Source organism: Pongo pygmaeus, chromosome 3 (assembly GCF_028885625.2).
Source record: "Pongo pygmaeus isolate AG05252 chromosome 3, NHGRI_mPonPyg2-v2.0_pri, whole genome shotgun sequence".
NCBI lineage: Eukaryota > Metazoa > Chordata > Mammalia > Primates > Hominidae > Pongo > Pongo pygmaeus.
In genome coordinates, this window is record NC_072376.2 from 112,393,300 (window position 1) to 112,537,478 (window position 144,179).

At 37.1% G+C, this 144,179-nt stretch overlaps 3 protein-coding genes and 1 pseudogene across 4 annotated transcripts; all 4 read right to left on the minus strand.

Annotated features, from left to right (window-relative positions):
• Window positions 1-6,682: 6,682 nt before the first annotated feature.
• LAMTOR3 (late endosomal/lysosomal adaptor, MAPK and MTOR activator 3) lies at window positions 6,683-20,037 on the minus strand. The gene is made up of 7 exons (XM_054484804.2): window positions 19,849-20,037; window positions 19,472-19,517; window positions 17,512-17,546; window positions 12,806-12,864; window positions 11,021-11,154; window positions 9,546-9,609; window positions 6,683-7,542 (listed from the first exon to the last, which is right to left on the minus strand). The coding sequence occupies exons 2-7, from the start codon at window positions 19,478-19,480 to the stop codon at window positions 7,469-7,471; spliced, it is 375 nt and encodes a 124-aa protein (XP_054340779.1). The 5' UTR covers window positions 19,481-19,517; window positions 19,849-20,037; the 3' UTR covers window positions 6,683-7,468.
• A 1,715-nt stretch (window positions 20,038-21,752) lies between these two features.
• DNAJB14 (DnaJ heat shock protein family (Hsp40) member B14) lies at window positions 21,753-73,498 on the minus strand. Of its 2 annotated transcripts, XM_054484854.2 has the most exons (8): window positions 72,873-73,498; window positions 56,878-57,049; window positions 49,466-49,611; window positions 35,138-35,323; window positions 32,041-32,135; window positions 31,122-31,231; window positions 29,256-29,428; window positions 21,753-26,663 (listed from the first exon to the last, which is right to left on the minus strand). In XM_054484854.2, the coding sequence occupies exons 1-8, from the start codon at window positions 73,003-73,005 to the stop codon at window positions 26,539-26,541; spliced, it is 1,140 nt and encodes a 379-aa protein (XP_054340829.1). In that variant the 5' UTR covers window positions 73,006-73,498; the 3' UTR covers window positions 21,753-26,538. The 2 variants fall into 2 exon arrangements, with proteins under 2 accessions (XP_054340829.1, XP_054340831.1); XM_054484856.2 differs by lacking the exon at window positions 56,878-57,049 and having other exon boundaries at window positions 72,873-73,166.
• Window positions 73,499-74,547: 1,049 nt separating this feature from the next.
• On the minus strand, window positions 74,548-76,854 carry LOC129034964 (histone H2A.Z). Its single transcript, XM_054484858.2, has 5 exons — window positions 76,641-76,854; window positions 76,132-76,209; window positions 75,741-75,854; window positions 75,277-75,406; window positions 74,548-74,986 (listed from the first exon to the last, which is right to left on the minus strand). The coding sequence occupies exons 1-5, from the start codon at window positions 76,641-76,643 to the stop codon at window positions 74,925-74,927; spliced, it is 387 nt and encodes a 128-aa protein (XP_054340833.1). The 5' UTR covers window positions 76,644-76,854; the 3' UTR covers window positions 74,548-74,924.
• A 40,158-nt stretch (window positions 76,855-117,012) lies between these two features.
• On the minus strand, window positions 117,013-117,847 carry LOC129035421 (large ribosomal subunit protein uL30-like 1; annotated as a pseudogene).
• Window positions 117,848-144,179: the final 26,332 nt, after the last annotated feature.

Here is a 144,179-nt window from a genome sequence, read left to right on the forward strand (position 1 = left end):
TTTTCTTCAAAAATGTTTCCTTTGTGCTGGGCTTGGTGGCTCACGCCTGTAATCCCAACACTTTGGGAGGCCGAGGCGGGCGGATCAAGAGGTCACGAGATCAAGACCATCCTAGCTAACACGGTGAAACCCCGTCTCTACTAAAAATACAAAAAATTAGCTGGGCGTGGTGGCGGGCGCCTGTAGTCCCAGCTACTCGGGAGGCTGAGGCAGGAGAGTGGCGGGCGACTGTAATCCCAGCTACTCGGGAGGCTGAGGCAGGAGAATGGTGGGAACCCGGGAGGCGGAGCTTGCAGTGAGCCGAGATCGCGCCACTGCACTCTAGCCTGGGCAACAGAGTGAGACTCCGTCTCAAAATAAAGAAAAAGTTTTCTTTGCATTCACAATTTTTTGACACAAGAGGCCTAGTTTCTGGCCTATCTCAGCTTTCAACACGCCTTTTTCACTAAACTTAATAATTTCTAGCTTTTGATTCAAAATGAGAGATGTGAGACTTTTCCTTTCATGTGAACACTTAGAGGCCATTTTAGGATTATTAATTGGCCTAATTTCAATACTGCTGTGTCTCAGGGAAGCGGGTGCCCAAGGGTAGGGAGAGAGATGGAGGAACAGCAAGTCAATGAAGCAGCCAGAACACACACATTTATTAAGTTTGTTGCCTTATATGGATGTGGTTTATCACACCCCAAAATATTACAATAGTAACATCAAAGATCACTGATTACAGATCACCATAACAGATGTAATAATCATCAAACCAGTTTGAAATATTGCAAGAATTACCAAACTGTGACACAGAGACAAAAAGTGAATATATGCTGTTGAACAAATGGTGCCAATAGACTTGCTCAACTCAGAGTTGCCATAAATCTTTAATTTGTAAGAAACACATCTACAAAACACAATAAAGCAAAGAGCAATAAAACAAGGTATGCCTGGGTGGATGAACTCAGCTATTCAAGACAGCTAAGCATAGCCTCAGACAATAAAGTATCCTTCACGTGATGAAACCAGAGTAATGGACAAGTCCAGCCTAGTTTGTTTAAATCAGATACTGAAGTTGGCCTTTATTAAAAAAAAAAAATAGGGGCAAACTATGATCCAAAAAGACAGGTCTCAAACAAGGGCAAACTGCGTGATCAAAAAACTTACAATTTTTTTGTCCTTCCCTACACAAAGATACCATCTGCAACAATTTCATCTTTTTTTTTTTTTTTGCTTAACTTTTCCTGAAATTTTCAAAATATCATCAATATTTTGCCATATTGTTGAACTCTCCTACACTTAAAAATTTTTTTCTATTTGGAACACTTTAAAGCAAATTCCAGACATAGTTAATAAATGAGATATGGCTGTACTCAGCAACTGACAGAACCCCAACATTGGCTCCCTGATCTATAGAGTGTGGGCTGTTATAATAGGAAAGGCCAAGTAGAAACCACTAGAACTGCCTCCATCTGGGAAAATAGTAAACCAAAAGCAATCCCACATTCCCAGAGGGACTTAGAGGTTAGTGCCATCATCAGGGACTTGACGGATGCAGTGGTGGTGATTCCACATCTCCATTCAGCCCACCTATTTGACCTATGCAGAAAAAGATAGGTCTTGGAGAATGAGTAGATTATCACAAACTTACTCATGTGGTGACTCCAGTTGCAGCTGCTTTTCCAGATGTGATTTCATTGCTTAAGCAAATTAACACCTGGCACCTGGTATGCAGCTACTGATCTGGCAAATGCCTTATTCTCCATATCTGTCCATAAGCCCCACCAACAGCAGTATGCTTTCAGCTGGTAAGGCCAACAACATATGTCCTACCCCAAGGGTATATCAGCTCTCTGACCCTATGTCATAATTTCTCCACAGGGTCTTTGATCACATTTCCCTTCCACAAGACATCACATTGGTCCATTACATTGATGACATTATGCTGATTGGACCTAGTCAACAAGAAGTAGCAAATACCCTAGACATATTGGTAAGACGTGGGAAATAAATATGACAAAAATTCAAGTGCCTTCCAATTTACCAAAATTTCTAGGGGTCCAGTGGTGTGGGGCATGTCAAGATATCTCTTCTAAGGTAAAGAATAACTTGTTGCATCTGGCCCTCTGACAATAAAAAAACGGTACATACCTAACAAGCATCTTTGGATTTTGGAGGCAACATTGTTTTCTATAGTGCTCATGTAATTCATTGGTCTTACCATGTTCCCCATCATCTTGGAGCAGCTGGCTTGATAAAATGGTAGAATACCCTTTTGAAAACTCAGTTACAGCACTAGGTAGGTGGTGATATCTTGCAGGGCTGGGAAAAGGTTCTCCAGGAGGCTATATATGCTGTAAAATCAGCATCCAATATATGGTGTTCTTCCTTCCATAGCCAGGATTCACAGATCCAACAATGAAGGGGTGGAAATGGGAGCCATGCCACTCACTATCACCCCTTGTCCACTACCACAATTTTTGTTTTCTGTCCCCAAGTTCCTATGCTCTTTAGGTCTAGAAGACTTTGTTCCCAAACCAGTAATACTTCAACCAGGAGACACAATGATTCTATTAAACTGGACATTAAGATTGCCATTCTGCCACTTTGCCCTCCTCACGCCTCTGAATCAACACATAAAGAAGATAATTACTGTACTGACTAGGGTAACTAGTCCTGATTGCCCGGGGAAACTGGGCTGCTACTGCACAAGGAAATAAAGAAGGGTATGTCTGGAATACAGGAGATCCACTAGATCTGTTTTACCAAGCCCTGATTAAAGTCAGTGGAAAACTTTAAAACCTATTACAGGCAGGACAACGAATGGCTCAGATTCTTCAGGAATGAAGGTTTGGAATACCTCACCAGGCAGAACCACAAATAGCCAAGTTGCTTGCTGAGTGCAAAGAAATATGGAATAAGCAATGAAAGGTAGTTAAAAATACCAGCTACAACCACGTCCAATTGCCAAAACAAGAACTGTGATTATGTCTGTGTATTTATGTATACAAATATATATATATTACACATACACACATATATACTGAACAAATATTTTCCCCCCTCCTTTATCCTCTTAGCTAATGTAAGATATATTAACAGTGGTATCCTTACATCACGGTATTAAGGTACAGGATAGCAAGGAAAAAAGTGATCACCAAAGGACTTTGCATCCTCCTTTGGGGAATGGATTGCATCCTCTTCTGAGGAAACCTCCTCCAGGGAATATTTGTGGTTGTACATGTTAGAAGTACAACCTAGTTAGTCTTTACTTGGAGACTAAAATATGGTTTAAGATGCATACAGGCCAGGTGCGGTGGCTCATGCCTGTAATCCCAGCACTTTGGGAGGCCAAGGCAGGCGGATCACCTGAGGTCGGGAGTTCGAGATCAGCCTGGCCAACATGGCAAAACCCCGTCTCTGCTAAAAATACAAAAATTAGCCAGGCGTGGTGGTGCACATCTGCAATCCCAGCTACTCAGGAGGCTGAGGCAGGAGACTCGCTTTAACCCAGGAGGCAGAGGTTGCAGTGAGCTGAGATCAGGCCACAGCACTCAAGCCTAAGTGACAGAGTGAGACTGTCTCATAAAACAAAAAACAAAACAAAAAACAACAAAAACAAAGATGCATACAGGTGCCAAGCTGACTAGGAATGGACTGTGAAGGTTAGTTGTATGCATCAACTTGGCTAGGACACACTGCCTAGTTATTAAAACATGAATCCAGGTACTGCTGTGGATGTATTCTGGAGATGTACTTAACATTTATAATCCCTTAAACTTAAGTAAAAGAGATAATCCTCCATAATGTGGGTGAGACTCATCCAATCAACTGAAAGGCTTTAAGAGCAAAACTGAAGTTTCCAAGAGGAAGAACTTCTGCTCCGAAACCACAGCCTCAGCTCCTACCTGAGACTTTTCAGTCTTCTGGCCCGTCCAACAGACAGATGTTAGACTTGCCAGTCCCCACAATCGCCTAAGCCATTTCCTTGAAATAAATACACATATGTCCAACCGGTTCTGCTTCTTTGGAGAGCCCTGAGACAACTTTCTTCCCCAAATATCCCATTTTATTGTTTGTTGAAATATTTTATTTCTAATTTTATTATTTTTGAACAGTTAAAAACTCAAAATACAATGAAGTTTACAATGAAAAGGTTCACTCCTGGGATCCTTATCCCCCAGGTATCTAGTTCCACTCCTTGGAGACTACCAATGTGATCAGGTTCTTCCATGTATGTCTTCAGAGACAGTCTACCATATGCAAACAAATAGGAATACACACACATTTTTTCTTCTTACACATCAATTGTAGCATGCCATACAGTTTGACACCATGCTTTTCTCAATAAACATTATTATGCCTTAGAGATCCTTTCATCTCAGTACCTAAAGCACTTATTCATTCCTTTTTCCACTGGGCAAATTAAATTTGTTTCACCAATCCTCTATAATTTATTATCTAAAGTGAGACACTGAGAGTGAAAACACTATTAATAATTATCCAAGAACAGCACGTATAAACTGGTAGTGTTCACACAGCATATGGTTATCCTACCTATGGCAGATATTTAGGTTGCTTCCAATTCTTTGATATTACAAAGTTGCAAAGAATATACTTGTAAATACATACTTTTGCACATCTATGTGCTTTGTTTGGTAGGACAAATTTCTAGAAGTGGAATTGCAGGGCAAAAGGTTATGTATATGAATTTAAAAGTTTCACAGATGGCCAATTGCTGTACATAAAGAGTATAACAAGTTACACTTCCCTAGCAGGCATAGAGAATGCCTGCCCTACTTATTGAATAATCCTTTTCCCATAGTGATCCCATCTTTATAACAATGTTTTAAGCCCTCACATGTATGTACTGAAGTCTTTTTTCTGGGTGAGTACATACCATTGATATCTAGTTGTGCATTCAGTTCTGTACTACCTTTCAAAAATAGTTAATCTAGGTTTATACTACCCTTTCAAAAATTTCTTAGCAATTTTCACCACCTTATTTTTCCAGATGAACTATGGGATAGTTTATCTATTATACCCCCTCAGAAATTTTAACAGTAGCAGCATTCAACACGTAAAGGTTAAGTAGCTCCATTTATTATCATTTCTTTTTCTAGGATTTTTAGATATACAATTATTACCTGCAAATAGAAATCTGGCCACCTCATTTCTAAAAGACATTGTTTCATGCACCATTGCACTGGCAAAAATTTCCTGAACGATATTAAATAATCCAGATAATGGGAATTCTGGATTTCAGTAAGTACATTTAGTATTTCAATTGTAACAATTAACTACAGTCATGTGTTACTTAACAATGTGGATACATTTCGAGACATGCTTTGTTAGGTGATTTCATCATTATGTGAACATCATACTGTACTGACAGGAACCCCAGATGGTATAGCCTTACTGCATACCTAGGCTATATGGTATATAGCCTACTACTACACACCTAGGCTATATGGTATAGCCTGCTGTTCTGACCACCCTCGTATGTGGTCCTTCACTAACTGAAACATCATTATATGGTACATGGCTGTATTTATAGCTCTTTGCAGGTAAAGCATTATATCTCTTGCCTCTATTTTATTTGTAAAGGCTATTTTCTTGCCCATTTTTGGTGCCCCTAGTCTGTGGTTCTATACCATCCTATGTATAGCTTTATCATAGCACTTTCTATACCTGCTTCCTTTACTGAACTCTAAGTTCTTTAAAGGAAGGTATTACAAATTAATCTCATATTTACACTGGAAGGAGGGAGGAAGGATGGAAGGAAGAAAAAGTAGCACATGGCCCGGTGCAGTGGCTCACACCTATAATCCTAGCATTTTGGGAGGCCAAAGCAGGTGGATCACTTTAAGTCAGGAGTTCAAGACCAGCCTGGCCAACATGGTGAATTCCTGTCTCTACTAAAAATACACAAATTTGCCAAGCGCGATGGTGTAAGCCTGTAATCCCAGCTACAAGGGAGAATGAGGCATGAGAACAGCTTGAACCCAGGAGGCAGAGGTTACAGTGAGGCAAGATTATGCCACCACTGCACTCCAGACTGGGCAACACAGCAAGACTCTGTCTCTTTAAAAAAAAAAAGAAAGAAAGAAAAAGCAGCACAGCACCTAGCCAATTGCCTCACTGCACAATTCTAGGGATAACAATCACACATATTCTATGTGAAAGGCAACTCCCAGAGCATAGAAATATGATGCGACGTGAATGGTGCTTCTTAGAATTGTGCAATGTGATAGCTCTGCTGACTGGCACACAGGTGCTCAATGCATATGTACTGAACTGTTCCAGGGAAAAATTGATTGTCAAAGAGCCTAGAAAGAAATTAACTCTGAATGACAGACTGCATTCCTGAACATAAAGGGTATATTCTAGAACTGTAGTACCTCTTTCATGGAGATTAAATTAGGTTCATGCCTGAGGTTTCTTGGTTTCTTTTCTTTTTTGTTTTTGAGATGGAGTCTCTGTTGCCCAGGCTGGGGTGCAGTGGCACAATCTTGGCTGACTGCAACCTCAGGTTTCTTTTCCAATTAACAGTTCATACTACCGTAAAACAATCTCCAAACCAATACCTACAACAAACACCCATTATTTATTCATGTGGCTGAAAGAGTAAATTAATTATGTTTAGATTTTTGGAAAAAGTCTGAACAAAAAAAGGACCTATACAGTGCTCAAACTATATTTTTAAAAATACTATTTTATTTTTACTCACATATGAAAAAAATGGCTGTACTATCATGTTTACATACATACTAACATTGGAAACAGAATAACGAATTGTATTTAAATTTTATAAAGAACACACAAACATTAAAACACTGATTGGTTACAGAAAGCAGAGTTTGAGGAAAAAACATTAGCTATAATTTTCATTTTCATTAAAGAGCAGCACCCTCTGAGAATAATCAAACTGATTAGTAATATTCATCTATACTGCAAAACAATATGTACAAAGGAAAGTTAGTGATTGTACTGATTTTATTACTTTTACCAAGCCATTTTATGTTCCTCACTCAATGCAAAGAAATAAAACATAATCTGAAGAAAAATATGTCCTTGTTATTATTCACAATAAAAAGTTGGCTTCATTCTGCAAGCCTGGGCATATTGTACAACTGGGAGCACTTAACGGCTCAAGTGGATCGATGTACCAGTTTGATTCTGATTCACTGAACAGAATCTCTCATCCATATCTGGCAACCAGACTAACTCCATGGGAGCTGTGATAGACTGAACCATTTCTGTGGTATCCCTAGATCTCACTAAATAAGAAAGACCCTACACCAGAAAATATAGCAACTGATCTATCTATAAATTACATCTATATGCTAGCTCTTTAGTGTAAGTTGGAAAAAGGGGCCTTTCTTGAGCACATGGATAAAAGTATTATTGTAGTCTAAAGATTGCTGGATTGATATTGTGTTGTTATAATGAAGATAAGGTACACACTGAAACCACTGTCAGATTAAGAAACTTCCACAACTTGTCTCAATTCTTCAAACAATGGAGCAAGTTCCTTTTCTAGGCTGACAATTAGTCCTAAAATAAAGAGATTAAGAAACTTACATGTTAGAAAAATGTTCCTCAAAGTCTGAAACTCAAATTTCCTTATGTCCAAAATACGTAGTTACCAAAAGTAAATCAGAACATAGTTTATTTCCCATGACTGAAACAAAATACAGGTTGAATATCCCTTATCCAAAATGCCGGGTATCAGAAGTGTTTTGAATTTTGGAATATTTGTACGATACTTACTAGTTCAGCATCCCTAACCCAAAAATCTCATATATGAAATGCTCCAGTGAGCATTTTCTTTGAATGCCATTATTAGTGCTCAGAAAGTTTCATACTTTAGAATGTTTTGGATTTCAGATTTTTGGATTAGGGATGTTCAACCCGTACTATAACCCTAAATAAAGCAACCAAAAACTCCGTAGTCATTAATAAGTTTATTTTCAGCATCTATTACTAAAGTGAATGAGTGAAAAATACTTATATATTAGGAAATACAGAATAAATTATATGCACTATAATTTGTTAGAGTTTTGAAAGGAAAATCTTAATTTATACCTTACTGCTTCAAAATTTGCATTGACTCAGAAATAATACATATAATTTTTACTAAATAAAGCATACTTTTGTCTCTAAGCAAATTTTAACAGATCACATCAAAAGATAGGTAGATAGGGTGCTTCTATATTGAACAAAGGAAATCAGAAATTTATTTTTATAAATTCGACAAACCTAAGACATAAATAAATATTTCAAATGAAAAAATATTTTAAAAATAAATGGTAGAGTACAAAACACACTGGAGTTCAATGATGAACCTGGGAGATAAACATCTAGAAATAAGCATATCTTGCTTCTCCTTAGTTTACTAGAGTGAAAGGCTATCTACCTCAAACAGAGCCTGTTTTATGTTCAAACAAATAAAGATCTTTCTCTGTCTTATAGAATATAAAAAGCATCTGGACTCTCAAAGAAAGGGTCCAAGTACTAAAATATTGTTCTGTACATTATCATAATATATTAACAACTGGTGACTTAGTATGTGATGACAGGTGATTTATCAAAACTGAGATTTAGTATATTTCATAAATATACTTAAAATCTTAACACCATTACTATCCTATATAATTCAGAAAGTGTTTTTACATACAGTATTTTACAGATTCCTAAAATGTTTTGAAATGGAAGAGATCTAATAGATCATCAAATCTAAACCTCTCATTCTAAAGATGAGGTATCTAAGAACAGGCTTCAGTGACATGGCTAAGAACTTGCTCAGTTTGGAAGAAAAAACAAATAGAAAAAAATATTACAATTCTCAACAGCAATCAGATCTAAAGGAGACAGACCTTTTAATAAAAATCCTACTTTATATAAAATGAAGTAAAAAAATTACAACCAAGTGAATAGTCATTATTTTACACATAAATATCCAGTGAAGGTATTGGATACAATGGAATTTTACTGTTCTCTATAAAGGGTACGGCTTCCTAGCATTTCTCCTCAAATTCTTTGGTTCTCAAGAAGAGTGAGACTATGTTCATCCTATTCATGCTCTTTAAATTCTCAATCACATTCATCTTCCTCATTAGGTAAAATTTTAAAAATTCTAATTTAATAGATTGGTCTATAACTCATCGATCATTTTAATGCGTTTTGTTGGGTTATCTTCACCTTGTTTTCTTAAACTGCTGTAATGGGAGCAAGATGTAGCACTTAAGATAACATTTAATTTTCCTGTCTCCAAAAAAAAAAAAAAAAAAAAACACTTACCCATACACTGTCTCATTTGAACTAGAAAATAACATTGTAAGATGGAGAAAGCATATATTATCTCCATTATACAGATATGGAAACCAGGATTAAGAGAAATCACTTTTCCCAAGACATAGAAAAAAGACAGTGAAACTGGGCCACAAGTTCAAGATTTTTGGCTCTAAATCTACTATTCCTCTTAAATTAAGGTATGGTAATTAAATTAATTTTTTAAAATTAAGGATTAAAGTGATATTTAAGGTAATTAAACACACCTGTATTGGCACTGCTGCTGGCTATGAAACTCACCACCAAAGGTAAACGATTAAATTGAACCACCTAAAAAGAAAATAAGAGCCAAATAATATGTTGCATTATGAAAAGGTAGTAACTAAACTGAAATGTCTTAATCTTTCAAAAACTTTAAAATCATCAATGTTTTAGCCCAACATCATGGTATTATATTATGAAATAGAAAGAAACTTTATATTTCAGTGAATATTTTCATAAAACAGAATTAGTGATGATCTCTTAGAGACATTAATACCAGTTAGCCTGGAAAGTTTTTCAGGTGAAACCATATCTTCATCTTTTTATCTCTAAAGCCCAACAGAATGTCAATTACATCGTAAGGACTTAATAAATAGTTGATAATTAAATGGATAAATGCAGTATTTCTCAGTTATTCAAGTAGTTTTATCTTCACAATATTTTCTGGCTCTTGTGTATTACTGTAATGTAAATTAAATTTACAGTAACTTTAAATCAACTACCTTCAAAAAAAAAGAAAACTTAGTTTCAACCTAATCCTTATTGATGAAATTGAAGGTCAGATGGTTTGGTTATCTTTTACCTAATACACATTAAAATACATAACTTTTAAAATAAAAGATGAGCCTGGCATGGTAGCTCACGTCTGTAATCCTAGCACTCTGGGAGGCTGAGGCGGATGGATCACTTGAGGCCAAGAGTTCAAGACCAGCCTGGCCAACATGGTGAAAGCCCGTCTCTACCAAAAATACAAAAATTAGCCAGGCCTGGCGGCACACGCCTGTAATCCCAGCTACTTGGGAGGCTGAGGCGTGAGAATCACTTGAACCTGAGAGGTGGAGGTTGCAGTGAGCTGAGATCATGTCACTGCACTCCAGCATGGGGCGACAGAGCCAGACTCTGTCTTGGAAGAAAAAAAAAAAAGAGTAACTTAACATCAGTTGATTAGGAAACATCGCTCTAAAGCACAAGGAATTAATTTAGTCTTAAGAAAATGTAGCTTGAGATCAAGAGACATGCAAAAACTAAAAACTAACTTCTTTCCCACAAATAATAACCTCATTTATTACATATATATATTTCAAAAAAATGAAGGAATTAACAGCAAGAGCAAATTTAATAAACTTTCAAGGAAAGTTTTTTTTAACTGTTACTACAACAAAAAATGTGTGTCATCTGAGAAATCACAGTTGTTTAGCTAACGGCACCATCTACTGGAGGTAACAGTGACCTGACGTACTCTTTTTAGGATAACATGTACTTTATTAAATCACTTGATTATTTTTCCATAGTAATTATTTCCTGGTATAAAATGTGAAGAAAATTACATTTTAATACAACCAATTTGAAGGCTAAAATTTTACAATTTCATCCCCTTCAAAACTAAAACTGAGAACTATAACACAAACTATTTTATATATATAAAAGGCACAAAAATGACAACTGAAATCAGCAAATCATTTGATAATTATGAACTTACCTGGTAGGTGTTATAGTAACAGATGATACTTTTATTTTTGGAAAGTCCAAGTTTGCTCCCTTGGTCTGTTGCAAGGGCAAAAGTGGATAAGAAACCAGGTCGCAAAGCATGCTCTGGAGCATTGTCATTGGCCACTAGAAAAATAAGTGATTTAAATAAAAATTATGCAGAGGATATGGTAGAGAGATTTACAGCCCTTTTTTTTTCATAAACCTCTTTTTAAAATTGAGCACAATGTTTCACAATATTGAAAATCATATCACTAATGGGGTCTCATCACTAATCAGGAAAAACTGCTCAATCAAAAGTTCACTGATGACAAGTAAGAGAAGAAATGCTGACTCTCACAATTTTTTTAAATTTTAAAAAGAAAACTAAATGTTTACATTTTATTGATATCTAACTTAAAACATAGATTAATCAAGTACATTTAACTGGTTATCTGAGGACTAGGCTAGAATAAACTAATGAAAAAAGTTACAAAACTTCTGCTCTTATAAAACCCACAGCAGCAGTATCTCTCATAGATATTAACAATCTGCAGCTGGTTACCTGTTTCATGTTTCTCTCACTCATTAAAAGGTTTGCATGGAGTTTGTTATATTAATGAGCGCAGGGCTCAAGGCTCTAACACAGAGATCTTCATGAAGAACATTAGAGCTGGAAAATCTGAGATTATTTTGTTCAAATCCCTCATTACAGAATTAAGAGAAGGCAAGCAATCTGTCCACAGACATTCAACAGCTATTTTATAGTGGGTTAGAAAGCACACTGGACCACATATCAGGAGATGATGGGTTCTATTACTGTTTTGTTACTGACTCATGTCCGACTTTGGACGGCAATGTCCGAAGATTATAAACCACAGGACCTCCTTTGTTATTATAATGTGTTTGCCAAAATTCTCCCAGAAATGGAATCAATGTGTATTATAGAAATGCTTATAATCTTTACAAATTCATGCAGTTTATTAATAAGAATCTAAGACATAGCTAACTCTCCATTAAAACTGCTAAGAAGTCCAAGTGTCCTTGCACTTTATCATCTTCACTTATAAAATGAAAGAACTACATTAGTTGACTTCTAAACCTCCTTTCATTTCTAAAGTCTAAAATTACCTGATATATATGACAACTCCAGGTGGAAAATTGTAAACAAAATATACAGAACATTATCCAATCTTTAATCTTTGATAAAGCCATTATAGTGTCCCAATAAAACCAGGAACATCCATTCTCATAATACCATAAAATAGAAATAGTAAAAATTGTCTGAATCCATACTGACTCTCTGTGACATCATGTTTACTTATGATCCAAATACATGGGTATTATCCTAAAACAACTAGCAATTTGATAAAATGTGTGTGTGTATGTATGTATGTACATATGTGTGTGTGTATATATATACACATATATATATACATATACATATATATGTAGGGGTGTCTGTGTGTATATCTAGCTGAATACATGCTCACTCTCATCACTTAGATTTACTAATGGTTTACGTTACACTGTAAATGTCTTTAATGGGAAATGGGTCTCTGATAAATCCATGCTTAAACTCTAGACGTTAATATGATACATGTGATATATAATACATTGTAGATTCAAATTCAACCTTCAACATACAAAAGCAAACACTTTCCCCAATACTAAGACCATCTCCCAAATTTACTAAAATGAATTTTACATGTTTGCCTGCTGTACTACTCAGATGTAAATTACACACATTTTTAGTCAAAAGCAAAGAAGACATTTGCATTTAAATGTTCAGTTTTACCTTTAATAACAGGTACTCCATCTCTATCTGACACAACAATGGCATGGAGCCCTTCAACACTAGAAAAAGAAAATAGTTAAAATATAAAAAAAGTTAAAATATAAAATTTAAAAAAGTTAAAATATAAAATATTTCATTTTCTCAAACTATGAACCTCAAAGACATAATAACTCTCATGTATTTTCTGAAAAACCACAGACCCCAAAATTCTCCCAGAAATGGAATCAATGTGTATTATAGAAATGTTTATAATATTTACAAGTTCATGCAGTTTATTAATAAGAATCTAAGACATAGATAACTCTCCATTAAAACTGCTAATGAATGATCAGTCCATGGTACACAAAAGCATGAAAGATCATCAGCAGTGGCTATAGAGACAAAAAAGAGCCTTTTTCCTGTTTCATTCATGCAAATATTAAGCAGCCAGTATTTGTGGCACTTAATACTTTGATACTATGAAAAACAGAAATAAGCACAATCATTGCCTTCACATGGCTTCCAATCTAAAAAGTGAGTGTGTTACCAATAAAATAATCTCACAATAACAAACGTAAAACTAAAACTTGTGGCAAGTATTGTTAAAAAGTTCATAGGGATATGAGAACCTAGAAAAGAGGAGGTTGATGCAGACAGACAGCGGGCCAGAGAAGGCTTTCCTGGAGGCAGTAATACATCAGCTGAGATGTTATGGCACTAAGTGAAAAGAAGTGGAAAAATTGTTCCTGGCTGAAGAAACAGGGCAAAAGGAATGAAGGCCATGCAGTAATCCTTTCAGCCATGCTTACGTAAGAAGTAGTAAGCAGAATGGTCAAGCTATAGCTCTAAAGTTAGAAAGATCTGAGTTCCAGTCCAGGCTCTGCCACTTATTATTTATGCTATCTTGGGCTAGTTATGAAATCTTTATAAGCCTCAGATTGACAATTTGAAAATGGGAACAACTGTACTTACTTAGATATTGTGAAATTTAATAATACAAGGCATGTAAAGTGTAGGCTGGCACATAATTCAAAAATATCACTTATTAACTAATACCAATGGTGTCAATTGTGCACACTGACAATGACATAATTTATCACTAAAGTTTAAGTACTAAATTATCAGTGAGAATACCTGGGAAATTAGCAATTAAGAAATACATACAGTAGAGCACAAATATACTGTGTTAAAAAATATAAGGTGACACTCCTCGACTTTCAACATTTACGCAAAACCCTTTCATTGTAACATAAAACTTATAGTCCTGTAACTATCTTATGGTATCTATAAACTACAACTCAGAGATATGTTCAATGTCCCTAGGGCAACCCGGAATGATCTATTCTTTGTGTTAACTTTAATGTATTAACTAAGGAATAAGAAATACTTATATTAACCTAATGTTTAAATACTGACATTAAATTTTTAAAAATCCCATTGTCAAAAACTTTTAAGTCAGAGAAGTGTTATTAAATATGAGTGGAAAATGTTATAAACAAAATCATTTGTCTTCCTTACATTAAAAATAAGAATAAAATAACTTTATAAATGACTTTTATACTATTTTTATCCTATTATTGGCATGATTTCCTATTCATTCAATTCTAAACTTATTTATGGATTAAAATATATCTCTAAGATTAATACATAACATAGGCCGGGCACAGTGGCTGACACCTGTAATCCCAGCAATTTGGGAGGCCAAGGTGGGCAGATCACCTGAGGTCAGGAGTTTGAGACCAGCCTGGCCAACATGATGAAACCCCGTCTCAACTAAAAATACAAAAATTAGCTGGGTGTGGTGGTGCTTGTCTGTAATCCCAGCTACTTGAGAGACTGAGGCATGAGAATCACTTGAACCTGGGTTGCAGTGAGCCAAGATCACGCCACTGCACTCCCAGCCTAGGTGACAGAACCAGAGTCTGTCTCAAAATAAATAAATAAATAAAGATTAATACATAAAATAAATATATTCTTCTAAGTTAAAAACTAGATTATATAAAACATATACTACGGATATTTGTACATATGCCAGTTATTTTGTGCAGTTACCAAAAGCAACATCATTTGAAACAGTAAAGCATTACAAATCCAACTGTCCATCAAGAAGGACAAGGTAAGTTATGATATACACCTACAAAGGAATACTCTGGAATACTCTGCAGCCATGAGAAAGAGGACGTTCTCTATGTACCAGGAAAGATTACTCTCAAAGTTACATTCTTAAGTGAAAAAATACACAGTTCAGAACAGTGTATAGAAGAAGCAATAAATTATGTACCAAAATGTGCAGGCATATGTGTATGTTGTGTGTATAAATACGTGTATATACATGTCTGCTCACAGGTACATAAAATATCTCTGTAGGTAATGGTGGGTGCCTCTTTGAGGGGAAACTGTGCATGTGGCTGGAGAGGAAGGATGGGCAGCTTCTCACTCTATGTTCTTCAGTTAAGTCTTGAATCTGAACTTTGTGAATGTACTACCTACCCCCAAAATAAATTAAAAAGCAGGTAAAAAGAGGACCACAAAAATGTTTAGAAAAATTAGTGCCACCACAGGTAGCTTCTTTTTTTAAATTTCCATGGAAATTACTTTAAATACAACTAATGCTCCAAAGAAAATAAAAGGACTTTCTTTTTGATGGACTTCACAGAAAAATGAATCCAGAAAGTAGAAAAATTACTTACACTCTTAAGTATATAATTTTAGAAATCAGGTCACAAATATAAAAGCTGTTTTCAATTCTACATACAATGTGCAGAGTAATATGAATAGAATTTACTAATAATTAAAAATAACTGGCTCATTAAGATATTACACTTTTAGAAGAAATGAATTAAAATTTTGTGAAATATTCTGAAGAAATCTAAACCTTAAGCTTACTAAAACAATCATTTTTTCTAAAAACAAATGTTTATCATTACTAATCAAAGACATTGGATTTAGTTTTATACACATAATTATGAAATATTTGGTTGTTTTAAAACATACAAAGTGGGATTATTAAAGCCTGAGACTGCTTTGGGTCACAACCAGATTTTAAATTGCAAATGCAAGAACGATATTTTGCAGAGAATTCAAAAAACGCACAAAAACACACATTCCATTAGTATCTGTAGCTGGCTGACTTTGTTACTGAGAAGCACTGAGGTACAACAGTTAAAAGCATGAATCCATGGCTCTGAAGCAGGATGCCTGCATCCAAACCCATACATCTAGCAACAAATCAAAGTGTATATTCTACTATTCTTCATAAATGTTCAAAACATTATTATTTCTTCATTATTATTGTTCTGGGATGCAGTAAGCCTATTTTCAATAAATAATATTATGAGTTGAACTGGCTTTTTTTCATTATTAAAAAAAAAAACTGACAGTACTATAATACCTTTCCTGCCATTATGAAAGATTTTCATAAAGCTTTTAACAAATATCCTTTAACTGAATTTATTTCTTGGATAAGCACAACAACCTGATATTTCCCCTTTTGTTAAAAGGTAAGAGACATCCGAATTCAAAGAAGCAAGCATTTACTTTCCAACTATTTTTGATCAACATTAGAACTACTCAGTAATATAATAAATACTTTTGGTATTATTCTCTAATTCCTTTATACAGACAGCTTCACCATACCCAGTGTCACATGTTATTATGATTTTGAGAGTACACTTAACAGTTAAAATGAGATCCCCATTGTCTGAAACATTTTTATTGCTTATAATCACAGATGATGTAATTAGAATCAATTATTGCTTTATTTATTAGATCTCCAGGTGAATAATGAGTATCTTTCTGGTGGGTTTATAACTTAAGAACATTGAATGCAATTTTGCTGTTTCTTCAATAAGAGATGCTAACACTCAAAAGAGGATTGTAAATCACTAAGACTTCTAAGTGAATTAACTATGCACTATTAACTATTTCATCATATCACCAGTGTAGTGGGGTATCTCTCCATCCCAATTTGAGCACCCTTTCATTATGCTAAGGTAACTACAGAAAAACACAGAAAGCCCTCATTTTGCATAGTTCCAATATGCACATTTTAGTTACTATGGTTAAGTAACACCACTCCCTGCAGAAGAGCACAGGTCAAATTTTAGTTAGCAAGGCATAATACCTCAATAACTACATAAAGTATAAACTTTTCTAACTCTTTAGTCCACAAATCACTACATAAATAATTATGTAATCAACAGATGCACACTGTCATCAGTAACCAGCCACATCATTTCTTTCAAAGTATGTTGATGGTTGGTCACTGTGCATTTGTTATGCAGCTCATGCAGAGACAGCAAAGCATGTAGTTTTTTTGTACCTGCTTGTCTCTCAATGATAAAGTAAGTGACATTTAGAAAAAGAGATAATAAAAAGAGGAAACTGGCCAACAAAGACGAAATACAGCAAAGAAATGAAAAGTAATAATGCTGGAAATGAATTTCAAATAGAAAGTAAAGAGTTATAGAAGAAACAGATGACCAAGGGAATGCTGACACTATCGCTCTAGATACACAGAGAACTCAGTGAAGGCAAACTTATTGACATAAATGAGGAAAGCAGTTGTGATGAAAATTTTCCAGAGGACATGATGCTGGCAAAAAATATTCATATTAAAGGAAATCTCAGAGATACTTCACAACATTGAAAATACACAGACAAAATACTTCATAAAATTAACATATGGCATATAGAATTTATTCAATAACAAATTAAAAATTTCTTACCTTGGTAACTTTTTATACAAGAATCGCTTTAGGTCCTGAAAGAGAGCATTAAAAAATCATGTTATAATAATAGGCCTTCCACTGATTTCTAGATCCTGTCCTATCCAAATTTTAGGGAACTTCAGTTATCATTCATAACCTTTCTTGCTGTGTTTTATCTTTCTCTGTCTGATTTGGATGTTTACTAGTCACGCAACTTGGAGTAAGTTAACCAACCTTTTTTCTCTAAGCCTATTTCATTATTTGTTGAATAGGGCTAATATAGAACCTACATCATAAGAGTGCTGTAAAAGTTTATTGAGAAGATGCATGGATTAGCATACCTAGAAATGGGAAACACATTTTAGCCATAAAATTACATCATAATTTTCATACTAGTGTTTTACATCCTGTTGCTATTGTGTTCACTTGAGAAGACATTATAAACATCTTTCCATGTTCAAAGATAGACTTTCCACCATCATTTTAATGGTCTTAGGTAAGGTGATATGACTTCTGTAAGACTGTTGTCTCACGTGACTATCACATTATAAAAATATGCTTTCCATTGTTTCATTATTTGTTGAACTCACCTACTCAACAAATAATGAAACAGTGTAAGGTATATTATTATAATGTAATTTTTAAAATATTTTGTTTAAGGACCTAAAATAAATTCTATGACTATGTGAGGCAACATTTTTTTTTTTTTGAGACGGAGTTTCGCTCTTGTTGTTCAGGCTGGAGTGCAATGGCACGATCTCGGCTCACTGCAACCTCTGCCTCCCAGGTTCAAGCGATTCTCCTGCCTCAACCTCCCGAGTAACTGGGATTACAAGCACCCACCACCACGCCCAGCTAATTTTTTGTATTTTTAGTAGAGACAAGGTTTTACCATGTTGGCCAGGCTGGTCTCGAACTCCTGACCTCAGGTGATCCACCCGCCTTGGCCTCCCAAAGTGCTGGGATTACAGACATAAGTCACCACGCCCAGCCCAGTCTTACAGAATATAAGATAAATGACAATGTGTGTCAAGTGTTTAACACGAAACACAGTTAAGACTAAAGAAATAGAAGACTATTTTACTTTTCTAAGCTGGGGCTCACTGCAAATTCCAACTTCTGGGCTCAAGCAATCCTCTCGCCTCACTTCCAGCATAGCTGGGACTACAGGGGTATCAGTGCGCCTGGCTGATTTTTAAATTTCTTTTTGTAAAACGGGGTCTTGCTATGTTGCCCAGGCTGATCTTGAACTCCCAGCCTCAAGTGATCCTTCCATCTCGGCCTCCCAAAGTGCTGAGATTACAGACTAAGCAACTGCATTGGCCAGAAGACTATCATATTTTGTCTCATTACACTCTCTCATCCCAAGAATTTCACTGACAATTTAGGTATCAATTTTGACCTCACATGGATTAATCAGATATCTGTTGTTTTGAGCATCCAACACTTACTATTCTCCAAACCCGACTGATCATTTTATCCTCCTACACACACACACACACACACACACACACGTTACCATGTTTCTAAAGAGGCATGGGTTAGAAATCATCGTAAATTGCTACAATAAACCTAATGAGATATTGTTACCACTTACTGGAAAAAAGTATTGTGGGTACATGTCCTACTGACCAAATTCTGACAGGAAAAGCAGCAAACCATCATTCAGAATTTCAAATGGTAAATATACAGAGCCTCTCTTATGCCCCAGCTGGATTGGGGAGTAGGGAAAATGTAATTTTCTCAGTCTCAAGCACCTTAGTGTCCTACACCCCCATTCGAGGCAGAAACTCAGGATCCTGCAAATTCATTCCTATTAGTCTCCCACTTCAGATATCAAAGAAAATAATTAACTGGGATGGGTGGGGCTGGGAGGATCAAAACAAATTTCTACTTGGGAAGCTCTACCTCTCCCCGCTCAGTATTGCCCTCAAAATTCCCCACTCTCCCCTTCCTTTTATGTAGGGGTGTCACTCACATCCGCCATGATGAACCCCCTTCTCTCGCAGGATCAATCTCCACGCCTGGAAGAGAAACTCCCGGTGACTCTTCCCTCTTTGGCTTCCTCGTCCTCCCCACCCACAACTTAATACGCGAGATCAGCCCTGGTCAGAACCAGGTAAAACCCCCACGGTTCTAGGGCTTGGCCCAGCCGGCCCAGTGGGAGTCGGAGTGCCCCAACACCCCCACGGGACTCAGCTGGCACCCCTTACCTCAGCCCACCCCATCCCCTGCCCCTCCACCCCAAAGAGCTAGGCCCAAAGAAAAGAAGAGGGGTTCCTCTCCTGTTTAATCTCACCACCCGCGCCACCTGCGGGACTAGGCCTCAAAACTAGGCAAAGTAGCGCCAGTTACCTCGGGTTTCTGGGCTGCCTGGTTCTCTCCGCTGTCACTTCAGGGACAGCTTTAAAGACAGGTTCTTCCTCAAGCCACCGTCACATGATTCATGACCTCTTCTGCGCTCCAGGAAGCACTTTCTACGCCGCCGTCGCCCCACGATACGGGATTTCCGGTGGGGCCCGGCGGAAGCTGCGAGGGCGCGGCCGCCGGAAGCGCCCCGCCCCTCCCCCGCCCACCGCGGGCCGCGTCTTGCGCCTGCGCCTTGTGTCAAGGGCCGAAGGAAGTCAGCCGTGGGGTAGAGGATTTGTATGAGATCGCTGGACCTTAAGGAACCCAGAAAATGCAAGCAAGGTTATGTGTTACAAGACATTCTTGTGCAGAGAGGGTGTATAAATGTCATTAGTTTTGCAGGGTCCGTTATCTTAAAACCTTTTCTTGTAGATGAAGAAATTTGAGGGGATGGTGTGATGAGCTGAAGAGCAAGCACCAGATTGCCTGTGATTGGAAGTACCAGGTCCACAGGTTTCTGACCTGTTTCCTAGGCTCTTGTGACTTCTCCATGGGTGCTCGGATGCTCTTTACTCAAGGCCGTATCTAGATTGAATGGGGAGGAGCCATGGGTTTTCTGGAGCACTTCAAGCGTCTACTTTTAACATGCAGACACTAATTACGGGCACCTTCTATGTTCCCTTTTACATCAGAATTTTTAAAAATTAGTAAGGTCTCATGTAATACATAATAATTGAAAAAAATAAAAGCCTTTCCGGGTGCGGTGGCTGACGTCTGTAATCCCAGCACTTTGGGAGTTCGAGGCGGGACGATCCTTTGAGTCCAGGAGTTCCACACCAGCCTGGCAAGATAGGACCCCATCTCCACAAATAATAATAATAATAATAATTAAGAATTATCAGAACGTGGCGTGCACCAGGTACTCGGGAGGCTGAGGCAGGAGGATCCCTTGAGCCCAGGGTTTGAGGCTGCATTCAGTGGTGATCGCCCCACTGAACTCCAGCTTGAGTGACAGAGCGAGACCCTCAAAAGAAAAGCTTCTTTAGAAATCGCATCCTCTTTCAGCTACCACCCTGTTTTTCCTCTACTCCCTTTCACAGCCAAATTTTCAGAAAACTTTAGCCTGGTTTTTCGTTGCTGCTTCCATATGTCACAAATCTAATCAGAGTTCTGTTGATTCTACCTCCTATCTTTGAAAATTATTCACCTATCTGTATTCCTACCCTAGTCCAAGCCCTGATCATCTCTCTTTTGACAATAACCTCCTATTCTTACATTCTCTTTTGCCCTCCAGTCTCCACACAGCAACAAAAATGATGTTCTAAAAACCCAAATCAGATCATTTAAGTCCTTCCTTGAAAATCAAGTTTATTGACTTAGGATGAAGTTCAATATCAGCATCATGGTTTATATATCACTCTTACGGGGATCTGGCTCCTATCTTAATTCTCTCACCTACCCTGGATTCCTTATGCTATGATCATACAAGTTTGTTTTCACTTCCATAAAGATTTTTATCACTTAACCAACTTAGCACATTCTGCCTGAGATATTTCTCTAGCATATCTTAATCCTACTAATCTCATCTTTTGCATTTCAGCTTAAACTCACTCTCAGAGAAGCCTTCCCTGACCCTCACTGAATAGTTTAGGTCTTCTAGATAAATGCTTTCATTGTACCCTGTAATTTTCTTTGTAGAATTTATCATAATTATAATTAGTTATTTACTTGATATTTATTTTCTTTGCTAGATGTAAACTCTTTAAGGTTTTTGTCTTTCTTATTCAATGATTAATTCCCAGCACCCAGCTCACTGCCTGGGATATAGCAAGCATTGACATACTTGTTGAATAGTTGAATGCATGAAAGAGTGGCCATATTAAGAGTATAAAACATGATAAAAACACACATTTTACAGTGAGAACAGACCTTTTTATTGATATATTGAGATAAACCACAGAGACTGACAAAAATTCATATTTCATTCAGAACATTCATTAAAAATCAAATGCATTTACTTTGAGTTCTCACAGAAAATTTTATTTAAGTCTGATATAACATTAAATATTTTACAAATCAGACATTTCATTTTAAAATCTAATTTATAATCCTGAATGCATTATAGACAAAGTAAGCTCTCCTTTACCAGTTTCATTTAACTTATACAAGGCTTCCATTATAATTCCATCAAACCTTAAAAATTACCTGCAGCTTTTAAAAACACATAAAGTAAATGGAAAGAAAGTCTTATGTAGCAATCCAAAAACCAAAACCAGAAATTGGCAAGAAGCATTTCTTAATACAGATAAACTGTAAAATATCATTTATGTGTGTTTCTTTCTTCTCATTGGTTTAATCATCCTATTCAAAATAATTTTTTGAAACTAATAATTACAATACTCCAATGTCACTGAAAATCTCTATGATTTTAATGGTGTACTTAAATGGCAAAGTAGAATATCAGATTGAAATGTACAGAGTCTTGTGCTGAAGTGAATGAGACTTGCCATGCCAGGTGTCATCTGCTATGCAGTTACAAGACATCTTGGCAACTAGTCATCCCAGTTTTTACTAACTTACTGAACAAGGACATTTCAAGAAATACTTCTTACCCCTATATATTTCCAGATGGCTGGATATAGAAAGATATAATTATGTTTGAAGCATGGGCCTTATAATAGGAATCTCTCCATTAAAATATGAAAAAGAGCAACAAAGAATTCACACCAATGAAATTGTGTTGACTGATTTTCAAAGTTAGAAATAAAAATATCCACTGCTAATGGAAGCCCTGCTCTGTGCAAACATAGTGTGGTATATATTAAACAATCACACATTTGAGGTATTAGCTGGAAAAAAAAAATACATATATATACACCTATACATAGACACATCCACAGAATATTCACAAATCTATTGGCCCCAACACCAGCAGATAGTCATATTAAATGAAAAATGTCACATACCAACAGGAAAAAGTTACACATAGGGAATTTACAAAAAATATGGTGCTATAATCCTTAATATAAGGAGTATGTTTTGAATTAATGTTTTGAGGAAAAGTGTTTCCATTTATATGAAAGTATCTATTTAATAGTAATAAAACCAAAAAGGAAGCTGAATTCTGGGACTGTCTATTATTTTGCCTGCCAAATAATTGAAGGGATGAGCAAGAATTCCTTGAAAAGCCTCATTCTATCCTTTTTCTTTGTAACTAAAAATTAGAATTTAAAATATTGGAAATTATTGCCAGACAAGTTTCTTTTCATTGGTTTATAGAGAATTTTATGGATTTTAACTAGGCAATGGTCCAATGTGGTCAATAGACATGGTTTTTCAGCTGTTGAATGAAAATTAAAATAAAGATTTATTGTTGATTTTCATTAGTTTTTCTGTTCAGATAAGAAAAAAGGTTATGAATTCCCTTTCAGTTTGCTTCACTCATTATGAAGATGGATAGTAATAGGATGGTACTGAACCCAAGCTTCACATGGGGAAGCTCAACAAATGTACAAATTCTCCTCTTAACCATTTGGTCCTCTGACATAAAACTTGCTTAAGTGGCAAGATGGCTCACTTGGTCCTCAAGCCAACATCAAGAAATATTTAGCTGTCTTAACACAGGTGGGAGATTTTTTTTTAAATGAAATACATAGGAATCCATTAAGTAACATTAGCATGTCATGTGTGTTAAATAGCTTCATTTAAAAATGTTACAGATCAACAGAAGGGAAATCAAAAACATAATCATTTTTCTCAGTAACTACTTTACATACTAGTGTAATTAAAGATTTAACTGGAAGAAAAATTAAGCATAAAAGTATAATTAAAGTAAAAAGCTGGTATTCCACATTCCTGTTCCTATGAACACCTGGGCTGACACAAAAGCTGAGTAGTTTAATGCATTGGCATATATATGCCTTAAGGACTGTACTTTTCTCTACCAAATCTTTGTAAATCATAAACAAGCATGTAATGATTATGAAACAAATACTTATTTAGGCGTTCAAATGTAATCTGTTTACAAAATATATTATTTTCACTTATTAGATGAATTCAACTTGACATTTTTCGTTGTTGAGAATTCAGTTCACATTTAATCAAACTACATTCTGAAATTTACAAATGACTAAATGACTAGCACCAGTCTATTTGGGAACTAAGGAATCAAAAGAAGAGGAGAAAGGTACTATTTTTCATTTCCCCCAAACCCTAACAAGGACAATAATGTTTGTGTGTATATGCATGGGTGTATTTGTGTTTATGTAAAAAGGGGTAAAAATGTGAAGCATTAATAAATATAACTGCTGCTAAACTGTTAGAATACCAGTTAGAGGAGCTGATAAAGCAATATTCAAAGATTGAGGACTTTTAGGTGGTCATTAGAATGAGCCGATGAAATTGCGAAGTTCATGTAGCTAAAAATAAGATGGCAAAATGTTGGGATTTTTATTATAAAAAAAGCAGCAAACATGAAAATCTTTTATCAAGATATCTGAACTCTTCTTACTTTATACAATTAACTCCAAATTATAAGACACTTGTTGAGCTTTTATACCATGATATAGATGACATTAAGGACTGAATCTTTACTTGCATACTTCATATGTGGCTTAAATTGTCAGGCACTCAGTCTGTCATTTCTCACTGCAGAAAATTTTATCAAACACATTTTCCCTAGCATTTTATGAAATTTAATGGAATGCAGCAATGCAATTGAAATATAATACTGTCCAAAAGCCATGTATGACTTTATAATATACACTTTATGGTATCACTTAACTTTGTACAATAACTTCACCTATCTCCTTAAAGCTGGGATTAAGGGAAAAAGAATCAGTCAACAAGAAGGTAAGTTCACAGAATTATCAGCCATAATATTGTAAATTTGCCATTAAAATTAGAAAAATAAATAGATGAATTTTTTTATTCAAGTTTTCATAAATTTTCTGATGCATATGAACTTTCAAAGTTAATTAAAATGCTGTGAATTTATGTTTTTAAAAACTTCCTCTACAGGCTCAACAAAATATTTAAAATTGTATTTTCTCTTAAGCACTGCTTTTTTGTTTTTTAAGGTAACATTTCTAAGAGCAAGTTGGTTAAGCTGTCCAGTTTTCCTATGACAGTATGTCGTTTAGTTTAACCTACTAATTCAATCAGGCATTTCTATTGATTCACCTGGAAAAGGGGATACAACAGAACATTTTTAAGAGGTCATTTTAGCAGTTTTGTTATTCAACAGATGCCATAAATTAACTACATTCAGAAAAAAAATTTAAACAAAGAACAAAGCCACCCTATCTAGCATTCTCTCACTCACAAAGAAGTATCAAAGATATGTTTATGTTCCATTAACCAAGTATGAAGCAAAATCATTAAAATATTACAACTGCTAAACACAGAAGACTAGAAATCAAATAGTTTCATATCCAGTATACAGGAACCAAAAACTTCAATTTCCAGCTGTTTTCTTTTTTTTCTAATTCATATTATGGATTTACTTACAAGGAGCTTATTCCTATAGGATTAATTCAATTACTCAATGGTGAACAGATTTTTAGCTCAGAATTTTTAAAGGATGACTTGCTTTAAGTTACTATTCTACGTGCTGCTGTATTTCTGCTCACACTTGCATGTGGCCAAACAGATCATGCTCTGATCAGGTAAGTATACTGTAATCTACTTATATGTTTAGGAGTTGGCATAGGGTTAAAAGGCACAAAGCTGTATTTTAGTACTCATTTTTCTTATTACTTATTTGTAGAAGAACTTCTTTGGATCCTGCTTAAATGATACCAAGAAACTGCAAATTTCTATGGGGGAAAATGTGAGTCCTCTTCATAAATTTTAGCAGCCCTTCAAGGACATATACGTCAAAATTTGGTGGCCTTTAAAGCATTGGAATTGTAAATGACATAACTGCACTTTACTGTTGAAGACCCTTTTAGTTTAATATTTATAGCCATTTCCTCATATTTTCTTTAAAACCTATCAGTATAGCATTTCATTTCTATGCATGTATATTTATAGTAATTCATAAAACTAAATAGCAAACTGATATTCTACACCAGTTCATTTATCTCAATATATATTTTGGAATATAACGGCAATATTAAAAATATCAATTCCCTCTAAGCTGATAATACTATAAGATTTTACACAAAGTTAAAGTTTTTGTTTTTTCTTTTTGAAAAAGTTTCATTGTTTAAAGTCCACATATTTGACACCTTGATAAGGAAAATGTAAATGTGTCATATAACATTTATTCCATCAATTTAAACTGAAGTGTCTCATGGAGCTAAACACTAAAAGAATTTAAATAAAAAGGCAGTAACCTGTATGTACACAAAATGATCATTCCATAAATATTTACATGACAAGGGAAAAAATGGAGAATCACTAAAACTGGAAATTGCTACAGGTGTGATAATCCTTTCTCAAGACATTTTAGTTAGGAATCATGTAAGCTTTTAAAATGAAAATAATTGTAGAAGCGTAACTAAAATATTCCATTTTAGTTTTCAGTTACTATTTAAAGGAGCCAGTAGGTCATAAACAGTCCAAGATTTCAGGAACCAACTATTCAGTTTAGTTTTCAGTATCAAATCTTTTCCTTCATCTCTCGTGATGAAACTAAACCTACTTACAGAAAAAATAAAGAGTACGCTAAAAGGTATAAATAAAAATTCCAGTTCATCCTCCTTTATAAAGACTGGTAAGCCGCTCTAATTCTTTACAGTTGTCCATGCTCAAGGCATCTGCCTTCCTTCGGAGTCGATCATCACGGTATACTTTTGCTGCATACTGCATATCTGTTTCTGTTAACAAAGAAAAATATTTTGCTAATTGAATAAAATTTTTGTCACCTAGTTGCTTAAGCTCAAGTGATGCTTTACAGGAGCCCTTCGATATATTTTGATTAACTGACTTAAAAAAAAATCCAAGTACAATTCCTAAAAGCCATTTTAGTAGGAAGAAAAATTTTAATGAAAACTTTATTTGAAGTCTAGCAGGTAAAACAAACACAGAAAATAAATAAGGATAGAATCCTGTCAACTCATGTTGGAATCCTTTCTCTCTACTCCTGTTCCCCAGTGGTTTAAAAACTATTCCTCTGAAGCATCATCTTGGACTCTTTTCCTAAAAATATTATATGCTTTTCAATACTGCCAGTGGTTGTTTCACTGTGGCCTTCTGTTAAGATTTCAGATTATCCCAAGACTTAAGTATTTAATAAAAAACTTAAAATCTTGTTCTGAGTTTACTTAAATTAAAAAATACATATAATAATGTTACTGAAGGAACACAGATAAAAAAATGCTTGTTATATGATCGTAAGATTGCTATTCAGTAAATAAGTACTTCTGAGGCTTCCTTCAGTGTGTGGGACAGCACAGCTACTAATGATACACAGACTACAAATGAAAATTCTTAAAGGATTATTTCTTGTTTTTTCCTGTTACTCTCAGTCATTTCACTGTTTATTAATACCTGTAAAGACTAGGAGCACTTAAAGAAGATGTAACAGAAAAAGAAATCAGTTACTTTCTGGAACACAATGGCCAAAGTAGAAGACATCTGGTTTATATGGATTAGTCAAGATCACATTCAAGATATACTCACAGTTAAGACAGTATTCCATTTGTAAAGATCTCCAGAAATAATCTTTACTAAATCAACTGGACTAGGATTAACAACTCAATCAATATTATCCTATGCCTTTTATTTACACATAATGCGCTTATATCTATTTACAGATGACTCTTCCCAAAGAAGAAATTTGAGACTTAGATAAACCAAAGTTCACACTGCTAATGAATGGCAGAGTCTAGATTCCAGTCCAACTCTCCAATGCCTAGCCTAATATTCTTTCCATTATTTCAAAGTACTGCTTGGGCTGGATAATTTTTTTGTTGTGGGGGGCCTGTCCTGTGCATTGTAGGATGTTTAGCAGCATCCCTGACCTTAACCTGCTAGATGCCAGTAGCAATCCCTTTCCATTCCCATCCCATGATGACACACAAAAGTATCTCCAGACATTACCAAACATCTCTAGAGATGGGTGGGGTGGGGGAAGGGTGGCAACTCACTCCCAGCTGAAAACATAAAAATAAATCACTAGTCTAATGTAACCTTCTCCACACTGAGGACAGACTGATTTCACAAACTCATTGAGTTAGAAGTCAAAGAGGTCACATCTCTAACTGCCACTATATAGAGGAGAAAACCAAGACCAGAGAGGTTAAGGACTCTCTTAGAAGTTACATTTTATCAACTTTTCCCTAGCAAGGGAGAGATGATGATAATTGCTGACATTTTCTGAGCATTTACTATGGGTGAAGTACTTTATTGCCTGATTTAATTTTCACAACAAATCTCATAAAGTTGGTTATTTCTGAGAAGACTTTGGAGCACAGGGCCTGGATTCTAGAGACAAATTGTCTGGTTTTGAATCACAAACGACCTCTATGACCTTGGGCAAGTTAGTAATCTCTCTTTGCTTCAGTTTCTTCATGTGTAAAATGATTATAATCTCACAGGGTTGTTGTGGAGATTAAATGAGTTAATACTTACAATGTGCTTGGGACAGTGACTGAAACAGTAGGCATTATATAAATGATAGTATTTCCTCCTCTCTCTCATCATCACCGATTTTACACATGAAATAAACTCATAGAGGTTACAATTCGTCAGCTAAAAATTTCAGAGCTAGGATTCAACTTTACTCAGTTTACTTCCAAAGTCAGTTCTCCTAACACTACACTATATGGTCTACATTATTATTCATAACAATGGTCACAAAAACAAGAACCACAACACTCAATTCACATGCAACATCTCAGCAGATTCTTATGTCAATCTTTATAGATGGAACTGTTCCTTAAATTAAGAAAACTGAGGCTGGAAAAGCCTAAGCAAATTAAGTGTTCTGAAGAGCCTCGCTGTGTACAAAGTAAAGAAAAAAGAAATGTCAACAAAACTCATTGTACATTAAATTCTAAATACAAAAGCTAAATTAATAAAGAGTTTCAAACTTAACTCTGAAAATAGTATGCATCTTAAAATTGATGACATAGTTTATCTGCCAGGATATTTTTTGTTTCTTGGTGGTACATAAAAGAATGATGTGTCTTATGATGGATATTATCAATACAATAAAATTTGGTATTACTTATTCAACCAAATATTTATTGATAACAACAATACACAAGTACCATTTATTAAGTCCTTACTATGTGTCAATTCCTGTGTTAGGCCACACGTATATAAAACACATGATCTCATTTAAGTACTGTGCTCCAATTATGTGCCAGGGAATTCCAGAACATTCCTTGAATAGGGAAATCTACATTGATCAGTTCCAAAGACTGTGAATAAGTTTTAAAATGTTAAACACATGACAAACTTACTTTGTTGTCTTTCTTTCCAGCAGTTATTTCGAATATTAGTCACATAATCTTCCTCCACACTCTTTTCTACCTTTTGTAATAACACTCCTTTATATTCATTTTTAAAGTCCTTGTTGACATAATAAACAACACCCAAGTTTTCTGTCTGCATTTTAATAGTTTGCCCGGTTCCACTGTAAAAGAGATGCATCATTATTTTAATTAAAATTGGACATTCCAATATGCTACTACAAACGAAGCAAACAAAAACAATTAAAAATCACTGAAAAGTTAATATTGGTAATACAGGTTGAGCATCCCTAATCCGAAACTCTGAAATCCGAAATGCTCTAAAATCTAAGACTTTCTGAGCATCGACAAGATGGCACAAGTTAAAAATTCCAAAGCTGACCTCATGTGATGGGTCACCTTTTAATCAAAACAAAGCATCATAGGTGGAAACTAAAAGCCTGTAGTTGTTTGTCGTTGCTATTGTTTAACAGCTGACACAGGTATTCTGGTGATGCTAATATGCTGGTTATTTAACCCTGAACACATTATTTTTTCACTGTTAAATACTTATATGTGAATTAGAGTAAGAAAATGATTGCTTATCAGTAGCATATAAATTCAGAGTCAGGAATGATGTCAAACAACCACAGGTTGTCCACATGGGTGGCTGAGATAGTGATACCTTTGCTTTCTGATAGTTCAATGTATACAAACTTTGTTTCATGTACAAAGTGACTACAAATATTGTATAAAATTACCTTCAGGCTGTGTGAATAGGGTATATATAAAACATAAATTTGATTTTTAGACTTGGGTACCATCCTCAAGACATCTCATAAAATATATGCAAATATTACAAAATCTGAAACAATCCAAAATCCCAAAATCCAAAACACTTCTGGTCCCAAGCATTTTGGATAAGAAATACTCAACTTGTAATTTATTTACGTTCTCTCAAATTGCCTAAAACCATGATTTCATGTCACAAAAAGTAACCACACTTTTAAATATACTATGTTTTTATACAGTTATCTCAATTTTTTGTTAATAAAAATCTTATTTGTATTATAAATTACAAAAATCAACTTGTAATTTATTTACGTTCTCTCAAATTGCCTAAAACCATGATTTCATGTCACAAAAAGTAACCACACTTTTAAATATGTTTTTATAAAGTTATCTCAATTTTTTGTTAATAAAAATCTTATTTGGAAGAAATAAGGTAATTGTTATTTTTAGACCAATGTGATTTTAATACTGTAAAATCACTGATTTTTATTATTTTTTCTTTGTATGCTTTTTATTTATTCATGCTGCTATAACAGCCAATATGATGTTATAGTTTCCTTTATGTTCACTGTATTAAAGTTGTCTAGATTGCATGCTGTATTAAATTTCCTTTATGTCCTGACCTCTTATACGTAAAGTATATGGTGAAAAAAATACATCATAAAAAAGTAGTATTTGCTTTTATTTAATCGATATTTTACAAAATGAAGAGTAAAGTCATTTTCCCCTTAATGATATAAATCTATGTAACATCAATCATTGCTCTTTTTGTCTTTAGTTTTGTCCTTTAGAGTATTTTTTGCCTTTAATGTCAACACATTACCTACCACATTAAATTGTTATTAAGTTCAAATATAGCATTTCTGTCCTTATCCACAGTGGAAGAACAGAAATGTAAATTAACAACATAAGACAAATTTATTACTTAAAGTAACTATTTTAAAAATTAGATAGAAATTTAAAATCTGGTACACTTGCAGTAGTAGATTTGGCACTTAAAAGTTTACAAGAGCACAAGCTCTTTAAAGAAAGCTAGGTCAGAAATAGCAACAATTCATTTTTGTAAAACTTCACTTGGCTACTTACGATCTGGGATATAAGGAATAAGGAGGATTAGAGACCATCAACTGGCTTAATAATGACACGAGGATCAATACAATTATGGGCATCAGCTGGATAAACACAGAAAAACCTCCCTATAAAAAATCATCAAAGAATAACAAATTGTAATATAACTGTAGTTGTTAATAATCCAACAGTTGTCATACATTTTGAGGCAGAAAGGGCATTTGAGATCATCTAGTTCAGTGCTTTCAAATCTGCGTAACTATACCAATAGGGTGATTCTTAAATATAACTATCCAGGCACATCACCAGGAGATTCTGATTTGAAAAACACTGATAAAATTTGATTTCATTTGATAGATGAGGAAGTCTTCATTTCTTTCTCTCTCTCTTTCCCGACTCCCTACCCCCACACACAGAGACGCTATCAATATGCTGCAGGCTGTAAAACCATTTTTTACCTTGGATTTGAGGGTAGAAGATGGGAGCTGATGAGTGGCAAAGCTGGGGGCCAGGCCTTTTAATTTCTAGTCTAGTGCTCTTTCCATTTACCTTTCCACTTCATGTAATTAAATTGCTATAGGCAATTAGGTATAACTGCATTAGAACAAGGAAAGTTACCTCCAATTCAAGTTTTTCAGTACTCTAAATTCTTCAGGGCCAACAACAACAAGTTACCTTCACAACATGCATAGTGCAGTTGCACCTTCATTAGAATCATAGAATAACAAATCTAAAGGGGTCATACTATCTAACCGCCCCTGGCTGACCTCTCCTCCTATTACTACAATGTCCCTAAGGATTTTCTAGTCTCTACCAAACACCTCTAGTAAGAGAAAACTCATTATTTCCTACAACTACTTGCCCTCTTTTCAGACAACTCTAATTGCTTTTCCTGAGCTGAAATTTGCCATTTTGTGATTTCTAGTCATAAACGTACATCTCCTCTTTCCTCTTCTCTTTCATGTCCACTATGTCGATGCTGATGTTGTTGGCTATAACCAGCTCTTCCATTTGAAAAAGAATGTACACTACCTAAAAAATTAAAAGCAAGGTTAAATTAGGGGGAGCAATTATGATCAGAAAAAATACATTTTCTTTTACATTTTTCTTTAATTTTAAAAAATTACTAAAATAATGCATGTGTATTTTCAGCAGTGAATACTTATTGCCCTCTCCTCTTGTTAAGTGAAGGGTGGACAGAAATAGGAATGATTCTTCCCAATCTGCTTCCTTTACAGGTAGAAGTTCCTTCTTTATGAAAACTTGACTAAGAGTTTCTCTGCACACATAGAGGTTTTTATAAACCTCTTGTTTATGATTACTTGTGGTTAGTTGTTTTTATAAATGTTGGATTATTACTTTGAAACTTTGCTTTTTGCATTTATCAATGAATCATAAACATTTCTAGAAATCAAAAGATAGTATGCAAATTCATTTTTAAAAAATAGCCCTATAATATATCTTGGTATAGATGGACCACAATTTATTCAAACACTCTCTTGCTGATAAACATTCAAGTTGTTTTCATATAAGATGACCAATCAGAAATGGCTACCATTGACAAACTATGTTATAACTAGCAAAATAACTGCAAATCAAGTATCAGAAGAAAATTTACTATTGCCTGAAAGATTTCTGATTGTTCCTAGTATATTTCCAGTCAAAATTACTAGTTTTAATAATTTTTCTGTAGTTATGTATTCTAACATGTCAAAACACAGGTTATATTTTCAGTCATTAATTTGCATTTATATATCCTCTTTCCTTCAAGGATGCTTTGCAAAATGTCCTATCAATGACCACAACCTTGCCAGGCATGGTGGCTCACCTCTGTAATCCCAGCACAGGATTTGGGAGGCTAAGGTGGGAGGACTGCTTGAGGCCAGGAGTTCAAGACCAGCCTGGACAACATAGCAAGACCCTGTCTCTACAAAAAAGTTTAAAAAAAAATTAGCCAGACATGTGGTACATGCCAGTAGTACCAGCAACTTGGGAGGCTGAGATGGGAGGATTGGTGGAGCCTAGGATTTTGAGGCTGCACTGAGCTATGATTGCCCCAGTGTAATCCAGCCTGGGCAACAGAGCAAGACCCTGTCTCTATTAAAAAATAAAAAGAAATGACCACAACCTTTCTCAATAATATTCAGAGAGGGCCACCAGGTCCAATTACATTGCTACATTCATGAAGATTCTCTTAATGTTGAATGGGATTTACTTCAGCACCTGAAGTAAATTTTGTAAACAAGACTAAAGCTACAATTTTAAGTACCTTAGAGGAGCTACATTCAAGGAAAATAGATTTCCACAATAACAACTCACAGTAAAGTAAGTCCTCACTTGATGTCATCAAGAGGTCCTTGGAAACTGCAACTTCAAGTAAACATGATGTACTATATGCCTTAGCAATTTAACTGTTGTTTATATCAATTAGCCTGTGGTAAAATTAGTTGTTATACAGAACATTGTTTCACTTACAGTCACAGTTTCCAAAAACCTTAAGTGACCACTTACTGTAAATGTAAGTGAAGTTTAATACTATTTATGTTGGTACTATAAAATCTTAGTATCACTACAATATTTCACTTTGATAGTCTAAAGTTAGCTATTTCTATTTTAATGTAAACTTAAAAATCCACTTACTTTGTATATAACCTATGAATCAGATTTTCTACTGTTTAAATGGAAATAGAGATGAGTACCTCTACATATATCCAAATTAGCCAACTACAATGTTGTTGATAAAATATTTACAAAGATCTCTAGAGAAGCAATGTCAAATAGTCATCCAGGTTTAAGTAAAGAAAACCATTCATAATTGTAATAGTACTTACCTAAGACATTGCCATTACATTTCCTGCTTACATTCCCTTTCAGCTTTACATAAAATACAGAATATCTCTATGGTACATGTGCGCAACGTGCAGGTAAGTTACATATGTATACATGTGCCATGCTGGTGCGCTGCACCCACCAACTCGTCATCTAGCATTAGGTATATCTCCCAATGCTATCCCTCCCCCCTCCCCCCACCCCACAACAGTCCCCAGAGTGTGATGTTCCCCTTCCTGTGTCCATGTGTTCTCATTGTTCAATTCCCACCTATGAGTGAGAATATGCGGTGTTTGGTTTTTTGTTCTTGCGATAGTTTACTGAGAATGATGATTTCCAATTTCATCCATGTCCCTACAAAGGACATGAACTCATCATTTTTGATGGCTGCATAGTATTCCATGGTGTATATGTGCCACATTTTCTTAATCCAGTCTATCATTGTTGGACATTTGGGTTGGTTCCAAGTCTTTGCTATTGTGAATAATGCCGCAATAAACATACGTGTGCATGTGTCTTTATAGCAGCATGATTTATAATCCTTTGGGTATATACCCAGTAATGGGATGGCTGGGTCAAATGGAATTTCTAGTTCTAGATCCCTGAGGAATCGCCACACTGACTTCCACAAGGGTTGAACTAGTTTACAGTCCCACCAACAGTGTAAAAGTGTTCCTATTTCTCCACATCCTCTCCAGCACCTGTTGTTTCCTGACTTTTTAATGATTGCCATTCTAACTGGTGTGAGATGGTATCTCATTGTGGTTTTGATTTGCATTTCTCTGATGGCCAGTGATGGTGAGCATTTTTTCATGTGTTTTTTGGCTGCATAAATGTCTTCTTTTGAGAAGAGCCTAAAGTATAATAATAATAATAATAATAATAATAATAATAATAAAAGAAACAATGTAAAGAATGCAGAATTCTAAGAAAATATAGTGTTAGGTCATCCTAAAAAAAAAAAAAAAATACAGAATATCTGCACTCTTCATTTTTTTTAAATTAAAATATGTTCTAGGAAAAAGGCAGGCTATTATAAAAGTAATAACCCTAATATTTTTCTCCTGCTTTCATGAAAAACCATCACAGGATCATAACACTACATGAAATGTAGGGGAAAAGGTAGATACATCTCTAAATAACGTAACTGGAGGTAAGACTATGTAGCTTCATAAAATATAATATCTATAATTACATTAAAATACCTGAAGGAAATCCACCCCCAAAAAATATATTAAATAAGTCTTCTGGAGTTATATCAGCTTCACAACCTCTATGGAAATTAAATCTGCCATTGTTTTGGTGGTTACATGCTTGTTCTTCATTGCCCGTGAGGTCATACTGTTTTCGCTTTTCTGGATTACTTAAAACAGCATAAGCATTTCCAATCTCTGAAAAAGTAATGAGTAAAAGTTGGTAAGCAAAGTTTTTATATTATAAAAGACTGCCCCACATAAAAACTAATGTCATGCTGAAAAAAAGACTACCTAAAACTAATCCAGAAAATTGTTAAAAATAAGTTCTTTTAAAGATATACATTGTTTGCAATTACATATATTATCTCTCAATACAACTTTTTATACCAAACAGACAAGTCTCTCTACTGCTTTGAAAACAGAGGAATATCCATCTTCCTTTTCTAATATTGTGCTCCATCTCCTAAAATCCTGCCTCTTAAGCCATTCTTCAAGTGGTTTAAACCAGTAACAATAGCAGTAGCTACCATTTATTGAGTACCTAAGAACTGCCAGGCTCTGCACCCAATACCTTATTACATTGTCCATTATTATCCCCACTTTACAAATGAGGGCCCTGAAATTCAAGAAGGTTAAATAACTCATGCAAAGTCAAATTATTCTTAGCACGATAAGTACACTCTCTTTATGCAGCCCATACCAAAAATCTTTTTTTGCACCCTGGAGCCTGAATGAGCTATTTTTTCATTCTATTATCCCAAACAATTTATCCCCTAAAACAGTAAACTCCATAAAGACAGGGACTGTGTTTATGTTTTCATGGCAATATCCCCAAGGTCCAGCATGAAGTCTGAATTAGTTTTTAAATAAATACAGACAGTCCTCAGTTTTTCTATTTCACTTTGCTACCTTCACAACATTTATTTATAAAAAAGAATTCTCTTTCCCATCTCACAGTCCCAAATCCAAAAGAGGTAATGTTACACTGGTTACCAGAATGTACTTAAAACAGCGTAAGCATTTCCAATCTCTGAAAAAGAAACGAGTAAAAGTTGGTGAGCAAAGTTTTTATATTATAAAAGTCTGCCCCACATAAAAACTAATGTCATGCTGAAAAAAAAGACTACCTGAAACTAATGCAGAAAATTGTTAAAATTTACAAATTTACCAATTTACAAGTTGTAATGCTTTGAATCTAAAACTAAGAACTATCCTATTCTTACTCTGACACTTCTAATAGTTAATCACTTGATAAATACATCTTGCTTCTTAAACTAGATTGTAAGCCTCTTGCAATACAGAATATTTTAAAAATAGTTTTTGGATCCCATGCGGTGGCTGCCATAGGTACTGTACAAGCAAACAGATGCTCATTAGGTAGTTGTTTTTGGATGATCACACATTACACTGAAATTAATTATATAGAATACTCTGGATATTTTCTTCTAATCAAGCTTCTTGAAACTGGGATTCAGAGATTGCTTTCAAATGGTGAGTACACCCTGCTGAATGAAAAATTAGGTGAATGATCCATCTATCTGAGGAAATACTTTCTTCAGATTCTCAAAGAATCTGTGACTCAGAAATGTAGCCATCATTTATGAGTTATTTCAAAGGGAAAGTATAACCCAAGATCCAAACAATGTACTTACAAACAACACCAAGGTATTAACTCATACCTAAAAAAAGAAGCATATCTATCAATCTCCGCTAAAACTGTATTTTTAGTAACAATATCAATTTTAGGATTTAACATCTATAAACTAAAAGGGCTATCCCATGTAATGTAATAATGCTACTTTAATAGTTTTAATACTTTAAAACTATTAATATATAGGCAACCCAATTCTATTTTAAGGCTTTTTTAGAAAAAATAATTTTTCTAAACATTAAGATATTTTAGATGGTATTTGAGAAATACTGTCATAATCTATAATTGTACACATAAGACAATTTATATATTGTGGCCAAAGTAAATTTCTATTCATTTACTTTGTGCTATACCCATATAATCAAGAATTTTTTGCAGCTCCTTATTATCTAAATAATTATATCCAAAATTTATTTTGGTATTCAAAAGTTTTACAAAACGCATTTCTACCTCATTGTCATTTATTTCACCAAAAGGTACCTTCCACTTCATTTATTTTTCTTTAAACTTTCAATACACAGATCCGCTGTACATTTTCCCTAATTTTTCCCAATAGTAATATTTTGCAAAATTATCTTACAATATCACAAACAGGATATTGACACTGATATAGTCAGGATATAGAACATTTCTAACACCACTCTCACGTTGCTCTTTCATAACCACATACAACTCCTCCTCCTTCCCTTCCCAACCCCTGACAACCATTCATCTATTCTCCATTTTGACAGTTTTGTCATTTCAAGAATATTATATTAATGAAATAACACAGTATATAAATGGGATATTATATGATATATAAATGGAATGAAACCTTTTGGGATTGGCTTTGTAAATCATAATACTCTGGAGATTCAGGTTGTCATATATGCCAACAGTTCATTTCTTTTTATTAGTGAGTAGTAGTCCATGGTTAAGGATGTACCACTGTTTAACCATTTACCACTGAATAACATCTAGTTTTTTTCTAGTTTTTGGCTATTACAAATAAAAAAAATTGCTCTATATATTCATGTACAGGATTAGGTGTAAACATAAATCTTCATTTCTCTGGAATAAATCCCCAGGAGTGCACTGCTGGGTTGTATAGTAGCTGCACAGATTTTTGAGAAACCGCCCAACTGTCGTACAGAACGGCTGTGTCATTATATATCCCATTAACAATGTATGAGTGATCCATTCCCTGCATCCATACCAGCATTTGGTATTGTCATTATTTTTCACTCTAGTCATTCTGATAAATGTGTAGTGATATCCCATTTTGGTTTTACTTTGCATTTCTCTAATGACTAATGAATGACAGTGAAAATCTTTCACTGTGCTTATTTGCCCTCTGTATATCATCTTCAATAGAATGTCTCTTCATTTTTTTGCCCATTCTAATTGGACTGTCTGTTATTTTACTTTTTAGTGTTCAGAGTTCTTCATATTTAATATATTCAAGATACCTGTCCTTTGTCAAATACGTGCCTGGCAAATCTTTTTTTCCATCCTGGAGCTTCTTTTCATCCTTGTAATAGGGCAGAGCAAACTTAAAAAATCTTAAACTTTTCATTTTATGTACTGTGCTTTTGGGGTTAAGTCTTAAAAAATCATTGCCTCACCCTAGATCCTAAAGATTTACTCCCACTATTGTTGATCAAGTGTTATGTTTTATATTTACATTCATGATCTATTTTGAGTTCATTTTGTGTATAAGGGATGATACTTTTAGTCAGGTTTAATTTTCTGGCCTATGGGTGTCCAATTGCCTCAAAACCAACTGCTGAAAAGGCTATCTTTCCTCCACCGAACTGCTTTTGCATCTTTGTCAAAAACCAGTTGGCTATATTAGTATCAGTCTATTTCTGGGTTTCCTGTCTCGTTCTATTGATCTATGTGTATATCTCTCTGCCATTACCACACAGTTTTGTTTACTGTTTCTCTATACAGTAAATCCTGAAATCAGGAACACTGATTACTCCAACTACATTCTTTTAATAAAAATAAATGTTTTTAAATACTCAGGTTCTTTCTTCCCCTCATATGAATTTTAGAATAAAACTTGTTTCTATCTACAAAACAAATCCTGCTAGGATTTTGACAGGAATTGTGTTAAATCTGTATATCAATCTGTGATGACTTGACTTTTTTTTTTTTTTTTTTTAAGACAGAGTTTTGCTCTTGTTGCCCTGGCTGGAGTGCAATGGTGCGATCTCGGCTCATTGCAACCTCCACCTCTCAGGTTCAAGTGATTCTCCTACCTCAGCCTCCTGAGTAGCTGGGATTACAGGCATGCGCCACCACGCCTGGCTAATGTTGTACTTTTAGTAGAGATGGGGTTTCTCCATGTTGGTCAGGCTGGTCTAAAACTCCCGATCTCAGGTGATCTGCCCGCCTCGGCCTCCCAAAGTGCTGGGATTACAGGTGTGAGTCATCGTGCCCAGCCGACTTGACATCTTTACTATGTTGAGTCTTCCCATCCATGAACATGATATTTCAGTCCATTTATTTAGCTATTTTCTGATTTCTTTAATCAATATTGTATAGCTTTCAGTATATAAATGTGACACAAGTTTTATTAAACTTACATCTAAGTATTTTTTGTATGTATGATTGTAAATGCCAACGTATTATTAATTTTAGTGTCTAAATGTTCATTGCTAGTAAATAGAAATGCAATTAATTTTTTGTATATTTATACTGTGTCCTGCAATCTTATGGGATTCACTTTGTAGTTATAGTTTCTTCTGTAGATTCCTTGGATTTCTACATAGATAATCATGTCATTTGCACATAACAACAGTTTTAGCTCTTCTTTTCCAACCTGTATGCCTTTTATTTCCTTTTTCTCTCTTTAACGCAGTGGTTACTACTTCCTGCACTTTGTTGAATATGAGTGGTAAAGAGATATTCTTGCTTTATTCTTGATCATAGGGGAAAAGCATTCAGTCTTTCACCATTTAATGTTAGCTTACAGGAGTTCTGTAGTTGCTCTTTATCAAGTTGAGGCAGGTCCCTTCTATTGCTATGTTTCTGACAGTTTTTATCATGAATGGGTGGTGAAATGTATCAAATGCTTTTATTCCACTGATTAATATAATCGTGGGATTTTTTTTCTTTAATTAATGTGGTGGATTACACTTATTGATCTTCAAATAGTGAATTGACTTTGCTACCTTGAAATAAACTTCTATTATTTGGGGTATATAATTCTTTTTATATACTGCAAAATTCTGATATTTTGTTAAGGACATTTGGGTTTATCCCACAAAGTATACTGGTCTGTAGCTTTTTTTTTGTTTGTTTTGTTTTGTTTTCTGTAATGTCTTTGGTTTTGATATAAGCAAGGTAAAACGTTTCTTAACATTAACTGGAAAATGTCTCTTCCTCTTCTATTTTCTGGAAGAGATTATGTAGAATTAGTTTTAATTCTTCCTTAAAAAGTTTGGTAGACTTCTTCAATAAGAGCATCTGAGCCTGGATATTTCTTTTTTGGGAATTTCATAATTACAACTTTAATTCACTGAACAGTTCTGTCTTAGTCCATTTTGTGTTGCTATAGAAAAATACCTGAGACTAGCTTATGGTTCTATAGGCTGAGAAGTTTGTGGGCATGGCCTTGGCTTCTGGTGAGGGCTTTTGTGCTGCATAACATGGTAGAGAAAATCAAAGGGGAAGCTGACAGGTGCAAAGAGGGGAAAACCTGAGGGGTGTCCTGGCTTTATAACAACCCACTCACTCAGGAAATAATCAATTCCTGCAAGAACTAATCTAGCCTCAAGGGAGCAAGAACTTACTACTGTGAGAACAGCACCAAGACATTCATGAGGGATCTGCCCCCATAACACAAACACTTCCCACTAGGCTACACCTCCCAACACTGCCACATTGGGGATCAAATTTCAATATACCGAACCAACCCAAATGTCCAATGATAGACTGCATTAAGAAAATGTGGCACATATACACCATGGAATACTATGCAGCCATAAAAAATGATGAGTTCATGTCCTTTCTAGGGACATGGATGAGGCTGGAAACCATCATTCTCAGCAAACTATCGCAAGGACAGAAAAGCAAACACCGCATGTTCTCACTCATAGGTGGGAATTGAACAATGAGAACACTTGGACACAGGAAGGGGAACATCACACACTGGGGCCTGTTGTGGGGTGGGGTGAGGGAGCAGGGATAGCATTAGGAGATACACCTAATGTAAATGACGAGTTAACGGATGCAGCACACCAACATGGCACATGTATACATATGCAACAAACCTGCATGTTGTGCACATGTACCCTAGAACTTAAAGTATAATAAAAATATATATATAAAAAATAAAAAAATAAAATAAAATTTCAATATACCCAAACCACAGCAATTTCTACAGGGCTATTCACGTTATCTATGTCAGACTGAGTTGTGATGATTTGTATTTTTCAAAGAACTGGCCCATCTCATCTAACTTGTAAACTTATGTATATTGAATTGTTCATAGTATTCTCTTATTATCCTTTTGATGTCTGCAGTGATATCCTTGTCTCTGACACCATTTCTGACAATGGTCATTTCTGTCTTCTTTTTTTGGTCAGTCTTTCAATTTTATTGATTTTTTTCAGAGAACCAGCTCGGTTTCATTGATATTCACTATTGTTACTCTTTTCAATTGTACTGATTTCTACTCTTATAATTTCCTTTCTTTTGCTTGCTTTGAATTTATTTTGCTATTCTTTTTCTAGATTTGTAAGGTAGAAGCATAGATAACTGATTTGAGGCTGTTCTTCTTTTCTAACATATGCATTTCATGTTACAAGTTTCCTCTCAGCATTCCTTTAGCTGGTCTTCTCAAATTTTGATTGTTGTATTTTCATTTTTAGTTAGTTCACTGTGAGTTCCGCCTCCCAGGTTCACGTCATTCTCCTGCCTCAGCCTCCCGAGTAGCTGGGACCACAGGCGCCCGCCACTATGCCTGGCTAATTTTTCATATTTTTAGTAGAGACGGGGTTTCACCGTGTTAGCCAGGATGGTCTCAAATTCCTGACCTTGTGATCCACCCGCCTCGGCCTCCCAAAGTGCTGGGATTACAGGCGTGAGCCACTGTGCCTGGCCAAGTTAGATCAATATGTTTTTTCAAATTTGTTTTGATATTTCCTGTTTGACCCATGGATACTTAGAAATATGTTGTTCAGTTTCCAAGGACTGGACGTTTTCCTATTACCTTTGTGTAACTGATTTCCACTTTGATTCCACTGTGGTTAGTGAACATACTTGTATGATTTCAATATTTTAAATTAGTGGAGGTTTATCTTATGACTCAGGATATGGTCTATCTTCCTGTGTGTTCTGTGGGCACTTGAAAAGAATTTGTAGTCCGTTGTTGTTGAGCGGCATGTTGTATAAATGTTGATTAGATCTTGTTGAGTGATGGTGGTGTTTAGTTCTTCTATATTCTTGTTGATTTTGTCTAATTGTTCTATCAATTATTGACAGAGAGGTATCAGAGTCTCCAACTATAATTGTGACTGTCTATTTCTTCCTCCAGTTCTATTAGTTTTTGCTTTACATATTTTGCAGCGGTCTTTTGGTGCATATACATTTATGTCTTAATGTATCATGTACGTGTTCATAATGTACTTCTCTGGTAATTTTTTTACTCTAAAGCCTACTTGCTCTAATATTAATATAGCAACTCCTGTTTTCTTTTGATTAATATCTACATGATATATTTTTTCTACCTTATTTTTATTCTGGATATAGTGTTATCAAATAGTTTTCTTGTAGACAACATACAGCAAAATCGTGTTTTGTTTTTGAAACAAGGTCTCGCTCTGTTACCCCAGCTGGAGTGCAGTGGCACAATCACAGGTCACTGCAGCCTCAACCCCCTAGGTTCAAGTGATTCTCTCACCTCAGCCTCCCAAGTAGCTGGGATAACAGACACGTGGTACCAGGTCCAGCTAATTTTTTAATTTTTTGTAGAGATGGGGGTCTCACTGTTGGCTAGGTTGATCTTGAACACACGGGCTCAAGTGATCCTCCCACCTTCGCCTCCCAAAGTGCTAGGAATATATAGGCGTGAGCCACTTCACCTAGTGAAAACATGCTTTTAAAATGCATTATGCCAAAAGACCTTTAATTGGCATAGACAGGTCACTTACATGTAATGTAATTACTGATAAGTTAGGGTTTAAGTCTGCCATTTTATTTTTTATTTTCTGTTCTTTCATTCCTGTTTTCTTTTTCCTGACATCCTGTGAGTTAGTTACTTGAACATTTTTTAGAATTCCATTTTGACTTATCTACAGTGTGTTCTGAGTATATATCTTTGTATAACTTTTTAGTGGTTGCTCTAGGTATTATATATACATTATATATACATAATTTATATGTATTATATATACATAATATATACATAATTTATAACCCTCTGGTGTCATCATTTTGTTAGTTTGAATTAAGTACAGAATCCTTACCTCCCTTTACTTCCCTTTATCTTCCTCCATTTAAAACATAATTGCCAGCCGGGCGTGGTGGCTCAAGCCTGTAATCCCAGCACTTTGGGAGGCTGAGGTGGGTGGATCATGCAATCGAGAGATAGAGACCATCCTGGCCAACATGGTGAAACTCTGTCTCTACTAAAAATACAAAAAAATTAGCTAGGTGTGGTGGTGCGTGCCTGTAATCCCAACTACTCGGGAGGCTGAGGCAGGAAAATCGCTTGAACCGGGGAGGCGGAGGTTGCAATGAGCAGAGATTGTGCCACTGCACTCCAGCCTGGGCAACAGAGAGAGACTACGTCTCAAAAAAACAAACAAACAAAAAAAATTGCCTTATATATTTTCTTTACTACATCTAAAACCTTATCAGACAATGTTATAATTTTTGCTTCAAATATCAAACATAATTTAGAAACTCAAGAAGCAAAAGTATATTGTGTTTAACCATATTTTTGTTTACCATGTGTCTTAGTCCATTCACACTGCTATAACAAAATATCATAAACTGCATAGTTTATAACCAAATCTATTTCTCACAGCTACAGAGGCTAAGGCTTAGATCAAGACACTGGCAGACTCAGTGTCTGATGAGGGCCTGCTTTCTGGTTCACAAATGGTTCCTTCTAGCTGTGTCTTCACAAGGTGGAATCTGACCTCCCAAAGGCCTCACCTCCTAATACCATCACATTTGTGACTAGGTTTCAACATACGAACTTTAGGGCACCACAAATAATACCAGAGTACCATGTTCTTTCTCTCCTCTTGATATTTCAAGATTCTTTCTTTATTGTGTCCTTTTGTTTAAAGAACTTCCTTTAGCTATTAGGTTGTATTTGCTCTTGACAAATTTTCCCATTTTTCTTTCATCTGAGAAATGTCTTGATTTCTCTTTCATTCCTGAAAGATATTTTTGCTGAGTATAGGATTCTGAGTTGACAGTCGTTTTCCTTCAGCACTTAAAAAATGTGCCACTTCTTTCTGTCCTCTGTGGTTTCTGATGTGAAATTTGCTGTCATTTAAATTGCTTTTCCCCCTATAGGTAAGGCGTCATTCCTCTTTTGCTGTTTTCAAGCCTTTGTCTTTAGTTTTCAAAAGTTTGACGACGATGTGTCTTGGTGTGGCTTTCTTTGGGTTTATCAGTTTGAGATTCATTCAACTGGAATCTATAGGCTTCTATCTTTTGCCAAATTTGGGAAGTTTTCAACCTTTAATTTTCTGAGTACCTTTTCAGCTCTGCCCTCTTTCTCCCTTTCTTCTAGGACACCAATCACCTAAATATTAGATCTTTTGCTATAGTCCCACCTGTCTCTGAGGCTATGTCCTTTTTCATCTTAGCTTATTTTCTACGTTCAAATTGGAAAACATCTATTTTTCTATTTTCTAGCTCACCAATTATTTCCTCTATCTGTCCATTCTGCTGTTTATTCTAGTCATTGATAGTTTCTATTTTTGAGTTGTAAAATTTCCATTTTGTTCTTTATACCTTCAACAGCTTTGCTCAGACTTTCTATTGCTTTGCGGAGATCCTTTTAAGCTTATTTGTTGTTGCTCGTTGAAACATTTATATGACGACTCATTGAAACATTTATATGATCATAAACATTTATAGAGTTTGAGATATTCCTGGTTCTTAGACTGACAAGTAATTTTCAACTGAAACTTCGTAATTTGGGTATTATCTTATGAGAGTTTGGATCTTATTTACATATTTTGTTTTTATTGTATTCCTCTGATTCCACTTTGGCAGAGAAGGGGGAATACCATCTCATTGTTCCTAAGTGGGAGTGGAAGTCCAGGGTTTTTCCCTCGGCCTCTGAAGACACTCAAGGGGAGGGGTCCCATTGGATAGATACGTAAGTTCCCTTATGGGAACATCAGGCCTCCACTTACATCTCCCTGGCTAGGAGGAGAAGAGATACTTCATTACTGTTCTCCATTTAACTTCCCTGATCCCATAAGGAAATGACTTTGTTACCTCTGGGTGGTGACTGAAGTCCTGACTGTACATTAGGCTACCTACGATACTACCCCAGCAGGGAGAATGAGCACCCTTTTACTGCCAGGTGGAGGTGAAAGTCCACATGATCTCCACTGACATCATGAGGGCAGCCTTTCTTACTACCCAGCATAAATGAAGGTCTAAGCTATCTAGTTAATCTTCTCTGTTACCATCCCAGCAGGGAGCTTAGAGCATCTCATTACAGCATAGAGGGGGCGGTAGCATCTCATTACAGCACAGAGCGGGTGGTAGTCTAGGCTCTCTACTCAGACTTTGCTAGTGTGGGTCAGGGTGGGGCCACAATTTTTCCTGTGGTATTTGCAGTAGAGTGGCTACGGTTTTTCTGTCTTTCTAGGCTATCCTGATCATTTGGCTAGATAAGGCAGGCTTTTCTTGGGGCTTTTCTGTCTATATGTATTGGTGTTTTGGGGTTGCCTACTCCTCCAGCACCTAATCTGGGATATATATGGGGTAAAAAAAATACCTAGGCCAGGCATGGTGGCTCACACTGGTAATCCCAGCACTTTGGGAGGCTAAGGTGGGTGGATCTCGAGGTCAGGAGTTCAAGACCAGCCTGGCCAAGATGGTGAAACCCCATCTCTACTAAAAATACAAAAAAATTAGCTGGGATTGGTGGCAGGCGCCTGTAATCCCAGCTACTTGGAAGGCTGAGGCAGAGAATTGCTTGAACCTGAGAGGCAGAGGTTGCAGTGAGCCGAGACTGCGCCACTGCATTCCAGCCTGTGTGACAGAGCAAGACTCCATCTTTAAAAAAAAAAAAAAATACCTAAGCAACTAACTGCTGTGTTGTTCTTTGAATACTGAGGTCCCTACCTAGTTGGTCTACCTTTTTTCTCTCCACCTTTCAGAGTCTTCCTATGTTTGTTTTCTTTATATTATATATTAATGTTTGGGGTTTTCAGTTGTACTTTTTGGGAGAAATGGGGAAAAGTATATCTGTCCTATCTTCCTGAAAGTGGAAGTCCTCATGGAATTTTAGATCACCCACCTCATTCTCGCTGCCAAGGTTTTGCCATCCCCTCTCTTCTCTAACCATAGAAATCATGCTAACTCTTGAGAAAACTCTTAACTTTAACCTTAACTCTAACTATTATGAAGGCCTTTCCAATTACTCTGCTCACAATGAGTCTTCATCTTTCTAACTTCTTTGGACTTCTGTAGTCTGTTTTGGTATTTAAATATAGTTGGTCTTCTGTGAGGTCCTGGGTAAATCTGAGTCTCAATTTTCTTATTTTTGAAATGAGAATGACACTGGTCTCTTAACTATTTGATGAGATTTTTAAATAAGCATTAAATTTAAAAATGGGAATGAAAAACTATGTTTGTTAAATGTGAGGTATTACTATATCGCAAAAGTTCTGTGTAAGGTGTATTTCCCCTTTATGAACCATAAATTCTTTGGGGAAGAGGATATCTCAGATTCTCTCACTGTATTTCTCTACAAGAACTAGCCCAAATGGCAGAATTAAACTCCTTGTTCTTAGAGATATACTCTAGATGTTCATATTGAACTACCAGAACTAATACAAGCAACAACTCCCATTCCACTATTACTTGTCAAGCAAACACATAAACAACTAAATCCATGCCCCATTACTACATTCATGTGTATGTCAATAGACACAGGTATTATTCAAATAGTCTCTGAAATACTTGGGAATCTTTGAAGATAATGTAGATGGGTATGTTTTGAAGACGTCTACATCAGAAAAAAGGAAAGGAACTCATTTCATTAAAATATTTTTTAAAAATATGTTTACATGTATTTTGCAAGTCGCTTTACATGTAAATAAAATATTCCCCTCTTGGGAAACATATAATCCTAACTGGAAGGACAAAATAGCTACATGAACATATGAGTTCATTTAGTCCATTCTCCTTGAGAGCAATCTTTTTTATTTTTAAAGCTTTACAAAACACACAAATGAAACATCTCTTCATTTAATTACTAATTACCTCTTCTTTTTCTATTCTTGAAGGAAATGAAAGCAAGTAGTTTCCATTTTCTGTAAAGTATTTTAGTAATTACAGAGCAATCAATCCATACTTTAGCTTTTATAAAAAAGACAACGGTATTGTCTTTGCTCAGAGATAAATGGCTTAGTATTCCAAAAACAGACTGATTGGTTAAAAATAAAATAAGATGATACAGAAGATAATGAGAAGATCCTGTGTGCTAAATGAATGAAACCTGACATTTCTGTGTGATGATGCCATCTGTAATATTTTCTAATTAACTACTGTTACTCGCCAAGCATGTGTGGATTACAACTTGAGTTTTCTATGCAGTTTCCACTCAGTGAAAAATGGGCTCATCAGCCAATTCCCTATTCTGATCCTCTTTGGGACTAATAAACTGGCATTCTGATTTACGGGTAATCTCTTTGTGTATTGAACAATGTATCCTCTCCTCAGATATAAATCACTTCCCGGCATGTTGGTAAGTATTAAGTTTCTAGTTTTGCAAAGCAGAGCACTAAACTCTGAAATGTACCACAAGAAAGTGTAACCAGCTTTGTAAAACCCCAATGAGTGTCTAGCTGGCTTCCTTAGGTGACATCTATGTTGCTAACCTATTCAAAACGCAACACAGGCTGTAGAAATATGTTACATACATTTAGTGTTATTCAAAGATGCTAACATGACTTCAATACAGAAGTGGAAGAAATAGTTTAATATTCTTAGCATTAATAAAGAATTAACATTGAAATCACTTAGCAGATCACAAACATACAAATAACCCACTGACAAAATATTTTAAACATTTTTAAAACTCAAAAAATTTTAAATTAAATTTGTGGAACTCATAAATCTAAACTCACTTTTAGCTTTTGGGGGAATATATGATAATAAATTAGCTATTTAAAGATTTCAGTTACTTTTTCCGGTAACTGTGACTGCATACATTAGGCTCAAGCTATAAAAAAAATTAAACAAATATTTATTCTATTTGACAATTCCATCAGAAATTTCCCAACTTTCTGTACTATTGAATTATAAATTAACCTAAGTGCTATTATCTGTGTTATTTTTAAAAATGAAAGCTTTATTTTTGTTTAATAAAGGTGTGTATTTGGAGGAAATAAAATAATGGCACTATTTTCTGGACACATTCTTCAGGTAATGAACTGACGGAAATGTAATTTGCAAGTTAGTGTTTTCGAGTAAAGCTTTTCCTGTACTTTCAACATGCCACTTTTACTTTAAGGAAACAAACTGAGACAGCTCTCGCTGTCACAGTGGTATTTTACTTTCACCAGCACCACTTTGGCCGTGGCTTTTATTGGAATATATTATTAATTCCCAAATGTATTTTCCTTGGCAACTTCCTTCAAGAAATAAAACTGTTTTGGAAACAATCTTAACGGTATTTTCATGAAGGACCAATTGATTCTTCTATCTTTTTGGAAGATGTTTAAAATGAGTATCTACTTCCAGTTATTCTAAGACCCCACCATTGTACTGTAAACATTATACACTGGGTTTATGAATGCCAAATTCACAAGAATGAACAATTACAAATTTAGGCATTTAACTATGAATTAGAAATTAATTATTACAAATAAATTGTATTTAACAAAATATAAAACTACAAAATTACTTCTTTGACATTTATTAAATTGGCAAAAAATTTAAAGAATATTGGGATGGAAAATAAAAAATAAATAGTAGGCAAGAGGAAAGATATTAATTTTTAAAAAGAAAAAATCCCATTAGCTAAAACTAGATATATAAAGTGAAAAAACTGGGCAAAGTTTAATAGAAATAAAAGAATACTGGGGAGATATTTCTTAAATATCCAAATTCCAGACAGTCTCTTGTACCTTAAAAACTCAAAAAAACTATATTTTGCTTTTAGTTCATTTAGAACCAGATGACAATACGCTAGAAGCTCATGCATAATCATCACCCTACTTGTTCCTGGTAAACAAGAAAGCATGCATACGTGCCTAGAAAAGTTACTTGAGACTGTATCAGAACTGGAATGTTGCTTTTGTGAAGCCAAACTGCATTTGTTTGACTTCGGGTATAACCAGTTAATACTGAAGTTTTAAAGGATTTTCCAGACTCTTGCTTGTGCTGGTCTCTAAATGCACCAGTCCAAAAGCAGAATTTAATATTCTGAAACACTGTAAAGTGAATTCTAAAGACAGCTTAGTAAAATTGCTTTAAAAGGTTTACTTTACTTTTAAAAGCATCTGTTGCTCCAGGTGCATGGTTTTTGTCTGGATGAAACTTCAAAGCAAGCTTTCTATAAGCTTTTTTCAAATCTTCATCACCAGCATCTTTCGTAACTCCAAGTACTTCATAGTAATTTTTACATTTGTTTATGCTGTGAACAAGAGAGTGTGTTATAATGTAAATTTCAAGGAAGACGGTCATATAATATCTCTAATTTTTAATTTATTAGAATACTATAAAGAACTATCTGTGGACTCTTTCTCAAAATCTAATGATGGCTTATCCCTTTAAGGATTAGTCTGCTTCATTCTCTTTTTCGACCACAGACCATTCCTCCAACCTCTTCCCGAGTCTAAGAAGAGTAAACCATGAAAATGTCCTTAGTGTAATGTATCACAACTACAGAGAAGTAAAGCAAAGCCCATAATAATTGTGGATGAAAGTCAGAGCATATATTGTAACTAAAATGAGACAATAAGAAGAATTTTTTAGTACTTGTAAGTGGACAAAGAAATTCCAAAACTCCTCAAAAGTATGTCACAGCTAAGAATGAACATGCATTACATTCCAAAAATTTTGTTCTTGCATAATGTAGATCTAACCAACTATCAAAGCAACAGTTTAGTACACGCAAAACAACTGCAGTAGTCTATGGTTTAAATGTCAAATTAAGTTAGCCCAGTTATTTCTTTATTTATTTTTGATATAGATGGGGTCTTGCTATGTTGGGGCTGAGGCTAGTCTTGAAATTCTGGCCTCAAATGATCCTCCCATCTCAGCCTTCCAAAGTGCTGGGATTATAGGCATAAACCACTGCACCCAGCCATCCCCGTTATGCCAAAGATAATTTATCTGTGTCACTCTCTGAAAAAAATAATATCTCATGATAAAATATAACATGGGACTCAAAAAATGTTATCCCTGATTTTCATTGTGATAAGCACATTTCTAAAGATTATATACATACAGTTTGTACCTTAAAGATTTAACAGATTTAAGCCTGAAATCTTTAAAGTATATTAGGATTAGAAAATAAATACTCTGAATGGAACAGAGAACATTAAGTACGTGTGGATGCCAACCTTCTTCCACAACCTAGTAATTTACTTTCACAAAAGCCACAGTACATTTTCAAAATTTTTGGAGAGTACTTTGCAACTTTAGATGTGTTCCATGTGCAGGTGGCTTGATGACAGAGGTAGTGACAGGCAAAATGATCTAGGGTATAAGTGGACACTGGCAGCGAAAGAACTGCAAAGACTGACTCAAAGTTTTCAAAGAAAAGAGACAAGATTTTTTTTTTTTTTTTTTACTATTACACCTATTAGTTATCACAGTGCTTGGCAAACAATAGGGTCTCAGTAAATATTTTTGAAGTAAATGAGCTTTAGCTTTCTTTATATAATGAAGGCATCTATCATTTGTTATATGAACTTGGGGGTAAAAAGGGAAAGTAATATAAAATTATACAAATTTACAGAAATTAAAATTGGATTTTTCTACTTTAGATACTTAAAAACATTAACATACATCAATTTTATTCCAAAAACATGACATTTCTTTTATTTAGTCAATAATATTTATTGAATACCAACTATGCCCAGACAGTGTTCTAGGCATTTGACATATATCTGTAAACAAAAAAAGAGAATGATCCCACCTGTGTAGACACTCATTCTCCTAGAAATGTTTAGAAACTATGTGATAGAAAAAAAGGAAATGGGGGGCATTTATAAAACACCTACTGTGTGTTAGGTACAGGTCCACCATACCATATCAATGTTCCAATATCCATAAAGCTCTGAAAAATCAAAGTTATTCTATAACTAATTTGACTGCATAAAAAACTGAATTTGACTCTAGATTTTGCCTCTAGGCAACAATCTGACCTGAAAAGATGTGAAGCTACTACAGAATCTCCATTCATCCCATTTAAGTGTGAATACCTGTATGTTTTGCTGTAGAAATGTTACTATTTGTTATGGACTGCTGCCCTAGACTCTAAGATGTATAATATTTAATAAACTGTCATCCCTTGGTATCCACAGGGGATTAGTTCCAGGATCCTCCCTCCTTGAATACCAAAACCTACAGATGCTCAAATCCCTGATATAAAATGGTACAGTATTTACATATAACCTTTACACATCTTCCCATGTACTTTAAATCATCTCTAGGTTATAAATAGTACCTAAGACAATGTAAATGCTACGTAAATGGTTGTTACACTATATTGGTTGTTTAATTTGTATTATTTTTTATTGTTGTATTGTTATTTTTCACCAAATACTTTCAATTCAAAGTTGGTTGAATCCACAGATGCAGAACCCATAGATGTGGAGAGCCGACTATATTAGTACCTTTCTAAAATATGAAGAATTCTGAATTCCAAATTGCATTTGGTCACAAAGATTTCACATAAAGAATTGTGGAATTTTATTATACTGATTATTTTACACAAATTATCTCATTTACTCCTCATTTGGTAGATATTATTCCTATTTAACCAATAAGGAAACCAATCTTTGAATGGTTAAGTAAATTGCCTAAATTCACATTACCAAGTAACAGATGAGAACGAGGACTTATTTCTTCAACAAAAATTTACTAACCATTTACTTTCTGTTAGGCACAATTTCAGATGCTACAGTGGTGAATAAAACCGTCAAAATCACATTAAATTTACAATTGGGAGAAGAACAAGCAATAAAAAAATATATAAGTAAAATATAATGTACATCATATGGTGATAAATATCTGGAGAAAAATAAAGAAGCTAATAGAAACAGAGAAAGGAAGGGCAGGCCTCCTATTTCAAATAAGTAATAAAGGAAGGCCTCACAAGTTAAGAATTCAAATCTGTTCATTTGACTTGAAAATCTTGCTGTCTCAGAACTGGAATACAGAAAAAAGGATACCCTTCAGACTTCAAAGTGACCTATCATCTTCCTATTTCTTTCTTACAATCAGTATTGAAGCTGACTCTCTTACCTCCCAGATCTTTGCAATTGTTTTTGGTGCTGAGCACACCTTCTCTGCCTCTCTTCTTGGTTAGCTAGTTTCTACAACTTCTCCAGACCCTGGCTTAGCTCTTCCTTTTCCTAAGAATCCAAATTCCTCAGGACTAGGTTTGCTGCCCCTCTTATATCCTCCCCACATCCTCTGAACTTAGCCTTATCCCAACAATTACCACAGTGTACTACAGTTGCCTCTTTACTTGTCTGACAACACTTCTAGATCACAGATTCTTTGAAGGCAGGGATTATGTTTTGTTCACCATATATGTTAGATGGATGGACAGATGACTTTCAATTTGAGAGCAGAAACGATGAGGATCTAAAAAGTCACGTTCAGATCAAATGTGATGAATGCTGTCATGAAAATGGAGTTGGTACTAAAAATCATTTGGAATAGAAGAGAAGCAGTTAACAGAAGTGAAACAGACTGTGAGACAAGGTGTAGAGGTACGAATATAGCAGACACTACATGAATGCAAAAAATAAAAGGTAAATTAAACACTGAACAATCCTAAAGCCATTACTACTTGGTTTGAGTGTGTAGGATGTTTAATTATGTTCCAGATTAAGCCTCTAAATTGTCTTGTTTATAATTACTGAGCACAAAACCCTGGTCAACTTAAAAAGGCAGCTGGATAGTGTAGACAAAGTGGTGAAAATTTGCAGTGCTCTAGATAGGGTCATAAAGCTAAGAATTGCCACAAACCAAAAAAAAAAAAAAAAAAGGGGGGGGGGGGCCAGACAGGAAAAACAGTTATTTCACTAACTCTTAGCTGTATCCAGCTCCACCATATCTTCTCTGCACTAAATTTTTCATCATATATTAGGGAAGAAATTCTTGAGAAGCTGGAAGTTATAGTCATCATCACCAATGGACAGCCTGAAGACTATGTATTTGAAGTAATGCTCCAAATATACCCATTCACCTAAGTTTTCACACCTGAATGAGAAATTATCATTCATATATCTATTTTCATTCATATTGTTGTTCATCATGCTCCTTTTCATCAGCTACATGTGTTTGTCACACTTTTTATAATCTGCTGCTTTCTAAAAGAGTAAAACCTTCTCCTGCCTCACTGAAGAATTAAAAGAAATTAAAAAAGAGTAACCCATTATCTATCTTGGAAGGAAATAATGTACAACAAGGCCAAAAGGATCTGTGTGGAGCTCAACAATGGGAAAACTCTGCCTGGTCCAGACTTTATGTCTTCTCTTATGTGCATGGAAGCATAGTTGGTGGGAGAGGAAGGTCATTTTTCGATTCTCTTTTTTTCAGTGTGCTATATAGCTAATTATTTAAATATACTCCAAATTTAACTAGTGTTTAAGGAAACATTTATTTATTCCTGAGAAAAAGAATTACTTATTTTATAAGTTTAGCAAAATGATTTCTTCTGAAAGAACTGAAGCTTAAATCAAATCTTAAATTCAAATCCCCATAATTAAATTGACTTAACAGTTGTACAGTGTTTCTAATTGATAAATACAATGATACTCCAGTTAATAATTTCACACTGATCTTGTAAAGTTTTTAAATGATGTATTAAAGTTTTTCAATGGTATACTAAAAATTTCAAATAAGATCCATGACAACTTTATCTCAATTATTTTTCAATATACTTCAACTCAAAAAAAACAAACCGCCAAGTTTAACAGAATATTAGTTTACAAAGTTACACACTTTCTCTTCAGTCTTACTGTAAGCTAGCTCTTACTTATGCAATGGATGCAGTATTATTGCAAGACTTCTCCCCATTGAGCCAAATTGTCACTGAGCAACTTGTTTGCATAATCGTGCTAACCAACAAGATAACATGGCTTTCTTCAGAAAAATCCCCTGTGTATAGGTAAAAGAAAAAACAAAAACATACATCATGTAAGTGTTTGCTGGTGATCTGTACCCTCACTAAAGCAACACTTATGAAGGCTAATATAAGACAAAAGGTATATTCAGCTAAGAAACTCACATAAAGTACAGACTGAAGTATTTTGAAAACTTGGGGATTCTCTTAGAGACTGTTCCAATCATATTTAGTCCCCAAAATAAAAAAAATTACATTTAATTAAAAAGGTATAATGAGATTATTGACCAGAGGACCAATCTCTAATACAGGTGTACTACTAAGCTATTTCTTCCACTCTTAAAGAATTCATGGTCCCAAATGTGGCTGGGCATCAAAGCTAAATCAGCAATACTTCATTCCCTTTGCTTTTCTCCTCTGCAAATATTCCATACTTTTACCACTCTCTTAAGCTTTCAACCTCATCTCTTTTCTTCTAACTCTCAGAAGACAACCTCATCTCCAATTTGACAGAGAAAACAGAAAAACTCCTTCCACCTTTTATGTCTCTACCTGTCCAACTCTGGCCACATACAGAGTGTATCTACACTCAGCATCATCTTTCATTCTTCCATTCTCAAGGTGTCTCCTTGCCTACAGCCAGTTCCTCTGGGCTTTGGAGAACCACACACACAACCACCCACATATACACAAAACCAACCCCACCCCACATATATATATAATCAATACCAGAACAAAGAGGCATCAATGCTCTTCCTTCCTTATTTCTACCACACCTTGGACTACTCTTCTTTTTCTTTCCAGGCTAGGGTAGAGGAAATGAAGAAACAGACTTTTTAAAATAACACCAGATTTAGGAGAGTCTTCTTTTTCAAAACTTTCAACCATAGTTTTTTGGTAAACTTTCAAATATACAGGTGATTCTATATTCTTAAAAAAATATATATCTAATACATTTAACTTTCTTTGAATCCTTCATTGAGAATATGTTCTCCCAACATAAACTAAATCCTATAAGCAAATACAATTTGTTTTAGGATGTGGTTTCCAGTGTTTCAAGCACACTGCTTACTAATAAAAGTTTTTTATGAAATAAATTCAAAAGTAAGTCTCTCACTTATTCACTTCTTTCACTTATTCAGCTACATCTGACACAGTACTATAAGTATAAAAGTAGCTAGCAGCATTATTTATATTCTCTAAGTGCTTCACTACCATTCATACTAATCAAATACTCTACCATGGCTTTACCACGATTAAGGAATCCTTTTTTGTTTGTTTGTTTGTTTGAGAAGGTGTCTTGCTCTGTTGCCCAGGCTGGAGTGCAGTGGTGTGATCTCGGCTCACTGCAACCTCTGCCTCTTGGGTCCCGAGTAGCTGGGATTACAGGTGCCTATCACCACGCCCGGCTACTTTTTCTATTTTTAGTAGAAATGAGGTTTTGCCATGTTGGCCAGGCTGGTCTTGAACTCCTGACCTCAGGTAATCTGCCCGCCTTGGCCTCCCAAAGTGCTAGGATTACAGGCGTGAGCCATCACACTCAGTCAGAGAATCCTTTGTAATCACTCTCAAATAAAATGCTACAATGAAGCTTTAGCATTTAAATATATAGGGACAAATGCAAAATATAAATATACGGGTATTTGATTTTAAAATTAAGATATGGTAACAAATCACTTTCCTTAATAAATAAAACCTGTATCTCAAAATACACTTCAATTACAAATTATGGTAAATAAAAAGTTGAGAATGGGGTAAAAAGGTGAAAAAAGAAATAAAATTAAAAGAGAAACAGACAAGAAAGGACAAATGAGAAAGACTTCACCGAACTAATTTTAACTACTCTTCACTTGAGTTAGTTCACTATATTATGATTCACTCTCCATGACAATTCTTGAATTAATCTCTGTTCAAAATCCTTAATCTTTAGTTTCCCTAGCAAAGTAATATCAGCACAACATCAATACAGCTTCCTTAAGCTTTAGCAGGAAACAAAACAGACTTCTCTAGTGTTTCAAACTCAAAGTTTCATTTCATTTCCAGAAAACCTTTTACTTATAAAATTAAAAAAGCCAGATACCCAAAACCCAGTTTATAACTTTTCAACTCTAACATTTCTGCGAAAGGACATTATAGTGTCTGCATATATATAAAGATAGCCCTTCAAAAAGAATATAAATAGAAAAAAATCCTTCACTAATATAAGTAGGAAATTGAAAATGTTGCTATTACACTCAATATTCCTCTCATGAAATTCTCCCATTTTCATCTATGTAAAATAAAACAATTCTTCATCCTCTTTTAATATTGCTACATAAACAACATATTGTGTGAAAAAGCTGCAAGAATTTTTCTTAAAAAAATTATTTGGAAAAAGCTTTGTAACTTGAGGTTACTTTAAAAAATAGAATATTCTATAGAGTTGGTACTTTACAGACCAGTTTTATAAAGAATATGAAGCATAAGACACACCCAGAGTTCAATTCCTTGATGTCTATTCTTCTAATGTTATATTTCACTTTTTTCAGGTGTTATAACATCAAAAAATACATTAATACCAATTATGATTGAGATGTAAACCATATTTATTCCTACCTGAGAACTCCATCTACTTGGTCTTTGGTATAGCCTTTTCCACCTTCACCACTACCAGATGTGCTGTCCTTTGTGCAATTAGGCTTGCTTTGATCACCACTACCTGATGGTTTTCGGCAATGAGGGCTATTTCCAGCCGTGCTTCCATTTTTCATAATTATTTCCAATAGTGCTGTAGAAAGATAAAGTACACTGTGCCTGTTTACATCAAGGTACATACACAAGATCCTGAGAAGAAAGTTTTAAAGCAGACAAATTATGAAGTATGTTCTCCAAAAAGATTCACCATAGGATCTTTTTAATTAGCACGCATTCCCCTATGTACTTAACTGTTTACAGAACACTAATCACCATCTAGAAGTAGAATGTTAAGTTAAAGCTAGTAACTTGAGATTATAATCATTCAATTATTTATGACACAATTTTATTTGTCATATCATGTGACACAGCAGATTACCAAAGAAAAAGAGGTAAGTCATTAAAGTAGCCAATGAGATCATCCACAAAGTAACAGAAATTTAGACTTCCTGTTTAATTCTCAACAGCAACAATGGGAGCCAAGACCCTGGAATATTATCATCCAAATGCTCAGAAAAAATAAACTGCTAACTTCAGTTATGCACTAATTTCCCAGAAAGTGCACAAGATAAAAATATTTTCCAACAAATAGAAAATTTATCACTAAAAGATTTTCACTAGAGGATACTGTAATATATACATTTCAGGCAAAAGGAAAACATTTACAGATAGGCTGAGATGCAAAAAGGAATGGTAAGCAAATAGTGTGGTAAATATGAGAGTAAATGTGAACAATGAGTGTAAAAAATAAGTCTTATCAAGGATTTGCTTTTTAATAATCTGGGGAGGAGAAGCATAGAAGTAGGGGTAGAAAGAATGTGAATGAAATAAGGTTGGTCATATATATTCATAATGGTTAAAGACAGGTGAGTGATAGGGAGTAATTATACTATTTTTTTCTCCTTTTGTGTGTGCTTGAAACTTTCCATAATAAAAGTTAAAACTAAACATAAAAAATGTTAACAAAACTAATGGAAAAAAAGGGAAATCCATCATCATTGTGGATTTTAACACATTTCAATCAGTAACTGATATAAGGTAAATTTTAAGAAATCATTGAGGATACAGATGACTTGGACATCAAATTTATAAGCTTTATCTAAGCTTATAAATTTGGGTATAACATTATACCCAACTAGTGAATATCCCTTTCTCACAGGCCCACATTATCGCTAGACTATAGAGTGGTCCTTTTCAAATCTCAGAGAATTATTACCATATATATATATACCACAATCTATGAGCACAATACAGTTACATGAGAAATCAATTACAAAAAATGTAACTAAAAAAATCACAAATGGGTTGGAAAAGAAAAAACAAAATAAAAAAAATCTAGACAGCTTGTGTATCAAAGAAATAATTACAATAGAAATTACAAAATACTTAGAACTGAATAGAAATTAAAATACTACATATCAGAACTTGTGGGTCAACAACTAGCCATCCACATGCAAAAGAATAAATTTGGACTCCATCACACTGGACACAAAAATTAACTCGGAATGGATCATGAACCTAAGTGTAAGAGCTAAAGCTTCAAAACTCTTAGAAGAAAACGCAGAAGTAAATTTTCATGATGTTGATTTAGGCAAAGTATTCTTAACTACAGAAACAAAAGTAAACGTGATAAAAGGAAAACAGAGAAAATGGGCTTTATCAAAATTTAAAACTTTTGTACTTCAAAGGCTATATCAACAGAATGGAAAAAAATGTTTACAAATAACATACCTGATTTTCAAAAAAAAGTATCCAGAATATATGAAGAATTCTTACAGTTCAGTAATAAAAAGATCAAAAACACAAGTTAAAAAAACGGGTGAAGGATCTGAATAGACAATTTCTCCAAAACAAACAAACAAATGGTCAATAAGCACACAAAAAAAGTTGCTCAATATCATTAACTATTAGGGAAATAAAAATCAAAACCACAAAGAGATGTATCACTTCACACCCACATCCAAAAGATGAACAATAGCAAATGTTGAGAAGGATGGGGAGAAATTGGTACCCTAATAAGTTTCTAGTGAGAATGTAAAATGATGCTGCTGCTTTGAAAAAATCATCTAGTAGTTCTTTAAAAAAGTAAACATAGTTACATTTGACTCAACAATCCCATTCCTAAGTACATATCCAAGAGAAATGATACACAAAAACTGATTCACAAATGTTCATTGCAACATTATTATTCACAATGGCAAAAAGATACAAACAACCAAATATCTATCAACTGATGGATAATGATATATCCAGACAATGAAATATTTTCAAAAATAAAAAGAAACAGAGTACTGATATGTGCTACAACATGAATGGACCTTGAAAACATTATGCTAAGTGAAAGACTCCAGTCACAAAAGATGGTATACTATATGGTTCCATTTATATGAAATGTACAGAACAGGCAAATCTACAGGGACAGAAAGTAAATGAATCGTTGCCAAAGCTGGGGGTGCAGGGGAGGGTAGAACTGGGAATAAATGAGGAGTGACTGCTAAACAGTAATGAGGTGTCTTTTTGAAGTAAGGAAATGTTCTAAAATTGATTTCCATAATTGTTGTGCAACTCTGTCAAAATACTAAAGAAACACTGAATGGTATCATTGAAATGAGTGAATTGTCTGGTATGTGAATTATGTCTCAATAAAGCGTGTATATATATATACACACACTCTCAATATTATGTCTCAATAATGTCTCAATAAAGTGTGTGTATATATACACACACTCAACTAGGTACCAATCTATCAGTTATTAATGAGAAATATAACATAAATAGTCTTTTTTTCTTTTTTTTTTTTTTGAGACTGAGCCAGGCTGGAGTGCAGTGGTGTAATCTAGGTTCACTGCAACCTCCGTCTCCTGGGTTCAAGCGATTCTCCTGTCTCAGCCTCCTAAGTAACTGGGACTACAGGTACCTAACCCCACACCAGGCTAATTTTTTAATTTTTTTTTTAGTAGAGATGGGGTTTCACCATATTGGCCAGGCTGGTCTCAAACTCCTGACTTCAAGTGATCTGCCCGCTTTGGCCTCCCAAAGTGCTGGGATTACAGGCGTGAGCCACACACCTGGCCAATTTTTAAACTATAGTCTGTATTTAGTCTGCAATCCAATGAATGGAAACCAGCATGGTCTAAGGGAGGTAGTGGTTCACAACATTTAGACATAAAAACTTTTGTGGGAATCCTGGAAAAAAGTTTATGACATCAGCTTAAATTTTAAATCTCTCCAAATTCCCTCATAAAGTCAGAGAAAACCTCATGCACAAAATCCCAAAATATAAGGTGGGGAAAAACCACCAACTGCCACAAGATCTGTGTGGGCAGTGGAGTATAATACAGGGGCATTTGCCGGCCCACAGACATAAAAAAATAAAAATAAAAATAACCAACAGGGACTCTCTATATAGCATAACAGGCAAAACTGGGAAAAGTGTGTAAAAAGGAATGAGTTTTGCCTACTATAATAGTACACAAGTGCACGGGTCCACAATAGAGCTTTAAGGGCATGGAAGACTCTAGTCACTACATGCCCTCAAAAATAATCAATCAAAGCTCTCTTCCAGAACAAAGCCACATCAAGAAGAAACTGCTGGGAACAGGACCCAAACTGAAGAGGACAGGGAAAACAGAAAAAAAAACAAAAAGAGAAACTCCGGATAAAAGTTGGGAAAGATAAAGGAATGAGAAGATCTCATTTAGCAAGGTGACATTTTTAAACATTACACAAAAACAGAAGGATCTCTACGTATTTAGCAGCACATAAAAATGAGTAAAAGAAAATGACAGAAGTCAAATCTGATACAAAATTATAAGAAAAAAAGGATGAGTATAAATTAAACCTCTGAAGACAATAAATACACACCAGAAACACTTGCTAAAAAAACAGATGAACACTTTAATACTTCAAAACAAGCTGAAAAGACTAAAAAATAATGCATGATACAAAAGAACAATATATATCAAAATTACAACAACATCAGAAATTACTGGCCAGATGCAGTGGATCACATCTGTAATCCCAGCACTTTGGGAGGCTGAGGCGGGTAGATCACCTGAGGTCAGGAGTTCAAGACTAGCCTGGTCAACATGGTGAAATCCTGTCTCTATAAAAATACAAAAATTAGCCGGGCATGATGACCAGTGCCTGTAATCCCAGCTACCCGGGAGGCTGAGGTGGGAGAATTGCTTGAACCTGGAGGTGGAGGTTGCAGTGAGCTGAGATTGAGCCACTGCACTCCAGCCTGGGTGACAGAGCAAGACTCTGTCTCAAAAAAAAAAAAAAGAAAGGAAAGAAAAGAAATTATCTATCAAAAACTTATGTGATAAAACTCAATAAAAAATAAGACATTTTAAAAAATCAATTAAAAAAGATTAAATTAGAAGAAACAAAGACTCATAAATACAACAGATAATGCTTAAAAGAGAAAGAAAATATACCAGGAGGAAATTTAAAACATTTTTTTAAAAAGTCAAAAAGACGAAAAAATTTCAAGACAAAACAGCAAATATTAACAGTAAAGATCCAACATACGTACAATAGGAGTACTGAAGAAAAATTAAAAAATAGAACAAATAAACTTTTCTGACACAGAAACAAAAAATCTGAAACTATTAAATGAAAGGGCAAATCACAGACCTAATACTGATCAAGAATAACTAACACCAAGACATATTCTAATAAAATTAACTAAATATCTAGGCAAAAAGAGCAAATGACTTAGAAAGGAGAGGAAATTAGACTGTCATCAGACTTTGTTCATCAGTAGTACTTCCATAAAACAATGGAGTAACACAGATACACATGGAAAGAAAATGTACGGCAAAGACTTTGTATCCACCAAAATAACTTCAAGCAGTAAGGCCACAGATGAACTGTTTTCAACATTCTAGAATTAATGGAGCTTAGTTCCCACAAGCCCTTCTGGGAATCAACTATAAAACAGGCTTTAGGAATCCAGAATAATTACATATATGCTGACATAAGGACTGGTAGTAGTAAGCATTAAATGTATAGTTATTTACACAACTAAGACTAAATGATGGTTAAGAGAGAGCATACAGCATGTATACAGAAGATACTGTAATGACAGTATCTTCTAACACTGTAGATAGGGTTTGAATATTTTCTAAATGGTAGGCTTCCCCTGTCTTTCCCTCTTCTAATAGAAAAATTATTAGGCTTCTTCCTTTCCCTTCTCTTCCTTTTGGCATCTGGGGCTGGCAACGCCTGAACCCTGAACCAAGGAAGCTTATTGAGACTCAAGAGACAGTCATGGCCAGGTGCGGTTGCTCACACCTGTAATCCCAGCACTTTAGGAGGCTGAGGCGGAGGGATCACTTGAGATTTTGAGAATTTGAGACCAGCCTGGCCAACACAGTGAAACCTCGTCTCTACTAAAAATACAAAAAGTAGCCAGGTGTGGTGGCATGCGCCTGTAGTCCCAGCTACTCGGGAGGCTGAGACAGGAGAATCGCTTGAACCCAAGAGGCAGAGGTTGCAGCAAGCCATGATTGTGCCACTGCACTCCAACCTCGGTGATACAGACTGTATCAAAAAATAAAATAAATTTAAAAATAGAGACAGTCACAACCAAAAACATAGCTGAGCTCAAGAGGGCCTGGACCAATGGGCTTTTATGTACTAAAATACATACAAAATTTTACATAAAAACTCGATTTTATGTAATGAAGTAATTCATTACATAAAAGGGAAAATGAGCAAATAAGTGGGAGCCACATTTCTCATTCTGTTCTGATTCTCTAACAGAGAACAGAATTACAAATATGGAAATGGAGATGGCTGGAATGAATCCTGTGGCATTTTACTAAAAATAGAAGTGTGTGAATATACTATATGTGTGTGCATGTGTCACAGATACTAAAATTAATATTGACCAAATTACTATAAATATGTGTAGACCACAAACACGTATAACACACATATGTACAGAAATATACATACATGCATTCACGCATACATTTATTTCCTGGCTCTGTCCACTGATAGGGCTAGAAATAATGACACTTCTGTAAGCTATGAGTTCATTTAGTATCTATATCTAGTTTCTAAATACCATTGTCTAGTAAAAGGAGTCAGGACTTCTTGGAGAACTAGCTAATTCCTAGGGCAGAGAAAGTAAAATGTGAGCCTGAAATTTTTTTGTGTTAGGAAATTTAAAAATTCAAAGAACAATGAGAACATGTCCAAAAGACACAGGAGTCAGCCTGAAGGGGCTCCCACTAACTAAATCTGAACACAAAAATACATGATGATAATGACACATTAAATCAGAAACCATGAATCTGTAACAGACAATTGAGGCTGAATGCTAACTAATAAATGTAGAAGGAATTATAGAATTAGAAAACCACATTTGGCAACCATCAGAAATTTTTTCAGGAAAGAATAACCAATGGATGCTACAAAGAGACAGTGAAAGTTTGTTGAGTAACAGGACACATACCCAGTTTCAAAGTATGTGAAAACATGTATTCATTACAAAGAAGAAAAGAATAACATCGCCAGGCGCAGTGGCTCACGCCTGTAATCCCAGAACTTTGGGAGGCAGAGGCAGGCGGATCAGTTGGTCAGGAGATCGAGACCATCCTGGCTAACACAGTGAAACCCTGTCTCTACTAAAAAATACAAAAAATTAGCCAGGTGTGGTGGCAGGCACTTGTAGTCCCAGCTACTCGGGAGGCTGAGGCAGGAGAATGGTGTGAACCCGGGAGGTGGAGCTCGCAGTGAGCCAAGATCGCGCCATACACTCCAGCCTGGGTGACAGAGAGAGACTCCATCTCAAAGAATAACATCATAGTGGGGAAAAACAGCAATCACTAACTTAACTAAGTGATCAAAGTAACCTCACCAGTAAGGACCAAATCAACATCATGTGTCTCCTGATATGTTACACTAAGAACACACATCAGCTGGGCTTGGTAGCTCACACCTGTAATCCCAGCACTTTGGGAGGCCAAGGTGGGCTAATCACTTGAGCCCAGGAATTCCAGACCTGCCTGGGCAACATGGCAAAACCTTGCCTCTACAAAAAATACAAAAATTAGCCAGGCATGGTGGCATATGCCTGTAGTACCAGCTACTCAGGAGGCTAAGGCAGAAGAATCACTTGAGCCCAGGAGGCATAGGTTGCAGCAAGCCATGATCATGCCACTACACTCCAGTCTGGGTGACAAAATGAGACTCAAAAAAAGGAACACACGTCACTTCCATAGTATTACACCAAAAACAAATATGATGAAATATCAGTCAAACCCAAATTAAGGGCTGGGCATGGTGGCTTATGTCTGTAATCCCAGCACTTTGGGAGGCCAAGGTGGGAGGATCACTTGAGCCCAGGAGTTCGAAACCAGCCTGGAGAACACAGTGAAACTCTTGTCTCTATTTATTTAAAAAAAAAAAAAAAGTTGAGGGAAATTCTATAAACTCACTGGCCTAGGCCAGGCACGGTGGCTCACGCCTGTAATCCCAACACTTTGGGAGGCTGAGGCAGGCGGATCACTTGAGGTCAGGAGTTCGAGATCAGCCTGGCTAACATGGTGAAACCATGTTAAAAATACAAAAAAAAAAAAAAAGAAAAAAAAAAAATAGCTGGGCGTTGTGGTGCATGCCTGTAATCCCAGCTACTTGGGAGGCTGGAGAATCGCTTGAACCCAGGAGGTGGAGGTTGCGGTGAGCAGAAATTAAAAAAAAAAAAAAAAAAATTGGCATATACTCATCAAAAATACCAAGGTCGAGAAAAAAAAAAAAAAAAGATAGTATCTGGAGAATCAAACATCATGGCCCCATAAATGGAATATGTGGACATGTGCTTTTGTTGTTTTTTTTTTGCCATAAAGGGCATAATTGAGAAAACTGGCAGAATGTGAGTAAGGTGTAAGCACTGATTTCATAAACTTGATGGTTACACTGTGGTTATCTAAGAGAGTGTCCTTGTCTTAGAAAATGTATGCTGAATTATTTAGGGGTAATGGGAGATCATGTCTACAGCTACTGTTAATTAGTTCCAGAAAAACAGACTGTGGTGTGTGTGTGTAGAAAGAGAAAGAGAAAGAGAAAAGGGTAGCAGAGAGGGAGAGAGGAAGGTCATGATAAAGCAAATGTAAAAATTTTAACAAATACAAAGCAAATGAAATGTATTTGGAAATTAGTATTCTTTGTATTAAGTTTGTATTATTTTATATTTGTGTAAGTTTGTATTATTCTTGCAAATTTTCTGTAAGTTTGAAATTATTTCAAAATTTTCCAAAATTAAATGTACTAATATAAAGGGGCTCCCACTGACCAAAAACCTAAAAAATGATAACTTGCTAGTTTTTGGAGAATGAAAAGGAACAGCCTCCTTTTCTTGAAAACTGATAAAAGCAATCAAGCATTTATCATGATTTTCCTATATAAATGATACCACTGCATAACCATAAGACAGGTGGAGGAGGAAGTATCTCTTTATATAAATATTTCGGCCAATAAATAAAAAAAAAACTTTTTAAAAATTGTAGAGCCAGATATGAAAGTGGTTATATATGTTTAATATTTAAAAGTGCCCACCAGCCGGGCGCAGTGGCTCACGCCTGTAATCCCATCACTTTGGGAGGTTGAGGTGGGTAGATCACCTAAGGTCAGGAGTTCGAGACCAGCCTGGCCAACATGGGGAAACCCCGTCTCTACTAAAAATACAAAAATTACCTGGACATGGTGGTGCATGCCTGTAGTCCCAGCTACTTGGGAGGCTGAGGCAGGAGAACTGCTTGAACCCGGGAGATGGAGGTTGCGATGAGCCAGGATTGTACCATTGCATTCCAGCCTGGGCAACAGAGCGAGACTCCATCTCAAAAAATTTTAAAAAATGAAATAAAATAAAACAAAATAAATAAAGGTGGCCACGATGACCCAATGCATGCTAATTAGAAGTTATCTGTGTGTTCCTCCTTTCATTTTTAGCACAAACATGTTCTCCCATGGTTCCTCTGGACATTTTCCATGTTAACACCTAGATTTTGGATATTGCTAAAGCAGAATCATATAGTTGTTACAGATTTTTGGCAGTTACTATGATAATGAAAATTTTTCTGGAATTTCATGCATAGGGCTTCTGCCTAACAGTAGCTCTGTGCATACATGAGCTCATACTACACAGTCTTTGGCTCCATCAAGTGAAAATGTGGACAAGTTGTATTACTTCTGGGCCTCAAAATCTAGCTTAATCATCTTAAAAATGGAATCAGCAAAGTTGTCAGTACTAATAATCACTGGAACTGATGCCTAAGATGACTCAGTTCAACTACCATGAGAACTTAGAACACATTGGATCTTTCTGATTTATTAAATGTCTTAGCTATCACATGGAATTTCTTTTACAATAATGTGCAGTGTTACAAACATTAATTGGGATAGTACTTATAAACCAGAGAACATTCACTTTTATGAAAGATTTTATCCAATCTTATTTTATGCATTTACCTTCCAGACGTACTGCTCTACTAGGAGTTTTAACATAATCTGCATGTACTTTAGTATATTCCATATTAAAGACCAATGAAAAAGTTAATATAGAATTTAAAATATTTATGTTGATAATCCAAAAAGGAAGAACTGAGATATATTTTTATTCTTAAGTTTCTGTTGCACTCCTATATAATGTCTACCATTAGCTGAATTGAATATCAGAACACATGATTTGAAAAACAAATAGATTTTTTATCTTTCTCACAAAATATACATAGCTTTTATTCGTGTGATTATACAAACATGTATGTTCAGCTCATTAAAAAACATAACAGGACAGGCGTGGTGGCTCACGCTTGTAATCCCAGCACTTTGGGAGGCTGAGGCAGGTGGATCACTTGAGGTTAGGAGTTTGAAACCAGCCTGGCCAACACGGTGAAACCCCATCTCTACTAAAAATACAAAAATTAGCTGGTGTCGTGATACACGCCTGTAGTCCTAGCTACTCGGAGGCTGAGGCAGGATAATCACTTGAACCCAGGAGGCGGAGGTTGCAGTGAGCTGAGATTGTGCCACTGCACTCCAGCCTGGGCGACAGAACAAGACTCTGTCTCAAAAATAAATAAACAAATAAAATAACAAAGTAAAAATCACTAATAAATCCCCTTCCAACCCTCCCCCAATTCCCCCCCAAAAAATCACTATACCCTTTTGGTTACTCTAGTTAGCTAGCTATCTAGCTTTTTAGACATTATTAAATTAAAAAACATAATAATCTACCTGTTTTTAGCTTAATTTTCTTCAATTGTTGACATATTAGAGATATCACCTTATAGCAATAAACACAGGTCCATGTCATCATTTTTCATAGGTGCATAATTTATGAATGCAATGAATTTAATCAGTTTCCACTAATAGACATTTATACACTTTCCAAATTTTTGCTATAGAGACAATCCCTATATATATATATATTTTTTTTTTGAACACTTAGGCTGATTATAGAAAAGCTTCATTTGTGAATGTATTAATATAGAAAGCCTTACAGCTATAATATTTTCATTTAGTTATTTATTTAACAAATTATCTTTATTGAAGAGAGTAAAATTAAATAAACAGCTATCATTCCAGAAAATCCAGGCCCATAAATGTTACAAATATATGTAAAATACTGTTAGGCATCATGGGAGTAAAAAAGATAATTAAGATTAAAATAGTTCCTGACCGCTAAGGTATTTTAAATGTAGGAGAGAGACAGTTATATACACAGGCAATGTAAGGGATGAAGTCAGCAAGGCAGAAGAACTAAATGTTAGCTAAGCATGGAATGAGTAGTTGAATCCAAATTAAGATTACTCCTAATTTAAAGCAATTATCTTATGCTCAAATAATTACTTTAACAAATGACAGAAGAGACAAACATACTATCAACTCCAAGGTACTATGCAAGTATTTTTTCCTATAGAAATAATACATGACATGCTTACAGCACTTAAGATAATAAAATATCCTCACAATAAGCCTGCGAAGATTACAAACGAGAAAGCTGAGGCTCAGGAAAGGAAGAGGCAATGACAGAAATGGAATTATTGCGTCATATACCAGACAGATACTTCATATTTCCCCTAGAATGTAAGCTCCATGAGGACAAGGACTTTGTCTTACTATCCACTGAATCCCCAGTTCTTAGAATATTGTCTGGGACAGAATAATGTATATTCAGTAAAAATTTGTTGAATAAATCAAACCCCATTTTATAGATGAGGAAATTGAGGTTCAGAAAGATTAAGCTATATACCCAAGGTCACATCATTATTAAATTAATATTCAAACCCTGAATCAGTATTCTTTCTTCAACTGTAATATCTGAAATAATTTGGCTACTAGCTGAATTTTGGAAATCATTTTTGTAACACTTCAGTTGGTGCTATAGAAATAATTGTTTTGAATGTATAATTTGTACTTGTCACTAAATTTTAATTAAGTCAGAAACACAAAAGACTGAAATTATCTTAAAAAGAATATGTTGGATAATACTCCAGATGTATAATGACAATTTTAAAAGCTAGTTTTTAAACCGTTTTAAGTAAGACAAAAAGAGACAGAACTTTGAATTTTTTATTAGATATAAATTTTAAAATAATGTAGCAAAAAATTAGGAAGAAAAAGGACTGTTTAAATTACTATTGTGCAGATAGATGCTGCAAATTATATACTATTCAATACATAATTTGGATTATCATACTTATCCATTCATTACAGTAGATGAAGAATGGCCTTTTTTGAAGCTGTAAGCCACCAACTGATTCAAATTACTACAGTGTTCCTGAAAACAATAAAAATGCTTTTCTCTAAAAAAAAAAAAAAAATCCACACTTCAAACTATCTCCCAATTATTATGAAATTGCAATGCAAAGCATTAAAACAGATTGTATCCCTCTCTGAAAATCCAGAACATATCAATAACTCAATAAATGTACAGTTTATTCAGAAACTACAGTTACTGAGTTCTGTTTACTGATTTTTCTAGAATATTTATATTTTCTATGTGGTAGCTATTCATATATATCAATACTTTAAAATATTTGAAAGTTGTACAACTGAATTCACTTAGAAGTCCACTGCAATAAGTAAACTGTAAAATAATATTCTCAACTAAAAACATGGAAAGAAACAATATCCTAGATCCATTTGGGGATTAAGTTTTTTGTCAAGAAAAACTTGCCAATTTATGAAAGTGTCTTATGTATCAGACTTCTTACCTGGCAAAAATAAAATTTTAAGAGGACAAAAATCCTGGAATCTAGCAGGAATTTAGTCTCATGTTTTACTATGTAAGAATAATGGAAATCAAAATGTGATCTTTTCTTTTGCCTCTCTTAGTTTAAGCATATCCAGATGAACATTCAGTCAACTTTCTGAGTTATAAGAATTTGGTGGTGGACTAGTATAAGTGAAATTCAGGGCTAAAATTTTAAAATCTAATTGTAACCAATAGCTTCAACTTCCTTCTGTATGAAATATTTTATCAGGATCTCACACAAATGTCCTAGATCTTTCTCTCTCCTGAATTCTTAAATTGTACCAATAAACATCTTCTAGAATGTTCTATATAAAATACACTTCTCTGAGTACTGGCGCATAACTTTATTTCAGCTCACATAAATCCTGTGATGACATCTTCACTTTACATATAACTAAAGAAGGCTCAGAGGAGTTAAGTAATTTGTCACTGGTGAAAAAGGAGTCAGAGACAACATCTGCATCTGAACTAAGGTTTTTGGACTACACAGTTATGCCCTATCACTTTATTTGGTAATCACATACTGCCTTACATTTGTACTACCAACTTTCACCCTTATATTTCTTAATTTTTCCAACATTCATGTCTTTAAGAGCAACAAACTGTGTTGTGCTTTGGTATCTTATAATATCTTTTAGGAGATTTATTCAAATTGTTTGCATGACAGAAGCATGATAGTGCGTACATTTGGGTGGGTTTTAAGAATTCTCAGAGCTTCACACTTGTAAAATAGGGATGACACCAAAATTAATTGAGTGTTTACTGTTAAATGCTTTACCTGTATTAACCCATTTAATCCTCACAACAGCACTATGAGATCAGTACATTGTCTCCATTTTACAGACAAAAAAGCTAAAGGCTAGAGAGGTTCTCTACCCTGCTCAAAAATAAGGTTACAAGCTAGTAGGTGGAGTCAGACTTCAAAAGCCAAGTTATTCTGTCTAGACTGCCTACTCACTTAATGTTAAAACTGTCCCTCTAGGACTAGATAATGACTAAATGAAATCATATTCAACAGTAGGGGAGGATTCAAAAATAATTAACTCCTGGCAATGATTTCTTGAATATGACAGCAAAAGCACAAAAAAAACAAAGCAAAAATAGAAAAATGGCACTACAACAAACTTAAAAACTTCTGTGCATCAAATAGCACCATCAACAAAGTGATGAAAAGGCAACATATAAATAGGAGAAAACATCTGCAAATCACATATCTGATAAGGGGTTAATATCCAGAATAAATAAGGAACTCCTACAACTCAATAACAAAAAAACAAGTAATGTGATTTAAAAATGGGCAAAGGACTTGAACAGACATTTTCTCCAAAAATGGGATATTATAAAAAAAGCCAATAAGCATATAAAAAGATGCTCAACATTACTAATCATCAGAGAAATGCAAATCAAAGCCACAATGAGATATCACCTCCCACCCAAGGATGGGTACTATCAAAACAAACAAAAACAGAAAATAGGTGTTGGCAAGGATGGTGAGGAACTGAAACTCTATGTACTGTTCGTGGGAAAGTAAAATGGTGCAGGCGCTACAGAAACTGTATTGTGGTTCCTCAAAAATTAAAAATAGAATTACTGTATGATCCTACAATCCCACTTCTGGGTATCCAAAATAATTGAAAGCAGGATCTTTGCATATCCTTGTTCATAGCAGCATTATTCATAATAGCCAAGAGGTGAAAGGAACCCAAATGTCCATAGACAGATGAATGGATTAACAAAATGTGGTGTATATATACAATGGAATATTATTCAGTTTTTTTATTGTAGTTTTTTTTTTTTTTTTTGAGACGGAGTCTCGCTGTGTCGCCCAGGCTGGAGTGCAGTGTTGCCATCTCAACTCACTGCAACCTCCATCTCCCGAGTTCAAGCGATTCTCCTGCCTCAGCATCCCCTAGTAGCTGGGATTACTGGCATGCGCCACCACGCCTGGCTAATTTTTTTGTATTTTTAGTAGAGATGGGATTTCATCATGTTGGCCAGGCTGGTCTCGAACTCCTGACCTCAAATGATCCGCCCGCCTCGGCCTCCCAAAGTGCTAGAATAACAGGCGTGAGCCACCGCGCGCAGCCTAATCAGTACTTTTTTAAAAAGGAATTCTTCACATGTTACAACATAAATGAAACTTGAGAACATTATGTTAAGTGAAGTAAGACAGTCACAAAAAGATACTGCATGAATCTACCTATCTGAGATAACTAAAGTAGTTAAATTCACAGAAACACAAAGTAGAATGGTAGTTGCCAGGGTCTTGGGAGACGGGGCGGTAGGGAGCTGTTTGATTAGTACACAGTTGTGTTGTAAGATGAAAAGTTCTGAAGAGTCCTTGCACAACAATGTCAATATACTTCACTAATGGACTGCACACTTAAAAATAGTTAAGACCGTAAATTTCGCGGGTTTTTAAACCACAATTTAAAAATTATTAACTCTTTTCTTTCATTTTATTTTCCTGTCCTTATGGGTATAGTGTTAGAAGGCAATGTAATGGAAAGAAGAGAGAGAAAAGCAAAGAGCACAGGGCTTCAACGACGCAGAGAAAAAAATTTAAGAGACAACAAAACAAGTAGCACCATATTTTCATTAATAATTTTCTACAATTAATTGAATCTATTGATAACTTTCTTCTTAACCTGGAAATACTAATGGCAAGGCAACAGTGTAGCGGTTAAAGGCCTTTTCGAGTCTGAAAGTTCAGCTACCATTCTGACTTTGCCACTAATTGTTGTGTGACCTTGGGTAAGATACTTTCATTCATTCGCTAATTCATTCATTAATTATCAAAAAGTCTGTTTCCACGTGGGTAAACCTGGTCAAATGAATCCTGAACCTCTACACAGAATTGTTCTGAGGAATAAATGAAATAATCCACGCAAAATGTCAGGCACAACTATTGGCACTTTGTGCTCAATAAATGTTGGCTATTATTACTCCGAAGCCTATCGAGTAGGAAAATAAATAAGCTGAATTCAACTAAAGGAAACCCAGTACCATATTCCTCAGAGATTTGGTTCGTCGATAATTATGGTGTTATCAAATCGGATACTCTTCAGCAATCATTACTGACTCTTGACCATTCTTGCCGAACGTGTGCTCTTCTCTTTTAAAGGAACTCTCTCCCAGGGAAAAGCAATGTCATCTCAGGTATTAGATGTTTGCTTTGGGAACAGTTTTCTACAGATCTCAGAAACATGGAACCTGAGATTAGCCACTAGAGTACACCGTTCTTCTCACTTGGATAGGGGCCTAGGCCTTATGTGGGACTGAGAATGGTGAGGGAGGGGACCACATAAACAACACAGATACACATAAAGCCTCACTGTGGTAAGACGGGACCAGACAAGTCTCCTCCAGGGAGAATGAAACCTGGACATTTAGGACAGCGGAACGCGGAGCCGGCGGGCAGGCGGGTGCAGAGGAACCTCGCGCAGCATTCCCCGAGCCCCGGCCCGGAGCTGGGGCTGGGGCCAGGGCGGGGGTGTGTCGGGATGCTCCCCACCGGGCCTGGCGCTGGGGCTGGTTCAGGCAGGCCGGGGGCCCCGCAGGCATCCAGGAGGGGCCGAGGTAGGGGCAGGGGCGGGCTACGCGGTGGTCTGGGGATTGGGCAGGAAGAGAAGGGACGCTGAGGTCTCACCGCGGGCCGAGGGCAGTGGGTAGAGCTTCTCGGCCTTCTGCAGGAAGCGCTGGGCCTTCTCGCGGTTGCCGGCGTTCAGGGCCTCCCGGGCGATCTCGACACATTTCTCAGCCTCATCCCTGTTCCCCTCCATAGCTTGCTCCTTCTTCCGTTTCCTCCGGCAGCGCAGCTAAGAGGGGCGGAAGCCGCCGCCGCGGAGGAGGCGAGGCGGGACCGGCTGGGGGCGTGCGGCGGCAACGGGGAGGAGCGCAGGGGACCGCGGCAGCGGCTGCGACGGCCCGGGCGGACGGGCGGGCCTCGCAGCTCCGCCTCCTCACGGCGGCCTCCCCGCCCCCCGCGGGCCCCTAGGGCGCGATCCGCATCCGTCCCGGCCCAGGACCAACCTCCTGGGCCCGGGCGTCCGAGCTGACTCGGTGGTCCGCGCACCGCGCCAGCAGGCTGGCGCACATAAATCCTGCCCGGGCGGACCTGCCCGGGAGGCGTACGATAGCAGCCGGGCTGCCCATCGCGGGGAGGGGTTCCGCCCGGGACCCGATTGCCGGCATTGGAAGCGCCGTGCCCTGTGACCTCCAGGCGCGGCCCTCGCAGCTGAGGCCAAGAAACGGGATCGGGGAAGGCGACACTCGTTTTCAGTAAAATTGCCAGGACTTGGAGGCCCCGCCTCTGGGCCCCTCAAGCGAGAGAGGATGCGGTCAGGTGAGGACCAAGGTGTCAGTCAGTCCAGTCTCAGCACTTCCGGGACACGTTGGAACGTCGTTTGAACCTAATCTTAGGGCTTGTATGACAGGCTTATTTCAGCTGGATTTTTGTGACCCAGATGTCAGGCTATCCAAAGTACAAAGCAGTTTAATTTGTAGCTTGCAACCAGTGGTGCAGAGCGGCCTTAATCCTGTGTAGCCAAAACAAGGCAGGAATCAGCCCCTCAGGGCCTGCCCTAACAAAAGCAAACTTTTGATTTCACCTTTTCCTTCCCATTTGGATAACATTACCACTGGGAAGTACAGTATCATGTTAGTCTTCACGGTGGGGGTGGGGGGAATGTTTGCTATGTGCAAATTTTTATTTTTTTAAGAAACATGGCAAACTGTCAAAATGACCTGCTTAACCCAACCACAAGATAACAATTTTTACATAATGCTGTGAGCCAAGCTGTTAATTCTGCTAACAACTACCATAACTCGGTACTTTCAAATAAGAAACCCTCCTTCTCTTCGATAAAATGGAGATAGTATATCCCCAATGATGTTACTGAGTACTTAACAATTTCAGACTTCAAAGCAGGGCCTGGCATGTAGCACTATTATCTTTAAAGTTTGAATTCGGAGTTCATTCTGTGGATATACAGGACTTTCCTACCTATTCTCTCCCTCCCCAAGTCCACCACACTAACAGCATACTAGTGCAGTGCTGTCACACAGCAAGCAAAGCCAATGTACAAACTGAAATGGTCACACTTAGCCTAAGAAACTGACAATCCCACTCCAGCTCCTGCCAACTTTTTAAATTAAAACTTCAGTAGCTCATTATATAACATTAAAAAAAATACTTGGGCTATCTCACTTTGTTGATCTACAGATTTGACAGTTCAGTCACAAAGAAATGTGCTTAGTTATTGCTGCTAGATGAGATACTCAAAACAAGTTCCTATTACAACCAAGCAAATTTAATACACAACTAGTTTGGGATATGACCTTTATTGAGCTTATCCACCAGAGTGGAAATAATGTCTGTACAAAACCAAATGTTTGTTACTATAACTTCTGCATCACAATTAAAATCCAAACAGTTTTTTAAAAACAGTCAACTCAATCAAAACCCACTACTTCAGAATCAATAGCTTCTTTGAAGCCACAGTAACACTTAAATATGGTTAAGACTCGAATGCAGAAATTTGGTTGGTTGGAAAGCTAATTAAACTTCCAACTTGCTCAAATAGAATTACAAAAAGGCAAAATCGTGTTTTTCACAGAGATACAGTCCACTGGAATCACCAACACTGGACAGCTGTTAGAGTATTTAGAGTCCTGAGATAATAAGGAATCCAGGCATCCTTTAGACAGTCTTCTGTTGTCCTTTCTTTCCAATCAGAGATTTGTGGATGTGTGGAATGACACCTAGGAGAGTGACAGGAATTAATTCTACTTAAGATTTTTTTTAAAAATCACAGTATTTGAAACCAAGAAAGTGTATACTGTTCAACTTAAAAGGTATCTTTAAAAACGTGCAGCTCAAGTATGAAGTAAAAATTCATTGAGTTATACATATAAATCAAATTTCATGATACAACCATACTTCCATCATTGAAAACATACCTAAATTTCCTCTTCTAGAAAAACTAATTTAAAAAGCAGCAAAAAATTCCTTCCTCTGAAGAAATTTTTTAAAATGTTAGAAGTTAACATACCACCACCAGCAATTGTAGCCTTGATGAGAGAATCCAATTCTTCATCTCCACGAATAGCAAGTTGCAAGTGACGAGGGGTAATACGCTTTACCTTTAAGTCTTTTGATGCATTTCCTGCCAGTTCAAGTACCTAGAACGCAGAATCTGTGTCAGTTGCCTTCCAACTTTCCTTTGGCCAAGATTCAGAGAACAGAATAAAACCCTCACAAACGCAGATCTACCAACTGGAATCGTTCCTCACTATCTGACTGGCAAGATATATAGGGGGCACGCAATTTTAATTCCAAGAGCAGAGAACTCAAGCTCAGAAGGATCCTTGTTGAACACCAGCTCCCTCTAGCGTTCTCTTAGGCCTCTCGCCGCTTTCAGGGCCTGGGAGTTTTCTTGCATCACTTTCCTCCTTCCCTCTTGCCGCCTCCCCGCCCCCCAAACCTTCTCCGGATTATAGGCGTTCACCCATTTACCTCTGCGGTGAGGTACTCCAGGATGGCTGCGCTGTACACAGCGGCAGTCGCGCCCACACGTCCATGACTGGTCGTCCTAGATTTCAGGTGTCGATGAATACGGCCCACTGGGAACTTAAATTTTAAGCATACACAAACATAAATGCACAAAAATGAGAACTAAAGATGGGGAAATTATATGCGCGCCAAAGCAAGGGGCACGGGCGCAGCAACGCGTCCCGACATCGAAACACGTGATTCCTTCCCCCCCATATTTATCGTATGGGCAGCCCAAGTCGCGACACCGCATCACCCACGCATACACAAAACGCCCATCGAGAGCGATGAATAACAAAAAAGGAAATGCAAAGAAAAACATCATGACTCCCAGACTGCACGAACAACTACTGACCTGCAAGCCGGCTCTCTGCGAGCGGGAAACCGCCTTTGTCTTGGCCTTTCCGGAGTCCTTTCCAGCCTTACCGCCAGCCTGCGGCGCGCACACGCCCGCGAGCGGAGGAGGAACGGAGAATATAGAATTACCAAGGCGGCGCGCCCATCCCCCACCGCGGCGCGTCCCGCCGCGAGCGCGTCCCCGCACCCCGCCGGGGTCTCCGGCCCGCGGCGCGCCGCAGGGGCGACCCCGCCCGTTCGCCCCCCGCCGCGCGCTCGCCACGGCCGCGCGCCTCCGCCCGTCCGCCGGCCCCCAGCGGCGCTGCGCGCGCCACCCAACCGTCGCCGCCCGCCGCGAGATCCGAGGCTGCTCCGCTAGCAGCCGACAAAACACCTCCCCCCACTCTTCTAAATCCTGTCTCCGCGCGTTCCCAACCGTCGCCACTTCACCCCCATCCCTCTGTGTAACGGGTTTTTCTCCCGCTGGCAAAAACCCGCGGAGTCATCAAGCGTCTCTGCGAAGTTTACCATTTCGAATTCCGCTGAAGCTCAAGCAAGCAAGGCAGAGAAAAGACTAATCGGACCCACGGTGAGATTCCCACCACCTACTCCTTCGTCGCACCGCGATTCAAACTGCGCTGTCTCCCGCCTTCCCTGCTCCCTTTATACTGCAGAATGTTCCCTCATCCGGGAACTCGGATTGCTCATCCCACCAATGGCTGCCACCCGCCCTCGGGACGCGTCCTTGAGACTTTAGCCAATGAGCAAGCGAAGAAAAGGGTGGAGGGGCGGGCGCTTCTAAGCTCAAGCCGCGATTGGGGCGTGGGGAGCGAGGCGGGGGAAGGCGGAGGGATGGGAACGGGGGAGAAGAAGGGCACCGCGGCGGGAGGGAAGAAACAGAGCGAGCTACGCTGCGGGAGCGCAGTTACCAGCCGGCTGCGGTCACGTGCCTGGGAGGAGGAGCTGAGACCTCAGAGGAGGGGCGCGCGGTAGCGCCCCGGGTCCCCTAGCAGGGCTCTGGAGACCACGTGAAGTCTCCTCGGTATCCAGCACGCCGCCCCAGCACTCCCAGCGCCTCTCGGGCGGAGACCTGCGACCCGCAGCCGCCTTCCGGGGCCCCGGGCACCCCCTCCCTACCCTCTCAATCCCTGGCGGCTCCTCCCTTCTGACAGGTGGCGCGAACGCGTCCAGTGAGAGGAGTCTGAGGTTTGTCCTGACGCCTTTCACAGCCTTAGTAGAGATTCCGTGTTTCTTCCGTCTAGGCGAGTCCCCAGCCACCAACAGATTACGACCCGCTGCTCCCACTTTATTTTCAGCCGGGTCTTCCACCTCTCCCTCACTACTTACGAAATCCCCCACGGAATAGTTCTGTGACAGCAAACGGTGAAGCCAAGTCACCTCACTGGTCACGAAACCCTTTTTGTCTATACTTAGCTTCTGGCGAGGCAGTATTCTTTAATCAAATCATAAACCATATTTTTTGGAGACTACACATCAATGGGTTGTACCTGTAGCCTGGTGTGTAAAGCTCGTTTAGTGAAACCTCAGAGCTATTACGTGTCAACTTTTCTACAGTTAAGTATTTTGCCACATGACAAATGTTCGGCAAATGTCGATGGAGTAACTCTGACATGATTTTCAGGCAGTTACAGAGGGTCCATGCAATGCAATCAATTGCAAATGATGAGGTTAAAATAATGGTACTGTACACACAGTACTATCTTTCCAACTAGTAGATTATTAACACCTGTGTACATCTCCAGCTGCTTGGGGATAGTAGTGTCTCAATCTCATTTGTAGTGTTTTAGTGTATTAACACTTTTTAACATAATTGAATAGTTTCAATGTGACGAACATTTGAAACATATACTCTATGCTGGGCATGGTGGCTCACACCTGTAATCCCAGCACTTTGGGAGGCCGAGGCGGGCAGATTACGAGGTCAGGAGTTGAAGATCAGCCTGGCCAACATGGTGACACCCCATCTCTTGTAAAAATACAAAAATTAGCCAGGCATGGTTAATTTTAATTTCTTGTAAAAATACAAAAATTAGCCAGGCATGGTGGCGCCCGCCTGTTATCCCAGCTACTCGGGAGGCTGAGGCAGGAGAATCGCTTGAACCCAAGAGGCCGAGGTTGTGGTGAGCCAAGATCGCACTACTGCACTCAGCCTGGGCAACAGAGCGAGACTCTTTCTCAAAACAACAACAACAACAAACATATACTCTGAAGTACTTTAGATTGGGTTTCAATTTGAAAGATTTTATCGAGTTAGAGGACCTCCCAATTTCTGTGAGATAAATTCTAGAGAAGAGCTTCCCAACAATTTTGACATTGAGGTTTATTATTTCTTGGAACCAAGGAACTCTTATGATGTCGTCGATAGCAAGTCTTCATCCGTTTTCCTACTGATAATATAATAATGATATATTAAGCTATGAAACCTGATATAATAGTTAACGATGGCTCCAGGGAAGCTTTGTGATATATAAAAAACCAACATTAATGCCATCTCCAGTTTAGATAATACTCTGCCAGCTCTTTGCTATGAAGCCCAACAAAAGGAATTTACTGTTGCCTCGCTGAATAGTGGTTAGGAGGATGAACTCAGAAGCAAGTAGAGATGGATTCTGTTCTGCCTCCTCCTCACTGTGTCATCTTAGTTACTAATCTTTCTGAGCTTCCATTTCCTCTTCTGTGAAAAGATAGTATCATCTATTTTCACATGGTTGAAAGATTAAGGAAAAAGATATGCAATGTACATAGTAGCATGTGTTTGGCACGTAGTTAGCCCTCAGTAAATAACTGCTATTATTTTCTACATTGGATGCTGGAGAGGGATGAAATAAAGTATCTTTTATTTCTAAATCTTTTTTGCTATTTGGTTTATTTTCTTTCTTCGATGTGGAAGCAGCAAGCTTGAAACCTGCCCAAAGTATACACAACCAAGTCTTCCAACATCCAAACTAAAATCCAAAATCGGTTTAATAACTCCATAGTTTTTCTTCAGAGAACAGGACAGTATTACTTTCTGCACTTTTCTCAGAGTGGTGTGATGTGATGATTTCCTACTCTCTTTCCTGCCCCCCCCCCCCGGAAAATGTATGATGCAAATATGTTAATATTCTTGGTTTATCTTTCCAGTTCCTGTGTTAATGGTAATACATGTATATACTATACTTAGCCAGAGCTATGTAATTATTTTTGTTTAATGCCATACCCAATTAGTTCTCTTGCCATAAAAAATATGGGATGCCAAGGCAAGAGGATCACTTCAGCCCAGGTGTTAAAGACCAGCCTGGGCAACATAGCGAGACCCCATCTCTACTAAAAATACAAAAATTAGCAAGGCATGGTGGCCCCTGCCTGTGGTCCCATCTACTCTCTACTCGGGAGGCTGAGGTGGAAGGACCACTTGAGCCTATGGTTGCAGTGAGCCATGATTGTGCCACTGAATTCCAGCCTGTGTGGTAAACTGAGACCCTGTCTCGAAAAAACAACAAAAAATCCTCATATGAGGTAGGCGAACCCACTATTATTGACTCTTTCCTTAATAGCCTTTTCCTAAGTAAGCCAGATTTTCCATGACTCGTTACTATCTCCTTTGAAACACTGGCATGTATGTTAACTACTATTGTTCTTGTCTTTTTATGTAGAGAATCTGAGAGTCTTACAATTGGGAATTATAAATTTCTCAACTACATCTTGTTTTAAAAACGTATTTTTAAAAAAATATGAATAAGTTCTCCAGTTATTTCCAAGGATATTAGCCTAGATCAATAATGGCGGCAAAATTCTGTTCATCAGGAAATCCACATTAGAATCTTGGTTCTCTCTACCTAGGGCATCAAGGAAAAATATGTGCCTTCAAGGATTCACACAGCTGTGAATAACTGAGTTCCAGTGTGGTATTATGCAAAATATTGAACTAGAGTAAAAGAATGAGGGTTGAGTTTGGGTAGCCACTTACTTGCTATACGGCCTGAAGTATGTTAAACACTGAGGCACAGTTTCTTCATTTATTAAATAGGGATTCGTAACACCAGATAAACTAACTTGATAGAATTGTGAAAGAGTTTCATTAAGTGTGAAGAATATGTAGAGTGATGTAATAATATTTTTGGCACCGAGGCCATAGTCCTTCCTGAATTCTGCTTAGATTGAGAAGCCTATGTGTTCAATTCAGTGTTGATAAAACGAAAGCCATCGATTTAAATTCCAAATTGCCCAGCTTTGCACTTCTCATGATCACAGATTGCACACAGGTAACAATTCACAAATGCAGGGAATAGATTACAAAGATCAGCAGAATCTACTTAACCCAGATCCACTGCCATTTCAGGAAAACCAAAGATCATGGGACCCAATACCCCTTTTAATATAGCAGTAATTTACTTTTTCCATACATTAGTCCTCAGAATTTTTGGAAATTTATTGTTTTAAAATAAAAAAATCAAAATTCTTATCATATTATCCTTTTATTATCTATTATTGATATCAGTATTGATCTTTAGGATTTTCAGGGCAGGGGAAGGGAGTCCATGTGTTGAAATTTTTTTCCTGAATAATAGTGTATTTACCTAGGCAGTGGGTCCTCCTTCTCTGTATTCCTGTGTTCTACATCTGTGGATTCAACCAACTGAGGATCAAAAATATTCACAACGTAAGCTGGGTGTGGCCAGGCGCCATGGCTCACACCTATAATCCCATCACTTGGGAGGCTGAGGCGGGTGGATCACTTGAGGCCAGGAGTTTGAGACCAACCTGGCCAACATGGTGAAACCCTGTCTCTAATAAAACTACAAAAATTAGCCATGTGTGGTGGCATGCACCTGTAATCCCAGCTTCTCAGGAGGCTGAGGCAGGAGAATCGCATGAACTTGGGAGGCAGAGTCTGCAGTGAGCAGAGATCGTGCCACTGCACACCAGCCTGAGTGACAGAGCGAGACTTGGTCTCAAGAAAAAATAATAATAATAAGCTGCATTTGGGGTATGGCGGTTCATCCCTGTAATCCCAACAATTTGGGAGGCTGAGGTAAAAGGATCGCATGAAGCCAGGAGTTCAAGACCAGCCTGGGCAACATAGCAAGGCCCTGTCTCTAAAATTTTTTTTTTCGATTAGCCAGGCATGGTACACACCTGTGCTCCCAGCTACTAGGGAGCCTGAGGTGGGAGGATCCCTTGAGCCTAGAAGTTCAAGGCTGCAGTAAGCCATGATCATACCACTGCACTCTAGCCTAGGTAATAAAGCAAGGCCCTGGCTTGCTTTCTTTCTATTTAAAAATTTTAAAAAGTATGGTTGCATCTGTACTAAACATATACAGACATTTTTTCCTGTAATTTCCTAAACCATATAGTGTACCAACTATTTACATAGCATAGGCATTGTAATGGATATTATAAGTAATCTAGAGATGATCAAAAGCATACAATGTGCATAGGTTATATGCAAATACCACTATGCCATTTTATGGAAGGGATTTCATGGATTTGGGTATCCAAGCGGTGGGGGGTGGGGACAGATCCTAGAACCAGTCCCTTACAGATACAGAGGGATGATTGTATTAGTATTTTTGTGACACTTTTCTCCACAGCTAGATTGTAAATACACACAGTAATTCCCCTATTGCATATTTCTAACATAGTGACCAAGGAAATTGTTGTAGAGATTTAACACATTTTTATTACTGTATTGTCTTCTTTTGTCTGTATATATGTAACTGAGATGGAAGGCAATACCATACATTATACTGCATGATACATAACCATTCCCTAATAATAGAATATATGATAGCACTAGATTGGTGCTGTCAGCCTGTTAGGTAAAACAGAGCATAGCCATCAAGTCATTCTACTTTCCAGGCAATACGCCAAGAATAGCAGTTGGGAGATGGGATATGTAGTGCTTAGGAGCTTCCCTCAATCTAGCTAAGAAGACTAAACAGGGAGGAAAATTCAAACAATGTCTTAATCGTTAAAACCACATTAAGAAGGCTGTTACAGGCTGGGTGTGGTGGTTTGCACCTGTAATCCCAGCACTTTGGGAGGCCGAGGTGGGTGGATTGCTTGAGGCAAGGGGTTCGAGACCAGCCTGGCCAACATGGCAAAACCCTGTCTCTGTTAAAAATACAAAAATTAACTGAGCATGGTGGTGCATGCCTGTAAGTGCCAGCTACTCGGGAGACTGAGGCATGAGAATTGCTGGAAGCCAGGAGGCGAAGGTTGCAGTGAATGGAGAGCATGCAACTGAACCCCAGCCTGAGTGACAGAGCGAGACTCTGCATCAAAAAAATAAATAAATAAATAAATAAGAAGGCTGTTACAAAATAAGTATCTGATTGGCTGCCAAATCAACAGTACCTCTAGTTTAAAGGACAGAGACAGTTGCAAGCTGGAGCATTTTGAAGAGTTTATGTTTAAATGGACTAAGGAGAGTGTTTGACTGGAATGGTGAATTGGTGTAAGAAGTAGCAGTTAGAAGGTAGGACACATAGTGTTTAGGTCTGTTTTGTGCTACTGTGATGAAATACCTGAGACTGCATAGTTTATAAGGAACAGAAATTTATTTCTTACAGTTCTAGGGGCTGGGAAGTCCAAGATCAAAGCAGTGGCAGGTTTGGCTGTCTGGTTGAGGGCTGCTCTCTCCTTCGAAGATGGAGCCTTGATGCTGTATCTTCTAGGGTGGAGAACACTGTGTCCTTACATTGTGGGAGGCAAAGAAAGTTGAAAAGGGATGAACCCTCTCCATGAAGCCCTTTTATGAGGGCACCTAATCTCAATCATGAGGGTGGTCCCATGACTCAATCTCCTCCTAATGGCCACACCTGCCAACACTTTTGCATTGTGAACTAAGTTATAACATAATTTTTGAAGGGGACAAAAACATTCCAACCATAGCTAATGTTCATCAGAATAAAGCTAAATTTGGTCTTGAAAATAAGTTTTGACCAAAAGGTGTAAACTGCAGTGGTGGGTGCAACATCCAGGAAGTTTCCTTAAATGAGGCAAACCGATTTCTTATTTTTGCTGACTGGATTGAAGACAGAATTTGAGAGCCATCTTGAACCATGAAATGAACTTAGGAATATAGGCCACACATAAGGGAATAACAAGATAAATGGAGCAAAGGTCTTTCATACTATGGAGTGTCAAACCTACCCTGGATCTCTCTGAACATGGGCATCTATTTTGTTTGAGCCCCTTTTATTTTGGGTCATCTGTCACTTGCAGCTGAACCCAATCCTAACTATTATAATGAGTCAATACCCTAAATACTTGGAGAAAGATAGCAGACTTTACCCTGAGAGACTGAGGAACCAATTAATATTTCTGAGAAAGAAAGAATACAGGGTTCCTCATTTTTAGGATACTAATCTAATATGGGTTACAGGGCAAATCAGAAAAGAGAAAAATTTTGTTAGAAGGCTGATAAAGTTGATATCACTTAGGTATAAAGCCTATGATACAGTTTCGCTGTGTCCCCACCCAAATCTCATCTTGAATTCCCATGTGTTGTGGGAGGTACCAGGTGGGAAGTAATTGAATCATGGGGGCAACTCTTTCACGTGATGTTCTCATGATAGTGAATAAGACTCACGAGATCTGATGGTTTCATTGTTTTGTTATGTTTTGCTTTTTTTGAGAAAGAGTCTCTCTCTGTCATCCAGCCTGGAATGCAGTGGCACGATCTCAGCTTACTGCAACCTCTGCCTCCCAAGTTCAAGCCTCAGCTTCCCAGAGTACCTGGGACTACAGGTGTGCACCACCACACCCAGCTTTTTTTTTTTCTTTTTTTGTATTTTTAGTAAAGATGGGGTTTCATCATGTTGGCCAGGCTGGTCTCAAACTCCTGACCTCAGGTGATCTACCTGCCTCAGCCTCCCAAAATGCTGGGATTACAGGTGTAAGCCATCACATCTGGCCAAGATCTGATGGTTTTAAAAACAGGAGTTTTCCTGCACAAACTCATTCTCTCTTTGCCTGCTGCCATCCATGTAAGATGGGACTTGTACCTCCTTGCCTTCTGTCATGATTGTGAGGCTTCCCCAGCCACGTGGAAATGTAAGTCCAATTAAACCTCTTTCTTTCGTAAATTGCCCAGTCTCAGGTATGTCTTTATTAGCAGCATGAAAACAGACTAATACAGCCTAAAACTTACATAACACTGAAACCAAGAGAAGGTTGTAAAACATCTTGAAAGAAAAAGCACTAATATTTTGTTATTAAATATGCTATTTAGGAAGATGTAGGGGGGAAGGTGGATACTAAGCACTTAAGAGAAAAGAGCCAGGTTTTTGAGGTTGGTGGTCTGGGATATAAAGTAAAAAATCATCTATAGGAATAGGGGAGGTAAAAGGATAGATGCAAATTAAGAGGGGTAGAGAAAGAGGTCAGTCAGGAAAGTTATGAAATATTGACTGTACCTTGACATTAGGGGAATCCAAGTGGAATTTCCTACTAAGTATGTTGGCAATAAGAGAAAGCAATCATTAAAAAGTCAGGAAACAACAGATGCTGGAGAGGATGTGGAGAAATAGGAACACTTTTACACTGTTGGTGGGACTGTAAACTAGTTCAATCATTTTGGAAGACAGTGTGGTGTTTACTCAAGGATCTAGAACTAGAAATACCATTTGACCCAGCCATCCCATTACTGGGTATATACCCAAAGGATTATAAATCATGCTACTATAAAGACACATGCACATGTATGTTTATTGCAGCACTATTCACAATAACAAAGATTTGGAACCAACCCAAATGTCCATCAATGATAGACTGGATTAAGAAAATGTGGCACATATACACCATGGAATACTATGCAGCCATAAAAAAGATGAGCTCATGTCCTTTGTAGGGACATGGATGAAGCTGGAAATCATCATTCTCAGCAAACTATCGCAAGGACAGAAAACCAGACACCTCATGTTCTCACTTATAAGTGGGAATTGAACAATGAGAACAATTGGACACAGGGCAGGGAACATCACACACTGGGGGAGGCGGGAGGGATAGCATTAAGAGAAATACCTAATGTAAATGACGAGTTATTGGGTGCAGCACACCAACATGGCACATGTATACATATGTAACAAACCTGCACATTGTGCACATGTACTCTAGAACTTAAAGTATAATAAAATAAAATAAAAATAAATAAATAAAAATTTTGAATTAAAAATAAAAGAAAGAAAAATTAAAAGGCAGCCAAAGAAAAAGACCTAGAAAAGTAAAGTGTGATTTCACAGTGGGCACAACAACTTTACACTAAACTAGAAAACTCTCTTTAGTTATAACATCTAACAAGATGGTGTTCACATTTCTGCATGTGTATTGCTAGCTTTGCATAATGAACCTCAAATCTGTTTTTGATCTGTAATACTTGACTGTTCACCAAAGATGAAATGTTGACATGGATTCTGTGACTAAATTGGGTATTACCAAAACTCTTGGTTGTTACATACATTTCTTATGCCCAATGTTACAAAAGAATCATAACTGAGAAAAACTCATTGACTAAATTCTTTACGTTTGAAATTCCATACAGCTTTCTTAAAGGGAATCTAAGTGCCACATTTGTCCTAAAAGGGAGGCGCCACAAAATAGAGTGTAAAGTTATACAACATATACTTCACACCCCTCCACAGATTCAGCCTCAGGGCAGAAACCATATAAAAGGTGTGACCATCACACCTTTTATTAAAATCCCAAAACAGATGTATGTGACTCCCCAGTCCTTTCAATAGGATGAAAATGGCTCAGAGAAGAGTCCAAAGGCTTTTCTTTCAATAAATAATCCTGAGATAACTGGCAAGCCACATGTAGAAAAATGAAACTGGGTCCTCATCTCTCACCTTATAAAAAAAATCAACTTATGATGGATCAAATACTTAAATCTAAGACCTGAAACCATAAAATTTCTAGAAGATAACATTAGAAAACTCTTCCAGACATTGTCTTAGGTAAAGAATTCATGACTAAGTACCCAAAAGCAAATGCAACAAAAACAAAAATATATAAATGGGACCTAATTAAACTAAAAAGCTTTTGCATAGCAAAAGAAATAGTCAGCAGAGTAAACAGACAACCCACATAGTGGGAAAAAATATTTGTAAACTATGCATGTGACAAAAGGACTAATATCCAGGATCTGCAAGGAACTCAAACAAATCACCAGGAAAAAAACCAAATAACTTAATCAAAAGACATGAATAGGCTATTCTCAAAAGAAGATATAGAAACAGTCAACAAACATATGAAAAAATGCTCAACATCACTAATTATCTGGGAAATGCAAATTGAAACCACAATGAGATACCACCTCACTCCTGCAAGAATGGCCATAATCAAAAAATCAAAAAATAACAGCTGTTGATGTGGATGTTGTGAAAACGGAGTTCTTTTACACTACTGGTGGGAATGTTAACTAGTACAATCACTATGGAAAACAGTATGGAGATTACCTAAAGAACTAAAATTTGAACGGCCATTTGATTGAGCCATCCCACTTCTGGGTATCTGCCCAAAGGAAAAAGAGTCATATGTGAAAAAGAAACATGTACATGCATGTTTATAGCAGCACAATTCACAATTGCAAAAATATGAACCCTCCTAAATGCCCATCAACCAACAAGTGGATAAGGAAAATATGGTATATGTATATATATCATAAATACTACTCAGCCATAAAAAGGAACAAAATAATAGCATTCGCAGCAACCTGGATGGAGCTGGAGGCAATTATACCATGTGAAGTAACTCAGTAATAAAAAACCAAGCATCATATGTTCTCACTTATAAATGGGAGCTAAGCTATGAGGATGCAAAGGTGTAAGAATAATATAATGGACATTGGGGACCCTTGGGGAAGGGTTGGAGGGGGTGAGGGATAAAATACTATATATTGGTGGGCACAGTGTACACTGCTCGGGCGACGGGTATACTAAAATCTCAGAAACTGCCACTAAGGAACTTATTCATGTAACCAAAAACCACCTGTTCCCCAAAAACTACTGAAATAAAATGTTTTAAAATAAAGGCTTTTCTACACCCTTAGACTTTCTCAACTCTGTTTTGCAGTGGAATCAGGGGTAGAGGAGCTTAAAGTCATTGGTTAGCACAGCATAACCTAGTGGAAACAAATACAGCTGTCAATGCATCTGAGAATTATCTTGGTAAATATTGTATCTATTGTTATTGAATTACTGTTATTGGAATTTAATATTGTTAGCGCCCAAGCACAGAATAAAAGAGCAGTGCTTTTGTGCATAGGAATAGATACATGGTTATCAGATAATGATTAGTGAGTCAGCAGATTTAGGATATTTGAGACATGATATTGAAGATCAACTGCTCTAAAAGACTTCCTAAGGATTCATTTCAACCTGAAAACATCCAAGGTAGACATGAGCAGAGCTTATCTTTATTTTAAAGATGAAAAAATAGATTTAAGGGACATTCAGGCATGCAATGACCAGATTCAGGTCCTCCATGATCTTTCTATAACTTCGTACTTCTAAATGAAACACTTCTCAGAAGAGGATTTAATTAGTGCCTATGTCTCTACATACCTGTGATTTTCTTTGTCTTTAATGAAATATGTAAACTCTATTATTGAACAACTTTTAAGACATCCATGACATTCTTTCTAGATGAATATTGTTTTCATTGTTTCCTACTGTCCTCATAGTTTGTGAAATAGTCATTTCTTCCATAATCCTTCTCTACTGCTCAGATTCTCAGCAGGAAATAGAGACAATCTCTTCCTCCATTAATAGATTAGTCCAACATCTCTAGGCAAGAGCTGTCCAGGGGACTTCTCATATTTCACCACAAGATATAAAAATTTACATGTTGGCTCTTTGTTTAGTTTTTTTTTTCTTTTTGTTTTCTTTCTTTCTTTCTTTTTTTTTTTAAGACAGAGTCTCGCTCTATCTTAGGCTGGAGTGCAGTGGCACGATCTTGGCTCACTGCAATCTCTGCCTCCTGTGTTCAAGCGATTCTCCTGCCTCAGCCTCCCAAGTAGCTGGGATTACAGGTGGGCACCACCACGCCTGGCTAATTTTTGTATTTTTAGTAGAGACAGGATTTCACCACTTTGGCAAGGCAGGTCTCAAACTCCTGACCTCGTGATCCTCCGGCCTCGGCCTCCCAAAATGCTGGGATTACAGGTATGAGCCACTGCGCCCAGCCTTTTTTTCCTGTTTTAAAATTAAAACAGTATACTCAACTTAATTCTCAAAAATAAAACAAGTCACTTTTTTTCCCCAGCTAAGCTGACAATTCAGGAATTTTACAAAACGTGTAGGGAGAGGAGAAAGTCTGGTAAATAAGTGTTATTGTATATTATAATGTGGAAGTACTTGTTTCACATCACTGATTTTGCAATGCAGTAAAACTATTCATTTGCAGAAAGCACTTCCTCAAATTAATGAATATTATGAATTATACTGCACTTAAACATAAATGGAGTATAAACATATATTAGATGTATAAATATAAACATATAACAAATTTATAATACTTTTACATATGAATATATATAAAACTCCAAGTGGCTGCTAATCCATGTTGTCAAAAACAAATACTAGTACATTTGCTTTTTTAAAAAAAAGATTTATAATAGCATTATTTGAAAATTTATCAAAGCTCAAGAATTTAAAAAATATATGTTTGAAAATTTCTACATTTTGTGTTCTCTAAATTGGCTTATAAACATTCTTTATGGATAGTTCAAACTATAGTTTTTTTTTTTTTTTTTTGAGATGGAGTCTTGCTTTGTCACCCAGGCTGGAGTGCAGTGGCACCATCTCAGCCCACTGCAACCTCCACCTCCTGGGTCCAAACGATTCTTTTGCCTCAGCCTCCCAAGTAGCTGAGACTACAGGCACTTGCCACCACGCCCGGCTAATTTTTCTATTTTTGTGGAGATGGGGTTTCACCGTGTTGGTCAGGCTGGTCTCAAACTCCTGACCTCAAGTGATCCACCCGCTTCGGCCTCCCAAAGTGCTGGGATTACAGGCGTGAGCCACCGCGCCTGGTCCAAACTATAGTTAAATTTCCAAAGACATGTTGAAAATTCCAGACGACTAGTACCTGAAATATTGCAGCTCTGTTCTTGGTTGGCTGTGGCAATTTGATTGTCCTAAATGCTTGGAGACATAACTTGAAACTACAGTTATAATCAAGCAACATTTTTATTCGGACTGCATATTTTGGAGGTGGCCAAATCTCCCCAAGTCACCCCTACATGCTGAAATTTGTTTTGAATGATAGCTAATGTAAAAATGTAGTCTTTTTTTTTTTTTTTTTGAGACAGAGTTTCGCTCTTGTTGCCCGGGCTGGAGTGCAATGGTGTGATCTCAGCTCACTGAAACCTCTGCCTCCCAGGTTCAAGCGATTCTCCTGACTCAGCCTCCAGAGTAGCTGGGATTACAGGTGCCCACCACCACACCTGGCTAAGTTTTGTGTTTTTATTAGAGACAGGGTTTCGCCATGTTGGCGAGACTGGTCTCGAACTCCTGACCTCAGGTGATCCGCCCACTTTGGCCTCCCAAAGTGCTGGGATTACAGGTGTGAGCCATTGTGCCTGGCCCATTCATTTTTAAAATTGTAGCTGTCATTAGCTTCCTCACTCCATTTGCTTCTCACATTTCCAAAACCTACTTTGAGTGGACAAGGCACCATTGCACTTACATGATCTTCATATGGATTATGGATTATAAATATGTATATAAACATTGGAGTAAAAACACTGAAGAATACGAAGTAGGTAATCAAAGCCCTGAATGGCTGAGACTGGCTCACTGTTCACCAGACCCATTTCTTCTTCCTATGAGGGGTGGCCATGTGATGGGTTCTTGTCAATGTGTCTAGAAGTGACGTGTTATTTCAACATAGAGGCTTTTAAAAAGTAGGTATGCCTCCTATGCCTTCTTTTTCTGTATTTGAGAGTTGTACACATATGACTCCACAGCATAGAAGAGGTTAAATTCACAAGATTGATCACGTGAAAGGATACCTGACAATCAGGAACACTGACACTTAAATTGTGTTAAGCCATCACAATTTTGTTGTTGTTTTTTTTTGTTATAGTAGTTAGACTTCCCTAACTAGTATGCCTGGTCTACAGTCACAGCACAATCAATGTAAAGACATTTTAAAGAGATTTATATCTATGTAATAATTCATTATTAGGACACTAGTCTCATTTGCTAATTAGTATATAATAGAAGAAGTTTCGTCAAACATTTTCTCCTAAATAACCCTTATTTTAATCATTCTTTACTTTTAAAAAGACTGTGCTTTGCAAAAATAAGAAGAAAATTATTCACAAGGTTATTTATTGTGGCATTTGCAACAGCAAGTGATTGGAAAGAACTATCATATGATCATTGATAGATAACTTAGTGAAAAATATATGGTACATCGACCCAATGACGTAGGATGGAGCACTGAAAAGTAATGAGGAAAATATTTACACACAAATATAGAGCGATCTCCAGGATGTATTATTAAGTGAAAGAAATAAAGTGCAGCAAAGGGTATGTAGTAAATTATGTGAGGGATAAAATGTTGCATAAATGGTCACATTTACAAAACAACAATAATGGATGAATAAATGAAAAATTAATAAAAATTATTACAGTGAATGGAAGGGCAGAGAGGACAGAGAAAAAGTTTGAAGACTCTTTCACTGGCCAAAATGGAGTAAACTGAGCATCAAAAATAATAATGAACACAAGTTTGAGTCAAACCTATTCCTGCTGAATTTTTAAAAAGTAATGAGTTCAAATTGAAGAGAAAAAAGAGTTCAGAGAGAAGACAGAGGAGGAGAAAGAAAAAGGTAGAAGGAGAGGAGAAGAGAGAAAAAAAAATTTGCTGGATGCTGTTGGAAGTGTCCACAGCACCAATTCATTACTCATATCTCAAGACTGATAATTAAAGGTGAAGAAGTAGGCCAGGCAAGGTGGCTCCCGCCTGTAATTCCAACACTTAGGGAGGCTGAAGAGGAGGATTGCTTGAGCCCAAGAGTTAGAGATCAGCCTGGGCAACACAGTGAGATCTCTTCTCTAAAAAAAAAAAATTAGCTGGGCACAGTGGCACATGCCTGTGGTCCCAGCTGCTCTGGAGGCTGAGGTGGCAGGAGGATTGCTTGAGCCAAGGAGGTTGAGGCTGCAGTGAGCCATGTGACAGAGTGAGATCTTGTCTCAAATAAATAGATATAAATAAAGGTGAAAAAATAAGCATTTATCCTGTCTGTATGCTATGAATTATGTTTCAGTTTGTACTGAACTAACTGATGAGAAAAATTTCTCTGAACAAAAGAATCTCAGCTAATAAATGCAGAAGAAATAATAGAATTTTTTTAAAATCTCAATTTTTAACCCTCACATGAATCATTTAAAGGTCATTAATCTACTGTAAAATCATTAGATGAAAGTTTAGGAAATTTACCATGAAGGAATATGGCTGTTACCCCCCATCAATCTTAGTATTGTAAAACTAAAACAACCAGATAAACCAAATGCTTCTTGATGTAATCAACATGAAAATGAACTACACAACCCCACCTATGAAGTATTCTTAAAAAAAAACAACTGAACCCATATCTGTTCAAGTCTTCAGGACTAATTTCTTGGCACCGAAAATAAAAAGCCACCAAGCAGACAATGCAAAGAAGCATTAGCCATATCCACAATGTGTAAAATTGACCTGGTTTTTTTTCAATAAGGCAATAGAATTCAGGGAAGGAGAAAAAAGAGGAGAAAACTGTTGTAAATTAAGAGATATTTAAAAAGAATTGCGAGATAGAACAACCCAGTAAAATGTGTGAACCTTGGTTGGAAGCTGATGTCATTAAACCTGTAATTAGTGGTAGTGGTTTTTTTTTAAGGTTTTACATAATTGGGGAAATTTGAATACAGATTCAGAACTAGGTAATATGAAGGAATTATTGTTAATGCTGTTAGAGAAAGCAATGGCATTTGTTTATGTAAGAAAATGTCCTTTGTTTTATTACTTTTAAAGAAAGCACTTTAAAATATTTAAGGGTAATATAAAATGATTTCTGAAATTTGCTTTAAAATGCTCCAAAAAATTTTTTTAATGCAGGAGGCATAAACAATATGGCAAAATATTTATAATTATTGAAATTAAGTACTTATTTGAAATTTTCAGTAGAGTTCAAAAAGAAAAAATTGGTAATGAAATTGCTGCAGATGCTGTCTCTGTGTAGGAAGAAAAAAATGGTAAACTTTGCTTTGTGGTCATCAGTTTGCCGTTATTTGGGACCTTTTCATATCATAGTTTTTACCCTTAAATTAAAAAAAAAACCAACCCCAATATCCTGTTTAAACAAACAAGCTTTGCTTCTTAGCCACTCTGGCTTCACCACATAAACGATACTTTATTGTTTGAAGTTGTGCTGAGCTGTCTTTAATAGCTAAGTTTATCTACATATATAAATATCCTGACTGTAAATTTTGTTTTGTTGGGCTATACTAAAATAACATGCAGAGAACTTGAACATGAACCACAAAAGGTAAGAAGCAAAGATGCAGCAGTGGAAAAAAAGAGGAAAATTGAATTCAGAACAAACTGGATTTGACATTTATGCTTCCCAGCTAAGAGACGTTGGACTAATCAACCTATGTGAGCATTCCACTTCTCTTGGGCAGAATGGGACTATTGTGAAGACTACATGAGCTAAGTCATGTGCTTTTTTAACTGTAATGCATCATACCAAGATAAAATATTATTAGCATGAAGAATGAATGCTGGCAATATTTCATGACTATTTTCATGTTACAAAAGTGAAAAATTATCTACACTGATGTTTAAAAATAATTAAAAATAATTTACAAAATTTTCCCTAATAAACAGCAATAAGAAACACATTTGGTCTGCCTTTACATATTTCCGTCAGTAGGAGAATCAGATCTGCTCAACAAGGACAGAGTTCCACTTTGGTTTTTGACTTTGTTCCTGCTAAGGATCATTTTACTACAGTGATATTAGGTCTTACTTAGAAAAACGATTATTCTGTCTCTTCAGGTGTAGTTAACTACACTGAAAATTTCCATTAAAAAGATACCAGAGTAAATAAATAATTTTATAATGCAGAAAAGCACCCCAGTTTTACTGTTTTATACCCTATCTTTAATATATCAAGTTTGTTTGTTTGTTTGTTTTAATTTCAGCACCTAATACAATTTCGCCTCTTCAAAAACTTACAGATAAATTGAGTACTATACTCAGAAGCCACAGGCAATATTAACTGTGACTTAGATGGTTCTGAGTAATTTATAATTCAATTTGCAGCCAATATTCAGTGTTGTTATACACTTGAACTCAGCTTTTCTGGAAATTGTTTAAGGCACGTAAACATCCTGCATTAATGAAAAGTTGTTCTTACAACATAATTGTGAGTCATGAAGAGAGAACTGAAGAAAACATAACCTTTTTTCCTTATCCTTTCTTTAGAAAAAGAGGCCAAATGAAAGAATATGAATATCTCTTTAAAGTAATTAATGGCTTAAGGGCTACAAAGTACTTTGAAAACAAAAGCAAAAATTTCTTCTAATAAACAGCAACAAGAAACACATTTGGTCTGGCTCTAGTATTTCCATCAGTAGGAGAATTAGGTACACAAGGATAGAGTTCCACATTGTTTTTCATTGTTGTTGTTGTTGTTTGTTTGTTTGTTTTGAGACAGAGTTTCAATCTTGTTGTCCAGGCTGGAGTGCAGTGGCGCGATCTCGGCTCACTGCAACCTCTACCTCTCAGGTTCAAGTGATTCTCCTGCCTCAGCCTCCCAAGGAGCTGGGAATACAGGCATGCACCATCATGCTTGGCTAATTTTGTATTTTTAGTAGAGATGGGGCTCTTACCATGTTGGTCAGGCTGGTCTCGAACTCCTGACCTCAAGTAATCCACCTGCCTCAGCTTCCCAAAGTGCTGGGATTACAGGCGTGAGCCACCGTGCCTGGCCCACATTGGTTTTTTACTTTGTGCCTGCTAAGGATCATTTCACTACGGTGATGTTAGGTCTTATTTAGATAAACTGTTATTCTGTCTTTTCAGGTGAAGGGTAGAGAAAATAGATTATATTCCTGCGGACACTGCTAATACTTTCAATACTTTTATAACGGGCTCATCTGTATCTCTTTACTCTCACTTTTCATTGTTTTTAATGGTCTCAGTCTAGATGATTCTTTTCCCATTTAAAAAGCCATTATTTATTAATTGATTTATTCTTGAAAAGGCTAAACTTGTCAATGTTTCAACATTTAAAAGGCTAAAAAAAAATGGTATAGAGTGAAAATTCTCTCTCCCACTCCTGTCCTTCAGTTGCTCAGCAATGTGTTTTCTCCATAGTTTCCTTGATCACCTGCTTTTGTTTACAAAGCTTTTGTTGCTTCCTCTATCTGAAATGTGCTTCAGATAGCTGTCAATTTTTGCACTTTACTTCTTCAAAATATGGCTCAATACTCTCCTTTAGTGAACATTCCCTGAGCCACCATCTCCAAAATTGATCTCTTATTCCCCTCGATTCTGCATCATTGAATATGGTTTGTACCCTGCTTTCCTTAATATACTATAAATTGCTAATGCTCCTAAATTACTTTCATATTTTCTGGAATGATTTTAGATTTTTGAATAGCCTACAGATTTACAGTGCCTTGAAAGCAAGAAATTACTTTTATTTTATTTTTCCTACGTAGCAGTCTGGATCTATGCCACTACTTGGTGCCTAGTATATTCTGTATCCTCAAAAAACATTAACTGGCATTTCTCAAAATTTGGTGCATATCAGAATCCTGGGGCCGAGAATGGAGGGGAGGTGGAAAGTGGGGAGCTTTTGAAACTCGTGAATGCTAGGATTCACCCCATACCAATTAAATCAGAGTCTCTTGGGAGTGAGATTTGAGCATACACAGTATTTAAAACCTGCTGGATGACTCCAATGCACAGCTATGTTTAAGAATCAGTGATCTAACCCACTCCCTGCCCTCAATTTCAGTGATGACCTTAATCCATGAGAATCTACTCTTCCTACCAGTGTTACACAATTCTCCTCGCATCTGCACCAATCTTCTCCTGCTTTGCCCCAACTACAGCTTAGAAAGGGTTCCTCTGCTTCCCATAGGCCTCCTTCCAGCCGCCACATTGTCTTTGCTCCCTTTCACAGAAACCTTTTCATGGGATTTTTCTTTGCAGGTGGTTGTCACTTTTTTGCCTCCAAATCTCTCTTCAGCCACTTACATTTGACTTTCATTCCCATCAGGCCTCCCAAATGGTTCTTGTCAGTGTTACTTGTCATGTTGCCAAACCCAAGGGTCAGTTTTCTGCCTTCTTCTTACCTCTCAGCAGCATGACCACCCTTTCCTCCAAATACTGCCATTTCTTGACTTCCAGGATACCATATGGTTGCTCCTCTTCTCCTTTTATTGCTTTCTTTCATTTATTGTCTCTTCACTATCTGACTTCAAGATGGCACTTTCCCGGGGCTTGATCCTAAGCCCTTTTCTTTCTCCACATATTTCTGTGTACAACTTTTAAGTAGAGATGATTTCACATAGTAGATGATTGAAAATCTTTTACCTTTATAGTTAAGTACAGTCGTCTCTGGTTATCTCTGGAGATTGGTTCCAGGAACCCCGATGGATACCAAAATCATCAAATGCTCAAGTCGCTGGTATTAAATGTTGTGGTATTTGCATATAACCTATGCACATACTCCTGTGTACTTTAAATAATCTCTAGTTTACTTATAATACCTAATACAATGTAAATAGTTGTTACACTGTATTGTTTAGGAAATAATGACAGGAAAGACATTCAGTACAAACACAATTTGTTTTCCAAATATTTTTGATCCACTATTGGTTGAATCCATGGATGTGGAATCCACGGATACAGAGGGTCCACTATTTATTTCACCTTGACAGGTAAGTATTAGAAAAGACTACAACCTGAAAATCAAACTCACATTAAGGTTAGAAAGTGAAGAAGAGTGAGTTCAAATAGCAAATCATATGGCAAATTTCAGAAAATCTGCTTTTAGTACATCTCTTTTCTTTTCCTAAATTTCTTTTCAAGTTCACAGCTATCTTCACTCTTTCCAAAAGCCTCTATCTATGGTCAACCATTATATCTTCTCCTGCCCCCTTTATAATTTTTCACCCAATCATACTCTCCAGCCTCTTGGTTCCATTCTTCCCCCTCTTCATTCATCTCTGGCAGAAGCACATCTTGCTGATGAGCTTCCAGATACCCTGTATTGAAACTGCATATATTACTGAGAAGTTAGGTTTCACTTAACTGGGAAAGCTTCAAAATAGGGAACAAATACCTTGCAAGGAAACCATTGAAAATTTGCTGGATATAGAAGAGATACTCTGGGGAAGAAAGAGGTGTGGTAATAAAACAATATACAAATATTTTAAATAATAAAGTCTGTCTTAGACTTGTTGTCTAAGAATCTAGTATAATTCACATTTAAGAATATTGGTATTCTTTGGGAGCCCAGGAGCCATAAAAACACCTGGGTCAAGATCAAAGCTGGCCTCTTGATCACCAAGTTAACTTATTTTAGCATTACCAATATATAGTCTCTCTGATTATTAGATTTGCATCTCTAAGATTCTAATATAATGGTCCTAATATAAAACTACTATTTTCTAATAGTTCTGTTGGAATATTTTTATTTTATTTTATTTATTAAATTTGATTTCATTTCTTAGAGACTGGGTCTCACTCTGTCACCCAGGCTGGAGTGCAGTGGCACAATCATATCTCACTGCAGCCTTGACCTCCCATGCTCTAGTGATCCTCCCACTTCAGCCTCCTGAGTAGCCGGGACTACAGGTGTGTCCCGCCACACTCGAATAATTTTTTTATTTCTTATTTTTTGTAGAAATGGAGTCCCACTATGTTTCCCATGCTGATCTCGAACTCCTGGGCTCAAGTGATCCTCCCACCTCAGCCTCCCAAATTCCTGGGATTACAGGTGTGAACTACTGCTCCTTGTCCCATAGAATCTTTCTAATTCTGACATAATAAAATAAAATTTGACATGACAGAATATCTCCAATAATTCTATTTTTACTTAATAATTCCAGTAGTACCTGCAGGTCATATTTAGATTATATATATTAGATTATAATAAAACTGCAAGCAATATGCTGTTTCTGTATGACAGGAAATAAAATAATATAAATACCAATATCTTAATGATTAACCAATTTCTGTTTTTATCCTGGTACTAAATTTTGGCTTTATTTGTTTTTGCCATTTTCAATGGGGTTCTTTAGTATGGAGAGCATTCGGTCATCTCTTTTCAGAGTCAACAGACTATATCACCAGATAAACTGCCAATGAGCCAGATAAATAGGATATAAATCCTCAGTTTCTTTAGAGTAAAAAAAATACTAACTTATACATTTATGTAATGATTTTTAACAAGTCAGCCCTGTTTTTTCCTGCTCCAACATGGCCAACTAGATGCAGGCAGGAGGAACATCTGCAACCGAGTGACTGAGACATTGGTAAGACTGGTGCACTCCTAGCAGAACTTCAAAGGCAAGCCATTGAGAGCAGATGGAGAAAAGACACAGATGCTGAGCTGAAGGGGAAGGAAACTGGGAACCTTGCACAGGGCTACTGTTCACCAAGACTCATTCCTCGTCCCCAGCAACTCCTGGGGAAGGGGTGACTTGAACAGGCAAGGAACAACCCACTTTTACCACAGGACTCTGGAATCCTGGCAGGAGGAGACCCTGTGATCACCATGGACACTTGTGTTGGCAGGGAGAGCTGCTTAGATAAGTGGTTGGGGCAGAACTACAGCCAGCATGGAGCCCAGTTGGTTTGATGTGGGAGCATCCTTAGTGGAGCATGGCCAGGGACGCCCATTCCCCTAGGTTCGACTTGATCCCATAGGAGACTTGAGCCCTGGTGGTACTGTGCAACCTGAACTCTGCTGGGTGGTCTTGCCTGTGACATGGGGCCATCTGACCTGAGCACCCTTCATTCTGCTGGTCTCTCCTGGGGACCCGGCTTGACCACGCCTGCTTGCAGTGCAGCCCCCAGGTACCTCCTGGGGACCCACATTATAGCTTCTGGCTGGTGGACCTGGCCTGACCAGCAGAGTGCTCTAGCAGAGAGGCTGGCAGACTCTCATCAGCCCACCTGCACCCTCCCCACCTGGCAGCCTGCCCTGTGTGCTTTGCCCTGTGTGATGGCTACTCACTCATGGCCATCACTCTGTATCACTTTGCTGGCACGGGTGGACCTTACCTTTCCTTTCTTTCCAGTGCACGTATGCACGTGCACCCTGCCATGCCTCTGCTGCCTGCATAAGTGCACCCATCCTTCCCCCAACCGCACTGCCATTGTCGTTGGAGCATTGGCAGGCACGAGCCCACTAGCCCTGCCCTGGCTAGTGCCCCAGCCCTGTGCTGACACTGCTGCTGGCGTGAAACATAGGCATGGAAGACAGTGGATCCACCTCCACCCTGAGGGCCACCTCCACCTACAGGAACAGGCACAGAGGGCACACACAGTCCTGTACCCACTGGTGCCCCACCCCTGTGCTGATACCACCACAGGTGTGAACACGTAAACAGTCGACAGCAAGGGTCCCCTGTCCCCTTGCGCGGTGCTGCCACCACAGCTGCTGTGAATGCCAGCACAGCAGCCAGCACCCTGGCACCTACTAGCACCCTGACACAGCTAATGAGTATGCAACCCCTGTGCTGCTGCTGCCTCTGCTGCTGACTTGTGCACACGAGGATAAATTCTGCTACCACTACCCTATGAAGTGTTTTGGTTAGCACCACCCATTGGAGTGTTGTGAATAGCAGTCTGGGAGCACCTCAGCTCCTACAGTGCATCAGGTTCCTAAACTCAAGAAGCCAGAGAACAAAGCTGGGGCTCAATGCCAGTGCCCTAGAGCAGAGCTACAGCATGGAGTCCAGGAGTCCTGAGCTGAGCCTTAGCCCCCTAAAATCTTTCAGAAATGAAGCCAGTCGACTGAACCCATGTTATACCACAATCAAACCCCAAAGGTCATCAAATAGGATAAAATAAATAAAAACCCATCCAAAAACAGCAACTTCAAAGATTGAAGGCACATTATTAGCCCACACAGATGAGAAAGAAGCAGCACAAGAACTCTGACAGCTGAAAAAGTCAGAGTGCCTTCTTTCCTCCAAATGATCACAGTAGTCCTTCATCAAGGGTTCATAACTGGGCTGAGATGGCCAGAATGACAGATAGAATTTATGGCTACGAATGAACATCATCAAGATTTGGGAGAACATTGAAATGCAATGTAAGGAAGCTAAGAATCACAATAAAGTGACACAGGAGCTGACAGACAAAATAGCCCCTATAGAAAAAAATGTAACCGACTTGATAGAGCTGAAAAACACACTACAAGAATTTTGTAATCCAATTGCAAGTATTAACAGCAGAAGAGACCAAGTGGAGGAAAAAATCTCAGAGCTTGAAGACTGGCTTCCTGAAATAAGACAGTCAGACAAGAATAAATTTAAAATAATGAAAAGGAATGTAAAGCAAGCAAATCCACAACTTACTGGCATCCCTGAAACAGATGGGAAGAATAGAAGCAACTTAGAAAACATTTCAGGATATCATCAGTGAGAACTTCCCCAACCTAGCTAGAGAGGCCAACATTCAAATTCAGGAAATGCAGAGAACTGCCACAAAATACTTCACAAGATCATCCCCAAGACACATAATCATAGATTTTTCCAAAGTTGAAATGCAAGAAAAAAATGTTAAAGGCAGCTGGAGAAAAGGACAGGTCACCTACAAAGGGAAGTCCATCAGACTAACGGTGGACCTCCCAGTAGGATCCCTACAAGCCAGAAGAAATCGGGGGCCTAGATTCAAAACATTCTTAAAGAAAAGAAATTCCAACCAAGAATTCCATATCCACCCAAACTAAGCTTCACATGCAAAGAAGAAATAAGATCCTTTTCAGACAAGCAAATGCAGAGAGAGTTTGTTACCACCAGAGCTTCCTTACAAGAGCTACTGAAAGAAGCACTAAATATGGAAAGGAAAGATCCCTACCAGCCGCTAAAAAACATATCTAAATACACAGATCAGTGACACTATTAGCAACTACATAAAAAAGTTAGCATAATAACCAGCTAACGACACAAAGACAGGATGAATCCATACATATCAATACTAACCTTGAATGGAAACTGGCTAAATGCCCCAATTAAAAGGCACAGAGTGGTAAGCTGGATACAGAAGCAGGGCACAATGATATCCTGTCTTCAACAGGTGCATCTCACATGCAATGACAACCATAGGCTCAAAATAAAGGGATTAAGAAAAAGCAAATGGAAAACAGAAAAAAGCAGGGGTTGCAATCCTAATTTCAGACAAAACGTAATTTAAGCCAACAAAGATTAAAAAAGACAAAGAAGGGCATTACATAATGGTAAAGGAGTCAATTCAACAATAAGACTTAATATCCTAAATATATATGCACCCAACACAGGAGCACTCGTATTCATAAAACAAGTTCTCAGAGACCTTCAAAAGACTTAGACTCACACACAATACTAGTGGAAGACTTCAACACCCCACTGACTGTCTTAGACAAATCATTGAGGCAGAAAAATAACAAAGATATTCAGAGCCTGAACTCAACACAGGACCAAATAGGCCTCATAGACATCTACAGAACTCTCCACACAAAAACACAGAATATACATTCTTTTCATTGCCACATGGTGCATACTCTAAAATCAACCACAAAGTTAGACATAAAACAATCCTTAGCAAATGCAAAAGAACTGAAATCATATTAACCACTCTGTTGAATCACAGTGCAATAAAAGTAGAATTCAGGACAAAGAAAATCACTCAGAACCGTGCAATTACATAGGAATTAAACAACCTGCTCCCAAATGACTTTTGGGTAAATAACAAAATTAAGGTAGAAATCAAGAAATTCTTTGAAACTAATGAGGACAAAAATACATTATCAGAATCTCTGGGACACAGCTAAGGCAGTGTTAAGATGGAAATGTATAGCACTAAATGCCCACATAAAAAAGATAGAAAGATTTCAAATTAACAAACTACGTTACAACTAAAAGAACTAGAGAAGCAACAGCACACCAACCCTAAAGCTAGTGGGAGACAAGAAATAGCCAAAATCAGAGCTGAACTGGAGGAGATTGAGACACAAAAAGCCATTCAAAAGATCAATGAACCCAGGGGTTGTTTCTATGAAAAAATTAATAAGATAAATATATTGCTAGCTAGGCTAATAAAGAAGAAAACAGAAGATCCAAATAAACACAATTAGAAATGACAAAGGGGATATTACCACTGACACCACCAAAATGCAAATGACCATCAGAGACTACCATGTATACCTCTATACACACAAACTAGAAAACCTAGAAGAAATGGATAAATTCATGGACACATATCCCCTCCTAAGACTGAACTAGGAAGAAATTGATTCCCTAAATATACCAATAATGAGCTCTGAAATTAAATAAATAATAAATAGCCTAACAACCAAGAAAACCCCAAGACCAGATGGAGTCACATTCAAACTCTACCAGATGTACAAAGAAGAGCTGGTACCATTCCTATTGAAATGATTCCAAAAAATTGAGGAGGATAAACTCCTCCCCAACTCATTCTATGAGACCGGCATCATCCTGATACCAAAACCTGGCAGAGATACAATAACAACAACAAGGCCTCAGGCCAATATTCTCAACGAAAATTGATGCAAAAATCCTCAACAAAATACTAACAAACTGAATCCTGCAGCTTATCAAAAAGCTAATCCACCATGATCAAGTAGGCTTTATCCCTGGGATGCAAGGTTGGTTTGACATATGGACATCAATAAACATGATTCATCACATAAACAGAACCAAAGACAAAACCACATGATCACCTCAATAGATGCAGAAAATGCTTTCAATAAAATTTAACACCCTTCATGTTAAAAACTCTCAATAAACTAGGTATTGAAGGAATACACCTCAAAATAATAAGAGCCACATATGACAAACCCACAGCCAACATCATACTGAATGGGCAAAAGCTGGAAGCATTCCCCTTGAAAACTGGCACAAGACAAGGATGTTCTCTCTCACCACACCTATTCAATGCAGTATTGGAAGTTCTGGCCAGGGCAATCAGGCAAGAGCAAGAAATAAAGGGCATCCAAATAGGAAGAGAGGAAGTCAATCTATCCCTGTTTGCAGATGGCATAATCCTACATCCAGAATCCTACATCTAGAAAATCCCATAGTCTCCTCCCCAAACCTTCTTCAGCTGATAAACAACATCAGCAAATTTTCAGGATACAAAATCAACACACAAAAATCACTAGCATTCCTATACATCAAAACAACCAAGCTGAGAGCCAAATCCCATTCCCAGTTGCCACAAAAAGAATAAAATACCTAGGAATACAGCTCACCAGGGAGGTGAAAGATATCTAAAATGAAAGCTACAAAACACTACTCAAAGAAATCAAAGATGACACAAAAAAATGGAAAAACATTCCATGCTCATGGATAGTAAGAACCAATATCTTTAAAATGGCCATGCTGCCCAAAGCAATTTACAGATTTAACACTATTCCTATCAAACTACCAATTAAATTCTTCACGGAAATAGAAAAAACAATTTTAAAATTCATGTGGAAGCCAGGTGCGGTGGCTCATGCCTGTAATCCCAGCACTTTGGAAGGCTGAGGAGGGTGGATCACGAGGTCAAGAGATCAAGACAATCATGGCCAACATGGTGAAACCCCGTCTCCACTAAAAATCCAAAAATTAGCTGGGTGTGGTGGCACATGCCTGTAGTCCCAGCTACTCGGGGTGGGGGTGGGGGTGGGTGCTGAGGCAGGAGAATCGCTTGAACCCAAGAGGCGGAGGTTGCATTGAGCAGAGATCATGCCACTGGACTCCAGCTTGGTGACAGAGCAAGACTCCACCTCAAAAAAAAAAAAAAAAAAATCATGTGGAACCAAAAAAAGAGCTTGAATAACCAAGGCAATTCTAAGCAAAAAGAACAAAGCAGGAGACATCACACTAATCGAATTCAAACTATACTATAGGGCTACAGTAACCAAAACACCATGGTACTGGTACGAAAGCAGATGCATAGACCAAGGGAACAGAATCAAGAGCCCAGAAATAAGGCAGCACACCTACAACCATCTGATATTCGACAAGGCTGACAAAAGTAAGCAATAAGGAAAGTACTCCCTATTCAACAAATGGTGCTGGGATAACTGGGTAGCCATATGCGGAAGACCGAAAGTGGGACCCTTTCTTACACCACATGCAAAAATCAAATCACAATGGATTCAGAACTTATATGTAAAACCCAAAACTATAACAATCCTGGAAGATAGCCTAGGCAATACCATTCTGGACATAGGAACTGGCAAATATTTCATGACAAAGATGCCAAAACCAATGACAGCAAAAACAAAAATTGACAAATAGGATCTAATTAAAGAGCTTCTGCACAACAAAATAAATTATCAACAGAGCAAATAGCTTACAGAATGGGAGAACATATTTGCAAACTATGCATCTGACAAGTTCTAATAACCAGTATTTACAAGGAACTTAAACAAATTTACAACAAAAAAACCAAACAACCCCTTTAAAAAGTAGGCAAAGGACATAAACAGATGCTTTTCAAAAGAAGACATATATAGGGCCAACAAGCATGTGAAATAGAAGCTCAATATCACTGATCATTAGAGAAATGCAAATCAAAATCACGAGATACCATCTCACACCAGTCAGAATGGCTATTATTAAATAGTCATTTAAAAAAATAACAGATGCTGGCGAGGTTGTGGAGAGAAGGGAACACTTATACACTGTTACTGGGAGTGTAAGTTAGTTCAACCATTGTGGAAAGCAGTGTGGCAATTCCTCAAAGAGCTAGAAACAGAACTACTATTTGACCCAGAAATTCTATTACTAAGTATATACCCAAAGGAATATAAATTGTTCTATCATAAAGGCACATGCACACGTATGTTCATTGCAGCACCGTTCATGATAGTAAAGACATGGAATCAACCTAAATGCACATCAATGGTAGACTGGATAAAGCAAATGTAGTACATATACACCACAGAATACCATGCAGCTATGAAAAAGAATGAGATCATGTCCTTTGGAGGAAGATGGGCAGAGCTGGAGGCCATTATCCTTACCAAACTATTGCAGGAAGAGAAAACCGAATACCACATGTTCTTATATAAGTGGGAGCTAAATGAGACACAAAGAGAGGAACAACACATTCTGGGGCCTTCCTGAGGGTGGAGGGTGGGAGGAGGGAAAGGATCAGAAAAAATAACTATTGGGTACCAGGCTTTGTACCTGGATGGCCAAATAATCTGTACAACAAACCCCCATGACATGAGATTACCAATAGAACAAACTGGCACATGTACCCCTGAGCTTCAAATAAAAGTTCAGAAACAGACAAACCAAACAAAAAACAAATTAGCCCTAGCATGTGTGGAGGCATACATACTATATTCCTGAATATTTACATGTTTAAAGTTAACAAATTATTGAGTAAAATGTTTTATCATCCTACATTGACAAAATTATATTTATAACATTTTTAAATGTGAAGAACTATGTTACTTTTAAACAGCTGCAAGTTAGCAAATGTAAAAGATGATTTATTTTAATTATGCTTGGCATGTCTGGCCTTCTAGTGATAGGCCAGTGATGTTTGAATGGTATAAAGCAAAGATATACATAATGAATACATTATTATATATTTATTTCATAAGAATTGTCTTTTCTTCATTTTAGAAAAATTGCTAATTGTGTTATAATCAATATTTTCATTTAATTTGTATTGACAGCATGCCAAGTGAGAGGACATTGCTTGATTTATTAAAACTTTTTGATAGATTTTAAAATTAATTTTAATTGGCCAAACTATCACTCTGCTGAAACAATAACATCTGGAATTTTTAATGAAATTCTTTAAGCAATACTTGAATTAGTAATGGACCATGAATTTTACATATCATGTTTGAGCATTGGTTTGCATATGATAAACTAATATTACCCCATGAGATTTTACAAAACATTTAAAATTTCATTGCTATCACTTATGTTGTAATTTATATTGTCTTTTAAGTAAGATCTAATCTGTATACTAATGTAAAAAACTGATAGCACAGTCAACTGATGCTATATCTAGATTTATATATTCAGTTATGTAATTTTGAAAATTGTTCCTCAGCCACCATGTACAACTTGGTGATTATCATGCTAATTTATGAGTATTTTCAGAACCACAAATGGAACACACACACAAAAACAGAAATGTTCACTCTAGGCACTACTGGGATTTTGGGGTTTTTTTTTTTGTTGTTGTTATGCAAGAAACTATTACATTGCCCTCGTTTCAGAATTGCCTTGTAGATATGTGATGTTGTCAACAAATATTTCTATTTCTAAGCAAAGAAGTATATTTTTAGGTCATAAGAAACAAAGCCAAATCTCTAGCTTGTTAGATTCTAATGATAGAAGGAAAAGGCAGATACCTTAAAATATCACAGATATTTGAAATCATAAATTGAAATCACATACCTGCCTACCAATAAGATATAAAGATACCATAAATGGTTGATGTTAATTTGTAATTAAATAATATTTTTTAGAACAACTTTACTTAAAATAGTCTTAAATGTATATAATAATGCCAAATTTCTATGACTCAAAAATATTTACAACCACCATTTTCAATACAAGTGAAACTCATGAATCATTATAAGAGCAAAATATTGATTTAGCAAGTAGTAGTCTGTTGAATATTAAGAAATAATTAATATTCAGGAAGTTTTTATTGACAACTCTGTGGCAGAATCTCAATATAAACAAGATATAGATGATTTTAAATCAACCTCCCCCACACATACATATACATGCAAAGCATGGCAATGTATTTTGTTGCTAACTTGTGAGATCTATTTTGTTACTTCATTGATACCCATTCATATACTTACTTTTGGATTTTTTTTAAATTAGAAGTTAGGATGAAGGAATTAATTGAGTTCTAAAAATCCCTAACTCTCTACCTTGTTTAACATACTTAGACTTAAACAGTGAAACTCAATAGTCTTCTGGGCTTTTGATGAACAAAGAGCTATCAATTTATAGAGCAAAAATAGAACCTGTCCCTGAACAACCAACTATATTCAGTAACCTAATGACTATTTGAGTACATATCATATGCCAGCCACTGTTCTACACATTGATTTACAACAATGAACAAAAGCAAAGCATCCTACATTCAAGGAGCTTACATTCTAGAAATGGAATGGAGTGGGGGTGGGGGCGTAGAGAGCAAATATATCAGTAAATTATGTGGAATGCATGAGGATAAATACTATGAGGAAAATAAATTAGGAAGGAATGGGAGTGCTGGGCAGAGGTTGCAGTTTTAAAGGGATTGTCAGAGAAGAACTTACTGAGAAAATGACATGAGTCATAAAAGAGGTTATTTTTTAAAACTTTTTTTAAATTTTGAAATATTGTCAAATGTACAGAAAAATTACAAGTACAATGAAAAGAATGTTATTTTCCTAAATCATTAGACAGTAAGTGGCTGACCCATCACCCTCAAATACTTTGAGGTATATTCTTTACAGACAAAGACATTCTTCCTACATAAACCATAGTATAACCATTATAATCAAGAGATTATCATTTCTACATTACAAGCATCAAATCCATATCAAGTTCACAGACCCCATTGACATTTCTCCATTTGTCCCAGTAATGTCCTTTATTGCAAAAGGATCTATTTCGGAATTGTGTGTTGTATTTGTCATGTCTTTTTTTGTGTCTTCAGTTTGGAATTATTCCTCAGCCTTTCTTTGAATTTCATGACCTTCACCATTTAAAACAAAATTACAGGACACTTATTTTGTAAAATGTTTTTCAATTGGATTTGTCTGATGTTTCCTTATGGTTATATTCAGATTTTGTATCTTTGGCAGGAATATCTCAGAATTTCATTCTATCAGGTCGCTAATAATTTCAATTTGTCCCACTATTGAGGCTATTAACTTGAATCACTTAAGGTATAGTCTGCCAGCTTTCTCCATTGTGAATTATTCTTTTTTTTTTTTGTAATTTATAAGTATTTTGTGGAGAGGTACTTTGAAACTTTGCTCCACACTCTATTTCTCATCAAATTTTCTATGTATTCATTTATTTATATAAATTGAAGCCATGCATAATAAATTTTTACTACTGTTACTACCAGGCTTAAGGGCCCCAGATTTGACCAGTAGGAGCTCTTTCAAGCTGATGCCCATGTGCTTTACCTGTCCCTATTTTTCTAAGGCACTTCCTTGCTTTTAAGGACAAGATAGTTCAGGCCCATCTCATACTTTGTCAAGCCCATCCCTCAAATCAGTCATTTCTTCAAGGAAGACTTGGTTCCTTTTAGTGGACACTGATTTTTAAGCCATGATCTGGGTGCTTGGTGTGCTGATCCCTATTGCAGGTAGGGTGTGCGGATGGGGTGGTCACTGCTCCAAGGCCCTATCAGTGGTTAGATGTAGGAAGTATATGTATGTGGACACATACATATGTGCACACACGTATGTGTAAATACACATATACATATTTACAACTGCAGTAATTTCTACATCTATCTCTAAATATTGAAATCCATGAGTTACATTGGCACTTTCAATTCCAATCCAACATCACAGAATCCAACCTAGTTTTCTCCTTTTCGTGTTTATTTCATCAATCTGCTGCTCTGCCTCTCCCATATAGAAGCCCCCCACCTCCCCCCGCCCCCCTGAGATGGGGTTACCTCCTTCCCATCAAATGTGCATCTTACTCACTCAGGCTTATATACCACATCAGGCTACTTTCCTTGCATGGATGACTTCTTTATCCTCCTTGAACTCTGACACCCCAAGCGGGGTCTCCTTCCTATATGGACTCCCTCCTTAATCCACTCCAGCTTTGAAACCCATAAGTTGCCCCCATGCATGGACACCCTCCTCAGGCTCTGCTTTACTGCAGGACTGCCTCCCCAGGTAGATGCCCTCCTCACTGTCTTCGGGCCCTGATATCCCATACCACATATCTCCTTTGTGTAAGGACCTTCCTTACCCTGCATAAGCTTTCACATCCTAAACCAAATCTCTCCACTCTCTGTTGCACCCATTTGAAAGCCCTCCTCATGTGACTCTGGCTCTGACACGTGATGCCAGGTTACTCTCACTCAAGTGTGTCATCCTCACTCTTTTGGGCTGCAAGTCCCTATGCCAGGCTCCCTCTGTGTGGGGGCCTTTCTCACACCACTTGGGAGCTGACATCTCATTCTAGCCCTCTTTTCCTGTGTGGATGCCCTCCTCACCCTTCTCCCATTGACACCACCTGCCAATGTGGTTGCCTTTCTCATTCTTCCCGGGTTTGACACCTCATGCAAGTCAGTCCCTTTGTTGATTCCTGTCTGGCTCTGCTCCAACTAATGTTTTTAAGACTGAATTGCTCAAAAAAAGAAAGGGAAATGGAGGGAAAAGGCAAGTGAAGGGGAGGAGATGGGAAAGAGAAAGCTGAGTTTTATTATATTTTAATAAAAATAATACATGTGTGTCACAGCACTATGCCAGTCTGGAATCAGCCTTCAATTTGAACCAGACTCCAACTTTTGTTTCTAAGCCTCTGAGAAAAATAGTTGCCATGAACCTCAATCTCCTGAATGATTGCAAATGTGTAGAATCACTCCACCAACAAATATTTATGTACTTTCTATGAAGACACAGAAAAGTCACTATTGATAAAGCTTTTCATATTTCAAAAGGATTTCCTCATATAACAACACAGTAAGTAATGTTTAAACTACTGAATGAGCCGTCTATAAAAGGCAAAGTGAGGACCCATTTACTTTATTTTTCAGGACAGAAAAGTGCAAAATACACACCTTAAAACGTTTCAGAAAATGGCTGACAATTAATTTAGTGCTCACATTTTAGTTATCTGGAAAATTCACACGTGGAAAAACTCCATTTCATTTACATAGTATCACTGGAAAATAAAGTGCTATTGCATGTATTAAAGCCAAACTAAACTCAAGGTCCTAGACTGTCATGGCCTCCAGCCATTTGCTGGATCTTGGGGTAGTCATTGTAATATTCAGGACCTTTAGTTTCCTCACCCATAAAATTAGAGTTAGTCTAAACTCAAAGATAATTGCCAACTCTAAAATTCTATGTCTTAAGGCAGAAAAATATACAGGCTTTTTATCTCCTAAAAAAGTTTAAAATATGTATAAATCAGTAAAGGATAAAGTACCTATATTTTGTATTAGGAATTGCCCAATGGAGCAAAAGGCACTAATTAGAAATGAAATTGAATCATAAGATGCCCACACAAGTCTAAGAATAAGGTATGGTTTTCTCTTAACTGGTAGTACATTTAAATAATGGAACATGGAGTCCATAAGTAACTGATTTACCATTTGTGACCTACATTAGCTATTGGAGATTAGCTGTTGGAATTTCCCAGAAGGTAATTTCCCACTACTGCTTGTTTTTCCCAATGTATGGTCTACTAGAAGGCACACTAGACTATGAATCAGAACAGTAACTAACATTCGATTTGTATATTACATCTACTATAATTATCTGTCACCCCAGTTTCCCCCTTCTTGCTTCAAGTCCATTTATGTAAGCTGGCTGCTCAAGGATATCACTTTAAGGTTTAGAGGTTTGGGTTTATTTTTCCCCGACTTAAACCAATCATATTTTCTCACTTGGGATGTTGAAGCAAAGAATACTGAAACTTATTTAGATATAAGTGGAAATCGAAAGACTACATTTAAAATTGTTTCAGGAACCTCCAAACTACTTTCCACAATGGCTGCACCACTTTGCTCTCCCACCAGCGGTGCACAAAGGGTTTCAATTTCTCCAAATACCTGCTAACACGTCTTGAAAAAAAATTGTAGCCATTCTGACAGATGTGAGGTAATATCTTATTGTAATTTTGATTTGCTTTTCTCTAATAACTAGTGACACTGAGCATTTTTTCCTATGCCTGTTGGCCATCTGTATGTCTTCTTTGGAGAAATGTCCATTCAAGTTCTTTGCCCATTTTTAATTGTTTGTTTTTTTACCATTGAGTTGTAGGAGTTCTTTGTATATTTTGGAGATTAACCCCTCATCAGATATATGGGTTGCAAATACTTTCTCTGCTTCCACACGTTGCCTGTTTATTCTACTAATTCTTTCTTTTGCTGTGCAGGAGTTTTTAGTTTGATGTAGTCCCACTTGGTTACTTTTGTTTTTGTTGCCTGTGCTTTTGGTCTCATATTCATGAAATTCATGGATCAACTATCACAGAGCTTTTCTCTTATATTTTCTTCTAGGAGTTTTACAGTCTCGGGTCTTACGGTTCTTCCTTGTTATTGTCTTTAAAATAATTATTTTTATATTTAAATTTTTTAATATTTTATTATAGTATAATAAAACATTTGTATTACACTATTATAATAGCAAAATTGATAGTAATATCTAAAACATTTTAGTGTCTATAAAGATAAACATACATTTTACAGTGTTTAGCATACTTTTTCCCCTAGCTTTATTCAGATATATTTGACAAATAAATATTGTATATATTTAAGGCATACAATATGATGTTTTGATATACATAGACATTGTGAAATGATTGCTATAATCAGGCTAATACAACACCTCACATAGTTACATTTTTTCCCTGTGGACATCTAAGATCTGCTCTTAGCAAACTTCAGTATACAATACAGTATTATTAACTTTAGTCACTGTGATTTACATTAGCTCTCCAGAATTTATGCATCCTGAATGACCGAAGTTTTGTACCCCTTTAACCAACATCTCCCCATTTCCCTTGCTTTCCAGCTCTGCTGACCACCATTCTGTTCTCTGCTTTTGTGAGTTCAATATTTTTATTTTTTGTGTTTTTCTTTATTTATTTACTTTTTTTGTGTGTGAGTTCAATTGTTAAAGAATCTACATATAAATGAGATCATGCAGTAATTGTCTTTCTGTGTCTGGTTTATTTCACTTAGCATAATATCCTTTAGGTTCAATTCAGGTCTTATGTTTAAGTCTTTAATCCAATAATCCTACTGTTATGATCTGAATGTTTATGTCTCTCCCAAATTCATATGTTGAAATTCTCACCCCCAAGGTGACAGCATTATGAAATGGGGCCTTTGGGAGGTGATTAGGTCATGAGGGCAGAGCCCTTATGAATGAAATTAGTGCCCTTATAAAAGAAGCCAGAGAGAGATTCTTCACTCCTCCTACCATGTGATGTTAAAGTCTATGGTAGCTATCCATAAGCAAGTAGGCCCTCATCAGACACTGAATCTGCCAACATCTTGATCTTGTACTTCCCATCCTCCAGGACTGTGAGAAATAAATTTCTGTTGTTCATAGGCCATTGAGTCTATGGTATTTTGTTACAGCAGCCTGAACAGACTAAGACACTGTCTTCAATGTATTTATCCAAAAGAACTGAAATCAAAAGCAATATCCTGAAGTACTCCTATGTTCATTGCAGCACTATTCACAATACCCACAATGTGAAAACAACCTAAATGTCTATGGACAGATGAATGTATAAAGACAATGTGGCATATGCCTACAATAGGATACTTTCAGCCTTAAAAAGGAAGGAAATTCTTTTGGCTGCCAGCGGGCATCAGGATTGGGAGCAAAGCAGGGTGAAATGTGGAGTTACTAATCAACCAGCATGAAGTTTCAGTTAAGCAAGATCGGTAAGCTCTACAGATCCACTGTATAATTTGTACCTATAATCAATAATAATGTATGTACACAGAAACATTGGTACAAAGGTAGATCTTATGTTAAGCATTCTTACCACAATAAAATAAAATTTAAAAAATAATTTGACAAAGAAAAAAAAGAAAAAGACTACACTAAGAGATCTTAACAGGTAGATGTGGGAAATGATGGGTCACATGCATGCTTTGGTTATTGGTTGCCGATAAACTAAAAAAGTTGAGGAGGCTGGGCGCAGTGGCTCATGCCTGTAATCCCAGCACTTTGGGAGGCGAAGGTGGGCGTATTACCAGGTCAGGAGATCGAGACCATCCTGGCTAACATGGTGAAACCCCGTCTTGACTAAAAACACACAAAAAAATTAGCTGGGAGTGGTGGCAGGCACCTGTAGTCCCAGCTACTCGGGAGGCTGAGGCAGGAGAATGGCGTGAACCTGGGAGGTGGAGCTTGCAGTGAGCTGAGATCAAGCCACCACACTCCAGCATGGGCAACAGAGTGAGACTCTGTCTGAAAAAAAAAAAAAAAAAAAAAATTAGCCGGGTGTGGTGGCATGTGCCTGTAATCCCAGCAACTCGGGAGGCTGAGACAGGAGAATCGCTTGAATCCAGGAGGCAGAGGTTTCAGTGAGCCAAGATCGTGCCACTGCACTCCAGCCTGGATGACAGAGCAAGACTGCATCTAAAAAAAAATAAAAAAAAGTTGAGGAGAGAGGTGAAAGGAAATGAGGAAAATACAAGTACATGATCTCAATTTGCTTTCACAGCTACTGTGGAGTAGTAGTAACCTATTATTACCACCAACTGCAATTTACAAATTATGAGACTCATACTTGGGTAAATGACTGATTTTTCAAAGATTATATGGCTAATTACTGCTACAGTCATTTTTGAACCTTAATGTTTTGACCTAAACTAGTTCTCTTTCTACTGCATTGCGCTGATAGTACTGGCTCTGCCAGTAGTTAGCATGACCTCGGGAAAGTCCATTAAGTTCTCTGAGTCTCAGTTTTTAGGTCTGCAAAGTGGGGTTAAAATATGAGCCTTATCCTATTTAATAGGATTAATACTACATATCTTATTTTTTATTGTGTTTTATAGTTTGTAAAAGGTCACTGATGTGTGATTTTGTAAAATTTCTTACAAAAGTACTTTAAGAATCAAATGAGCATGTATTGCTGAGAGAATAGATTTTATGTTATGTATTCTTATCATAAAATAATAATAATAACAAAAAGGGTAGGAGGAAACTATTAGAGGTGATAGATGTGTTCATGGCATAGATTGTGGTGATGGTTTCACAGGTGCATACTTATCTCGAAAGTCACCAAGTTATATATAGTCATTTGTCGTTGTGGTAGGTGGAGGGTTGGTTCCAGAACCCCCCAACCCCTAGTGGATACCAAAATCTGAGAATGCTCAAGTCCTTTATATAAAATGACATAATATTTGTATATAACCTATGCACATGCTCCTGTATCCTTTAAATTATCTCGAAATTACTTATAAAACCTAATATAAAAATGCTATGTAAATAGTTGTCATACTGTATTGTTTTAATTTGTATTATTTCTTATTGTTGTATTTTTAAAAATATGTGGGACCTACAGGGAGGGCCAACTGCACATTAATATGTACAGCTTTTTCCATGTTAATCATAATTTAATAAAGTGGTTTTAAAAAATCAATGTGAAAGCAGTTGCACAGTAATTATCATCTGCCTCTGCTTCCATATACTCCTTCACATCCCTGAAGTTGTTGAAATTCTTGAGATTTTAGTTAAGATTTAAAGGTTGCCTGGGGAGAAATTTCAAATGGACTCCATAACCTCTGATAATACTTAGAACGAAATAAAAGCATAATAAGAATTTTATAATCTGTAAAGTCCAAATCTCAAACAGCCTTTTAGGACCATTAATAATCTGTCCACCATGACATAACATTCATCTAAACATCCTTCAACTTTATCATCCCCAGGCCTAAGTGAATTCTTCCTTTATGTAGTCCTGTTTGGGGGTTCTATGAATGGTCAGTTCTATGCCTGTGTCTTGACACATGCAGCCTCCCCTGCCTAGAATACACTCTTTATGTTCTCTATCTTTCCAGGGTAGGTAAGATCTGACCTCCATCTGATTTCTAACTACACCAGTCTCCATTCATAGTTTCTGTTCTCTAATCTCCATTAGTTCTTATTGTCTATAGCAGGGGTCAGCAAACCATGCCCCCAAGCCTATTTTTGTAAATAAAGTTTTATTATAACTTACCTATGGCTATTTTCACACTACAAATGCAGAGTTGAGTAGTAACAACAGAAAGCATATGGCACATAAAGCCTCAAATATGTACTATATAAAAAGAGTTTGCTAACTCCTAGTTTATAGCATACAAAAACCTGAATTGGCATGATGGAGAAAGCACATTGTGTTTTTGAAATTATTTGTTATTTACAGCAAGTTTTAAGGACATTTAGATTACAATAGCAAGTTGAATGAGTATTTTATTGCTATCCCTTTCAGATGCAATTTAGAAATTCTACTAAAAGATGAAAATGACAAAAATATTTTAGTGTCATAGCAATGATAGCTCATCAGAACCAAATAATATAATATTACACAAATATTATGCAATAGAATAACTAAGGTAAGGTAAAGGTGAGGGTTAAATAGCAAAAGGTAACTCTTAGCAGGACACATCAGTGACACCTACTGAACAGAGAAAGCTGAAGATCACAATCAGGACAATAACCTAGTGCCTACTGTTACTGCAAGCAGAGCCAAACATCATACAAAATGATAATCAATCAAGGCTGTTAGGGTCTGCAGGAAATAGCTCCTTATTTGTGGTGAGGATGAATGTTAAGGAAGAGCAATTTCTGACTATTAGGAAAGCACTGGATTGCATGGAGAGTACTTGTGCATTCTGTCAAATGGCACCAGCTGAGAAGCACTTGTCTATGGACTTCTTGTTTGTCTAAGCAATATTTTCCTACCTATACCGTCCATTTAAGGCTATGAACAAAGCCACATACTTTCACCATTCACATTATTATAAGGGATAGTGTTTCCTTATTATGTGTTAAGGCTAAACCGACATTTGATCCCACCCCTTTACGTAACTTTATTATTATTTTTATTATTTTATGAGATAGGGTATCACTCTGTTGCCCAGGCTGGAGTGCAGTGATGTGATGACAGCTCACTGTAACCTTGAACTTCTGGGATAATGTGATCCTTTCACATCAGCCTCCCTACGCACTGGGGTCATAAGCATGAGCCATCATGCTCAGCTCTTTTTTTTCTATAGAACAGTTTCAAGGAAAGATTATTTCCTATGGAAACAAATATGGTCCCCCAGCTATTAAATTGAGAGAACTCTTCAAATGTTACTGAATAAAAGTTTTTAAAAATGAAGTGTCCTTTCTAAATTTCTTCATGAGTCCTGGTAGAAAGCTTTTACTGTCCTCCTCCTCCATAAATATACATTAAAATGTAACTTCATAATTATAAAAATTTTAAATAATTTAGGCATTTATGCCTTTTGAGAATTTAATTTTTAGTTGTGCATAAAGATGATCATTTCCTTCACACTTGACAGCTGTCTTTCTACTTATTTTAGTAATAAATTACTTCAAATTCAAGTGATTTTTTTAAAGAAAAAAATTATTTAAAAACTTAGGCTACATGGAGAAGGTGACCTTTGGAGTTGGGACATGATTTCCAATTTCATGAAACTAATGGTAAATGATTGATTTATTTTTTTAGCTTTTAAAAACAACTGTGGTAAAGCATACATAATATAAGATTTACCATTTTAACCATCTTTATGTGTACAGTTCAGTGGCATTAAGTACATATACGTTGCTCTGCAACCATCAATACTATCTGTCTCCAGAACTTTTTCTTCTTTCCAAACTGAAACTCCATTATCTGCTAAAAAATAACTCCCCATTCCTCTTTCCCCCAGTCCCTGGCAACCACCATTCTACTGTCTGTCTCTATAAATTTGACTACTCTAGATACATCATAGAAGTAGAATACTTGTCTTTTTGTGTCTGATTTATTTCACTTAGCATAACACCTTCAAGTTTCTCCATGTTGGAACATGGGTCAGAATGTCATTCCTTTTTAAGGCTAAATAATATTCCATTGTATGCATATATGACATTTTGTTTATCCATTCATCTGTGATGGACATTTGAGTTGCTTCTACCTTTTGTTTTTTGTCACAACAATGCTGCTGTGAACATTGGTGTATAGATAACAGATAAGTCTGATGGTTTTGTTTCGTTTTTATTGAAAAAGCTCTCTCTTTTTTTTTTTTTCAGAGACAAGTGAACATTTGTTTTTATGCCTTTCTTCCTATGTGTATTTCAAGTCTTTTTCAAAACAAAACCCCAGGAATCTCTAGATTCAATTATGTCCCTGGGCTTGGTCGACTGCTGCGGGAATCTTAGGGAGCCTTGTACAAATGCTAGGAGTTACCAACATTAAATCCTAGGATAGAAGATGCAACAAAGCAGGACTCCTTCCTCCGTGGAATGTGCTGATTTCAGACGAAGTGGCAGCCAATGTACAAAACGCTGGAATTTTTCCTTAGAATTGGACTGTGATGAGAGGTGCTTGCCATGAACATAAGCTACTGTCTTTTCTTTTTTTGAGATGGAGTTTTGCTCTTGTTGCCCAGGCTAGAGTGCAATGGCACAATCTCAGCTCACTGCAACCTCTGCCTCCCAGATTCCAGCGATTCTCCTGCCCCGGCCTCCCAAGTAACTGGGATTACAGGCATGCGCCACCATGCCCAGCTAATTTTTGTATTTTTAGTAGAGACGGGGTTTCTCCATGTTGGTCAGGCTGGTCTTGAACTCCCAACCTCAGGTGATCCGCCTGTCTCAGCCTCCCAAAGTGCTGGGATTACAAGAGTGAGCCATGGCGCCCGACCAGCTACTGTCTTTTCTTTGACCTTTCCTTTCCAGTTTTTGAAGATAAGGAGGAAATAATCTTCTCTAAAGATACTTGATAAAAATTCCCCAAAAACCAAAAACACATGTTTCCACTTCATTGATAAAAATTACTGCAGTTTGGCACCTGGGTCTAGTTCAGCTGGCAGATGAGCTGATTGATGCGTTCACCCTGATAGCCAGGTGTGCCCATCTCCTTGAGGAAGCCCACTCTATTTTTGGTAGCATGACGGGCCACTGAGAGGTGGAAAGGGCGCAAGAACCATGAGCTCCCCTGGAAATGCTTCCCTGGGAAGGCAATTTAATGAATGAGGTCTTCCAAGCAAATGACGCCAAACGTCCCCAGGTGCTCCTCAGTCACTGTGTTGTCTTTCAGAGGGCTGGTCTTATTCTTGACCTTGGCTTGTCCACATTTCAAAATGAGTTCCCAGACAGACTTCAGATTTGGAAATCCCCAGGTCACATAAGGTTCCACTACACGCAGCACTTTTAGGTTCTAGGGGGTGACTTTTACAAAGACACCACTAAAAATTTTCTTTAGGCGAAGTCTTGCAATGGTTCTCTGCACCAGTAAACTCAGGCCATCAGTCATTTCGATGCGTACAACAAAGGCCAAGGAATGTTTATCTGGCAATTCCAAGGCATGAGGTTTCACTTCTAGTCGTCTGAGACACAGCTTGTCATGTTTCTGCTGCCAGGAATCATGTAGGAATGATTCCAGTCGCTTAAACCTGAGCCCTTTTCCTTTCCTCTGCTCCTTCTTTGCCAAAAGTGCCTGCTTTGCCTGGGTGGCTTTGCGGGCTTGATAAACCTTCCTCTTTTACAGGAGATTTTCTGGAACCAAAGGGATTTTTCTTTGCTCTTGCTCCGCCATCTTTATAGTGGTGCAGCTCAAAAAAGCCCTCTTATTTAACGAATATTTATAGACTGCTTAATACTTAGTAGATACTGTGCTAGGTGCTGGGTACACATGGTTGATCTTAGAGCTTATCATTATGCCTTTTTATTTCTTGGATGTATAGGGCCCATATCATTGGAACCTAGGTTAATAAAAAAAACTAATCAGCAGTTATTATGACATAGCTATTCAGCAATCCAAATGCATAATGCCAATATTAATGTATTTGGAGATTAAAAGTGAAATATACAGAAAATATTTTCTCATAAACTATTAAAAATCATATTGCAGAGGTTTAACATTTAAATGATTATGCACTTTTTGAAAGCAGCACCTTCTTTTAGTTATACAAAGCATGTTTCCTTTGTTTTAACAAAACACTCTCATCTGAAAATTCTCTTGGGAATGGAAGGAACACGTACATCTAGCCTGTGAGGCAGTGATTGGTTGCTTTTTCACTTCATACTAAGCAGAGTGATAAGAAAGAAGAAAAAAGTCTCCACAGCAACCACTTTGATCATTAAAGTTTGCATTAAAAGGAGAGAACTAAATCTTGCTTGAACGTTACCCTCCTTTGCTAGGTTCTCTGGCAAGTCATTTTGCCTCTCTAAACCTGTTTCCCAGGGATAGTAAATACTGTATCTACCTTGCAGAGGTGTTTCAAGAATGAAATAACTCATATGAGGGCATTTTGTGACTCAAACGCTACAACAATTAAGGGTTTTAAAAAGTTGTTATTTTGCTAACATGCCCAGATATTAAATTCTAATAGCTACAAAGAAATGCCAAAATCTCTCAACATCCTGCTGTTTGTTAAAGAATTTAATCTAAGTTGTAAAAAGCTTTCCCCAGTGGAATTCAGGAAAGCTATTTTGAGTTAAAAAAAATGTGTCCTACAAATTCTTTTTTCCCCTGAATTGGGCCATGTGCTGAAAAGTTATTTTTCTATCATGCAGTGAAGCACATGGCTCCCTTCACAGATCACACACAAACCCTTGTGACACAGAAGGCCTCCCGCCACACTCTATGCCACTTCCACAGCTTCTACTAACTCATCCTAGTTCTGCCCCTATACACACACAGAATATCCCTAATTAAAAGCTCCTCAAATATTTAAAGAAGGTTATCAAGTCCTTTGGCTATGGCCTTTTCTCTGGAAAAACTAGGTTTTCACAAATTTTACCCATTGTATATTTAAATTTTTTATTTTCTCTATTTCTCATAGTGTCTAGAGTGGAGCCCAATATTCTAGATACAGTATGAATACTAAAGGAAAAAAATCACTTTCCTTATGCTGAGCCTTATGCTCCTATTAATATGTTCTAGGTTCATATTAAAGTTTTAATCTAAAATCTTGGCTTTTTTTTTTTTTAAAACAAGAACTGATAGTTGAGCCATATTTTACTCATTCCTTTTTCTTATAATGGCTTTTTAAGGTTCCACTGCAAGAGTTTCATCTATTCTATTCTTTGTAGATTTTGTCCTGTCAGATGCGAAACTGAAAGATTATACAGAAAACATTTTTGATTCCCAGTTTTGCTTTTTTTTTTTTTGAGACAGAGTCTCGCTGTCGCCCAGGCTGGAGTCCAGTTGTGCGATCTCTGCTCACTGCAACCTCCGCCTCAGCCTCCCGAGTAGCTGGGATTGTAGGTGTCTGCAGGATTATAGGTGCCTGCCACCATGTCCAGCTAATTTTTGTATTTTTTTAGTAGAGATGGAGTTTTACCACGTTGGCCAGGCTAGTCTCGAACTTCTGACCTCAGGTGATCCGCCTGCCTCGGCCTCCAAAAGTGCTGGGATTACAGGTGTGAGCCACCGTGCCCAGCCCCAGCTTTCCAGTTCATGTAAAACCTGTCCTTGCTTCTTTACTCTCCTTGAATTATGTGAAACCCAAGAACAGTACTTCTGCATCCCAGGTATTAGCACTCCTTTTACTCAAAACTAATTTGAGTTGGCTTCTGATATTTGCACCCAGAACAGCCTTGGCTGGAGCACAGCATTAACCCAACTTGACCTTACTTTACATACCCTTCGTCTGCAGAACTGAAGTCCAGCTGAAAGAGTTGTATCGAATGTATAGAAATTTAGCTGCTCTGGCTATGGGGTTACAAGAGAAGGGGGAAACATGCCTCCTTCACTTTGTTTCATCGCTTTTATACTGAACATGGAAGAAGCACCTCCTTCCACATATGGAAGGATTACTTCTGGAGAGCAAGCAATTCATGTGTGTAGTGGAAAAAAAAAATACTGAACGTGGATTTGAGGAAACATTGGTTAGAGGAATATTTATCCTAATTCCCCTGGATTCAGGCAGTGTAAATTCAGGCAAGTCACAACTTCTCTAGGTTTCAGTTTCTTCATATGTAAAAATTAAAGAGTTAGGAGGATTATATACGATGTCTAAAGTCTCTTTCTGCTTGAAATGTTAGCTTTAAGCATACCTCTGGCAGTGCATACAAAGAACCACTTTGCCATCTGCCGTAGGAGCCATCTTTCTCATTTCTGTGTTGAAAAGACATTTCTCCCCAAATCTTGGAGACAGCCAGGGCTGTCAAGGTGTGTAACAATGCTCCATGGATTCAAGACCCCTCTTCTTTCTCTCTAATTTGTATCTCTTTTTCTTCACTGACCACATACAAATCTTCTTCCTCTTTGTTCTTAAGACTTTGAACAAGTCCATTCTTGCTTTGCCAAATTGTCCCAAACCCATGGTAAAATCTAGGGTCAGAGGGGAAGAGTTTTATCTACCACATCATATCAGCAAAAATAACAGACATGGGTTATTTAACTAGAAACAAATTTATAGATATTTTCTGCATGAATCTAATTCCTAATAAAGTACTTATTTTTGGAATTTTGGGTTTATTCTTATAATTTTTTAAAGATTTTTATATACTTATATTTCTTTATAGTTAAAAATGATTTACTATATCCATGCATATAGGTATAGTCTACTTTAGTACCTTTTATGATTTTAAAATCAATAATACAGAAATGTATTATAAAATTCAAAAGATACAAAAGGGCATAATCTACCCATCTGTCCTATTCCCTGGATACCCAATTTTCCTATTCACAAGTAATCCCTACTTGTATTAACAGGTTTTTTAAAAAAGAGACCTTCTAGAGATATTCTATTCATACACAAGCATATACACACAAATATAGTCATAAAGATCATTGTAATTATTGTTTTCCCCTAATGGTAACATACTATATAAGTAAGCATTTTTTTGCCACTTACCAATAAGTCCTGGCTATGATTGTCATATCAGCATTTGGAGACCTTCCTGGCTTATTTTAACAGCTTCATAGTATTCTATTTTTTTGATATACCAGAACTGATTTAATTAGTTCTTGATTGTGATTGCCATGAATATCCTTTTACTTTTGTAGTTTTATGCATGTGTATATCTATTTGCAGCATTAATTCCTAGAAATAGAACTGCTGGGCCAAAGGGCAGCTGCGTGAGTCATCTAGATGTATGCTTCTGCATTTTCCTCACAAAACATGGTTGTCCTGATTTATATTTCCACAGGCAACATGAAAGGGCCTATTTCCCCACATTTATTCCAGCATAGTCCATTATCACACTTTTGTGGTCCTGCCATTTTGTGGGGTGAAAACCATTATATCACTATACTTTTAAATTGCATTCTATATTATATTATCTTCTCTATTAGGGTTTCTATTTAGTCATCTTAAATAAATATTTGATACAGATTTTTCAAGTTAAGTAAAGTATGGGCCAAACAATGGTGAGAAATCAAGAAGGTTTTTAATCTTAAAACTCTAAAAAACAAACTTCAGAACATCTAATAAGTTGTCTTTCTTTCTGCCTCTTATTCTCTATTTTCCTTTGCTATTTACCTCTATCTGTCAACCATTCATGAAGAATTTAAATCTACATTTAATATTTCTATTTACTGAGTAAAATGTTTTGATCCCTTTATTGCAAAAAGCAAAATAATTAGATAATTCTATATTTCTTAAAAGATAAATTTAAAACAACCGTATCCTTTAGGTCTGTCCGTTTTTGGTTGGAAGAAACAGAAACTATGGCTGATTGAAGCACAAATGGGGTAGCTCTAACTGCAGGTGAGCAGGCTCATCAGCCATAAACAGTGTTCAGAATCATGCTACAGAATCAGACAGGCATCGCCATTGTTGTGCGCTCTCCTCTGTGGTTTGATTATTCCTGATTACCGACCTTGGGTGCTGTGCTGGTACAACTGCTCCTGTTACCTCAGCAAATGGATGTGGCTGCTACTGGCTTCTCCAAAATGAAATTGGAGCAGTCCCTGCTTCTTTAGGCTTACAACATCCGATTTGGTCAGTGTAGGCCATGTCTGGTCTGTGGCCTTGGTTGGGTGTCCATGCTGTGCCTATAAAGGAGGTTATGGAAACCGTTATTAGGCATTTTCAGCTTCGTAGTTAGAAGCAGGCTCATCTTCCCCTCTAATAGGTGAGGATACCCTATCATTGAAGGTTGGTAAAAAAGGTTGACAATTATCATCAATAATTCTCAACTGGTGTTCTTTTCCTCCAGGTGATGGTCTTTAAAAGATTGTTACTTGAGAATCACAAAACTAATATTCTTTTTCTTCTCTTGGCCTGAAATATTGAGGGTTAAGGAGGAAAATAATTAGTCCTCTGTTCACATAACCTGATAGAATTTTGGCTGGGACAGGGAAATAGGAAGATGCAGTTAGAGAAATAACTGCCAATGCCAATATTTATGCCTGTAAGTACCAATTTTTAATCTTCTACTTTGATTGTTAAAGTATACAATCTCTTTCCAGGGTCTTAGTTTTTCTCAAAAATGATTTAACACACTAACAGTTTCTGGATGAAAATAACAATGATTGTTTTTGGATTTTCTAGAATCAGAACAGTAAGTTAGGGCTAGCTGCAAAGATATACATGCCTAAAAGGAAGTTAATATAAACCATTTCTACCAATCTAATTGTATTAGTTTGCTAGGGTTGCTATAACAAAATACCACAGACTTGATGGCTTAAACAACAGAAATTTATTGTCTCACAGTTCTGGAACTACATGTTCAAGCTCAGGGTCTCAATAGGGTTGGTTCCTTCTGAGGGAAGGATTTGTTCCAGACCTCTCTTCTTGGCTTGTAGACAGCAACCTTCTCCCAGTGTCTACACGTTGTTTTCTCTCTGTAACTGTTTCTGTGTTCACATTTATTCTTTTTATAAGGATACGAGTCCTGCTGGATTACAGCCCATCCTAATGATCTCATTTTAACTTAATTACCTCTGTAAAGATTTTATCTCCAAATAAGGTAACATTCTGAGGTAACGGGGATTAGTACTTCAACATGTGAATTATGGGGCAGTGGGACACAATGAACCCATAACATGAATCTTTTTGGTGATCTAAATAAAATTTGTATTTAAGAGAGAAGGCAAGGAAGCTGCAAACGACCAGATTGGCTGTTTTGACTTGTGATTTGGGAAAAAGTAGTGCTGAGGTCCAGGGGTTTGAGATGATAGGATTCCTAAATGTGGGCAGGACCAGGAAGACCTCTCTTAGTTCAGAATTGAAGGTTGTAATATTTTTAAAGAATAATTTGTGGACAAGATCTAAGCACTTAAATCTAAGCAGAATTTAGTAACTATGTGTCCTGTGTGTAGCACTAAAAAACTTTTTTCTTTTTTATAATTTAAAAATGTGGAACTTCTCTAATTCTCCTTCTAGGTGCTAAAACTAATTCTGAAAACAACTTGGCAATTAATATTATAATAGAACTTAATCCAACTCATTTTACTAAATTTTTCTTTGATTATAGAAAATTATATACAATATCTCAAAATGTTTGAGTATTTTTACATGAATTCATCCAATCAAATTAAACCACATTTTTTAGCACCTATGTATAAAGCAAGGTTCAGTAAAAAAAATGTTCTTAAGTTAGGAAATTTTGATGAAATCTCAAATCTTCCTGCCTTATCCACCACTGAGGACTCAGAGACAATAAGGTAAACCATATAAAGCTCTATGAGTCCAAACTATGAGCAAAGACTCTCACTTTTAACTTGCATAGACATTTGGCATATTCTCTGTTGGTCTCAAGCACTTCAGAATTAAAACAGAGATGATTGCTGAGATGTTGCAAGGAATTAATAATATGTGTAAATACAGTGGACCCTTGAACAACATACGGTTGAACTTCACAGGTTCACCGATAGGTGGATTTTTTTCAACCAAACACAATGGAAAGATAGTACTCGCAGGATACAAAACCCATATATGGGGGGGCTGACTTGAGTATGCATGGATTTTGGTATAAGCTGGGGTTAACCAAGGAGTTACTGTATTGTCACATTTTATGAAACAGTTTTGCTAAAATTACAGCCTTAAACTTTTTTTTTAATAGATTGAAATCTAAGAGAGTTGACTCTCCCTTCTGAGTCTCCTTTGTACTCTTTCTCTTTAGGTTCCTACCACATTCTACCTTGCATTTCGGCAAATAACACATATATTTCTACCATCCTCTGCACTAGGATTATGGGAAGAATGTATTTTCTTCCCTTCATTTTCTTTGGGAGCTTCCTCTTAGTACCTTGCTGAGTAAGAGTCACTATAAATGTGAACTTTGAGACATTTGAATGTGAATGAGCAAAGCAACCACATGATGGCAGCATGTTAAAAGAGTAAAGAATTATTTACTTGAAGCCATCCTTTTAATTTTTAAAAATTTGTATGAACAAAGAAGAAAACCTCATATCTACCTGCTTTGTGAATCCCGTATTCTAGTCAACTCTTACAGATGCAGGAGATGAAGTGAAGTGACCAGTTTTCAAATCTCAAAAACAATAAGGAACAAAAGAACAGAGAGCTCTGAGTTCTTAGATTTTAAGCTAGAACCAGACAGTCAGACTGACTCATTCTTCAAGCTGAGCAGTTTTTGGTATTCAGTATGGGGATTATCTGGTGAATTATGCAAAGCAGAATGATAACTTACGGATAGTGCCTAAAATTAATGTGTAGTAGTTACGCAGATGTTTTTGGTTGCTCCGCAGATTACTGAAAACAAAACAAAACAAAAACAAAAACAAAAGAACTCTCAGTTATCTACATGTGCGTGTAATGTGTTTTTGAATGAATCACCAAAACATTGCAATGATTAATTGAACATCTTTGCTTTGTCATCTGTGATTAAGGATTTATTTTTTTCATTAGCAAACAAGTAAGTCAACATTTGTTGAAAGTCTCCAACTGCATGATAATTGCCTAGGTAGGGGAGAGAAAATGAGAGAAAGCTTTTGTATTGGAAAACTCTAGGTGGGATTAATTCAAGGCCTAAACAATGTCATAGACATATCTGCCATTTTTACACTCTCATTTCTGTTTTCTTTTGCATTGGCTGTATTCCCAACCATGCTTTCTTTTGTGATAGCAAACATGACTCTAGGCTACTGGTTTATCTACTTCAAAAAGGCACGGTGGCTCACACCTGCTATCCCAGCACTTTGGGAGGTTGAGGGGGGCAGATCACAAGGTCGGGAGTTTCACGTCAGCCTGGCAAACATGGTGAAACTCTGTCTCTACTAAAAATACAAAAATTAGCTGGGCATGGTGGTAGGCACCTGTAATCCCAGCAACTCCGGAGGCTGAGGCAGGATAATTGCTTGAACTCAGGAGGCAGAGGTTGCAGTGAGCCAAGATCACACCACTGCACTCCAGCCTGGGCGATAGAGCAAGACTCTGTCTAAAAAATAAAAAAAATAATAAAAAAAAAAGGGTTCTCTTTCTCAAAGATTTCAGCAAAAGTTCTGGGGCTCGCTCCTATTGGCCAGGCTTGTGTCACTTACAAATTCCTGAACCATTTTCAGTGTTAGGAAAAATAGAGTGCTCTGATCTACTAGGCAGATCACAGGCTCATTGCTAGACCCAGACTTGAACCACTCCTCCACTTCCCCAACATGAACTGATAATGGAAGAACAGAGGTTTCCCAAAGGAAAACAAGGATGCTGTTACCAAAGCAAGGGGGAAGAAATGTCAGGCAGGCAGAAACCATAGCTATCCACTAAAAGAAATTTAAAAGATGCAATCCTTACCTTCAATAAGTTTATAAACTTGAAAAGAATTATGAACTGAATAAATATTATCAAAAACAATATGTTTAAAGTTGCTTTAGAGCTTTTGAAATACTTATTTCCTGTGATCCTTTCAAGAACTTTTTAGGTCAGTTCTATTTTGTAGTTAAAGTCAAAGAGAAACACAGACATTAAATTATTTGCTTACCTGATGCTTATCGTGCCCAACGTAGAGCTTATATCAAAGTTGAAACTCATATTCATATTTCCCAAATGACAGTAGTTTTACTTATATATGATAGTAAGGTTTATGAATATTTATATATGGGTGGTAGAAAATATGTTTATATTATATGATCTAATACGCAAGAATCAAACTATGTTTGACATGAGAAAAAAAATCACCTAGCATGGTGTTTCTCAAATTGTATTCTGCCTACATTATAATTTCCCAGGTTGTTATGAATTTCAAGGCTTCATTCATGAATCAGAATATCTACAGATGGGGCCCCAGGAATTCGTGTTTTTTAACAAGAGGCTCAGGTGATTTTTATGCAGTGATGTTTAAGAACCTCCAACAACATATTTAACTGCAGCCTTAGAGACCTTATACTTATAGAAAGGAAAACAGAGATCCATAAGATATTTCTCAGGTTTTGTATCCTATTTTGGTCACCTTTCCTTTTTTTTTTTTTTTTTTTTTTTTTTGAGATGAAATAATAGTAAACTTTTATTATATTGTAGTTATCAATATATCAAAGTGATAGGCATTGCTCTAGGGACTTTACATGCATTAATTCATTGAATCCTTACTAACATTTTTTTTTTTCTTTTATTGTAATTATTATTATTATTATTATTATTATACTTTAGGTTTTATGGTACATGTGCCCAATGTGCAGTAAGTTACATATGTATACATGTGCCATGCTGGTGCACTGCACCCACCAACTCGTCATCTAGCATTAGGTATATCTCCCAATGTTATCCCTCCCCCCTCCCCCCAACCCACAACAGTCCCCGAAGTGTGATGTTCCCCTTCCTGTGTCCATGTGTTCTCATTGTTCAATTCCCACCTATGAGTGAGAATATGCGGTGTTTGGTTTTTTGTTCTTGCGATAGTTTACTGAGAATGATGATTTCCAATTTCATCCATGTCCCTACAAAGGACATGAACTCATCATTTCTTATGGCTGCATAGTATTCCATGGTGTAGATGTGCCACATTTTCTTAATCCAGTCTATCATTGTTGGACATTTGGGTTGGTTCCAAGTCTTTGCTATTGTGAATAAAGCCGCAATAAACATACGTGTGCATGTGTCTTTATAGCAGCATGATTTATAGTCCTTTGGGTATATACCCAGTAATGGGATGGCTGGGTCGAATGGAATTTCTAGTTCTAGATCCCTGAGGAATCGCCACACTGACTTCCACAATGGTTGAACTAGTTTACAGTCCCACCAACAGTGTAAAAGTGTTCCTATTTCTCCACATCCTCTCCAGCACCTGTTGTTTCCTGACTTTTTAATGATCGCCATTCTAAATGGTGTGAGATGGTATCTCATTGTGGTTTTGATTTGCATTTCTCTGATGGCCAGTGATGGTGAGCATTTTTTCATGTGTCTTTTGGCTGCATAAATGTCTTCTTTTGAGAAGTGTCTGTTCATGTCCTTCGCCCACTTTTTGATGGGGTTGTTTGTTTTTTTCTTGTAAATTTGTTGGAGTTCATTGTAGATTCTGGATATTAGCCCTTTGTCAGATGAGTAGGTTGCGAAAATTTTCTCCCATTTTGTAGGTTGCCTGTTCACTCTGATGGTAGTTTCCTTTGCTGTGCAGAAGCTCTTTAGTTTAATTAGATCCCATTTGTCAATTTTGGCTTTTGTTGCCATTGCTTTTGGTGTTTTAGACATGAAGTCCTTGCCCATGCCTATGTCCTGAATGGTATTGCCTAGGTTTTCTTCTAGGGTTTTTATGGTTTTAGGTCTAACATTTAAGTCTTTAATCCATCTTGAATTGATTTTTGTATAAGGTGTAAGGAAGGGATCCAGTTTCAGCTTTCTACATATGGCTAGCCAGTTTTCCCAGCACCATTTATTAAATAGGGAATCCTTTCCCCATTTCTTGTTTTTCTCAGGTTTGTCAAAGATCAGATGGTTGTAGATATGTGGCATTATTTCTGACGGCTCTGTTCTGTTCCATTGATCTATATCTCTGTTTTGGTACCAGTACCATGCTGTTTTGGTTACTGTAGCCTTGTAGTATAGTTTGAAGTCAGGTAGCGTGATGCCTCCAGCTTTGTTCTTTTGGCTTAGGATTGACTTGGCGATGCGGGCTCTTTTTTGGTTCCATATGAACTTTAAAGTAGTTTTTTCCAATTCTGTGAAGAAAGTCATTGGTAGCTTGATGGGGATGGCATTGAATCTGTAAATTACCTTGGGAAGGATGGCCATTTTCATGATATTGATTCTTCCTACCCATGAGCATGGAATGTTCTTCCATTTGTTTGTATCCTCTTTTATTTCCTTGAGCAGTGGTTTGTAGTTCTCCTTGAAGAGGTCTTTCACATCCCTTGTAAGTTGGATTCCTAGGTATTTTATTCTCTTTGAAGCAATTGTGAATGGGAGTTCACTCATGATTTGGCTCTCTGTTTGTCTGTTATTGATGTATAAGAATGCTTGTGATTTTTGCACATTGATTTTGTATCCTGAGACTTTGCTGAAGTTGCTTATCAGCTTAAGGAGATTTTGGGCTGAGACAATGGGGTTTTCTAGATATACTATCATGTCATCTGCAAACAGGGACAATTTGACTTCCTCTTTTCCTAATTGAATACCCTTGATTTCCTTCTCCTGCCTAATTGCCCTGGCCAGAACTTCCAACACTATGTTGAATAGAAGTGGCGAGAGAGGGCATCCCTGTCTTGTGCCAGTTTTCAAAGGGAATGCTTTCAGTTTTTGCCCATTCAGTATGATATTGGCTGTGGGTTTGTCATAAATAGCTCTTATTATTTTGAGATACGTCCCATCAATTCCTAATTTATTGAGAGTTTTTAGCATGAAGGGTTGTTGAATTTTGTCAAAGGCCTTTTCTGCATCTATTGAGATAATCATGTGGTTTTTGTCTTTGGTTCTGTTTATATGCTGGATTACATTTATTGATTTGCGTATATTGAACCAGCCTTGCATCCCAGGGATGAAGCCCACTTGATCATGGTGGATAAGCTTTTTGATGTGCTGCTGGATTCTGTTTGCCAGTATTTTATTGAGGATTTTTGCATCAATGTTCATCAAGGATATTGGTCTAAAATTCTCTTTTTTTGTTGTGTCTCTGCCAGGCTTTGGTATCAGGATGATGCTGGCCTCATAAAATGAGTTAGGGAGGATTCCCTCTTTTTCTATTGATTGGAATAGTTTCAGAAGGAATGGTACCAGCTCCTCCTTGTACCTCTGGTAGAATTCGGCTGTGAACCCATCTGGTCCTGGACTTTTTTTGGTTGGTAAGCTATTGATTATTGCCATAATTTCAGCTCCTGTTATTGGTCTATTCAGAGATTGAACTTCTTCTTGGTTTAGTCTTGGGAGGGTGTATGTGTTGAGGAATTTATCCATTTCTTCTAGATTTTCTAGTTTATTTGCATAGAGGTGTTTGTAATATTCTCTGATGGTAGTTTGTATTTCTGTGGGATCGGTGGTGATATCCCCTTTATCATTTTTTATTGCATCTATTTGATTCTTCTCTCTTTTTTTCTTTATTAATCTTGCTAGCGGTCTATCAATTTTGTTGATCCTTTCAAAAAACCAGCTCCTGGATTCATTGATTTTTTGAAGGGTTTTTTGTGTCTCTATTTCCTTCAGTTCTGCTCTGATTTTAGTTATTTCTTGCCTTCTGCTAGCTTTTGAATGTGTTTGCTCTTGCTTTTCTAGTTCTTTTAATTGTGATGTTAGGGTGTCAATTTTGGATCTTTCCTGCTTTCTCTTGTGGGCATTTAGTGCTATAAATTTCCCTCTACACACTGCTTTGAATGCATCCCAGAGATTCTGGTATGTTGTGTCTTGGTTCTCGTTGGTTTCAAAGAACATCTTTATTTCTGCCTTCATTTCGTTATGTACCCAGTAGTCATTCAGGAGCAGGTTGTTCAGTTTCCACGTAGTTGAGCGGTTTTGAGTGAGATTCTTAATCCTGAGTTCTAGCTTGATTGCACTGTGATCTGAGAGACAGTTTGTCACAATTTCTGTTCTTTTACATTTATTGAGGAGAGCTTTACTTCCAAGGATATGGTCAATTTTGGAATAGGTGTGGTGTGGTGCTGAAAAAAATGTATATTCTGTTGATTTGGGGTGGAGAGTTCTGTAGATGTCTATTAGGTCTGCTTGGTGCAGAGCTGAGTTCAATTCCTGGGTATCCTTGCTGACTTTCTGTCTCGTTGATCTGTCTAATGTTGACAGTGGGGTGTTAAAGTCTCCCATTATTAATGTGTGGGAGTCTAAGTCTCTTTGTAGGTCACTCAGGACTTGCTTTATGAATCTGGGTGCTCCTGTATTGGGTGCATATATATTTAGGATAGTTAGCTCTTCTTGTTGAATTAATCCCTTTACCATTATGTAATGGCCTTCTTTGTCTCTTTTGATCTTTGTTGGTTTAAAGTCTGTTTTATCAGAGACTAGGATTGCAACCCCTGCCTTTTTTTGTTTTCCATTTGCTTGGTAGATCTTCCTCCATCCTTTTATTTTGAGCCTATGTGTGTCTCTGCACGTGAGATGGGTTTCCTGAATACAGCACACTGATGGGTCTTGAGTCTTTATCCAATTTGCCAGTCTGTGTCTTTTAATTGGACCATTTAGTCCATTTACATTTAAAGTTAATATTGTTATGTGTGAATTTGATCCTGTCATTATGATGTTAGCTCGATGTTTTGCTCGTTAGTTGATGCAGTCTCTTCCTAGTCTCAATGGTCTTTACATTTCGGTATGATTTTGCAGTGGCTGGTACCGGTTGTGCCTTTCCATGTTTAGCGCTTCCTTCAAGAGCTCTTTTAGGGCAGGCCTGGTGGTGACAAAATCTCTCAGCATTTGCTTGTCTGTAAAGTATTTTATTTCTCCTTCACTTATGAAGCTTAGTTTGGCAGGATATGAAATTCTGGGTTGAAAATTCTTTTCTTTAAGAATGTTGAATATTGGCCCCCACTCTCTTCTGGCTTGTAGGGTTTCTGCCGAGAGATCCGCTGTTAGTCTGATGGGCTTCCCTTTGATGGTAACCCGTCCTTTCTCTCTGGCTGCCCTTAACATTTTTTCCTTCATTTCAACTTTGGTGAATCTGACAATTATGTGTCTTGGAGTTGCTCTTCTCGAAGAGTATCTTTGTGGCGTTCTCTGTATTTCCTGAATCTGAATGTTGGCCTGCCTTGCTAGATTGGGGAAGTTCTCCTGGATAATATCCTGCAGAGTGTTTTCCAACTTGTTTCCATTCTCCCCATCACTTTCAGGTACACCAATCAGACGTAGATTTGGTCTTTTCACATAGTCCCACATTTCTTGGAGGCTTTGCTCGTTTCTTTTTATTCTTTTTTCTCTAAACTTCCCTTCTCGCTTCATTTCATTCATTTCATCTTCCAGGGCTGATACCCTTTCTTCCATTTGATCGCATCGGCTCCTGAGGCTTCTGCATTCTTCACGTAGTTCTCGAGCCTTGGTTTTCAGCTCCATCAGCTCCTTTAAGCACTTCTCTGTATTGGTTATTCTAGTTATACATTCTTCTAAATTTTTTTCAAAGTTTTCAACTTCTTTGCCTTTGGATTGAATATCCTCCCGTAGCTCGGAGTAATTTGATCGTCTGAAGCCTTCTTCTCTCAGTTCGTCAAAGTCATTCTCCGTCCAGCTTTGTTCCGTTGCTGGTGAGGAACTGCGTTCCTTTGGAGGAGGAGAGGTACTCTGGTTTTTAGAGTTTCCAGTTTTTCTGCTCTGTTTTTTCCCCATCTTTGTGGTTTTATCTACTTTTGGTCTTTGATGATGGTGATGTACAGATGGGTTTTTGGTGTGGATGTCCTTTCTGTTAGTTTTCCTTCTAACAGACAGGACCCTCAGCTGCAGGTCTGTTGGAGTACCTGGCCGGCCGTGTGAGGTGTCAGTCTGCCCCTGCTGGGGGGTGCCTCCCAGTTAGGCTGCTCGGGGGTCAGGGGTCAGGGACCCACTTGAGGAGGCAGTCAGCCCGTTCTCAGATCTCCAGCTGCGTGCTGGGAGAACCACTGCTCTCCTCACAGCTGTCAGACAGGGACATTTAAGTCTGCAGAGGTTACTGCTGTCTTTTTGTTTGTCTGTGCCCTGCCCCCAGAGGTGGAGCCTACAGAGGCAGGCAGGCCTCCTTGAGCTGTGGTGGGCTCCACCCAGTTCAAGCTTCCAGGCTGCTTTGTTTACCTAAGCGAGCCTGGGCAATGGCGGGCGCCCCTCCCCCAGCCTCGCTGCCGACTTGCTGCTTGATCTCAGACTGCTGTGCTAGCAATCAGCGAGACTCCGTGGGCGTAGGGCCCTCTGAGCCAGGTGCGGGCTATACTCTCCTGGGGCACCGTTTCCTAAGCCCGTCGGAAAAGCACAGTATTCGCGTGGGAGTGGCCCGATTTTCCAGGTGCCGTCTGTCACCTCTGGAAGGGGAACTCCCTGACCCCTTGCGCTTCCCGAGTGAGGCAATGCCTCGCCCCTGCTTCGGCTGGCGCACGGTGCGCTCACCCACTGACCTGCGCCCACTGTCTGGCACTCCCTAGTGAGATGAACACGGTACCTCAGATGGAAATGCAGAAATCACCCGTCTTCTGCGTCGCTCGCGCTGGGAGCTGTAGACCGGAGCTGTTCCTATTCGGCCATCTTGGCTCCTCACCTTTCCTTTTTTGTGCTTTTCTCTTCTTTCTAAGTTAACATAGTCATCAATTAGAAAAGTTAGGAATTATACCATCATTATATCTAATTTGTGATCTTCCAAATCAATCAGTGAAAAAGAGTATTAGTTTTCACAGCAAATAACTAAAACTCAAAATTTAGAATTAAAAAGGATCTAGGTGAACTGCCCTATGCTCAGATAAGGAAGTCAATTTTTCAAAAAATAAAGTGACTTGCATAGCTAAGTCAATTAGTATTGACAGCCCTTTTAGAATCTACTCATTTTTAAGTGACTATTTCATTTGGAGAAATGGTCATAAAAGTCAGTTAGCATTTATAATTAAAAGTCAGTTTTAGTTAAATTTAATTGTGTGTGCAGCAGAGCATAGAATTCGATTTCAAAATCCTGAACTATATTTTATGACTTGTCTTCATTAGCAGTTATTGGAAATTTGCTCTCTCTACATGTATTCCTCATTTAATTCCCACAACTCTAGGAAGTAGGTACTAGTATGCCCATTTTAGAAATGAGAAAGCTGAGACATGAATAGATTAAGAAACTTACCCTAGACCAGTGTTTCTCAAACTTTATGTGCAAAAGAATCATCCAAGAGTCTTGATAATTTGCAAATTCTGACTTGGTAGGTCTGGGGTGAATCTTGAGATTCTGCATTTTTAATCAGCTCCCAGGTCAAGGCCAACACTATTGGCTTGTGGATCATACACTGTGTAACAAGGTTCTAGATTACATGTCCTAGGGTCTTAACACTGCCTGTCTGACACTGAAACCCATGCACATAACCCTATGCAGAGTATGCATTGACTTTTCTCTTTACTACATTGTAATTTACTTCCTACAGATGGAACAGTGACACTAGTTCTTGATGCATATACATTTGTGATGCAATTTTACCCTTGAGGAATATCCAGGGAAGCAAAGCATTACTGGAACCATCATTCTCATCCTAAAGGTTCTCTTCTACATCTGCCTCTTCTGGGACCACAGCTCCCAAGAGGAAGGATAGAGGTGGCAGTGGCAGCTGACAATTTACCTTATTCTTTGGAATCTCAGGGTTTCTCCTGCTCAATGAGTGCAGCCATTCAACTCTGACTTCTCCTCCTCGATCCTCCCATGAATATGTAGTACATAAAATCTTACTATGCTTCATGCTTTCTTATGCATGTTTATTTAAATATATATATATTATATGCATGTGCTTTCTTTGCTTCTCATTTTACTTGGTATTCACGTTCATTTTCTTCCCGTAAGTCTTTTTATCCTATTCTTTGTTTGTATCCCCAAACTCTTCCTTTGTGGTTATACCATAATTTTAACATTTACCAAAAAAGAAGATTCAAGTTAGCCACTTTTCATATTATATTACTTTGGTTAAATCAGCCTGGCCTAGAGGATTTCCTTTTCACTGTTTTCTTTCTCATCAGGTGAGGTAGTTTGACTGACTTGGTTTGTTCAAGCAAAAGGACAATGGGAAATAAATCTGGGTGTTCAGCATAAAAAGAGCTAATGACAAAGCTATTTTTAGGGAAAGGGACTTCTTGTCTTTCCTATGTTATTCTTTATGTCTGTTTGATTTCTCTGTTTTCTGGCTTTTATCTTTAAAAGACAGCTGCTTTGCCTCAGGCATAAATCAGAAGAGGAAAACCAGCTTCTGGACCTGGAGAGAGGATGAAAGGGAATAGGTATTGAGGGAAGTGGAAGGGAAGAATAAGGGACCCCTGGAGAGTCCCTACTAAGCCAGATATAACAAACAAAAGTCCTCTACTACTGAGGAAGACAGAACACAGAAGCCAGCAGGGGAAGAAAAAGATGATGCTGCTCTTGATGCCTCAAAAACGGCAAGGAAGAACCCAGGCAACTGATGTACACACCCTTGGAACAAATCTGCCCCAGAAGTACAAGACACACTCTTCGCATTCATGGAATAAATGGGAGGTGAGTGTTCAATTCCAAGACACAAGACAGAATTGGGCAAGAGGGAGAAATGCTACTACTTGTAAGTCATAGTTACATAAAAACAGCAACCACATTGTGTCTTTCTGTAATGCTCTAGATCTGTGGTCCCCAATATTTTTGGCACCAGGGACTGGTTTCGTGGAAGACAATTTTTCCACTGACTGATGATTCAAGCACATTACATTTATTGGGAGCTTTATTTCTATTATTATTACATTGTAATATATAATGAAATAATTATACAACTCACCGTAATGTAGAATTGGTGGGAGACCTGAGCTTGTTTTCCTGCAACTAGAGGGTCCCATCTGGGGGTGATGGGAGACAGTATCAGATCATCAGGCATTAGATTCTCATAAGGAGTGTGAACCTAGACCCCTCGCATGCACAGTTCAAAATATAATTCGCACTCCTATGAGAATCTAATGCTGCTGCTGATCTGACAGGAGATGGAGCTTGGGCAGTAATGCTCTGTAGCCTCACTGGTCACCTCCTGCTGTGTGGCAGGGTTCCTAGCAGGCCATAGACTGGTACCAGTCCGTGGCCCAGTGGTTGGGACCCCTGCTCTAGATTTAAGTGTTTGTAGATGAAGTACTTTAGCTTTCCTGGAAAATGTATTGAAGATCAATTTATTCAAGGTTATCATACATTTAAAAAACCCCACAAAACTCTTAACCCCTGTAACCCCAGTAGGTTTGGGAGGCCAAGGTGGGAGGATTGCTTGAGGCTGGGAGTTTGAGACCAGCATGGGCAATATTGAGAATCTCTGCCTCTATAAAACAGCTCTCAAAATTTTATATGTACACACAAATTTGGACTTCCTGAATTAACCAGTTAGTAGATTTTAAAATACACATTAACCCAAGAGGTAAATAATTCATCAAAATTCAGTAAAAATAATTACTTGACAACAGATAGCTAGTTTTGTATTTTCCAATTTTTTAGCCAGTTGCTAGAAATCACATAAACGCAGTCTGATTTTTATAAATTTGGCTGACAAATTGAAGGACTATTATCAATTTCAGTTAATGTTTCTTTTTAAAAATTAGCTTAAGTTTGATATTGAAAATATAAAGCTTTTTAAAAATTGAAATGCTGCATGAAAGGAATAAAAATCATGTTATAATGTTAGTAGAGTTCTCAACCAGCTCACTCATATTTTAACATACTCTTACCCTAAGGTATTAAAGAGTGGATTATTTAAATACAGGTAAATAAAAATGACAGGAGTTACAGAAATGGTGAAAGGGAATGCTAGCAATTTTGTGCTGGCCAAATAAAAACAATGTATTTATTAGTAGATAAAAATGTGCAGATTAATTCTTATTTTAGACATCTGTGGCAGCTAGAAGTACAACTTTAGGCTCTTCAAGAATGACAGTTTTGATTTATATTATTCTCCACACCTCCATTTAAGTACACTACTACTCTCTCTGCATTCCTTTTCTCTTACTTGACAGCTAATAGGCATTGCCATTCCTTCATGTCTCTCAAAGAAATAAAACTAGAAGGATTTTTAAGGAGCATAAAAATTCAGCTCCCAGCTGTGTACACACACACACACACACACACTCACACTCACGAAGTTAGAGAGAAGCTCATAAATACAACAACAATAAAAAGCCAGGGAATGTATAAATGTAGAACCTGAGTTTCTACAGAATATTCTTGAACAGAAACTATTAAACTACTGTAATTGTTGTGCTAACAGACAACACTGATGTCTGAGTGAGAGTTTAAGTATATGAAGATTATAAGACTATAGATAAATCTTCATATATAGCTTTTTTTTTTGTGAGACAAGCTCTCACTCTGTTGCCCAGGCTGGAGTACAGTGATGTGATCATGGCCCACTGCATCCTCGACTTTCTGGGCTCAAGCAATCCTCCCTCCTCCGCCTCCCAAGTAGCTGGCACTGTACGTGCATGCCACTACAGCCAGCTAATTTTCTCTAGTTTTTGTAGAGATGAGGTCTTGCTATATTGCTTAGGCTGGTCTCAAACTCCTGGGCTCAAGAGATCCTTCCGCCTTAGCCTCCCAAAGTACTGAGATTATAGGCATGAACCACCATGCCCGGCCACATATAGCACTTGCAAAAAAATTTTATAGTAATATATGCATGTGGTACAAAATTGAATGGTTATGTAGTAATCAGAAATCCCTCTATCCTAACCTTCATCCACCAATCCTCCTCCTAGAGGCAACCACTATTAGCAATATCTTGAATATTTTTTCAGAGATACAACAAGAAAGATTTTAATCTCCCTTTAGTCCCTCAGTTGAAACTTAAGAGGTTTAGATTTCCATTGACTTAAAAACAACGCAATGGAATGGAATTCTAGTCTTTGGTTCAGATCTGAAAACAACTTCCATTTATCAGTCCAGAAAACTGAGAACTTACTGGATATATCACTAATGGTTCAGGATTCCTCCTTAGAAGAGAGTTCTTTTCTCTAGCAACAAGATAAATAGCTGATTTCTTGGAAGCTGTCCTTTCTTTATAGGCCCTATTTCATTAGTTCATTGCCTGGTAATTACAGCTGCATGGAAATAAAAATGTAAAATGAGTGTGATATCCTTTTATAGGTTGAATAATATGCGTAGCCCCGGATTGTGAAAGGAAACAGATTGCTCTTTGGTTTTTGTTATATCCAAGGTTTCCTATCTGCTTTGGGTGAGTTATCACTAGCCACCTAAAAACACACTGATTAAAAAAAAGGGAGAAGTCACACATCTCCTTCCTGTGCAATGCTGATAAATTTATATGGCTATTTAAATAGTCATATGAAATATCAATTATTAATAACAGCAGTAGATCTTTTGAGTTCTAAGAGCTTTAAAACTGATGATCTCTCCAAAACATCTATAATTTGCAACTATTTACAGTACAGCAGAAAGAACTTATGAAAATATTTATGGCTCTTACAGTGTCAAAATTTTGTTTTGTTTTGGCATTTACAGCACTTAACTAAATGCTAGTTCTGTGTTAGTTCTCATTGCTGTAAGTGTGGGAGTAAATTGAAACAATTGTGACAAACATACCATGATGGCAATGAATGATGAAAACATTATTTTCATTCCCTGCTTACTTCGAAATTTTTCCAGGTATCAAACCAAGAGGTGGATTACTGGGTGCCAAATAGGACTCTGCAGCTGAAAGCTCCTTTTAATTTTGGCTGAACAAATAGTTACAGTATACAATGATAGAATTGAAGATGGAAATGTCACATCTCAGAAAGTGGTATTGCTAGCTATGAATTATTACCTTTAGTATGTACCAGCAGGAAATCACATAGATCTAAACATGTTCAATACTTGTTTTCCTAGGTCAACCATCTAAGATGTTGTCATTATTTATAAATTATATTTGAATTTCTGAATATAAAGCAGTCAATTTTTCTACTATTTAAACTACATTTTTATTTTCAAAGTTATGCACATACGTAGCTTAAAAAGTCAAATATTTCACAGGGCTAATAATTTAAAAACAGCATTCTTCTGTTCCTTCCCCTGATTATTGCTCCTCAGAGAAAACCATTTTTAATTCTCTCAGCTCTTTTTCCTGGTGTCTACTGCTATAGGTCTAAGAACACCCATTTAATGCTATTTTTTCAAATTTTTATTATACTATTGGTTAATTTCTTATTTCTAACCCCTGCCCTCCTACTCCCTCAATCACAGTTACCTTCTCCTTCTCTTCTCAGTATAGCTACAGCTTTATTTGTCTAAACCAATGTTCAGTTTTCATTATGACCAATTAGATATCATTCATAGCTGATGCATGTAGTATATCAGGATTGTAATTATTTCTTCTACAACTTTGTTTTCTGGGTACTTAAAATTGTATCTTTTAAAAAAATTTTTGCTTTGTTTTCTGTGTGCTCATGGCTACCAGAGTCATCTTGTGTTGCTTCACAAAGTGTTGACTTCCTCTTAATATAGTCTAACACTTCAGGAAATCTCAATTTCCCTGTTGTCTTGAAGATACACTTTCCACCCTGCTGCTCCTATCTGGGCTACTTGTCTTCCCCATCTGCCCCTCAGCTGTCTTCCTGGGATCTCCTGTCACATCATCTGGGATATTTCCTTCACCTTCCTTCTGTCTGAGATCCTTATTCCTGGATCCTGAGACTTCCTCTTTATTGATTTACTCTCCTGTTTCAGGTGGGGCATATTTTCCAGTCGCTTCCTGAGAGACTGCCTGAGAAGTGAACTTTGAGACCTTGCCCATCTGAAAACATCCTGATTCTACCATCACGTGTAATTTATAGTTAGACAGGGTGTAGAATTCTAGGTTTGCAATACTTCATTCTCAAAATTTGAAGGGATTGTTCTACTATGTTGCAGGTACTAGTTTTGGTACTGAGACATCTGGTGCCTTCAGATTCATGCTTGTTGATATGTGACCTGCTTTCTTCTTTCCACCTCTCTGGAAGCTTTTAGCATCTTCTTTTCTATATGTGATGTTCTGAAGTTTCTCAGTCATATGCATTTATAGGACTGTTTTTCCTCCCATTGTGTTGGACACCTTGTATCATGGTGTCACCTTTCAGTTTGGAAACTCATGTTTTTTAGTTATGGAAAATTTTCTTGAATCATTTGTTGAATACCTTCTTCCTCTTCTTTATTTTTTTCTGATTTCTTTGTGAGACTCCCAGTATTTGGAAGTCAGATATCCTGGAAAAAAATGCCATAATTCTCTTTGACCTTTTTGTTGTCCTGTTCTCTCTCTCTCACGTGGCTTGTGTACCTAATTGTCAACTTGATCAGTAAAAACCACTGTGGCAGTGCAAAGGCAAATTCAAAATTGTTATCTCTGGTTATTTTTAGTGTTTTTTAAAAACGTGTTTTAGCTATTTCAGTTTTGTCATTTATCAATGTATCTTATGTTTTTATATTCCTCAATAAATATTTGAGTGCCCTACACTGGTTTTTCCTGATGAATTGAAGCTAGGACAAACTAGAGATAATCAGTAAATTCATTAAATTGAGTTCAAGTTCTGCTGCACTCAAACTCATTCCCTTTATTCATTCAAACATTAAAAGAACTACAGTGTATGAAGCAGTTAGCTGGGTAGTAGGTACACAAAAATAAATGAAAATAAACAAAATGTCTTTTCCTTTGTGGAACTTATAAAATGTGAATGTATGTGTATGGGGATAGATGAGCAGGGGAGTACCATTGCTGCTGCAACAGGGGTGAGTACACATGTTGTTATTGGAGAAAAGGAAGCTCATCTAACCCTGGCTTCGGGACAATTCATTCACACTATCTGTGGTCTATAGAATGGGTTGGAGGGCTCAGGACAGTCTTGGAGACGAACTAAAACACCAATGAATAATTCAGGTGAGATGGTGGTGGCCTGAATTAGGTCTGTGACAAGAAGGAGAAAAGTGAATTTTGAGACATTAGGAGTTTAATTAGACAGGACTTGGATTTCATTGAATTAGAGGAAGTGAAAAAGGGGTGAGTTCTAAGGCAGAAGATAGTGAATTTAATTTTGGAAAAGTTTAATTTTATGTGGGATGTGCAAGTGGGGATTTGAATCACAAGCTCAGAAGGGACAGAAGCCCTGGAAATAGATTCTTGGGTGTCATTCACATATGGTACTGTCTGGAGCCATGTGAATTGAGAGCACAGGAGGAAAGTGTGTCAACTCAACAAGGTCAGAGAAAGTTTGATGAAGAAACCTAAGGGAACATGGAGATTTAAGGGCTAGAAAGAGAAGAATATCCCACATATGTCAAGAGAAGAGAGGGTTAAAGAAATGAATACTTGGCATGATCAAATGCCACCATACATTCATATAAGGCTTTATGATATATGTGACTTTGCATATATTTTCTTACTTAATCCCTGTAGTGGCTTTATGGTTCATCTGTGTTACTTTTCCACGTTTTTTCTAAAAATGTTTAGATAAGAAAACGGAGGCCCAGGAACACAGCAATTTGTTCAAGATTACAAAAGTTGGCTGGGTGCGGTGGCTTACACCTGTAATCCTAGCACTTTGGGAGGCTGAGGCAGGCGGATCACGAGGTCAGGAGATCGAGACCATCCCGGCTAACACGGTGAAACCCTGTCTCTACTACAAATACAGAAAAAAATTAGCTGGGCATGATGGCACATGCCTGTAGTCCCGGCAACTTGGGAGGCTGAGGCAGGAGAATTGTTTGAACCTGGGAGGCAGAGGTTGCAGTGAGCCGAGATTGCACTACTGCACTCCAGCCTGGGTGACAGAGCAGGACTCTGTCTAAAAAAAAAAAAAAAAGATTACAAAAGTTCTGAAAAGCAATCTTGGGTGTTGAACAGATTTCTGCAGTTTCTCAGGTGCAGAGTGGTGTGCCCAGACTGGACAGTGGAGCAGTTAATGTGAGCCCTCACTGTGTGCAGGCACTGTGCTGAGTGCTTTGTGCACATTATCTCATTTAATTTTCAAATCTTATACTACAAACTTGTTAACATTATAATCCCCATTTAAGGAGTGAGGTAGAGGAAGCTCAGAGGTTAAGCAACCTGCCCAAAGTCACAAAACCAGTAAGTGGTAGAAGCAGAGAAATTCAAGTACATTTGCTGTATGACACATGTATTAACAATTCCATCATTACGTATGAATTTCTTTCATCCAAAGACTTTCCTGATCTTTATTTTTTTTGCCTACTAATGCTTCTGGGCTGCATAGAGATAAAAATCTCAATAAATAATAGTTATTTTGAAGGGCCTACAATGTGGTGAGATGCTCAACTAAATAATTTATTTGTAGTCTATTCACTCTTTACAAACCTGAATGGGAAAGTATTTTTACCCCCATTTTACAGATGAGAAAACTGATCCCCAGAGATTAAATAACAATACACATTGTACGCATGTTTCAAAATATCACTTGTACCCTTAAAAATTTTTTTTAAATCACATGGGTCCTATAAATATGTACAAATATTACATATCAAAATGTTTTTTAATTAGAAAAAACAAGGACAGAGTTGGCATTCTAGCTCAAATCCTTTTCCTTTTCTTCTTCTCTTCTTTCTTCCTTCCTTTCCTCCCTTAGCCAACCCTCCTTCCCCATCTCCTCTATCCGTCTCTTTCATTTGACCTACTGCTTCTTAGGTGACAATAAGAGCGAATTTAGAATGAGGCCTTTAGGAATGGGATATAGGTCAAGGCACTGGGATTCAGAGGAGACAAGGGGTAAGCACTTTGCTAGTGTAATTGTAATGTTTGGAACTCAGTTAAAATGTTCACCAGACTCTCTGGTGTCCTGATATACACACATAGGGGCTTGTGTGATTGAGAACTAAGGTTTTTAGACATTTAGTTTGAAATATAATTAACTGTGTATATCAAAGTTTGTAATTTGAGACTAATAATTGAGAATAAAATTGATGGATAATTAAGTAAAATAAAATATATCTTAGACATAAAGAATAAGAGACCTTAGTGGTCATTCATAATTTGTTTCATTTTTATATAAAAATTATTTGCTTCCCATACACAAAACCTGAGTGCTCATCTACTTGCTGATTTATGACACAAAACTGGAGTTACTTATGTCAAAGCTCTACTTTGTTTTTTTTTCTTCTTTTGAGATGGAGTTTTGCTCTTGTTGCCCAGGCTGGAGTGCAGTAGTATGATCTCGGCTTACTGCAACCTCTGCCTCCTGAGTTCAAGTCATTCTCCTGCCTCAGCCTCCCAAGTAGCCAGAATTACAGGCGCTTACCACCATGCCTGGCTAATTCTTTTATTTTTAGTAGAGATGGAGTTTCACCATGTTGGTTAGGCTGGTCTCAAACTCCTGACCTTAGTGATCCACCTGCCGTGGCCTCCCGAAGTGCTGGGATTACAGGTGTGAGCCCCTGCACCCAGCCTGAAGCTCTACTTAGAAGGACAGCAGTGCTCTATGTTCAAGACAGAGCTTTTCTCTGCCTCAAAAACCAGTTGAAAAAGAGCATTGCAATATTATGTGTTAACTGTTCTGTAGACCAAAAATGTTGGTTGTATTGGTGGCAAAACCTGAGAGAAATCCACAACGCAGAATTAGGTAGATACTGCCCCCTCTCCCTTGGAACTTTATACATTCCGCATTTTTACTAAAATGCTTATGATGCTGTTTCATGATTTGTTTATATCTCTGCTCTACAACTTTGAAATGCTTGAAAACAAGGTTTAGGTCATATGTTTATCTTTGTAACCACAGAGTTTAGCACAAATTATGCCCTCAAGTTTACGGATTTAACTAACCATAGTCAGGGACTCAAATTTTGTGTAGCCAGGCATATGTTCTAAACCAGAAATTGTCCCAGTGTTTTCCTCACTTCACTTAGGATCACATATGGGTTTTTTTTTTTTTTTTTTTTTTTTTTTTTTTTTTTTTTTATACAGAGTCTCGCTCTTGTCACCTAGGGTGGAGTGCAGTGGCACGCCTCAATCTTCTAGGCTCAAGTGATCCTCCTACCTCAGCCTCCTGAGTAGCTAGGACTACAGGCATGCACCATTACCAGATAATTTTTATATTTTTTTGCAGAGACAGGATCTTGCTATGTTGCCCAGACTAGTCTCCAGCTTCTGGGCTCAAGTGATCCTGCTGCCTCAGCCTCTCAAAGTGCTGGAATTACAGGTGTGAGCCACCACACCTACCCATTTAGCATCCTGTACAAATTTTACTGTTAAAGAATTTTATGTTTTAATAGACTTCCACCAAGCAAACTACAATTTTAAAAATAATCTGTGGCTTCTGTTCATTGTTAATACATACATATACAATACTGGTTGAAAAATTCCAACCAAGAATGAAGAAATGTGATGTTTTGGTTAGCCTTGGTAATGCTATTGTGGTTAACTACTATTCTTATTTAACCACGTGAACTACTAAAATATCATTCAACTTCATTTTTTAACTGTAACATTTATTTTAAAGATTTATCCATATTGATAAAGCTAAACTTAAGCCCATTCTTCCTTAAAAACATGCATTAGAATGTCAAACCTCTAATACAGGTTTAGTGGTTACCCCTGGGAAGAGAGGAGGGAAGAGATGAGGGTAGATATGTTTCTATTTCTGTAATGCTTTATTTCTTTAAGAAAAAGTCTGAAGCAAATATTTAAGAAAAAATATAAACCTGTTAAATGTGGCTGGTGGGTACATAGCTATCTAATTCATTTTCTGTATGTTTGAAAATTTCATACTTTAAAAAGTGAAACAGCTGATTTCAAATGCCTCTTTTAAACAAGCACCCATGTAAAATGGCATTAATATATTTACTTATTTTTAAAAAGTTAAAAAAAACTTCTAAGATTTAAAACATTTGCCCTTAACTTTAGAAAAACTTTAAAAACATCAGAGTAAATACAGAATTCTAATTATAGACAATAGAAAAAGACAGATCAAGAGAGATTTGAGGCTCTCAAAAATTGAAAT

What these genes read in the sequence shown, in the direction of transcription:
- DNAJB14 (XM_054484854.2), bottom strand. Translation starts at nt 73,005, where the DNA reads ATGGAGGGGAACAGGGATGAGGCTGAGAAATGTGTCGAGATCGCCCGG. An exon ending in GAGAAGAGGAAAGAGGAGAT is followed by an intron (nt 31,232 to 32,040) that starts GTACGTTTATGA and finishes GATTTTTTATAG; the next exon opens with GGAGGTTTTTCTGTGTTTAT. An exon ending in TATTCCTTATATCCCAGATC is followed by an intron (nt 29,429 to 31,121) that starts GTAAGTAGCCAA and finishes TCTCTTTTACAG; the next exon opens with TGGAACCGGGCAAACTATTA.
- LAMTOR3 (XM_054484804.2), bottom strand. An exon ending in TGGAGTACCTGTTATTAAAG is followed by an intron (nt 11,155 to 12,805) that starts GTAAAACTGAAC and finishes TTATTTTTCTAG; the next exon opens with TGGCCAATGACAATGCTCCA. An exon ending in CAGCAGCAGTGCCAATACAG is followed by an intron (nt 7,543 to 9,545) that starts GTGTGTTTAATT and finishes TCTTTATTTTAG; the next exon opens with GACTAATTGTCAGCCTAGAA.
- LOC129034964 (XM_054484858.2), bottom strand. An exon ending in CGCAGAGAGCCGGCTTGCAG is followed by an intron (nt 75,855 to 76,131) that starts GTCAGTAGTTGT and finishes TTAAAATTTAAG; the next exon opens with TTCCCAGTGGGCCGTATTCA. An exon ending in GGCTACAATTGCTGGTGGTG is followed by an intron (nt 74,987 to 75,276) that starts GTATGTTAACTT and finishes TCACTCTCCTAG; the next exon opens with GTGTCATTCCACACATCCAC.